Here is a 144,179-nt window from a genome sequence, read left to right as displayed (position 1 = left end):
TACACTCTAGTCTTCTCCCTTGACGCTTCAGCTCCTGTAGCTGTTCAGTATACCATGGAGCTCGTTTCGAAGCAGAGTGGAGAAGATGCTTAGGGGCAATAGTGTCCACTGCACTGGTAAGCTCCCTTTTCCAGGTTTCCACCGGGGCATCAACACAATCACTGGCAAAACCAACCCTAAAACCTTCCAAGGCCTCTTCGAATCCTATAGGATCCAACAGTCTTCTTGCGAGGACCATCCTAATAGATCCTGCACACCTGAAGAAGTGGGTTGTGGCCATGAAACCAACTTTAACCAGATGTTGGTCCACCCATGACAATGGAGACACTTTAGGAGTCTACACCCATGGAACACCACGCTGATCTGAGCAAAAGACCAAATTGAGGGTGTTACCAGCAGTGTGTGTTGGCCCTGTGACCAGTTGGGATAGGCCCATAGCTGTCATGGCCACTATAAACTCCCAAGCTGCACTATACAAGCCAATCCTGAAGTGAACATTGAAGTCACCCAACACCAAAAGCCTGGGCAACTCCAACACGAGCTTCATGACCAGCTCCATCAGCTCAGTTAGGGACTCCATTGGACAACAAGGTGCTTGGTACACCAATAGAATCCCTAATCTATTCTGAGTTCCCAGGCCAAAATACACACACTCAATATGGTCCAATTGTCTCACAGGGATCCTGGATGTTACTCCGCCCTCCTCCCCCTTCCCCTAACCTGCTCCACCACTGAGTAATCAGTAGGGAGGAGCAAAGCCCATACTGGGTCAATAGCCTCCCCCAACCAGGTCTCAGTTATACAAGTCAACTCAGCTCCCTCATCCATGATCAAATCATGGATGATTTCGATCTTATTTTGAACTGACCTGGCATTGCAAGGAGCAAGGTTAGGGTCTGTAGTAGTTGGAACTATTCACTGAGGCCTGAGAGCTGACAGGACAGCTAGAAGGGGAAATAGCAATTAAATTTCTAGTCTCCCTTCCCCTATAATGGCCTGATGACCTGCCTATCTTCAACTTGAGCCTGAAGATAGGAAAATACAAGACTGAAGGCTCAAGATGGTAATAGGTCCTGACTATATTGGAGACCTGGTCCTGGCATGCTGAGTTGATAATCGTGCTTAGAACCATGAGGTTCTAAGGTGAGCTGAGGGAATTGAACAGACAGAGGAGGCCTGATGTTCTTATTCATTCAAAATAACTGACTATTTTTACAACAGGCTTCTAGTCTTATGGAGAGCTGATCTTGTCATAGCAAGCATGAATTGTCCAATTTGCTAAGCAGGGCCCACTCTGCTTTGCAGTTGAATGGGAGAATACATCTGAGCACTGTAAGACACACACCCTTAGGGGATGGGGCTGCTCTGAGAAAAACATCTACATGCTTGCATGCAGAAGGTTCAAAAGCCAGCATGGTGTAGTGGTTAGAGTGCTGGACTAGGACCGGGGAGACCCGAGTTCAAATCCCTATTCAGTCATGAGACTAGCTGGGTGACTCTGGGTCAGTCACTTCTCTCTCAGCCTAACCTACTTCACAGGGTTGTTGTGAAATAGAAACCTAAGTATGTAGTACACCACTCTGGGCTCCTTGGAGGAAGAGCGGGATATAAATGTAATAATAATTTTTTTAAAAAAATTCCCTCCCTGGCATCTCCGAGATAGGGCTCAGAGAGACTCCTGCCTGCAATCTTGGAGAAGCTGCTGCCAGTCTGTGTAGGCAATACTTAGCTAGATGGAGCAATGGTCTGATTTGGTGTAAGGCAGCTTTCTATGTTCCTATGATATGACAACATATTTCTGAAAACTCCTTCCATGAAGGGAGCTGCATTTGTCATCTCCATGATTTGCTAACATATTCTTGAATGGTATGTACCACACCCAGTACTTGTGGAATAACATTAATATACATCAGCCTACATAAGGAAAATTAGTCAAAGTAGTCTCATTGAAATTAAAAGGACAAGTTAAGTTAGGCAATACCTAACTTGTCCTTTTAATTTCAGTGGGACTACTTTGACTAATTTTCCTCATCATCTTTGTCATCATCTTTAAGCCTTTATGAAGTTATCTAATCTTGATGAAATTAGTTGCTTTGATTTTCTGCAAAAGTATAGGTAAAGAAAGGTCCTGGTTGTTGTGTTGTTGATATCATTGTTGTTGTGATTATTGCACTTAAGGACATGGATTCTTGCATCCATATCCTTAAGGGCTCGCAATCTAAAAGAGACACAAGGGAGATGACCAAAAATAAGAAAGGAAGTGAAGGGGGAAAGACTGGGGAATTTATGTCCAGAATATGCTAAATGGAACAGTGGGTTGAATCCAAAGAAAGTGGATTCTTCTCTCTAATCCAAAATGACTGATCATCATTAAAATCAATGAGATGGGTTTCTTGTAGCTAACTTATGTTCCATTCATTTCAAGTAACTTAGTTATGACTGGTTTACTTGAGACACAAACCTGTTTTTTTTCTTTCTCAGGTCAATCCATCCATATTCACATGAAATTTTGTGTAATATTTTAAAGTTAAAAGTTAATGTAAATATTCTTATTATTGTTTGTAAAATGTATAACTTTACAGAAAGTACTAAGTAAGTTAAAGTTGTCTTAAAGTTTGTCCAAACCATTATCTCTTACTCCTGATCAGGACATACTCTTTATGACTTTAAACCTGAGGATATATATTTTGCTTTAATAAAACAATGCTTTCTTACTACTAAAAAAAAGTTATGAATTGCTCTTGGGCACTGCAAGTACAACATGAATATAATAAAAGAAATATATTGCAAGCATCGCATTTGAAGTAACATTTAAAACTAGTTTTTGAGTCATTCTTTGGAGAGAATCCTCATTTCAGTTTGGGGAAACAAAAGAACAGTAAATGAATGAGTTGAATGAGTGTGGAGGAAACTCATGATATAGCCTCAAAATTGATTATTGTGGAATAACCTTAATATTACAATTCTTGGGGAAAGTATGATCCCATACAATATAACAAAGAACGAAACTGAGTGACATTTTAATAACACCTAGAAATGAGGTTAACACTAAAAACTTGAAGAAAAAAATCACACCCACAGTACTCTTAGTGATTTGTTGTGGCACTGTGACAAAAGAAGGAAAGCAATCATGCTTGAAGCTAGTATCTTGGAGAGGAAAATAAGAAGCCATGATGATGATGATGATGATGATGATGATATTTACACACAGTCTACCAGATGTTATTGACTGGATCTGGTACTTTAATTAACGGGCCCTTTACAAGGGTCTAGGATAACTAAAGAAAAATTAAAGATATCTCCGTAGTATTTGTGCTGTCCCGAGTAGTGTGGCGTTCTGTAGCTGATGTGTTGTAATTTTATCGATGCCCAAGGTGTCAAGATGGTGTTCAAGTTCTTTTGGTACTGCACCAACAACTATTGGCACCACTATTGGTTTTCCCCCCAGAGCCACTCAATTTCAATCTGAAGGTCCTTGTATTTAGTTATTTTCTCTAATTGTTTTCCATCGACTTGAGTTTCTCAACCGCCAGTCCGGGGACCGGTGCTGGTCCACGGAGGGTTGAGTGCTGGTCCTTGCCTGGGTATCAAACCGCCTAACAATTGTGCCTGGTAAGCCAGTCCAAGTTCTTCACAGTGCAAAGCAAGAGGAGGAGGAGGAGAGTCCAGCCTGCCTCGTCTTTGCCCTTCTCCATGTGCTGCTGCTAGGATTGATGTCGGGTCACCCACAGTGCCTGGATTTCAAGCATCCTTGAAGGGTGGGCAGGGAGGAAGAAGCCCTAGCTGGTGCCCGGAGGGGGCAAAGTTGCTGGAAGAAGCCGCCCGGTGGACGGGCAGGCAAAGGAAGAAGCTGGCACACAGGGAGGGGATGAAAAAAACATGTCAGGTGGGAAAATGGTGAAGGGGCCAGACGGATTGGCAGGTTAAGCGGTGGGAGAGCGGTGGCCAAGGTTGGCCTGCTGGAGAAATGGCCGTGGGAAAGGCGACAGCAAAGAGTTCATGCTCTCTGATTTTATGAAGTGATGGGGAGGAGAAGCAGCAGCAGGCGGGAAGAGAGAGTGCTGGGTAGCCTTTGTCCCCAGCCACCGTGCTGGCTAACTATCTGCTGGTTGAAAAAAAGGAGAGGGGGAAGGGCGGAGAATGCCCAAGCAGGCGGGAGAGAGAGCAGGAGACTGCCTTCCTCTCTGGCCGTTGCAGGGAAGGAAAGCGCTGCTGGCAGGTGGGGAGGGGAAGCTCAAGAAGCCCAGCCTGGCCGACGGGGAAAGAAAGTGCTGGCCATGCTGGCCAGCGAGGGAAACTGCCGCCGGCAGGTAGGGAGGGAAAGGAAAGCCCACTGCAGGTGGCCCGGTGAGTGAGTCTGCCTGCCTGTCTGTCTGTCTTTCTCTCCCTTACTCACTCATTCCCTCTCTCCTTTTCTATCCAGCCAGCCCCATGCAGCAGGCACAGCTTGCAACACAGCCACACAATAAATAACAATAGAGCCCTCCACGGGAGTTGGGAACTAGCTTCCCAAAATAGAGAGAGCAGAGCAGCAGCAACAACCAGGATAGACAAGCAACCCAGTAGCAGCAGGCAAGAGAGGGCAATCTTCCTCCCCAACACGTCCCGCACTTCTTGCCCTCCACCCTGGATTAGCTGCTCTCAGCTCTGTTTGGGGCGCCTTGTGCGTTGCAACCACTTTGGAGTTGGCCGTTTAAAAAATAGTCTTCCAAAGAAGAAGAAGAAGGAGAAGTGGAAGGAGAAGGAGGAAAAATAGCACCTGTGGAGGAGATTTTGTTATTTTTTGCTGTTATGAGTCCCTGACATCACAACCACCTGTTGGGTAAACAAGGCTCAGTGCAAAAGTGGTGATGGGGGGGAAGATATCACAGTTGCAAAAAAAGAAAGAGAGAGATAGGGAGAAAGAGGTAAAGCAGATAAGACAGACAAGAGGAGTGAGTGCAGTAAGCAGAAGGGGGGGTGTCTGCGGGAGGAGAAGAAGAGAGGAGATTGGGAAAGGAGCGAGAGAGCAGGGTAGCCAACCAAACTTGAGAGAGACAGGGGAGGCAGAAGCAGCCCGGAGAAGTGCAAACAGAAGGTGGGGGCAAGGTAATGGGAGATGTGATATTTAAAAGTGCTTAATATTATAATATTATTTTAATTGTAAATTGCTCAGAGATGCAAGTTTTGGGCCATATAGAAGTCTGTTAAATAAATAAATAAACCTAAACTTTAAACCCCTTTAATAACTGCGCACAAAGAATGTACCGGTCCTGGAAACTGCACACAAAGAATTTACTGGTCTTTGACTCCGAAAAGGTTGAGAAACACTTATCCCTTGGGATTGCAATATCAGTTATCAGAACCCGATTCTTCTCGATGACTGTCAGATCCGGCGTATTGTGTGCTAAATGCCTATCAGTTTCTATTCAAAAATACCAAAGGATTTTTGCCGCCTCATTTTCTGTGACCTCAATCAGATGATTCCACCAATTCTTGCATGCTGGTAAATTGTCATCGCAGCAATTTTATTATGTCCTTCCTTATAATCAGTCTGAGTGATTTTCTTACAACAACATACAAGGTGCTCAACCGTATCATCCACTTCCTTGCATAGCCAACATTTACTGTCTTTCTGGGTTGTTGTTGTTGTTGTTATTGTTGTTGTTGTTGTTGTTGTTGTTATTATTATTATTATTATTATTGCATAGATAGATAGATAGATAGATAGATAGATAGATAGATAGATAGATAGACAGATGCTCTGCATTAAAAATCAGAAAGTGGCAACCCTAAGGCCAGATTCTGGCCTTATTATTGCCATCCCAGACACAAGAAGTTGTATTAGTATAACGTGTTGCCTGTGGCCATGGAGCAGGCCAACAGTGGATCCCCCCTTTGATAGGGAGATGGGACCCCAGTTTACTACCCATCTTCTACTCCCCAAAGTAACTGTCCAGTAATCTGCTACAAGATTTTGCTACCACAGTGCGATATTTGTACTCTGGTACTGGAACTCAAGTGTGGCTTTAGAAGAGCTTATTTTATCTCCATGAGGTTGAAGGGATAGGTGAGTTTTACATCAGCTGCCATACCAACTTGCAAAGGACTACGTGAATTTTCACAGCCAATTAGTTTCAGGAGATACCTGTGAGAGCAGGTACACACTGTTGACGCACAGAAATAATTTAGAATGGCAGGTGATGAGGTACAGATCAGATGCCATGCTGCTAAAACACAAGAAAGTTCACCAGTACCAGTGGTGGGCTGAACAAAATGAGGTTCAGGAAGAAATGGCAAGCTACATAGTTTGTCAGTTTTAGACTTAACCATGAAACAAACAACTATGTAAAGCCAGACTGCCTGCAGTACTTGGCAGGAAGCCAGATTAAATTGTGGCAGAATGCCTTTCGTGACAGTTCTGATGGGATTAATGGAAAAGTACAGTAATCCAGCAAAATGAGATAATTGTTCAGGACAAAAATACATACTGAACAGAGGGGAGAAGCTGCCAAAATGTAAGCCTCTTTAAAAACATGAGTACAGGCATAAAATACAATAAAGGTATATTTCTCTTTACACACATGTACAAACTGGAGAGCTGGTCTTGTGGTAGCAAGCATGACTTGCCCCTTTGGCTAAGGAAGGTCCACCCTGGTTGCATATGAAAGGGAGACTAGAAGTGTGAGCACTGTAAGAGATTCCCCTTAGGGGATGGAGCAGCTCTGGGATGAGCATCTAGGTTCCAAGTTCCTTCCCTGGCAACTCCAACATAGGGCTGAGAGAGACTCCTGCCTGCAATCTTGGAGAAGCCACTGCCAGTCTGTGTAGACAATATTATTTATTATTTATTTATTATTAATTCAATTTCTATACCGCCCTTCCAAAAATGGCTCAGGGCAGTTTACACAGAGAAATAATAAATAAATAAGATGGATCCTAATACTGAGCTAGATAGACCAATGGCCTGATTCAGTATATGGCAGCTTCCTAAGTTCCTATGTTGCTAAACTGTATGGATATAGGAAATATATATCCAATGTATTATCTTGTTCTAGGCTGAGCTGGGAATCCAAGTGTAACTGAGGCAGTGTAACTGAGGCAGGAATCCAAGTGTAACTGAGGCAGGAATCCAAGTGTAACTGAGGCAGGAATCCAAGTGTAACATGGACCTCAGACAACACTGGGAGAAATGGGGTCAGGACCCTGTGTCCTAACTTTAAGCAGGTTTCCATGAAGTTAAGACTAGCAACATTGGAGAGATGATGCACCAGCAGCTATCTGGAGCAGACTACAGGTTTTTATTGCTACTTCTCATACAGAATGGCTTGGCCCAGCCCCTTTGTTATGGAAGCCTCTGTTGCTTTTAACAGCCTTCACCAATTTCCTAGGTTCTAACAGCACTAGGGGGCTTCTATCAGGGCTGGCAGGTGCTTGGGGGACATCTGAGACAGAGGATGAAGGCAAGACTTTGTTCTTGGGTTGTAGTGAACGTGCTGGCTTGTGTTTGCATGGTTCTCCTGATGTGTGTGCATGGTGGTGGTCTCGGTGATATGGGTTTTCCTAGGTCTGCAACATAAAGTCTTCTGACCCTGTCTTATTGACTGAAATAAAAATTACTATTACTACTACTCTGTCTTATCCCCTGAACTGTCCATCTGATTCCTAAATATGTGTGTGTGGGGGGAGTCCCAAGTCCAGGGTCATGACATGGCAACTCTTTTAGTGTAACAGCTCATCTGCATAAGACAACTAAATTTGACATACAAGAATGCTCTTCCCAACTGGGCTAGACCTAGAACATTCCATTGCAAGGAATAAGGGCAGAAAGGAGCAGAAGTATTTCTGTGCTGATATATGTATTACATTATCTCTTCTTTTATGGCAATTTTGTGCATGCACACACACACACACACACGTGCGCGCCATTTTAACATTTAATACCAGTTTCTGCAGGAAAGCAGTGAACCTACTACTGGCCTCCCCACCCTCTGTATCAATGGTGATTTATTTAATGTCATAGTTAAGTCTTCTGCATATCTCTTTCATGGGGCTTGTGGCCTCCAACTTGCTTGAGTTTGATATCTTTGCACCACTTGTTACAGTGTGGGCGGAAAGTTACCATGACAAAGCAGCTGAGTCAATAAATTAATATCTACATTACAGACTTACATTGATTTTCTACCAGTCTAAAGAAATGCAATGAGGGTAATGAGAATTCCTGATCAGAAATCCCTAGCCTTTTCAGAACTAAAGTTATACTGAATCTCTTTTTTGGTAATTTATTGGCTGGCATTATGTTTCAAATGGTGTTGTGTAATACATACATTTTGAGTACATCTCATAGGGATGAAGGAGCAATGCATTTCAAGATTGTGCTTCATCTTTTAACCATACATGAAAAGTTCTCTGTGTTGTTCTTAAAGGTAAAGTGTGTTGTTGAATCGGTGTCGATTCTGGTGGCAAATTCTGGTGGCAACAGAGCCCTGTGGTTGTCTTTGGTAGAATATAGGGGGAGTTTACCATTGCTTCCTCCCACGCATCAGTAAAGATTAATCTAGAACATTCTCCCAGACATTTTCATTTTGAATATACCTGTATATGTAGGGATGATTTTATGCAGGAAGGATTCGAACATTTGATCCCCCCACACCTCCATGTAAGTCTAAAATGTTACATTTCAGAACAAAGTCCAGGAATCCCCAAGGTAACATTCTCAGAAATGCTACCTGTTCTACGCACAAATACAGTAAGACAGGCAGAGCTGAGGGGTTTAAATGCATGGATGAGATGGTGGTGCCGGGAGGAGGAGTTTCGATTTGTTAGGCACTGGGATACATTTTGGGGCAAGCAAGGCCTGTACAAAAGGGATGGGCTGCTCTTGAACCAAGATGGAACCAGACTGCTGGCACTTAAAATCAAAAAGGTTGCAGAGCAGCTTTGAAAATTATGCCTGGGGAATAGCCGACGGGAGCTGGGCAGTATCCGGTTTGGCAAATGCCATCCTTTAAAGTGTGAGGGGGCAAAGGATAAAGATAAAACAGAAGGGGACAGAGAAGAACCACATAAAGAGCAGACCGAAGCCTGTGCCAGCTGATCAAAGAGTAAAAAAAAAAAGATAACATACACCAGTTGAGAGATTCAGCATATAGGTGCTTATATGCCAATGCCAGAAGCCTCCAAGCCAAGATGGGTGAGCTGGAGTGCTTGGTTGCTAACGCAGAAATAGATATAGTGGGCATTACAGAAACATGGTGGAACAGTGAGAACCAGTGGGACACTGTTCTCCCTGGATATAAACTCTATAGAAAGGACAGGGAGGAGTGCCTTGGAGGTGGAGTAGCACTGTATGTTAAAGAAGGGATAGAATCTAACAAGCTAGAAAGCCTAGATAGACTGGAGTCCTCCACAGAAACCCTGTGGGCAACAATACAAGGCCTGAAAGGAAATGTGCTACTGGGTTCATGCTATCACCCTCCAGATCAAAATGTTGACAGTGACTGGGAGTTGCAGCAGGAAATCAGGGAGGCGTCAAGGAGAGGCAGGGCGGTAATCATGGGTGACTTCAATTACCCACACATAGACTGGGTAAATTCACAGTCAGGTAATGACAGAGAGGTCCAATTTCTAGATACGCTGAATGACTGTGCCCTAGAACAGTTGGCCTTGGAACCAACCAGAGAGAAGGTGACCTTGGATTTAATCCTGAGTGGCACGCAGGACCTGGTGCATGATGTCAGTGTCATCGACCCTTTAGGGAACAGTGACCATAGTGTGATCAAATTCAGCATACATGCGGGGAGTGAATCACCAAGGAAATCACAAACACAGACACTTCTAATTTCAGAAAAGGAAACCTCTCTAAAATGAGGAGTTTGGTGAAAAGAAAACTGAAAGGGAAAATCAGGAGAGTCACTTCGCTCCAGAATGCACGGAGTTTACTCAAAACCACAATACTAGAAGCCCAGTTAGATTGTATACCCAAAAGGAGGAAAGGTACCACTAAGTCCAGGAGGATGCCAGCATGGCTAACGGGTACCATCAAGGAAGCCATAAAAAGGAAGAAGACTTCCTTCTGAAATTGGAAGACCTGTCCAAATGAATAGAACAGAAAGGAACACAAACTCTGGCAAAAGAAGTGCAAGGTGACAATAAGGGAGGCAAAAAGAGAGTTTGAGGAACATTCAGCTAAAAGCATAAAAGGGGAATAACAAAAACTTCTTTAAATACATCTGAAGCAGGAAACCTGCCAGGGAGGCAGTTGAACCATTAGACAATGAGGGAGTGAAATAGATTTTTAAGGAGGATATGGAGGTTGCAGAGAAGCTAAATGAGGTCTTTGCGTCCGTCTTCACAACAGAGGATACTGAGCATATACCTGTTCCTGAACCAGGCTTTTCAGGGATAGAGGCTAAAGAACTGAGTCAGATAGAAGTGACAAGAGATGATGTTACAAACTGTCTGGAAAAACTGAAAACTAGCAAATCACCAGGGCTGGATGACATCCATCCAAGAGTCCTCAAAGAACTCAAATGTGTAATTGCCAACTGCCTTGCTAAAATATACAACTTATCCCTGCAATCGGGCTCTGTATTGGAGGACTGGAAAGTAGCAAATGTAACACTCATTTTCAAAAAGGGATCAATGGGCGATCTGTGAAATTACAGGCCAGTTAGCTTAATGTCTCTTCCAGGCAAATTGATGGAAAGCATCCTCAAGGATAAAACTATAAAGCACATAGAACAACAGGCCCTGCTGGGAGTGAACCAGCATGGCTTCTGCTAAGGTAAATCTTGCCTCACAAACCTTTTGGAGTTCTTTAAGAGTGTCAACAAGTATGTGGATCAAGGTGATCCAGTTGACATAGTATACCTGGACTTCCAAAAAGCTTTTGACAAAGTTCCTCATCAAAGACTCCTGAGGAAACTTAGCAGTTATGGGATAAGGGGACAAGTACATGTGTGGATTGCAAACTGGTTGAAAGACAGGAAACAGAGGGAGGGTAGGTATAAATGGAAAGTTTTCACAATGGAGGGAAGTAAGAAGTGGACCCCAGGGATCTCTACTGGGACTGGTGCTTTATAATTTATTCATAAATGATCTAGAAGCAGAGGTAAGCAATGAGGTGGCCAAATTTTCAGATGATACCAAACTCTTTTGGGTAGCGAAATCCAAAACAGATTTTGAGGAGTTCCAAAAGGATGTCTCCAAACTGGGTGAGTAGGCGACAAAATGGCAAATGCATTTCAATGTTGGCAGTGTAAAGTGATGCACATTGGAATGAAAAACCCCAGCTTCAAGTATATGCTGATGGGATCTGAGCTGTCGGTGACTGACCAGGAGAGAGATCTTGGGGTCGTGGTGGACAGCTCATTGAAAGTGTTGATTTAATGTGCGGCATTTGTATAAAAGGCCAATTCCATGTTAGGGATCATTAGGAAGGGGGTTGAAAATAAAATGGCTAATATTATAATGCCCTTATACAAAACTATGGTGCAGCCACACCCGGAGTATTGCATACAATTCTGGTCACCACATCTAAAAAAGGACATTGTAGAACTGGAAAAGGTGCAGAAGAGGGCAACCAAGATGATCAGGGGCCTAGAGCACCTTTCTTAAGAGGCAAGGCTACAACACCTGGGGCTTTTTAAGTTTAGAAAAAAGACGACTGCGGGGAGACATGATAGAGGTCTATAAAATCATGTGTGGTATGGAGAAAGTGGATAGAGAGAAATTCTTCGCCATCTCACATAACACTAGAACCACGGGTCATTCTATGAAATTGATTGCCAGGAAATCTAAGACCAACAAATGGAAGTACTTTTCCACACAACGCATAATTAACTTGTGGAATTCTCTGCCAGAGGATATGGTGACAGCCAACAACCTGGATGGGTTTAAGAGGGGTTTGGATAACTTCATGGAGGACAGGTCTATCATCAGCTGCTATCTGGAGGGCTACAGGCCACCTCCAGCCTCAAAGGCAGGATGCCTCTGAGTACCAGTTGCAGAGGAATAACAGCAGGAGAGAGGACATGCCCTCAACTCCTGCCTGTGGCTTCTAGCAGCATCTGGTGGGCCACTGTGTGAAACAGGACTAGAAGGGCCTTGAGCCTGATCCAGCAGGGCTGTTCTTAGATACATCAAGTGTGTGCTAATTCTTGGAATCACTATGATTAGGATCTCATTTTCACAGATAAGTACATCCAGTGGGACTTCCTTCTGAGTAAATTTGCAGAGACTCATGCTGCACGTGTATGAAGTGGAAGAGGAATCAGTCTGGGGTGATAAACATCCCTGGCTATGTGGAATAAGATAGTAAAAAGTACCTGATTTGCATTAAGTGATCTTGAGTACACATATCTTAACATACAATGCACAGTTTATGCAATACTTACTCCCTTTTCCATTAACATTTCTTTTACATATAGTAGTAAGAAAATAAACCACATAACAAACACATTTGCAGTTCAGGCATGGTTGAAGTGTTCCTGTTACTCGTGTCTAAGTACTGGGGAAATACAGCACTGTGTGTGTTGACTATAAGAGGACATTGATTTTCCAATATCGACCTCTGTCACTGAGATACTCTGAAATAATTCCACAGAGAAATTCTAGCAATACATATATTCATCACAGCCTGACGTGCTGGTATTATTTGTCAAATCATTTATGACAAATGTTAAAATATTTTCTAGTACTTTTTGTAGACAAATTAGCTTTCTATTACTCACCAAACAGTCCTAGATATAATCAAGTAAATATTTGGTGGATTTGTACATATTTCACTGAGATACAGAAGAGCAGAGAACCGAGCACAGGGCTCTGATTGCTGGTACAAGAGGACAGAAGCCCAAGTAAAATAGTCCTATTTCGTTCAAATAGGAGAGAGTCAGCTCAGCTCTGAGCTGATTCTAAGGACGAGCTACTCAGCCAATCCACCAGTACCCAGAGCGCATGTGGGATCCCGACTTTCTATGTCAGGGTGATGAAACTAATGTTGACATACCCAATGTCATCCAAACCCAACAATATTAGCATATCCCACCCTATGGCAGTCGAAAAGCCGATATCTGTAACCAGGAATTGGAATTGGCTACAGATGTTTGCTTCCATCCAGACCACAAGTGGGACAGGATATGCTGACACTGGCAGGTTTGGATGACAATCCCAGCATAGCCATCTTGACACTGGATATTGGGCTCCTGCATGTGCTCCGGGAATCAGCAGTTTGGCCAAGCCATCTGTATTCTGCGACATCTGAACCCATTCCAAGTATCTCTTAGTGGCTTTTTGATGGAAGTTTTTTGATTGATTGTGATGGTGTGGGGGGGGGGGAGGGAGGGAGGTACTACTCTTAGGATTAGGTGCTTTGGGCAACCTTGTTCCCATTTCCATGTGTGACAGCCCCTCAACAGACCCTTGCAGGCACTCCTGCATCATATTGGAACTCCCTTGCCCATTGCTGAGCAGTGGTTCTATCTAATGTCTACATAGTTTCTGCTGCTGATCAGCCACTGCAGCTCCGGCAATAGAACATATTCTTCATAGCAGTATCTGCCCATCCCCACACCATCACAAATATGTGTTATCGAATAAGACACCCTGCTTTGATATTTGGAACCAAGGTAGAGCAGAGTTCATTTTGTCCTACTTGAATGGGATAGGGAGTTGCTTGGGCTTGCATTACAAATGAGGATAACAACACAACAGCAAAAGCACAGCATAGGAGGACTGGGATGAAATAATTTCTGCATTTAATTTATACTATGGCAGATGCAGAGACACAGTTTCTGCATATGACTGTGCTATTTTGCTGTGTTATTATATAATGTAGTTATTTAGTTATTATAAATATTCTATTCTATTCTATTCTATTCCTTTATTACGATCACAGACCAGTACAAATAAATATTTGTATTTGTAGTAGCAAAGTAAAGTTGCACAATCAAATATCTGCCATCCACCCACAGAGCCATGTGGTTTTCTGCCAACAGTCCACAGAGTATCTGCCATCCATCCGCAGAGCCCTGTGGTTGTCTTTAGTAGAATACAGGAGGGGTTTACCATTGCCATCTCCCATGCAGTATGAGATGATGCCTTCCAGCACCTTTCTTTATTGCTGCTGCCCAGTATAGGTGTTTCCCATAGTCTGGGAAACATACTAGCAGGGATTCGAACTGGCAACCTCTTGCTCATTGCAAGTTACTTCCCCGCTGTAGCAGCTATTATGAAAACTAGTAGCAGCTATTATGAAGTTTCCTGATACTGGGGAAACCCACCTATGTGAAGCCATACTAGGTGAGGGATCTATGACTGGAACTCATACATCTGTCTCTTTTTCTTTCTCTCATGGTGGCTTCAATTTGGATTGGAGCTGCTGTGCAGAGAGTGGGGGTCTAGCTTTTCCGCTCATACTTTAGTCCTAATCCAAATTATCCCCTGAAGCTGCTGAGCTGTAGAGGAGGAAACCGATGGGCACAAATGGTGCCTGAATGTTTTCTTCTCCACAGCTAATGACAGCTTCAGAAAGAGAGGGATTTAGGAATTAGCATGGCAATAAATGGCTAGACCTCCCTTTCCCCTGTGCCACAGTCTGAGTTCAAATTAGCTTCTATTTTTTTGAACATAAAAAAGTTGTGGAGAGTGTAACTAAATGTACCAGTACATGAAGACAATCCAGATATGCTGGCTGACATGATGAGGAAAATTAATCAAAGTTAGAAATGTGCAATTCAATTCAATCTCAAATCAATTTGGGTCTAATCGGGGTGATTAGGTGATTTAACCTCAAATTGACTCACCCTCAAAATAAATGACCTCATTCAGGATTGAAAAGAATCACCCCCGATTTAACCCGAATTGATTTGGGTAATTTGAGTGCCATTTTGAGACCCATTTTTTCCCAGGAGAGCTGGAAAAACAGACCTCAAAATTGTGCTTTTTTCTGGGGAGAGCTGGTCTACAATTGGCGTGAGCAGGTAGACCAGCCCTCTCCTCCGGACTTGGCGTATCAGCCCACCTTAGAAGACTGACAAGTCTGAAGTGGAGGGCTGGTCTACCCACTGACCCCAACTGGTAGACCAGCTCTCCTTGGGAAAATTGTGCCATTTGGGGCCCGTTTTTCCAGCTCTTCCCAAACAGGCTTCAAAAAGGCACTTGAATCACCCCAATTGATTTAAGTAATTTGAGGGTAAATTGTTGAGGCAGCCAGCCAAGCTGGCTGTTTTCAACAAATCAATTAGATAATTCTGAAATTCCATTTGAGCTCAAATCAAATTGTGGAAACTGATTCATGCACACTTCTACTCAAAGGTGCCCCACTGAAATTTAAACAAGTTAGGCAATGTTATCATATATCACTGATTGATGGCATTATGTTATTATTATGTACTGTTCATTGGTGTGGAAAGAAGTGTCATTTTTGTAGAAGAAAGACATGCCAGATAAAAAGAAGTTGGAGAGACTTGAGAGATGACAGAACCCCTTTGGGATTAGTGGTTTTGGAAAAATATTTAAGTGGGCTTTTTTCTTCTTCTTCAGTTGAGATGCATGATTGGTTAGTCAAGTTCAGATTTTTTCAGCATTTGAAAAAATTGAAAAATTCATTAGGTGTTGGCTAAAGACAAGGCCTGAAAATATAAGGAGAAAAGTGCTGCCTAAAGGAAAATGCATAATTCTTAAGAAAGGAGACATCACATGTAAAAGTAGTTACAATAGGAAGGAGAACTGCATTTTTAATATTTAATTTTGAATAACCCAATTTATTAAAAATAAAGTTATGTGAAAATTGCCTTATGAATGTAGCTTGGATAAATTAAGTACCAACGTATTGGTGATTTATTGTAAATCCCACTATTGTCTGTTAGTTGTACTGCTGCTAGGAGACAAAAATAAATACATAAAATAAAACTAATTACCCTGGTATATATGAAGGCACGAAGCAATAGAGAAAAAGAATATCTTAGATGGTGGCAGAAGACTAGACAATCTAACAATAGAGGTCTAAACTGACTCTCTCAGGGTAGGTGTTGTAGAATGCTCCAGTCATGGAACTGCCATATCATGTCTAATTTCAAGTTAGACACACTTTCTAATTTGATCCCAAAGACTCAGGAACCCTATTTAGCATAATGTCTGAATAGGGCTAGTGTTTGAATTCTAAATGGTTCTTGCACAATCAGAGGGCACTTCTGTTTGCACAAAGGAGTTAACAGAACTCTTCCCCTTGCAGGCCCTATACCATCCCTATTCTGGAGGGTGCCCCTACTCTCAGTATCTGATTTTCATGGTGTGCAGAAGGCTGCTGTGGCAAATGGGGTATGAGGGAGCTTGTGCACATGAGCTTCTTTCCCTTCACACTCCTTAGGATCCACTTTGAGTGTGTTTGAGAAAATTGGTTGCCTAATGGTTAGCTATCAATGGAGAGATTAATTAAGAGTTAATTGAAGTTGTAATCATTGAGGCTCTATACACAATCCATGTGTAGAGCCTTACCAGGTTCTGTGGGGAGAGCAGGCTTAACCCGCTCTCCTTGCAGACGATCCCCAGGCTAGTCCTGAGTGGCCAGAATGGCCGGCCACATGACTACCCGCTCCATCATAGAGCCGGTAGGGGCAGAGGGGATCGGGGGCAACCAAGCCCCTGGAAGTCCCAGGATTCCTCATGCATTCTGGGAAGACCCCTGAGGCCAGGAGGCTGCTTGTAGCCTCCTGATCGGGGATCTGCTCGCCTGTTGCCGTGGTGTGGAGCTGCGCTGTGATGGCACATGATCAACAAAACAAGGTTAATGGAGCACTCGCTCCATTAACCTCATTTTAGGGAAGGGATTGGTAGGCGGGCTAGCTGCTGGGGAACCACCGGGCTCGCCCACGAGCCCAGTGGTTCTCACAATGGAGTAAAACTGGGCTGCGCTCCCTTAGCCTGGGTTTTCCCCATCATGAGCACACCTCATCGTGTGCTTTTATCTTTCAGTGTGAGTCAGGATCCAGTTTGTATTTTTGAAAATAAAGGCATAATTTCTTTTTTCTTTTCTTTTTAAAAATTGGTTCTTTACTATAAAGTTTGGAAATTTATGGACTTGCATTCTAACAGCCAGAAAGCATTGCCAGTTTGTTTTGAGGTGGGAGGAGGAAACTGCAGCTAAAGAGATCCTAATTCATGCAGAACTTGTCATGGATTCAAAGTGAGTTTAGATACAGGCCTCATCACAGAGATTCAAAATGGCTGGTTTCAGACAACCTTTTTTCATTCAACAGGGCTAGGCACATGATAATCAACAACATGAAGTTAGGAGGCAGCAAACCCATCCATTAAGGCTCATGAGAATCTATAGAAATCTCTCCAACTCAGGTCACTCAAATATGGATAACACAGCTTCTGTACCTCATTCTTTACTTAGGTAGGAGGAAAATAGGAGCTGCCCTATCCCAATGTTTTGATTGTGTGTGTGTCCATTTGCAGTTTCCAGGAGTCCCTGGGAGCAAGCAGCCATGTTTGTGACAGAGAGCTGTGATTAGAGGAGCTGCTATATGTGTATGTGACACTCTGCACAGCACACTCTATGGTCATTTGTTTGCAATGCCTTCAGTAGGGCTGGTCCCATCACCTGCCCCTTCATGGCCAATCTGGGGACAGCTGATGATGTAATAAGGATTTCTGGTCTCCTGGTAGTGCAATGCATGCTGGGATAGCTCTTTTGAATCTTGGAGGACCCAGCTCCTGGTTTCAAATATGGAGACTGTGGCTGCATGGATTGTCTGGGTGCTGAGATTGCAGACCCAGATAGAGGGTCTGCTTGTCTGGGGAGACCAGGATAGGAGCTCTTTACCTCCACAAACCATCCCCATATGATCATGTGCAAGGTCCTCATATGTGGTAGTTTTGCAAACACGATATAGTGAGATTCTAGAGTAGTCATCTGAAGTAGGATAGAACCCTGATCTAATACTTGTCGAACAGGCTTTTGCAACTGTCCAACAGAGTTTACTAGCTGCAGAGTTTTCATCCACTGGACTGTATGTTTCAGATAACCAAGGACTGAAAAGTCAGTGCATGGTCAGAAAATAATGATTATCTGCCCACAGTTGCACCAGTTTTTAGGCACTATGTTGATAGATATCCAAATACTATTACAATATTTTATAAGGCTATAATCTAAGTATTCATACCATGGAATTCTATTTAACTTAATGGGATGGACGTCTCTGTTGACATGTTTAAAAATAGGACTTTAAGTACTTTAAGTAAAAAAGGACGTTAAGTACCAACATGCTACAATGCTACGGCGGGGCGGTGGGGGGGACTTACTCAACTAAAATGTCATAAATAATAAAACCTGCCATATTTTAGAAGTAGTAAAAGCAGCTACAATTATTTTGTTTTCTCACAGAGTTTCTCCTGAGGGGTCAACTTTGTTACAGTAGCAATCCCATATCCTTGATACATAGTTTTGTGACTTTCCCCATTAGATTTTTCTACAGAGACAGCAAATTATTCCTTGCATTCCAGTGCTGATGCTGTTAGTTTGTATAAACACAGAAATAACTCAAAAATATTCTCTGCTTTTACCAAAAATTAGTCTTTACTGAATAAACAAAACGTAGGCACAATTCTCATTTGGGAAATATCAGTTTCTGGGAAAGAATATTTACACAAAGTAAAATAGGCTATGATGGGTGTTGATAGATGATAGCAACATCTTTGTGACCTAGAAAGAAATGTTAAGAAAGCATGACAGTTTTTTAAAAGTACAGAATAAAATGCCTGATGGAAATTACTAAACAGAGATTCTCATTCAACACCACACACTTGATCCATAATATCTTGCTGATGCGGCTATGCTAGAAAGACCTGCTATTGCTAAGCAGCACTCCCATTCAGTGTGTATTTTGCATTGGAAGCAGGCTTCTGCAAGTATTCATTCCTTTCTTGGCCAGGTTCTGTGTGCACAAAAGAATGCTGAGTACATGGTTCCCATGGTTGGATCTGTGTAATCAGCACTTGGAGCTGCATTCATAGTCCTCATTGTTGTATTGGGTTTTCAGACATAACACATGGTCAGTACTTTCAAACCAAGAGTATTGATCACATTGTGTATGTGTTAGGAACAAAAGGACATCTCACTGATGATTAAAGAATATAGTGGCCAGCTACTTTATATATTGTAAAGTATTTCTATGGCTGACATTCAGGCTAATGGTGCATGTGCTGAATACTGTTGCACAAGCACAACAGAGGAGGGGCATTTTTCACCATCTGCCCTTCCCTCTACAGCCCTCTTTGCCTCCTGAAAAATGTCCTTGAGGGCTGTGGACCCTCAGGGACATATTTTTGAATGGCACTGAAGGCTGCAGAAGGAAGGAAGAATTGGTGAAAATTGCCTCTCCCATGGTGCAAAACATTACCTGGCACAGATCAGCCTGGATGTCAGCCAGCAAAATGCATAATTAGGGACATTTTTTTAAATCAATAATTAATAATTAGGGATTTTTTAAAATCAATAGCCAATCTCTCTCTCTTTTTTTAAAGATGCTTTTATTAGTGTTATGTATAGAAATCAAAAGGTTACATCTCTGAGAATCCAACAAAATGAGTTAACATACAAGGTCTTATCCATCAGAACCAAGACATAAGAAAAATACAGTTGTATTGATAGAAAATCTTTAACTGGGTATCAGAAGCTATCAATAAAAAAAATCATGAACCCTAACCCTAGATAAAAACAAAAGAGAAAAAAACCCTGCCCCAATCTAGTTGATCATCCTTCTATCAGGCCCTCTAAGGAGGAGAGAACCAATTAAACTATGACATAAAAAATAGAAATAATGTAAGTAATTCGAGCGCAGAGACAGACATCCCCAATATTCTGTGGTGTGAACTCCACACACCAGGCTAAAAAACTATAGTTAAATTTTAGTGATTAAATTCTGTATTCTATAAAGAAGAGAATATAAGTTCCTTCACTGTCGTGCTTCTGAATTGAAACCTGTACAAACAATAATAAGAAAAAATATTTCTTTGAGAACTCTCATTAAGTTAACTAAATCTTGTAATATATATAATTAATAAAGTATGTTTTATTATGTATTACTCTCCAGTAAGTAAAAGGAAGATTCTGAAAGATCTTGGATCCTTTAGTCTTTTCTGTCCCAACTGCATTAAATGAAAAACTTAGTGTAATATCTTATATATTGAGCTGATGGACTGAAAAAATCTAAAATGATCAAAGGACATCCATGTTTCTAGCAAAACCAAAAAATGAATTCAGAGAATTTTAAAGTCCTTGTTCTATCAAACCAGATAATAGGTTTACAACAAAAACCTCACCAGCAAACTTCACCAGCAAAATTCTATGCAGTTCTCTTCCAGTAGAGTTTCAATATTATGAATGACAGATTAGAATAAATAAAATTGGTAAATTCGATCCTACTAGTGAGAGCTCGACATACTGTTTATATTATTATAATTTCAATACAATAAGGAAAGATCTCTCAGGCAAGATATAAAATGATCATGCATGTCTCTGCGCTCAAGTCACACCCTGGGTCACACCAATCCCTTCATACTGGCTCTCTCCTTCAAAGACAATTCAACTACCTCCTAAAAATTCCATGGAAAGTTCAAAAAATAAATAAATAACAGCAATACTGAGAAAATGTCTATAGGCATTTATCCCTAATCTATAGACTATAGACTTTACGTCTATAGACTTTATCCCTAATCGTCAGAGAAAGTAAAACTTAAAACTCTCATAGAACACTCCCCCTACTGGATAACTTAGTATGCAAAATGATTTCAAACAAGATTATTCATTGGAGAAGAACATAAGAAAAAGTTATTCTGCCATAACAAAAGTAGTATGTGTATTGCTAAATACAATGCCACATGTCCAAATATGTAAAAATCCCATCTCGTTACAGACCGGTATTCAAGAACCGTAATAAAATAATTAGCAAAGATCAGCTAGACCTTTAATAGTCCCCCTCCTCATGTAATGAAAGACAAACAAACAGACCGGAAAGATAAATGGAGGGGGACTAAATTAAGCCTCAACTGATCTTTATACCCCACAGCTGGGAGCATAAACTATCGAACTATAACAATGAGATATCCCCTCTATACATATATCTAATCTTTCACAGTTTACTTCTAATTGTTTGCATCCAGCCAAGTTTCTCAAAGTGTTATTATAAAATGTACATAACAGGTAATAAAAACCCCTAGGAAAAGAAAGAGGAAATAATAAACTGAAGCTGAGAGGAGAAACAATATAATCTTCAGTGACTTGTCCTTTGTATCTTTTCAAAAACTATAATGTCATTTAGTAGGGTATAGCCAGTAATCTTGTTCCATAATAATATTTACGCTATTATGTCAATTTGTTTCTGAAAGTTAAGTCAACAAGAATATTCTCAATTCTTCTCGGAGTCCTCCATTCCCAATTCATTCCCAATTGATTCTCATTTCTTCCATAAAAAAGGGAAAACAAAAGGCAGATATATGTGACATTTGCTTAAGTCTTTAGAATCATCGGGTTCATTATGCAATTTAATTCTTGATTAGATTATTACCCATATTAGACCATATTTAGAACTCCCTAAATATTAATCGTTAAAATAAGAAAGGCAATTAACACAGGGAATACCTTAAAAGACTAAGTAATGAGTTTATATATTGAGTTATGCTCAAAGTTACAATCCTAAAGTTTACCCTAAAATAGTCACATATTTTCCAGTTTCTTTTCTAATGATATGTGTTAGTTCTTTAGGTCAAGACTTTGAATATTAAGGTTGTGTCAGTATTAAATCTTATAGAACTCCCTAAATAATATTTGGTAGAAAAAAACATTAAGCACAGGGAATAAATTGATGAGCCAATTTACAAGGTATAATATTATTTATACTCGAAGTTAAAACCTATAAATAGATAAACCCTGAATTAGTCATATTTCTGGAGACCAAAAAGAAAAAGGAAAGAGACATGGTAGGGGAAAAAAGGAGAAATTAGCATTAAAGTCTTTGAGACTTTGAGAATCTTCTCGCTCATGTAGCAAAGGGTTAACATGAAATCTTAGAATCAATGTCCAAGGACATTCTCACATAGGGGAGAGACAAAGCTATGCCGGAACTACAACTTTTGTGCCGGGAGGGGGGGAACGGTTATCAAGTTTCTTCACACAGAAATCCCTCCAGTTGAAATCATTCTGCATAAGCCTCTCCATAGCTGTAGCTCCCAAAGCCAAGAAGTTCTATTAATTTACATACAAAGGGTAAACAGTGGAAGCAAGTAAACATTCAAATAAAATTAAGGCTTTCAGGGTCATTCTATAGAATCTTCTGAATTCATCTCAAAGTAAAACACATCTTAACTGTCACTCCCCGTACCAATTTCTTCTCCCTGTCTTTAGCAAGACCAACATTCAGTAAAAATGAAAGTAATGAGGAATTAAAAGTTGTAAGTTGTAAGGAATAATAAATCTTCATCGTTCGAGCTCAGTCAAGAGACAAGTATGGTAATTCTTCAAAATAAAGTCCAGGTCTCGACAGGAAGGGAGCAAACTCTTTCTCCAACACTTTCACTTCTCCAGTCAGAGCTTGGATAGTTAATAGCAACAAGGTGATTGTTCAGCCATAAAACACCTTGTCAGTCATGCAAACAAAAGGAATTGTAAATGGAACTATTAATACAGAGCAAGTCCTCTAGAGTTGGATCCTCCCAGCAAACAGGTAAACAGAATTTTTTCCACGCAGGGCTTTGTAAGACAAACATAGCTGAATTGACATGTGGCTTTGCAAAACATTAAAATGAAAAACAGATTCAGGAAGGGCGGGGGAGAGACCATTCTTCTCTCCAAGTCTATCTTCTTCTCCATTGCAAGTTCTTGTCTGCCGGGAAGTTCAGAACAGGGGAGGGGGGAGTTCACCAAGAATTTTAAATGGGAATTAAAAAGAAAAAGAAAACATGATATTCCCTGACGACCAAGGCTATAAATAGTTTATAGTTTAGAGTTCAAGATTAAATTAAGAAACAAGTAATTGCTGGAGTATCAAACATTTGTTTAAAAAATTATTCGATGCAGAACTGAAAGCTGTTAGTGCTGGAATGCTGAAATCTTCAGCAAAATAAAAAATAGCGAAAATAAGCAAGAGCTATCAATAAAAAGCTATAGAACTGCCAAACTCACGGCCGTAGACATCTCAGAGATTTAATTAGGAAAGATGTAGATAGGAATATATGTAGCAAGGTCTTCCTTAATGAGGCTGGTGGAAACCTCTCCCATTCAGCCTGATGCTTGATGCAGAAAGGTCTCTCCCGGTGGGGGGGGCCTCGTCCAGAGTCCTCCAGACTTTCTCAAGCCTGGAATCTTGCCAGACTCCCCGAAGGGGTGAGGCCAAGCTGCATACATTCCGATCTTCATATTAATAATGGAGATAATTAGACCAAACGGGATTGAAAACTCCCAAGAGGTTAATCGGGAGCTTCCTTCCAGGAAGCCATATTTGCTCTCTCCAATAGCCAATATCTCAATCAATTAATTAGAGCTAATTCATATGATCATTTCAGCATTTCATGAAGAGCTTTTTTCCCCCCTCACATGGCTGATGCTTTGTGGATGTGACTGGATCGTCTTTGTATGGTGTCCAAAATATTTCCCCTTCTATTATATCAGAAGAAAGAAGTGGGACAAGATGAGCTCAATTTTTTTAGTGTAATTCTTTATCTAACACTAGGAACATAGGAACAGGAAGCTGCCATATACTGAGTCAGATCATAGGTCCATCTAGCTCATTATTGTCTTCACAGACTGGCAGCGGTTTCTCCAAGGTTGCAGGCAGGAATCTCTCTCAGCCCGATCTTGGAGAAACCAGAAGGGAACTAGAAACCTTCTGCTCTTTCCAGAGCAGCTCCATCCCCTAAGGGGAATATCTTACAGTGCTCACACTTCTAGTCTCCTTTCCATATGCAAACAGGGTGGACCCTGCTTAGCTAAGTGGACAAGTCAAGCTCACTACCACAAGACCAGCTCTCCTCTCCATGACTACTGTTCTTCCATAGTCAAGGTGATGTTTCAAATCTTTTGTACTATCCCAAACTGTATCAAACTAGGTATCTATTTGGCCATACTGTAATGAAATACCAAGAACCAGAAGGCTGACCTGCAACCTCCATAATCCAGAATGAATAAACAAGCTTATATTGTTGATTGTATTCATCTGAAGGTCTTCATGGAACCAACCTGTCAAATGCACAAATTGGATTGAGCTTGGTGTGACACTGACAAACCATAAATCAATCTCAGCATAGCACAGGAGCACTTTCAGTTTCTGCATGTTACAAAATACTCAGGCATCTATGTGTACATGTTCTGAATTGCAGCTACCACATGCCATATGAAGCTAGAGCTGATTCTTACAATTAGAATAAGATAACTGTTGTGTTATCCCCAGAAATCTTTCCACATGGCAGTGGCTTTGGGCAGCAGCTGCTCACCATGGAGGTTACCACCATCACATGGGACATTTCCATATCAGCACCATGCATTTCTTGGAGAATCTTCATGAAACCTTGATAAAATCATAGAATTTCAGAATTGAAAGGGACCTAGGAGATCTTCTAATCCAATCTCCTGCTCAGTGCAAGAAACTGATACAGAAACTGAGAGGTGGGAGAAAAAAGAGCACATGACAAATTTTTAGTGGCACCATACACTACACTGCCCCCATTCCATTTGTCTTGCAAAGGAAAACAATTCAGAAAGTTCTGAGGGGAAGAACTAGCAAAAACATGTGCAAGCAAGAGAATTATCTCTTGCATACACATCTTTTTCTTCTCCTTGTTAGTGAGAAACAAACTTGGGGGAGTTGGAGAAGCTACTGGTAACTGAGGCAGTTTTCGCCTGTGATTAACTGGACTTATATTGGTCTAGCATTCTTTTTTTAATGACAAAAAAAATCTGTTTGGGGGAGTCAGCAAAGCTTGGCAACTAGTTAATCTTAACTGGAATATGCAAAGGTTTATTTCTCTTGCTCCCATTTCTTTATTCTTGAAGAACGTGCATTTGGGCACAGTTGAGATGAATATCCTTTTAGGCCCTGGACATGGACTTGAAATTGACTCTTGACTTATACTCCAGCTACACAAATATGTACTCTTATAACACAGATTTAGAATTTCTTGGTATGATATATTTTTTCTTTTATGTTTTGAATTATAAGTGATCAGATTTCCTCCTATATCCATTTTATTTGTTGAGATATTCTCCTCAGGGGATGGAGCTGCTCTAGGAAGAGCAGAAGGTTTCAAGTTCCCTCCCTGGCTTCTCCAGGATAGGGCTGAGAGAGATTCCTGCCTGAAACCTTGGAGAAGCCGCTGCCAGTCTGTGTAGACCAGGGATTCTGTGTAGACATTGGGTCCCCAGATGTTATTGGACTTCAACTCCCATAATCCCCAGCCCCAGTGGCCTTTGGTTGGGGATTATGTGAGTTGAAGCCCAATAACATCCGAGGACTCAACATTGAGAATCCCTGGTGTAGACAATACTGAGCTAGATAGACCAATGGTCTGACTCAGTATATGGCAGCTTCATATGTTCCTAATTACACCTTTCATACCTACTATTGCTTCAGTATATTACTAGTAAGGGATATTTTGATCTCATAAGAGAGACTGAATCATTTACAAATGCTTTGAGGTCTAAGTAAAGGCTTATTTATTTATTTATTTATTTATTTAACATATTTGTATACCACCCAAAACACAAGTCTTTGGGCGTTACACAACCATACAATAAAAACAACAAATAAAGAGGTTAAAACATTACAATTTAAAATTTAAAGCATTGTTAAAACTATTAGAAACTATTATTTGGGCTAACTGCCCGGGGTTTGCATCTCAATGGGAGACTACATGTGTGAGCACTGTAAGATATTCCCCTTAGGGGATGGAGCTGCTCTGGGAAGAACATTGGCATGCATGTATGCAGAAGGTTCCAGGTTCCCTCCCTGGCATCTCCAAATAGGGCTGAAAGACTCCTGTGTGCAAGCTTGGAAAAGCTGCTGCCAGTCTGTGTAGCAGTAGTGGCTGCTGAGGGCAGTGGCACCAGAGGCGGGGTGAGAGGTGCCTTTCAAAATAAATTAACAAATGCTTAAGAACATTAGGGCAGCACCTGCAAGCTGCCTCAAGCAACGGCACTCCACCCTGAATCCCATGCGGGTTGGAGAGGTGGACCTGCCTCTCTGTGTGTCTGGAGCCCTGCAGAGGCCAGGACCACGCTGCTGCCCCTCAGGGATGCCAGGTGGGGTGCCGCCGCACCGCTTGGGATGCAGGGTGGGGTGCTGCTGCTTGAGGCAGTTTGGAGGTGCTGCCCTAATGTTGGCAAGCACCTGTTAATTTATTTTTAAAGGCGCCTCTCACCGCCCCGACCCCACCCCCACCCAAGCACTGCTCTCACTGGCTGCTACTGCTGTTTAGGCAATACTGAGCTAGATGGACCAATGGTGTGACTCAGGGGCGTAGCAAGGTTGGAGTGGGTCCAGAGACAAGATTTTAAAATGCCCCCCCCCACTGAGGCTCAGCTCATGAAGTAAAGAAATCTTAAATGAGGCTGAATAGTGTTAACAAAAAGCATATATATATATATATATATATATATATATATATATAACACCTATGTGCCGCAATAGATCATCCTAAATTGTTTTTTAAAAGGTCTTGTAAATTGTGGATGATGCAAGTCATTTCATGGTACTAGAGAAAGACATGCTGTTCTGGTAGCTCCAGGTCTTAACACCCACATCAATTTTGGAGGATGAATACAGCTGAAGGAAGACTGGGCGGGTGCGCAGCTGGGGGAGTCAGTCATGTGACTTGCCTCTGGGGGGGCCCCCTAGGCAGTGGGCCCCCAGACAACTGTCTCCCCTTGCCCTATTATAGTTACGCCCCTGGTGTGACTCAGTATAATATATTATTATACTGACAATAATATCCAATTTATAGAAATATATAGAGCTACACTGGCTCCCAATATGTTCCCAGGCAAAATACAAGGTGCTGGTTATAACCTATACAGCCCTAAACAGCTTGGGCCCTGGATATTTAAAAGAACGTCTTCTTCGTCATGAACCCTAATGCCCATTGAGATCATTAGGAGAGATCCTTCTGCATTTGCCACCGGCTCGTCTGGTGGCCACTCAGGGACGGGCCTTCTCCACTGCTGCCCCAAGGCTTTGGAATGTGTTCCCTAGTGAAATAAGAGCCTCCCCATTTCTGACAGCTTTTAAAAGGTCTTTAAAGATGCATCAGTTCATCCAGGCTTTTAATTAATATTGTTTTAATGGTTTTAATGTTGTTTTAAAATATCGTTTTAAAATTTTTAAATTGTTGTGTTTTAAATTTTTTGTTTGTGTTTTTAACTGTTTTACTTTCTGTTTTTGTTTTGTTGTAAACTGCTCAGAGACATGAGTTTTGGGCGGTATAAAAATATGTAGAATAAATAATAAAATAAATATTATTTCTCTATGTAAACCACCCCAAGCCATTTTTGGAAAGGCAGTACAGAAACTGAATTAATAACAACAACAACAACAACAACAACCCCCAGTGAGGCACTACCTTGGCATGGTTGTGGGGCTTGTGTGCTCTGAGGAAGGTGAGAGCTATGCCAGAGGTCCAATCATACTGGACAGGTCTCACCAGAGGAGCCAGACAAAGAGTGCCTCTCCCATCAACAATATGGTGAGACGTAACTTTAATAAATCTATTCCGGATCGGTAGTTGCCCGGGTCAACAAGGACCGTGCCAGGTGCTATAGTCCCTGGACATCTGGTGGCAAGTGGGCAACAGGACTCAGGATCTTCAGTTGAGAAACCAGGGCTGGAGACTGCAAGGTTACTGGAAGAAACGTCGCTTAACCAAAAAAAAATATACAAAAAATGCCAACAAGGAAATAATGATCTGCTATTACAAGTCTAGTCCAACTAGAAGAGGTTATTTAAAAAGAATGTACCAAATTTGGAAAGAGAAGCATCCAGATACAGAAATAACAGGACAAAGGCTAGCAGACCAGAGAAGATTCATAATAAGAAATAAAGTATTCACAGGAGTTGAGCTGGAAGAACTGCAAAGAGCAAAACAGGCTCAAGATATGGAAGAAAAATTACTACCAATTGAAGAAGTTGCTCAGGCGCAGGTGGAGGAGGTATTGGAAATCGAGGATGCCACTGTTGCTGAACTGTTTCAAAATCAAAACCAGGCAACCGCCCCTTTGCCTTCACCTCAAAAACCCAAATGCCGTTTAACAGAAAAGCAACAAGAACTAAAGCAAAAAAATAACTGAGCACATGAACCAAACAACCACCAGGATTCAACTTCCAGCTCTAAAAACAGTTGCAAAAAAACAACTTGCTCAGGCATTAAAAGATGTCAATGCTGCACTTGCAGAAATAACAACCAATAATTTGCAAGAAACAAACCAATTAATGTACAGTGCAGCAACAATAACAACACAAGAGCTCGGATATAAGATCAGTGGACCTGTAAAAAAAGAAAGCAGTACATCACCTAAATGGAAGATTAGATTAGAAAATAAAATCTCCAGGCTTAGATCAGATGCTAGTAAATTGAAAGATATGAAAGACGAGAAGCTGAAGAATGAAAACACCAAACAGTATCTGATCCAAAAATACCACCTAGATTCAAGGAAAATTAGAGAAGTCCTGGAAATAATAAAGCAGCAAATAACAGCAGTGTCAAAGAAGATTAGCAGATATGAAGCCAGAATTACACAACACAGGCAGAATCTCCAATTCCAGTCAAATCAGAGACGTTTCTACCAAAGCATAGAAGGAGAAACTGCAAGAAATGTAGAAACACCAAACAAAGAAGAAACAGTGCAATTCTGGGGAAACTTATGGGACAATCCAATAGATTATAATAAAAAAGCAGGCTGGATGAAAGAGGTCAAAAAATGTAACCAACAAATGCAAGATCTAATAATAACACCAGAATTAATAAGTGAAAGAGCAAAGAAAATTAAAAATTGGACTGCGCCAGGTGACGATGAACTGCATGGCTTCTGGCTTAAACACCTAACAAGCCTTCATAAACAACTATCAAAACAGTTCAATCACATTTGCAAGGCGGTGACAACTGGGAAAACTCATCTCATCATGAAAGACCCAACAAATGGTGCAGTTCCAAGTAATTATAGACCGATCACCTGCCTGCCAACCATGTTCAAATTATTAACTGGAATAATAGTAGATGAAGTGATGCAAAACTTATTAACTAACAAACAGCTTCCAGTTGAACAGAAAGGAAATTGCCCGAACACCAGAGGCACAAAAGACCAGCTGCTGATTGACAAAATGATTTTAGAAAACTGCAAGAGAAGAAAAACAAATCTAAGTGTTGCATGGATTGACTACAAGAAAGCCTTCGATTCATTGCCTCACACATGGATACTAAAATGTTTAGAAACAACTGGTGTCAGCAAAAACATTCAGATATTTATTTTAAAAAGCAATGAGCATGTAGAGTACACAGTTAACAATCAATGGCGAGACACTTGGACAGGTTAGCATTAGAAGAGGCATTTTCCAAAGGGACTCACTATCCCCTCTGTTGTTTGTAATCGCCATGACCCCACTTTCACAAATACTAAACAAAACACGCCTCGGATACCAAACATCTAAAACATCAAGTCAAATCAACCATCTGCTGTACATGGACGATCTGAAGTTGTATGGAAAGTCCCAGTCAGAAATCGAATCACTGCTAAACACTGTCCGTATATTCAGTAGCGATATAGCAATGGAGTTTGGACTAGACAAGTGTGCTGCATTAATAATGAACAGAGGAAAAATAAGAAAAACAGAAGGAATAGAACTGCCCAATGGAAGCAAGATCAAGAACCTGGAAGAGAAAGAACATTACAAATACCTGGGCATTCTCCAGGCTAATAACATTGCACACACTGAAGTTAAAAGAAAATTTGGAAGTGAATACATCAGTAGAGTTAGAAAAATCCTCAAATCCAAACTCAATGGCGGGAACACCATACAAGCTATAAACACCTGGGCTATACCTATTATCAGATACACTGCAGGAATAATAGACTGGACCCAGGCAGAGCTAGAGACGCTGGATCGTAAGACCAGGAAAATCATGACCATCAATCATGCTCTGCACCCCCGCAGTGATGTAGATAGCCTCTACCTCCCTCGCAGCTCAGGTGGAAGAGGAATGCTGCAAGTCCATCAAACAGTAGAGGAGGAGAAAAGAGGCCTTGAAGAATATATCAAGGACAGTAAAGAAGATGCACTTCAAATGGTCAATAACGCGAAACTATTCAACACCAATGAAAGAAAGCAGGCCTACAAGAAAGAAAAAGTCAAGAACCGAACAGAAAAATGGAAAAATAAGTCCCTTCATGGTCAATATTTGCACAATATAAGTGAAAAATCAGACATCACCAAGACCTGGCAATGGCTTAAGAATGGCAACTTGAAGAAAGAAACAGAGGGTTTAATACTGGCTGCGCAAGAACAGGCACTAAGAACAAATGCAATAAGAGCAAAAGTCGAAAAATCCACAACAAACAGCAAGTGCCGCCTTTGTAAAGAAGCACATGAAACAGTGGACCACCTAATCAGCTGCTGTAAAAAGATCACACAGACTGACTACAAACAAAGGCATGGCAAGGTAGCAGGGATGATACACTGGAACATCTGCAGAAAATACAAGCTACCTGTAGCCAAACATTGGTGGGACCATAAAATTGAAAAAGTTGAAGAAAATGAAGATGTAAAAATATTATGGGACTTCTGACTACAAACAGACAAACATCTGCCACACAATACACCAGATATAACTGTAGTCGAGAAGAAAGAAAAACAAATTAAAATAATCGACATAGCAATACCAGGGGATAGCAGAATAGAAGAAAAAGAAATAGAAAAAATCACCAAATACAAAGATCTACAAATTGAAATTGAAATGCTGTGGCAGAAAAAGACCAAAATAATCCCAGTGGTAATTGGAGCCCTGGGTGCAGTTCCAAAAGACCTTGAAGAGCACCTCAGCACCATAGGGGCCACAGAAATCACCATCAGCCAGTTACAAAAAGCAGCTTTATTGGGAACAGCCTATATTCTGCGACGATATCTATAACAATTGGCAATAAAATTCAGCCATCCCAGGTCCTTGGGAAGGACTCGATGTCTGGATAAAACAAACCAGTCAATAACACCTGTTTGACTATGTAAACAAGAAATAATAATAATAATAATAATAATAATAATAATAATAATAATAATAATAATAATAAAGGCAGCTTCCTATGTTCCTATGATAACTAGCATCTGGTGTTTTTGTTATCATTAGCATTACAGTGTTAGCCAGGAAACCTGCTGTAGGTACAAGGTTAGGAACTTAACCCATTTTGTCTTTGTCTCTCTCACAATGAAACCCTAAAGTTGCCTCTCACTTTCATTTACTTCCTGCCATTCCTTCTGTCTCTTTCCCCCTAATATGCAGTTGGAAAAGTTAGCTAGGCCATTGATCGACAGAGTTAATTCCTTTCCCCATCCCTGTTCCCCCCCCCCTTCTATTTTTGTCTATACTCTTCCCTTGCAGTTCCCATAAACTTATTTTATATGAAAGATGATACTGTCAAGTTGAAAATCAAGGCAAAAATAGAAATATGACAACTAGCTTTTTTAAAAAGAAGAAAATAAACTCAAATGGATAATTTATAAAGTTGAGATGCAGCCTTTGAATAAATAACCTTTTTTTGAGTAAGGACATTTCAAAGCAGAAGTGCATTATCCAATTTTGCTTTACTGCTGAAGTGTAGATGTGTGTGTTGATAAGAGCTTTCCATAAAGAATCCTTTATACCAATGGCAGATCGTCTTGCTTGGAAGAGCAAGTCTCCACAATGAGTAATATACTGCAGTTTATTCAGGTCTCACTTCATTACATGGATCAGATTGCTAGCGCCTGATTCCATCAAATACACTGTCGCCTACCATTCAAATCATAGGCCTTTTAGTAATATGAAAATGCAAGTCAGTTTTAAACTCTCTTCAGGATCAAGAGAAAGACTAATGATACTCATAAGAATAATTTATGATGGTCATCCTTATCTCTGTATCCTTTGCCATGACTTTTAAACATGCATTTACAGACAAAACATGGCACAGTCAGTTAAGTTTCCTCACCTTCTTTTTAAATCATTTTGTGCCTAAATGTTTGGATCATTACAATTTTGTTAATCTTAGAAGTCAGGTGAAGATCTTAAAGTTGTTTCTGTATACATGGTGGGGAAAGAAATTCACACATACACCTTTTGGACAAAATGGAATAAACAAAAAATTAATGTCTTATAATGGAATTATTTTACAAATGTTTATAATTAATTCACTATTCTTTTGAATCATTTAATTATTTAGAATACAGAGTTGATCTGAGATCATGCCTGGGTTCTGAGAACCAGATTTAACAGTGTTGTTTACACTAATATATCTAGGGGTTAGGAGCATTCATGGTACAGGCCAAATAGAACTACCACCCTGCTCCACCCCTGATTTCTTAGGCAACTGTAATTGAGGTCTGCCCAGGGTCTAAAAACTGCCAGTAATAACTTTTATAGTGCAGAGTGATGCATGTTTACTCAGAAGTAAGTCGCACTGTGATCAGTGAGACTTACTCTGAGGTAAGTGTGCACCAGATTGTAGAATGAATGTCTGAAAAACTGTTCAACCTGCATTTTTAATGTATACATGGAGAATCTCCTATAAATCGAGCCATTTCTGTTTCTGTCCCTCCCTCACATGCATGCACGATGCACACATGGCCTACTGGGGATGTAATTACCAGACATAGGGGGACAATCTGAATGGCGAGGTTAACATTAAAGGTGACACCAATGAAATCTAGGGATTTGATCCAGATGTGTGAAGTCAGTTGTTGAAGTGTTTTAGAGTCTGTCTTTGAAGTGGCTTGTGCCATCCAGGACCCTATTTACACTGGTACATCTCCACACACACCCCAGGTCTCAGATGCTTGAGTTCAGTGCATGTCATGTTCACACTCTCCATGGTGCAACACGCCCAGGCCACACCTGTAGCCTGTCTGGCCACAGAATCGTGTAATGGGTGTTGCAGTATACATGGAGGAAGAAGCAATTTTGGTACAGAAAACTATTTCTCAGGCATTGCTTTCTACACTTCTGTTCATGTGCTAGAATAATGAATTGGGAGCCAGGAACGACAATGCCTACAGCAGTGTTCTTCACTGTATGTCCTGGAGGTGAGTGCTGGCCCCCATCAACCTTAAGTGTGGCTCTCTGACCAATTGTTCATTGAGCCTGCGTAGAGCTTCAGCCAAACTGGAATACTCCGCACAGTCCCCTGGCAGCATGTGGAGGCGAGCATTCTCACTGTGCCGTGCTGTGCTGTGCCCAGCACCAGGGTTGAGCTGTCTTGAGTCCCTTCTCTTGGAAGGTAGGCACAGAATACTGGGAACTGTGGCCCTTCATGGTGCTTTCCTCCATCTCCATCTCTTTTAAAGGGTTCTCCCAGAACTGAGGAAAGTGCAGTACTGTGTGAAGGACAGCACAGTGGGAAATGCCTCTCACACTGAAGGTTTTTTGCCAGAGTGCCCTCCCACCACTTGAAAAATAGCTAACACTGCCTAGAATAAAACCAAAACTTGTTCTCTAGTATTCTTCCTGCAGTTTTTAATCATATAAAGTGATTTAGCAAATGAAGCCTCCCCCACCCCCGCAACTGATCGATAATGATAAGATCTTTATTGTTATTAATCACTGCTGTGAAGGCAGGCTGCTCCATACCCACTAAGCATTGCACAATCACAGTTGTGACATTAGTGTACTTCCATTGGGAATGATAGTAGGCATGGAGCAGTCCGCCTATGCAGCAACCCTGAGGATTTGAAGAGCCGTGCAGCAGCGTGAACACCTACCCCTATGCAATTATTAGCAACTGTGAGCAATTATTGTTATTAAGAATATGTATATACTGCTTTTCAGCAAACAAGTCCTCAAAGTTACAGCAAAGGTATAAGAAAATAATCCCAAAAGGGCTCCCAATCTAAAAAGAAGCACAAGATAAGAAAAGCATCAGCTTATCAGCACCACTGGAGGAATGTGGGGTTGGGGTTGAATAGGGACAGTCACTCTCTACATATAACAGTATCACCACTTCGAAATGTGCCTCTTTGATGAGTTAGCAGGGAGTTGATTAGATATATGCAACAATTACATCATCTCGATCCTAGTGATATTTAGAATATAACAAAAATAGTTTCTCATGGCTGCTTTAATACACATAAACCATGATGTGTTAGGAGAACATCTTCAGATCATTATCCCATCTAATATTTGTGATGAATCCATTCTTTAATTCAAACGAGCATTCCAAAATGTTCTGAGCTAAGTACAGGATAGTGCATCCCAAGATTTCTACAAGATTGACAGGACAGAGAGCATTCTGGAAGAGAAAACAAGATAGTGTTGTGGTGTATGCATGGACTGAGCCTTCCTAAGCAACAGTATTTTTTCCGAAGCCTCCCAGGTTATCAGGACACAATACCTCCTCAAGAGACATAAACAATGTATGCACATCAATGCTATGAGTTCTGTTAGACCTGAAAGTACATGTATTTATTTGAGAAGGACAAAGCTTAAAATTTAAAATCTAATTCTGAAAAATTCCTTGTTGATATTAAACATTAAGGGAACATTTAGACCCTGCTAACTTGGCAAAGGGGCACCTTTTAACATGGTGATTCTCTTTATTTAGCAGGGGGAGAGTAACTGGCCCTATCCAACCCCAGCACAGTACCTCGAGTGACTGTTGCTCGTGTCTATGTTATGTTTCTTTTTAGACTGTGAGCCCTTTGGGGACAGGGATCCATCCTATTTATTTATTATTTCTCTGTGTAAACCGCTCTGAGCCATTTTTGGAAGGGCGGTATAGAAATCAAATAATGATAATGATAATGATTTAAAAGTCTAGATGATAAGTCTTGTTGGGAAACATAAGTACCTCAACAGGTTAATGTTAATTATCTTCTTGCCAAAAATCAGTATTTGTTTTTCCATAAACATATAACCAAGCTAATTCAAGCCGGGAGGGTTTTCAAGAGCATTTCCCCACAAGTTCATTTCGCTCTACACTAAGCATTTTTCCATATGGGAGAACTCAAGTTATAATCCAATTTAAAATTACTAGTTTTATTTGGTTGTTGGTTGGTTGGTTGGTTGTTGACTAATTGATCAGTGTTTTCAGTTTTAGCCCTAATCCCTTTACTGCAATGACAATATAAGTTAGCAAAGTGTTAAAATATAACATAACTCTAAATAAAAAAGTATATTTTGGAAGGTGAAATCAGAAGCTTATAATAAATAAAATCTGTAATAGTTGTTTAAATAGGTCCATATGGTACATCCTGTATGTTGCTGTTGCAAGCAGGGGGTGGGGGGCGGGGGGGCTGTGAAAATCCTCTTGTTCCCAATAAGAACTCATCTACGTCTCTCAAGTAATGAGCTGAAAGACCCAAAACAGAGATTTTCAGGGTGCCTCAAATTGCCTTTACTATCAAGGACTAAAATTAGAATACAGAAAGTTCCAAGCTACCAATACTTCAGTGGAAAAGTGATCTTCCCTCCAAGTTAATTATAATGTGCCTGGAATGCTAATGTATAATGTGGGAGGCCATGTGCCACTTAGCAGAAGGGCGGCGTGGCAAGGGCTTTTTGGAATGCTAGCATTTTAACACTTGCATGGGGAAGAAACTGTGCCTTTATTTTCTTCTCTGTGGTCATAGGCCATTGCCTAATTGCAATTCCATTTGAACTGTAGCTTTGGGGAGTGTAAAACATGCAGGCAAACTGCTAATTGATTTAATGCTATATGAGGGAGGATGAAAACAAATGGCTAGAAAATAGACCAGAAATATTGCAATCAGGAAGCAGATTATTGTTGTTGCTTTTTATGCTGTGCTGGAACTGAATAGGGACAGTTCCACACACACACACACACACACACACACACCCCGCCACACACACATACACCTGCCCACAGCTAAAGAGAGCTATCATTTCAAAAGATGCCTCTCTCTATATATATATCTACCATATGTTTTGATTATATACAATTACTGCACAATTTTGAAAGGAAGTTGTGAAATAGATAAAAGACATAACTGAATATGAACTACCTCTACCCCCAAAATATATGTAATTTGGATATCTTAGTGCTGAAGATATGCAAGTACTAATTTATTTACTTAACTGAGCAGGTCTTTGTATGGCATCATCTTGGAAGTCACCTCTTCATCACCAGTATGCTACAGTCAGTCCACAGCTATGATTACCCTGCAGGAAGAAGTTTTCCTAGCAAGGCCCCCCTTTCTGAGAAAGTGGATTACATTACCCGTATGGGTAATCCAACCTAACCTGGCCTTCCCCCCCCCCCTTCTCCCCCCCCCCAAATCAATAACTTTCACTTCATCTCCAAAACTTGGATCCACTTTATGGATTTTGGCACAGTGGAAGGAAGGACCCGAATCATGGAGAGAGGGCGGGGGGGGGAGAGACTTTTCTTTGCAGTGTGGGGGGGGGGATGGGAATTTATCTCCCATTCACTATTTCTCACCTCTCAGATTTCCATGTACAGGAATAATTTGCATATCCAAGGGCTATCCAGGGCTATCCAAGGGCTATCCAGGGCTATCCAAGGGCTATCCAGGGCTCCTTGGGGACATGGATAACAGAGAAAGTAGACCTCCAGAATACCTCAAGTGGGGGTGTATGGCAGGGGAGCCAATGAATGACTTCTATTTAAAAATTGCCCTCCTCCTTAGAAACATTTTTAAAAAACAACCCACCACCTGCCTTTCTTTGTTGATGTGTACAAGTAAGGCAAAAAGTCTTAGATAATACATCTATTCAGACTGTAGGAGAGGAGATCTGGTCTTGTGGTAGGAAGCATGGCTTGTTCCCTTAGCTAAGCAGGGCCCACCCTGGTTACATAAGAATGGGAGACTTGATGTGAGAGCACTGTAATATATTCCCCTTAGGGGATGGAGCCGCTCTGGGAAGAGCAGAAGGTTCCAAGTTCCCACCCTCCCTAGCATCTCCAAGATATGGCTGAGAGAGATTCCTGCTTGCAACCTTGCAGAAGCTGCTGAGAGTCTGTGTAGACAATACTGAGCTAGATGGACCTATGGTCTGCCTCAGTATATGGCAGCTTCCTATGTTCCTATGACTCAGCAAGAGATGACTAATAATGCATTCCAATAGATCTGTATTTTCTGTTCTGCATCAGTTGTATGACCGCTTATTTACAAAGGACAAATCTTTATTTCTTCTTTAATATATTGAGATTTTCAAAAAAATAATATATCTAATTTTTACTTTAAAATAAACAGGGACCATTGTCCAGGTATGCCAGCTGCTGTGCTGAAGAAAAATAACCTCATGTGAAGTTTGGAGAAAAATTTAGAGTTCAGAAGTAATTCACCAGAATCTCCCCCCCAACCCATGACCACCATTATGTCCGAAGTCTATGCTGTTTCTGCACACAGTTGATCTTGCTTGGGTAGGTGGAGAAAGGGAATAGGAAAGCATATGCTAATAGTGCAAGACAAATTTTCAGTGTATTGATAGCCTGGACAATCTAAGCAGAAAAAGCGGGGTCTGAAGGCAATTGATGCCATCAGACCCTGCAGCTTTCAGATTGATATAGACAGCCATGAAGTCATATTCATTATTCAGGAGCCCTGTTTCTCTCCATATGTGGTTTTCCTGGTACTCACTACGCATTAAAAAGTTGTAGAAAGGCATTTGTATCAACCTGAGCCAAGAAGCTACACAAAGTGATTACTCTTTAAAACTTTGTAATTTGACAGTCACAGCAGCCCCAGCTATTACACTCAACATTTCTTAGTTGAGTGTAATAGCTTAGTTGAGTGTAAATACCTATCAGAAACACTGATGAAAACCTAGAGGGTTGGATTTAATGATATGTATCTTTGTAAGATGGTGTGTGTGTGTGTGTGTGTGTGTGTGTGTGTGAGAGAGAGAGAGAGAGAGAGAGAGAAAGAGAGAGAGAGAGAGAGCCTCAGGTTGTATATAAATGAAAACTCCTTAAGCTGGCGAGAAGATGCTGACCTAGTAGGCTTTTCAATCTCTCATTTCGATAGATTTGCAAATAAGGTGCTTCTCTATACCATGGAAAATGCATTGTTGATAATGCTAAGTGCCAGCTTCAATGAAATTCATGGTATCCCAAGCCCTAACGATGGAGTGAGCTATAAATCCAAATATCCTGTGTACATTTGCTTGTCAATGCAGTTTCTATTGTGACTAAAACCCAGGACACTATAAATACACAAGAAAATGGCAGCAACATAAAGATCCAAATTCATCTCAGAGGATTTCATTGAACTATAATTACATCATGATCAATAAGCAGTCGGTATCTAACCAAAGGTCAGGGGATTCTTAAGTGATTTCTCCCACATTATTTTTATATTTTATATTGTATTATTTGTGAAAAGAAAATGATCCTCTGAACAGGGTATGAGGCTCAAAGAAAGGAAACCTTTCTTTGTGTCAGGGGCATGCTATCTGACACCGAGGATGAGGAAGAAATAGGCCCTGTGACCGCGAAGGAAGAGGGAGTACAGCAATCTCAAAGGCAAGAAGTTGCAGAGGCAAGCAGGACCGACTCATGGGAGGTTGAAAGAGAAACAGAGCCTAGTGCGTCAGCTACTCTGGGGGAAGCACAGCCGATCTCAACTACAGAACAGTGTCAGTCAAAGAGACAGGAGGAGACGAGGTGCACGCACAGAACGGCTCGACTAACAAGAAGAACTGCTGACTCAGAGACCTGGGATTGAGAGCAACTGGCTTCAGCCTATTTAAGGCGGCTTCGCCTCACTCACATTGCTGGTAGCAACGTCAGGCTTTGGTGAGCGACTGTGTTCCTGGTTGTTTTCACTGTGCTTTTGACTTCGGATCATTGGTACCCTGCTTGTGGATTTTGACTTGGACTTGGTTTGACTGACTGCATATGGTGACGACTCGGACTGGCTTTGGTTTTTGGAATTTGCTCACTGCTTGGCTCTAACGGTCTCCTTTTGACCCTTTCTCTGCTTCACACACTCAGTCGGCTGATACATAACTCAAGATTAGTCTGACAGGTTTACGACACTTTGTCCCAAAAGTTGTATGTGACCTTTCAGATCAATTTGTCGCCTGCAAGATTTTGGGTATATTTAGGGCATGTCAAAAGAGGGAATTATTGTATCCTTACACCTGTAGTCCTATTCCAGTCTGTTTCTCAGATATTTTCCCCTATGAGTCTGTGTCATCTTGTCAAAGAGTTCTAGAAGCACAGAGCATGCTTTATTCTTCAAGCACACAACACAAATGACAAGAAGGGCTCAGTCAGGGTAGGGTACAACTCTTCTGAACAAACTAAGGAAGTCCCAACAGCACACAACTAACAATAAGCAAACTCTTCACATTATTCACATTATTCCAGAGGCCTTGGTAGAAAAGACAAACGGGAGGAGCAAAGAGAGATTTCAGGAAGGAAGGAAGGAAGGAAGGAAGGAAGGAAGGAAGGAAGGAAGGAAGGAAAGACAAAGGAGACAAAAACAGTAAGAAAGAGCCAGAGCTCAGAGACCTGTTGGCATCCAAGTCTTATTTGTTGTATGAGTGTGTCAACATTGAGGTGTCCCTGTATGTCACTCACTAATTTGGTTCAAATCGGTTAGACAGTCCACAAGTTAGCCCACTTGCGGCTCAAACATTCACACATCTGCCATCTTGGGTTTGGGGTAGATGACATCATCACAAACCATGTCATTGAGGTTTCCCCATGTGCCCCTACAGCTGTAGCAAATTCGATTCAAATCAGTTAGGCGGTTCACAAGTTGGCCCACTTGTGCATCCGCCATCTTGAATCAGGGTGGATGACATCATCACAAACTCTGCCACTGAGGTATCCTCGTATGTCACTCACTGCAACTGTACCTAATTTGGATTAAATTGGTTAGACAGTCCACAAATTAGCCTGCTTGCACCTCAGATGTTCATGTGACCACCATCTTAAATTGGAGTCGATTACTTCATCACACACCATGTCATTTGGGCATCCCTATTAGTCCCTACAGCTGTAGCAAATTTGGTTCAAATCAGTTTGGCAGTTTACAAGTTAGCCCACTTGCACTTCAAAAGTTTACATGCCTCCCATCTTAGATTGGGGTGGGCAGCATAATCACAAACTATGCCATTGAGGTGTCCCTATGTGTTCCTACAACTATACCAGATTTGGTTAATAGCGGTCCAGTCATTGCAAAGTTGATAGCGGGGGACACACGGATGAACACATGGAAACACAGAAAGCCGGGTGCTAGGGATGTGCATGGAACTGGCTGCCCCAGTTCAGTTCAAGTCCAGACCGGACTCGAACCAGACCAGCTGGCCCGCATCAAACCCTCCCCCCCCGGTCCGGGAGACTGATCATTTTTGGCCCATTCAGGCCTCTGTAGTAAGTGGCGGCAGTCATTTTGGCCACCACCACACATGCATAAATAGCCTCTGAGAGTCCTGGCAATGCCCATGGCCGCACAGAGGTCATTTGCACATGTGTGATGGCCATTTTGTTTTTTACAAAATGGCCACCGCCACTTACTACAGAGGCTTGAACGGGCCAAAAATGATCAGTCTCCCGGGCCGCAGCAGTGATTTCAGAGGCCAGTGGGGGTTAGGGGAACCCTCATGGACCTGCCCCCCGTGGCATACCGGAAGCCCCCCGAAGTGGCCAAAGATACTTTTACGTCCATTAAAAATTTTTTTTAAAAAAAAAATTCCACGAACTGTTCAGAGGTTCGGTTCTGGTCTGGACGGAAATGCGGGGGGGGGGGGGTTCAGTTCGATCCAAAAACCCTGAACCTCCAGACCGCTGGACATCCCTACCAGGTGCTCTCATAAGCCTACTGGAAAGTAGACTAAAAAGTTGCTTTTTAAAAGACCACATTTCCATAATGGAATCTTTTACAAGAGTACATCACTAACTGTTTTGCTAGCTAGGTTCGGGGTTATATGTATAAGTCTACGGGATGTTTTAGACACAGCACGGATCCCTGCTGTGCTTTTCTGTCCAATGCAACTCTCAAATTCATCCGAGGTTCAATTTGGCCAAGCAAACTGAGCTTTGAAACCAAGGAGTGTAGTTGGTTTGTTGTAAGCATGGCTGAATTTGCCACCGCGTTGTGTCTGAACTGACCCCCAGGCTGTATGCTCAGCTTGTTACAAGAGGCCTGGAATAGAAAAGCTGAGAAACAGCTGGGGAATGGGTGAATGGTTGAAGGAAGGGCTAAAGAAACCACCGGCAGCAAAACAAGCCATACTGCTGATGGGTAGTCTATGGAAGGAACTCTCTGCTTGTTTTTGGAAACTTGGTTAGAAGCTTCCATGGCTCTGAATTTCAACTAACAGTGCCCTATGAGACTTATGTCGAGTTAAGTGTGCCTGGACTCACTGAAGCTGGTGGTTTCTATTCTAAGTCTGCATAGTATCTGGGTTTCTAAGTCTGCAAAGCTCATGACTGGAACTTGGTCTTATTTTGCTCTCACTTTCTCCCAGTGCAGATCAGCTTCTTTTAAAAATGTAGCTCAATAAAACTACAATCATATCTTCGCATATACATGCAACAGTTATTGACAACTATGTATAACAATATACATAGATACCTCGTTGAAAGTCTTATTCCACTGTATATTAATAAAGTGGCCCTATTTTACTCCAACTAAGCGTGTCTTATCTTCATTGGGGCTGGGGGTGCTACAAAGAGTTCTGTGAGATGTTAGACTAAGCAGTTTATTATGCCATTAGCTTTTGTAGGCAAGAACCTACTTCATCAGATGCATAAGCCAATAGCAGATATTGGTATGCTATATGCATGTGTTACCTGGAGAACCCAGTTCCCATAAACCAGATGACAAGGATGATTGAAAGAAGCAAAATCACCTTTTATTTACCAAAACCAGCGCTGGTGGCTTCTCCCTGTGCCTAACGGCTTGCCAGAGAGTTGCACCCAGCTGCCTTTGTTTCAGGTTTTTTACACTTTGGCATAATTACATAGCTGGGCGTCAACATTCAGCCCCGAGGGACCAATCGTTTCATTGGTTAGCATCATTGTCCGTCATATTACAAATATTATAATCATTGCTAATTAGACAAACATTCCTCTAGTTAATGAAGCATTTCTACTCTACATGTTGATAAGCAAGCTGTCCCCCCTTATCCTTGAAGGTGTAACTTTTGCAGGCTTTTGCAGGCTTGGCTATCAGGAGATACAAGGAAAGGGGGGCCTCTTCTCACATTCTAGCCTGTCAGCAAATTTATGGTTTTACAACTTGCAATTAGGTAAGGCAACTTACAAACCCTATTAACCATTTCTTGACCAGTGCAAACCTGAGTTCTGTCTCACACTCTTTGCGGCTGAACCACCGCCCTAAAACTTCGAGCAGTTTCTATCTCAGAAAATGGAGAATGGAACAATTACAAAGGCACTGGATTGCAAAGACACTTTCCCATTCCATGAGAACAAAGTAATTACAAAGCAGCTTTCAGAAAAGGCATTTTCCCCTCATTCCACATTTCCCCCCTTAGGAGCCATTTTATGGCTCCTCTTTCTGAGGTAACCTTGTATACATAGCCATTATATGGGGGGCAGTTTCTTTTCTTACTATTTTCTCAACGGCCTCTCGTCCCAAGGAGATAAACAGGGGTAATAAACAAGGTATCAATAAACAATCAAAAAGCAATATCAGAATTCCTCCCACCATGGTTTTCAAACCTCCAAAGTACTCAAACCAATTTTCAAACCAATCGGGGGTGGCTAGGCCTTCCCAGTTCTGGACTGGAACATGAGCTATTTTGTGCATTCGATCAGTGATTTCCTCTATGGCCTTCCCTTGGTCATTGATCTGGATACAACAATTAGACAGGTTGAATTTTCCACACACACCACCCTCCATTGCTAGCAGATAGTCAAGTGCTAGCCGATTTTGGTATACTGCTGTGCGGAGCTGGGTGTTAGTTGTGGCTAGGAGGCTGAGAGCCAAAGAGATCTCATTTGTAATGATTTCAAGCACTGCTTGTAGCCTTATAATGCGATTGAGCATGTATATGGGGGTTCTGTACCCATAACTTCCATCTTGAGCCCAAGTGGCGGGCCCATAATACTGTATTATCCGCTCTGGGGGCCATTCATTGTCCTTCCAGTTTCCTATTCTCAGAGGTGAACCAATACCCCGCTTGGTTCGCCCTCTGCTCTCATAGACTGGGACTCCTAGTCGTTCGCCTGCCCTTATGGGTAAGAGGAAAAAGCTGGGTTTGATTGTGGCCAGCACGCAGGTTCCTGCCCAAGTTGGAGGCAAACTGACATAGGCGGCTGTCCCACAGATCCAGTACAGGTGGTCTGGAGCCTCCCAAGAGCTGGAGGTCCCGCAGGGGTCTTCCCAGAGATTGTATAGACTCTTCTGGGTAGACTGATTATAAGGGTTGGGGGGAATCTGAGAGCCTGCATGATTGAAGTCCATCCACTTCCTCGTGGTATTGCAAACCATCCCTGCCTCACAGGCCAGGGTCCCTGTGGAGATGTTATATTTCTGCCCAGCCGGGCGAATAAAACATCTGGACCCTATGATGGAGTTCTGGAGGGCCCACTGGGTGGGGCGCTGTTGATCTGTCCATGTTAAATTCGGGCTCCTGCTTATGTTGACATAATCCACCTCCCGCGCCTCCCAGGGCCACTGCTCGCCCATCTTGGTGCCTGCACAAACGCAGCAGTTTGTCACACTCAAGCTTAGGGCTACTCGCTCTGCTAAGTCCACAAACAGGTTCTTGGTAACAGCTGGCACCTCCATGGTTGTGCCCATCTCCTTCCAAAACATAGTGTGGACAAGGTGTTCAGTGGGTTTCTCCCAGTTCCCTTTCATCAGGAGCCGGACTCGGCCGGTTGGATCTCTGGCCCCTGGGACATGGATTCCCATGCTAACTTCAGCCTCATAATTTCCTTCTCCTACTGGCACCCAGGAACTCTTGGCCTGGTTAGGAGTGATTCTGAGGCAGAGGGGGGTGCAGCGATGGTGTTTGCAGTCTGGTTTTGTCTGGCCATGGGTAACCTTGCCTCCCAAGGCGTTCACCCACCTCTGGCGGTTCGTGTCCCACTTCCCAGACCGAGCGGGAGCCCTATTCAGAGTAGCCCTGTGGAAACCTACATAAAACCTGGCTGTGCGGTAGGTTCTTTCCCATTCTACCCCTCCACAATATGTCCCAGCCGCGTCCTGGTCTGTGGCATGACAGGTGTCGAAGCAAAGGGTCAAAGGCTTGTCCTGGCTATAGGAAGGCACGGTGGTGTACCTCGAGTTTGTTATAGGCGGTAGCTCCCATCCCCGAATCTGGCCCATACAACTGGAGCTGCCACCTGGTCTGCCTGCCTGGGGTGTGGCACACTATGGAGCCGGCCTCTGTGCACACCTGGTAAGTGGTGTTAGCGTGGCGGCAGGCTGAGCTAGTGCCATTGCAACTGTATGAACTGTGATAGACCAACGTCTGAGTGGTCTTCCAGCCATCAGTTGTAATCCGCAAGCAAGGGTTACACCCCCCTTTGGGCCCTGTCTCCTGCTCCGGGAGGGACAGGCCGGAGATTAAGTATAAGGCCAGAAAGCTGAGGTGAGGGAGGGTCCCGCAGCCATGAAACAAAGGCATAGTTATAGATGGGTGCATTGCCCGCCCACTTGAACCTAACAGACACTAGGATCTCTGGGCAGCCTGGGGGAGCAGAATGTGAGGTTACAGTAACTGAGGATAGACCGGGAGAGCCGGTCATGGGGTCTGGTGATGCTGGTTCCTTCTTTCTTCTTTCTTCACTCTGTGCAACAATCCGGTTCCAGTGGGATTGAAGCAGAGAGCCGATGCCCACGGTCTCGACCTGTGTCTTCCACCAGTCCTGGTCAGTGGGGGAGCAGAGGTCTCGCCTTCAGCCTCGGTTTCCTCGGGTTGGCCTGGGGTTCGAGGGCACCTGCAGCGAAGTCGGAGTTGGAGTGGCTTTTAGAATCTAATTTAGTGGTCCACTTATGTGGTGCTAATTTTAGGCGGGACCAGTGGATCCAGGCAGCAATTCCCTCCACCTTGACAGCCATCTGTGTGGCCAATGGAACTGTATGAGGTCCCATCAGAGGGGCCCGAGAGCCTGCCTTGGTCCCCTGGCCAAAACGGTTGCACTGTGGCAACAAGGAGACTGGGATTTGTCTCTAGATCCACGGTTTTTGGTCCCTGAATTGGCTTCCCAGCTGTCGGATCTGGTCTGCCACTCTAGTGTTCCCCAGTTGGGTCAGATCAGGGGTCACTCAAGAAACAATGGGTGGCAGCATCCCATACAGGGCCTCAACAGAGATTAACTGTTGTGGCCCTGATGCGGGAGAGGACGCTGGGGAGCAATTTTGGCCAGGTCAGATGGGTCTCCTGGCATGTTTTAACCAACTGGGGTCTTAATCATCCGGTTCATGCATTCCACTCTCACTGAGGATCTGGGCCCTACAGCTCGTGTGGAGTTCCAGGTAATTGGAGAGCCTGGGCTACCTGCTGGATGATTCTGGCCACAAGCGAGGGCTCAGAACTCGGTTGTCAGGGGGAGGCCAAACCTTGGTATGGCCTCTTCCAGCAGGTCCCCAGTGACCTCTTCTCTCCCTCCCTGTGTATGTAATGAACGCTTCAACACCTCGTGCTGGTGTGAGCAGATGCAGGGACTTGGTGAACTGTCCCTGCCCCGGGAAATCAGTGAAGTCAATTTGGATATTCTCAATTGGGGCTGCCTCTACTGCCTGAGCCCCAAGGAGCACAATGGGCTCCTATCCTGGCACATGTCACGTAACGTGCACAAGCTTTTTTTCCCCCTAAGCAGACACGTTGCAGACATGTAGGGATTCCTGCAATAGCCTTTCAGGGGCCATTTCTTCCCCTGTGGGTGGACTGATGGTAGTGTTCTACCAAAGCGTCCAACCCTCTGGGCACTACCTGCCTGTTGTCTGGCTGAAAGGACCAGCCCCGGTCCCTGGCTGGTGACTCAGCCATCCTGGTTTCATCCTCTGGGTGTTGTGGGTGCTGTGAGTCCCAGAGATCTGGGGGTTTGAACAACAGGATCCCCTGTCGGGCTGGATCTGTTTGCAGACCCTCAGCCACTCTTTGGGCTGCCTGGTCAGCCCTTCTGTTGCCTTGTGCCTCCCTGCCATCCCCCCTTTGGTGGCCCCTGCAGTGCATAACAGCCACTTGCTGGGAACACCAAACAAACTTGGGGAGGCAGAAGATCTCCTTACTGTGTCTCATCTTCTGGCCCCCTGTGCTGATGGTAACCGGTTTGTCCTAGCCCTCCTTGGGGAGGCCAGGCTGACAAAGTCTCCTGGTTCCTGCCTCTCGGGGGCCCCTGTGATGGTGGTCTTCCAACACCTGTCCCTGTGGCATCCTTCTGCCAGACTTGTGTTGTGACCACTGGCCTCCCAGGCAGGAGTTCCCGGTTTCTCGTGGGGCACTCCTCCTTCCCTGTGACCCTCCTCTACGTCCTAGCCTGTTCCTTCTCTTGCTCAATTTATCCATGCCTTCTGAAACGGTGGCTGCAAAAGGTTAGCCTTTTGCCTCTGGCCACGAGCCTTTCCACGCTCCTCCTCCTTTCTATCTCCTCTCCCCTGTCTGCTGCTTTCTTACCTCTCCCTGCTTGCCCTTTCCTTCTCTGTTCTCCTTTTCCCTGCTTCTCCACTTTCTGTCTGTCCCTCCTTGTCCTACAACCACCCAAACATTACCTTCCTGGCTTCACAACAAGCAACTCCAAACAACATGCCAAACCTTCAGTACTTCACACCTTCCTTTCCTTTCCTAAACCAGCCTCTTTCCATCTGGCTTCCAACAATTAACCAGCCTTTACATCACATGCACCAAATAAACCTCCTGAAACATCTCTACCTCTCTGCACCTTTCCAAGTGAATCTGTGCCAATCACCTACAACTTACACTTCTCCTCTTGGGATTTACCTCCATCTCTGCTGGGCAAATTGTCCCAGCCTGCTTACCTAGGCCTCTGCCCTCATGGCTACTAAGAGGGTTGCCTGTTGCTTGCAACAGCTCCTGAGCCATGGGGGAGGGCGTTTGGTCTCAGGGACCAACCTGTTACCTACGTAGGGGTTTAGCCTGGGACCCCTGTAACTACATTCCACACCTTCTGGGTTACTAACATCTTCAGTTGGCCAGGATCATGATGATCCCATAATCTCCTGCCTTCCTGATTCTGAGTTGGGGCAGAGAGCAAACTGCCTCCTTCCTACCGTGTTCCTAATTCCCACTAGCCTTGGGGATGTGGACCCCCAAGTGCTTTACACGGTCCTGGCAGGCTTGGGCCTCTGGCTCTCGGAACTCTGTAGCCACCAGTCCCTCAGAGCCCCCCCCCCAAGCCTGGCTTTAAGCTCTTCAGCATACTGTCTAGGGGTGCAGGGCTTCGACCCTTCCCCTCCCATTATGTTCTCAGAGGTGTGCTCTCTTACACTCAGAACAAACAGACAAAAAGGATTGGGTTAGGATACAGACTGCTGGTAAGGGGTCCACGCAGTTGGACACAAAGAGGGTTTTAAACAGACAAATTCACAGCCCGCACCTCCGGTTTTGGTTCTCCTCCCGTCGCCGGGATAGAAAACTTACTCAGGAGTCCCGCCTTGCCACAGCAAGGCCACTTTCGCAGTGAGTTTCCCCCTTTGGGGTCCCCCTCTGCACTCACCAAACTTTCAAACTGCACACATTCACACCACACCTCCCTTTTCCTCCTCCCAGAGCCCGTCCTGCTTCCAGGCAGTGCCCTCTGCCTGCAGCGGCTCTGACACAGGGTGGGCTACCCCTGGTCTCCTATTAGTCCCAGGACTCCCAATACTTCACCTGTCCGGACCCCTGCGTGTGTGTGCCTCGTTCGAGCGCCCGTCTTCGGTGGGCTTGGGAGTTTAGGTCTCGCGGAGCCGGTGGTCAAACCTTACTTCTTTCAACAGAAGAAGTGGCGCCTGAAGGGTGCTCACCCACGACGAAAGAAAACTCCCCAAGGAGCCACTGGGTGGGCAGGTAATCACCAGCTTACCATCCGAGCCATTCACGGCACCAGTTTATGTTACCTGGAGAACCCAGTTCTCATAAACCAGATGACAAGGATGATTGAAAGAAGCAAAATCACCTTTTATTTACCAAAACCAGCGCTGGTGGCTTCTCCCTGTGCCTAACGGCTTGCCAGAGAGTTGCGCCCAGCTGCCTTTGTTTCAGGTTTTTAATACTTTGGCATAATTACATAGCTGGGCGTCAACATTCAGCCCCGAGGGACCAATCGTTTCATTGGTTAGCATCATTGTCCGTCATATTACAAATATTATAATCATTGCTAATTAGACAAAGAGTTCTGTGAGATGTTAGACTAAGCAGTTTATTATGCCATTAGCTTTTGTAGGCAAGAACCTACTTCATCAGATGCATAAGCCAATAGCAGATATTGGTATGCTATATGCATGTGTTACCTGGAGAACCCAGTTCCCATAAACCAGATGACAAGGATGATTGAAAGAAGCAAAATCACCTTTTATTTACCAAAACCAGCGCTGGTGGCTTCTCCCTGTGCCTAACGGCTTGCCAGAGAGTTGCGCCCAGCTGCCTTTGTTTCAGGTTTTTTACACTTTGGCATAATTACATAGCTGGGCGTCAACATTCAGCCCCGAGGGACCAATCATTTCATTGGTTAGCATCATTGTCCGTCATATTACAAATATTATAATCATTGCTAATTAGACAAACATTCCTCTAGTTAATGAAGCATTTCTACTCTACATGTTGATAAGCAAGCTGTCCCCCCTTATCCTTGAAGGTGTAACTTTTGCAGGCTTTTGCAGGCTTGGCTATCAGGAGATACAAGGAAAGGGGGGCCTCTTCTCACATTCTAGCCTGTCAGCAAATTTATGGTTTTACAACTTGCAATTAGGCAAGGCAACTTACAAACCCTATTAACCATTTCTTGACCAGTGCAAACCTGAGTTCTGTCTCACGCTCTTTGCGGCTGAACCACCGCCCTAAAACTTCGAGCAGTTTCTATCTCAGAAAATGGAGAATGGAACAATTACAAAGGCACTGGATTGCAAAGACACTTTCCCATTCCATGAGAACAAAGTAATTACAAAGCAGCTTTCAGAAAAGGCATTTTCCCCTCATTCCACACATGGGCCCAGTGGGGGAGAAAATCTGTTCTCCTAGGAGAGATTAAAACATAAAGAAACACTTTTTCAAAGCTGAGATACCATACATGCATGAATGAACTGAAGCTAGTAATGATTCAGTTTACAGAAGTTAACAAACCAATGTTTCCTTTTGTCTTCTAAACTCACCTTGAGTCTAAAACCAGATGTCTTCACTGTCCACTTGATGCATCTGATGTTGTAGGCTCTTACCCACAAAAGTTGGTGCTATAATAAAGATGTACATCTTTAAAGTGCCACAGGAATCTTGTTTTCAGCAAAAAGCATTTGGCAAGTAAAATCCCATTCCCATATGATGTGTCACACTTGACAGCATTGTGGTGGTCAGTTTTGCAAATACTTTTTTTTTTTAAGGTCAGAACAACATACTTCAGGGAAGGCAGATATGGCTCAGTGAGATTTCACATGCATGTTAGACTGAACAGAAACAAACTATAAAATTTCATTACAGCCTATTAAAAGAGAAGAGTGGTTCAATTTCAGACGTCTGAGCCAGCAGTTAAGAAGATGCAACATCAACCCATCTAGCACACCAGAAACAAAACTTAAGCAGCATCACATAGAATTAACTATCGCCTAAGGACTCATCAATGGGATTTATATTGTAAGTTAAACAATTTTAGTGTGAACATTATGAAAACACACAGCTTTCCACTTGCTGTTCAATGAAGATAGCAAGGAAGTGTTTAGCCCATCTCCAGGAATAGAACTTTGTTCAGACTTGGTAATAATTGAATCAGTGCAGGCCTGAACTGAGATGGTGTGATGTGGATTAAAGCATCGTTAGTATATCTCTGGAGAACTGAAATTGCAGATGTTAAAAATGAGAAGTGATAATGAGTTTCAAGTTCTTATGTGTGTGTTTTTCTCTTTGGGGGCAAACAACAGCCCATCACATTGTTCTGAATGATCTATTTTCGGCACTCTTCTACAATCAAAGACTTGAATAGGAAGGATGTTCTAAATCAGAAATGCTGCTACAGCTCTGGCAAAGTTAATAGAGTGTCTACTTAATCTGCTTATTTCTACTGATTTTTCTTCTGGTGTTAGCTTCGCTGTCGTAAACACCGTTTAAGGAAATCAAGAAAAAGTCAGTGTGTCCAAACAAAGCATTCCTTAATGAAGCCAACTACTGAGAGAAACAATTCTGATTTGCATTAGGTTATTTTAAAATATACATCTCACCAGGTACACAAAGGCAATTCAGATTCCCCATGGTAAGTATCATCCCTCACCACCATGGCTGCAGAACAGACAAATTATCATATATTACCATAGTTTCCATAAACCAAATGCTCAGACCCTAGGGTGGGCCACTACTTGGAACAGGTAAGTATAGGCAGTACCAGAGGAGGGGGACAAATGTCTCCCAGACAAGTATCTTGCTCCCCATTGCTGCCTCCCCTCAGATTTGAAGGGAAAGTATTTTTCATATACCCAGAATGCTTGTTAATTATTATTTGTTTGTTTATTTAAGATAGTTATATCCCACTTCACCTCTCCATGACACTAGGGCTCAGGCCATCTCAAAAAACCAGCAAAGCTAGCTTAACCCATGCAGAGCATCTGCACGCTAGTACTTGATTGCTACCCTCACCCCCTGCCATGCCCCCCCTCACCTGAGAGATTTCTCAACCCTCACCTGAGCCACACTCCTGCTCCTCCTCCTCTATTCCATTGCTTCCATCCACCTCACCCCTCTTGGTCGTGGCTGCAGTGTTGTGGCATCTATTGGCCAAGCTGCAGCCCCCAATTCCCAGAGACCTCCCCACCCTCACCCAAGCCCCACTCCTGCTCCTCCCCACAGGAGCAGGAACAGCAGTTAACCGGGCCCTTCCTTGCTGCCACCAACACCATGGACACTCGTTCCCCTCAGGTAGCTGACAGGCTCAGGCCCATCCCTCGCCCTTCCTCCTTTCTCTCTCCCCCTCCTTTCTTTCTCTCTCTTTCTCTCTCCTCCACTCGCTTTTCCCTTGTCCGTCCGTCCGTCCCTCCCTTCTCTCTGTCTGTCTCTCCCTTCCTGAGTTAACAGATCTTGTTCATCTTGTTCCCTCATCTCATTCACACAGTGGCAGTCTCCTTCTCCTGAAGGGGCTCTTTCCTCCCTCAGGACCCCTCTCTTCGCAGAACCCTGCTCTTCGCAGAACCCTGCTATATATATCCTTTTATATATAGAGATTCCTCTCCTCTACAATCAAGGACATCTTCCGACAGTAACAGTTGCATTCCAACTGACCTTAACCATCACAGGCCCCTCCTCTCTATCTGATATGGAATCCCCTCTGCCCAATCACCATTGTGCCACAGGCTTCTCCTCCCTATCTGCATATGGAATCCCTACTGCCCAATCACCACAGGTAACAGAACAGAAGTACTGTGGTGATTGGGCAGTGGGGATTCCATATGCAGATAGGGAAGAGGAGTGGGTAGAAGGTGAGTGAGTGAGCAAGTGGTGGGGAGGGGACAAGTAAGTGATCCGGGAGGGGGCGAGTGAGTGAGTGGGAGGAGTGAGTGAGAGGAGAGGGTGCGAGTGAGCAAGAGGTGGGGAGGGGGGGAGTGGTGGGGAGGGGGAAGTGAGCAAGCAAACAGTGGGGAGGGACAAGTGAGTGAGCGGGGAGGGGTGAGTGAGTGAGCAGGGAGGGGAAAACAAGTCAGCAGGGAGGGGTGAGTGAGTGAATGAGGACGGGGTGAGCGAGTGAGTGGGGAGGGGGCAAGTGAGTGAGCAAGCGGCAGAGAGGGAGCAAGTGAGTGAGCAAGCAGAGGGGAGGTGGTGAGCGAGTGAGCAAGCAGTGGGGAGGGGGCGAGGAATCAGTGAGTGAGCAAGGGGTGGGAAGGGGATGAGTGAGCGAGCAAGCAGTGGAAAGGGGGAGAGTGAGAGAGCAAGCAGGGAACTTGGCTCATTTATAATCAAATTTAAAATTACAAGTTCAAAAGTTAAAATCAGTAGCGTAGGGAGGGCATAGGTGCCCCATGTTCAAGCCACCCACCCAACACAGAGGCAGCTGCCCCCAACAGCACCCCTCCCCACACAGTGCCCTACACTGACACCCCTTCTCTTTACACCACATGCGCACAGTGCACCCCTTCTCTCCCCATTGTGCATGGTGGCAGTGGAGGCTGAGTGGCGGCATGCTCCCTAAGGGAGGCTGCTGCCACAGTTGCCACTTCTGTACACATGATGGGGAGAAAAGAGATGCCAGGAGAGCTGCCACCAGGTGCCTGTAGCTCCACCCCTGGTTAAAATCCACCAGATATAAGCAGCAGATAAAATATTTAAAAGCCTCTCTTAAGAGATGAGACTTCAGCAGTTTCTTAAAAATCCTTAAGTGGAGTGTATGGTGGAGCTCTTCCGGGAGGCATTCCAAAGCCGAGGGGCCGCAACAGAAAGGACCCTGTCTCTTGTCCCTACCAACTGTATCTCTGTTATTGGCAGGGCTGTGAGCAAGGTCTGAGATGACAGAGAGTCCTGACAGATTTATATGAGCAGGTGTGATCCAACAGATACCCCGGCCCCAAGCCGTGTAGGGCTTTCAAGTTCAAAACCAGCACTCTAAATCTAGCCCAGAAGCAATCCTTTCCTTTATTGCCTCAGTCAATAAATACAAAAAGCAGTTTTCCATGTACTTACTGTTGTCTATATTCAAGATGGGAGTGTTAATGGGCAATCTATATATTTAATTCTCTTGGGACATGTGTGCCCAGGATTTGGCGGCAGGGGAAGCTGGCTCCAAAGCACCCCACAGATGCTCTGTGTGGAGTTGGCTAGTATTCCATTATTCCTCTTTCAGAAATCTAAAGATACACAAAGCTCCTCTCACAAATGCAATTTTCCCCTTCTGTATTCCCCCATTTTCCCCATGTCACTGTTGGCAGACACAATGACTGCTTGTCTTACATCACAATGCAAATCAACAGTTTCCTTGGCTGTCTCATAAGTCCTGTTCTGACATTATGGTGTGTGTGTGTGTGTGTGTGTGTGTGTGTGTGTGTGTGTGTATACACACACACACACATTTTAATGAGAATGACTGTACATGTGTTCATTTTAAAACTGAACCTGGGTGCAAGCTCTCTCAAATGTAGGGTACAGATAGGAAGTGCACTACTGTACTTGCTTTGAACATAATAGCCTGATTCAGAGATTATGCTGTACGAGTGTACAGATGTCTGTACACTCTTACATTTGTTTGTGTACATGACTACCTGTGATCATTTTAAAAGCGAATCTGGATTCAGGACCTTCAAATGCATGATACAGATATGAAGAGTACTTTTGCACCTGAGTTCAACGTAACACGTGAATGAATGTACCCGTGTACACTGTACACTCACTGTACAAGTGGTGAACATAATTTATGAATGGACCTAATGTGTTAAGAATTGTACTTGTGTACAAAATTGTACATGAGTACACTGTACAGAGTTTGTACATGCATTGAACATAACACGTGAATAGTGTTACAAAGTGCTAATTTGGTGGCTTCTCTCAGCAAAGTTGCCCTGATTAAGGGAGTATATACAGTAGATCCAGGATATTTATAACCAGCAGGCATGTGATTGACTCGTTAAAATCACCTAATTCCCTAGGCCAGGAGGATTCTGAGTTGTGAGTGACCAAGCTTGAACTGCCTGCAGTTAAAACCAATCTTCCACTGCTTCTCCAATCTGATTAAATTCCACAGCCCCCACAGTTGCTTTGAACTGTTAAAAAATAAATGCAAGAGAGCTGGTCTGGTGATAGCAAGCATGAATTGTCCCCTTTGCTAAGCAGGATTCACTCTGGTTTGCATTTGAATGGGAGGCATGTGTGAGCACTGTTAAGATATTTCCCTCAGAGGATGGAGCCGCTCTGGGAAGAGCATCTACATGCTTGTATGAAGAAGGATCCAAGTTCCCTCCCTGGCATCTCTAAGACAGGGCTGAGAGAGATTCCTGCCTGCAAGCCTGGAGAAGCCACTTCCAGTCTGTGAAGATAATATAGAGCTAAATGGACCAACAGTCTGACTCAGTTTAAGGCAGCTTCCTATGTTTCTATCTAATCACTCCTCACAGAACATCTGATCACAGATCTTCCAGCATGATATAACACTCTACTTAGGCCCATGGGTGGGGAGCAAAAATCCCTACACAATTAAGACTTTTCATTGTGCTGAAACACTCTATTGAAAATATATCATTTTTTACACCCAGTGCAATCTGTAGTTATATGAGCACTTTTCGGGATATGTTTTTCAAGCATTTGAAACCTTCCATCCATTTTACACACACACACACACACACACACACACACACACACACACACACACCAAAAACACCTTACAAAACATGTCATTTCTAGGGGATGTTATTGTAATGATTTATTGTTCTAATATTTTACACTATCACAGAACAGTTGCCATGATAATAGATTGTTGTAATATATCATCCAAGTGGCATTATCAAGAACATCCCAGAGACAAACTTCTTTAACATTTTAATTGAGCTTTAACTTGACAGTTTAAAAATATGTTATTAAGAACACAATTACATCCACAGATGCATTAATTCAATCAAATATTTAAGGGTTTGGAGACTTTCCAAACCATTTATAGTGCAACCCCCCATCCCACGCACATCTGTTTTGTTTTCTGAAGGCTGAAATCCACACATCTTCCCTAGAAATGGTATTCTGTCATAGGGGAAATGTATTACCTCAGCACTCAAACATCAGTATTATTGGCTTACATACTGACCAAGGATTCATTGGTGAAGCAAGAAAGCAGTCTTAACAGAACTTCCCAACTAATTTCACTGTTGCAGTGGCAAAGTGGCCATTTTTGCTATCCTCCTCTTCTTCAGAAAGTTCTCTGTGCCACCCAAAAATATGTCCCTGGAAAATATTGATGGGAGGCGATTATACCCACCCCATCCTCTATTTAGCAAATTCACTTCTCCTATGATTGATTGTGGTATAGAATACAGTTGTACGAGTAATTAAGTGATAAGTTTATTGTTGTGACCACAGGTCATAACAGCATAACACAGAAGAAGAAAAACAACATACCAAAAAGTTACATCAGTTAGGTTGAACTAAAACCAAAGCTACATTTTAGAACATATACATTTATTTCCGAGTTTAAAAGAAAGCATAATGAAGATGGCAACTGACAATTGGCATATTATTATTATTATTATTATTATTATTATTATTATTATTATTACATTTATATCCCGCTCTTCCTCCAAGGAGCCCAGAGCGGTGTACTACATACTTGAGTTTCTCTTTCACAACCACCCTGTGAAGTAGGTTAGGCTGAGAGAGAAGTGACTGGCCCAGAGTCACCCAGCTAGTTTCATGGCTGAATGGGGATTTGAACTCGGGTCTCCCCAGTCCTAGTCCAGCACTCTAACCACTATACCTCGCTGGCTCTCTGGCATTGCATCCACAAAAGGATAGCCCATACATTCTATATCTGACCCCTTAAGGGATCTTAACATTGTATAAGTGTCACAAGACCTCAACAAAGAGGAAGGGAGAAAGACCTTCAACACAAGAAGTCGGTCTACATGACCATGCACTATGGCTGCTCCCAGGTATGCCTGGGATTGGCAGATGGTCAACTGCCTGCATTGGATCTGGACAGGGTTGTTGATCTTGATGTTGCCAAACATTTTAATGATCCTGTAGTGAATATGAATTTGGTGTGCTGGTTTTAAAAATCCATATTCCAAACCAGGCCACAATCCCAATTGTTCTTCTCTGGCTTGGATTGTGATCCAGATTGGAGAAGTACTCCTTTTCTCCTTTCCTCACTCACCTAGCTGTGGTGTCAGCTGCAGAAACAGTAAGGGAGGAAGTATTCAGGAAGGGAGTATTCTCTTCCTCTCTCTTGCCCTCCCTCTCTCCTCATGCTTGGAATGCTGGTGCAGCAGCATCACAGGCATTAGAGATACTGCAGTAGAAATGTCCCAAGTGTCAGGGTGGAGAAGCAAGAGGGTAAGTAAGGAGGGTGCAAGAGACAGAATTCCCTGCCAGTGACACCGCTGGAGCAACTGGTGCCTCTGCCACAACAGCAATCAAATATGCTGGTTGAGGGTGGGGTGGGGGGTTCACAGAGGGTTGGGGATTCAAAGGGGATTGGGGGAGGACTGTTGTACTCTCTGTGATGCCAGTGGCATCACAAGGCTGTGTCAGAGGGCTGGTTGTGTCAGAGGGTTGTTAGCACATATCACATATCTGACCCCACTCCCAGCATGTGACACTTGATCAATCTCATGGGTGGCTTATTCAAACCAGCCCCACCCCAACACACACATGCAATTTTATCTGTTGTTTTTATTGTTGTGTTGTAAACCACCCAGAGACTTGTGTTTTGGGTGGTATGCAAATGTGTTACATAAATAAATAAGTAAGGCTGTTCAGATGAACTCACACTGGGAGGCATGGGCTCCCACCAGGTTTTTTCGGGGGTGTGGTGGGTGTTAAAAGACTGCAGTTGTATATACACTTACTTGGGAGCAAGCTCCTTTGAATTCAATAGGACTAGCTTTCCAGACACCCATGCCAGGAGAGGTGAGAGGTGAGACACTCAAATCACACTCAAGTCTCTGTGTGGGAGAAGGGCTGGTTGGAACCAACCATTTGAACTGGCCGACCACTGGTTGGAACCACCTATCGGAACTGGCCCCAAACTAGACTCTGAAATGGGCTTAGAATTCATTCATTGAGAAATAGAAATAGCTTAGTATGATGAGCCCAATTCAGATTGGAATCAGGAGGAGCTTCATCCATCACTATGTGGATCATACCCTTAGACATTTGTTTCCGGCATGCATCCTCCTAGGAAACATTCCCCTTTTACTAGATAATGCTATTTTTATGAACAAGTGTTTGCTAACGCAGGTAAAATGTTTCATTGCAGCGCAATCAATTCTTCCTAAGTAAACATCCCTGTGAGGGATTCCCAAAAGGGAAAAGAGGAAAAATGAATCTAATAAAATCAAGTCACATTGTTCAATCTTAGGTCAAGTTGACAAGAAAGTTTCACTCTGTGTGTGTGTGTGCACAGTGTAATGAATGTATTGTGAAAGAAACCCATTTCAGTCACCTTTCACAAGAAAAGCTATTTTTATTAATGTAGAGAAGTCCTAATTTAACTCCACAGCCTCCGATAGGGTAATCAAAAGCACCCTCACATTTTTAAAATGAATCTTTCTAGAGGCATTTTCAAAGTAAGACATTAACATAGGATGTATTTCATAAAGTCATCTAAGTAATTCTGATTACAACTTAGAAACAAGAATGAAAATATATACATCTGGGAGAATAATTTCCCAAGAGCTCCAAATTCATTTTGTTTTATGAAATTATAACAACTGACCCACTAATGCAAGGCATAGTATTGTATGCATAACAATGGCGCTGTAATTTCAAGAACTGTCAACAGCTAGTAAATATCTATGGGGAAAAGATTACCACCATACACATGCCACTCTAGGCCATTTTTGTTAATTGCTACAACTTCCAACATTAAAAACAACTTAACATTTAGGTTTGTTATGCATCACAGTCAGCACACAGAACAAAGCCTAGCATGTAATGAGATATTATATTTTGTACTTGGGGACGACTGAGATATAAATGCATGGCATCATTAATGCTATGCACATGGAAGAACTATGGTCAGCATTCCACATGAACCTGATTGAGGTGATACAGTACAGGGATGCCAACAAAATTTTCTGGGTCCAGTACACTGTATGTAGATTGGGCCTTCCCCACTGAGCAATCAGAGGCCTATTTTATTCTCATCCCACCCTATCTCCTATCCAAGGACCTCAGTCTCTGCATTTTATCCTCACCAAAACCCTCTGAGGTAGGCTATGTCAAGAGTTGGTGACTGGACCAAAGTCACTCACTGAGCTTCATGGCTGAGTGGTGATTTGAATATGGTCTTCCTGGTCTAAATCCCACACTCCTGATTATACACACATTGCCCATGCCCACTGGAGCTTATTCTCTCAAGTCAGTGTGCAAAGGATTGAAGGAGTCATTTTCAGAACTAGCTGTATACAGAATTAACTTGCATGTTTAACCCAAAATAAAAACATTACTATTATAATTCCCAATAATTTATGCCTTAATTACTATTAAGGTATTATCACGCAACCATACTTACAGACTGTAAATTTCTTAGTTTAGCTGGTTTTAAAAATGGATTAGACAAATTCAGAGGAGGAGAGGTCTATCACAGGCTAGTAGCCATGATGGTTATGTATAAATTGGGCTGGTTCAGATTAACACAGCCCTACACATGAAATAACATTGAAGTAGCACTGAGAACGTGCCTGCCCTGATGTCATTGGTGGATGTGTGTTACAAGAACAGCCTGTTCAGGGGCCACAAACAGCACCTCTCTATATGGTCTGGAACGGCAGGGTTGCAGTCTCCATCTTGGCTACCTGGACTCACGTGCCCATATTTGGCAAAGTCTGTTAGTCACTTTAGCACATGCAGCATGGGGCAATTTTACCCCAGGACAAGTATGGCATTGACTGAAAGGTACTCCCATGCCTCTCTCTATTTTGCAATTCAGAGAAGGGTGATGGCTACACAAGTTAAGGACTATTTCTCAAACTGTCAAATTCCTCTCTCTCTGGAAAGCCTTAAACTGATTTAATTGCAATTTGGACCTTTAAGCTAAAAACGCTTCTTTGTGAGCCTCTGATTTACATTGCTAGTTAAAGGTTTGTTGCCTTTTCATTACACTGCATTTCCTGTACCCCAAGAACCCTTAAATAAACCCTTAAATAAATATGAATAAATCCATATTCCTATCTCAAGACTTTATTTCCAGACCAAAGCTTTGCACAAATTGACACTGTAATGGACTGCTGAATGAAAGAATTTATTGTTACAGTCAGTGACCAGCAATCAAAAAATAAAATGGAAAATAAAATAAAAATAAAAATAAATTAAAAACAACAGGACTGGGTAATAGAGTATCAAAACAGAAACATACAGAGGTCTCAATTACAATTAATCAACTGCACCGGTCTCGGTTTGCATGCTGCGGCACAGAATCTTGCTACCCCAGCTGTAATGGACTGTTCACTCCAGTCATGTAACTCCCCACACAAACCCAGAAGTAGTCTCGGGACATTTTGCCAGCATTCCAGAATAGTTCCATTACCATGCTGATGCATCCACCCATCCTTTGGCAGAGTTGTAGTCAACAATATCTGGGAATCCCTATCATAGGGAACACTGCAGGGTGCTATCAATATGCTGATGATACCCAAATCTATTTCTCCATATCAACCTCTTCAGGAAATGGCCTAACTTCCCTAAATGCCTGCCTGGAGGTAGTAGTGGGCTGGATGAAGGATAACAAACTGAAGTTGAATCTGATTAAGAGGGAGGTACTGATTGGGGGTGGGTGGGTCGGGAACCAAAAGATGGTTGAGATCTGCCTATTCTGGATGGGGTTATACTCCCCCTGAAAGATCAGGTACCTAGGTTGGGAGGGCTTCTGGATCCCAAACTCTTTCTGGTTTCTCAGGTTGAGGCAGTGGTCAGGAGCACATTTTATCACATTTGGCGGATACGGCAGATACGTCTATTTCTGGAGGTAAATGACCTTAAAACAGTGGTGCATACGCTGGTAACCTCCAGGCTTGACTACTGTAATGCCTGTAGAATGTAAGGCATTCTACATGGGTGTGCTTTTGTATGTAGTCCGGAAACTATAATTGGTACAGAATGCAGCAGCCGGACTGGTCTCTGGGATGCTCGAAGGGACCATAGAACTGCACTGGCTACCGATATGATTTCATGTGAAATACAAAGTGCTGGTTATTACCTATAAAGCCCTCACTGGCTTGGGTCCAGGGTACTTAAGAGAGTACCTTCTTTGTTATGAACCCTGTCGCCTATTAAGATCATTGGGAAGCTTTCCAAATTAGCTGCTCAACGGCAGCAAAATGCTTCTGTTTAGGCAAATTGCATCTGAAATGTAAACAGCAGACTCTCTGCAGAGGACTCCCCCTGCTGGCCAAACACCATAATCACAGTCTTAGTCTTTTCCCGCCCTTTTAGAGACTGTCTCCCTTTTACATTACCGGCTCCTTTAGGTAAAATGGAGGGATTCTTCGCAACCGTTGCCATCTTAGGAACAGAAGATGCCTGTGATGACCTCGCTGCCCTGCCAGTCAGGTTGCTAGCCAGCTCGCCAATCCACCTAATCTCTTCAGAGGTTGGTGGGGCGTTGGCAATAGGGAGCCTCCGAAAGCGCTCTTCACAGCCACTTCAAGCTGCCTGCAGCAGCGTGGCACGCCGGGCCGCGGTAGTGTGAGTCTCGCAGTCCAAGGGCAGGAGACTCGATGCGTCCCCTTCGACGATCAGGACGGGCAGTTCGAGAGTGGACGTCACCGATGCGGGAAAATCAAGCCCTTCCAGGGGGGACTCCATGGCCCATAGATGAGAGACAGCTGATTACGGACTGTCAACTCACTGCTGGCGAATTTTCCAGGCGGTTTTCGGGAGGTCGGAAAAGCGGCCTAGCTATGCAGAGCGTGCAGCAGCCTGTGCCAATGGGGCCTACAAAAGGCCTTGAAGCCTCCCAGGCTGAACACACTCAATCTCTTCCCCTTGATGGAGAAATTGCTCTGTACCTCTCTGCCTGGCTCCAAGCAACGGAGAGGAAAGAGGAGATGGGGGGAGAGAAGTGGGGGCGGGGGGGGGGAACAGACGAAAGAAGGGTGGTTTTCTTTCTTTTCAGGTATTAATAAACAGCAGGGGGAGCAGTCTCACTGAAACTAACAACCCAAAAAAACAGCAACCTTTTTATGCCAGATACATGACATCATAGCACTATATCACAATGGTTAAATTTGAAACAAGGCATCAGAAATGTGAATGGCACCCTGCTGTCAGTGTAACGACTGCAGAGTCACAACAGAGGACATGTGGAAGCACACTTCCGAGATCCGCCTTAACCTCATGGCAGGATGTAATCTGGAAAGCACCCTAAAGAGGTCCATTTCTCTGTTGCTGCCCCATGGCTTTGGAATATGCTCCCCCTCAAAATAAGAGCATCTCCATCTCTGATTGCTTTTAGAAAGACCCACCTGTTTTCTCAGGATTTTGACTGAAATTAATTTTAAACTGTTCAATTGTTTCCCCACCATGAAATTGTTATAACTTTTTATTCTGTGAAACTGTTTTTCATTCTGTTCCGTATTTGTTGTGTTTTAAAGTGTACACTGCCTAGAGATACACATATTAGGCAGTATATTAATATGATAAATAAATAATAAATGCACACTATCTCAAAATCAAAGCAGAACTATTTCTAAAAATAGTTTAAAAAAAAAATACAGCCCCACTGTCTGTCTCCTTGATTTCAGCAATGCTCAGGGATTCCCATCTGTACCAAGGGCCATGATGATTTGCAGATGCCAGCAAATTCCATGTATTCAATAACAATAAGAGATAAAAGAACCCCCACAAACCTGCATAGAACCCAAGAGAACCCAATTAACCTGCAGCAATCATGCTAAGCTATTTGAAACCTGCTTAGGTAGCAATGACATATATTAGGGGTGTGTGTGTGTGTGTGTGTGTGTGTGTGTGTGTGTACACACATATGAGAATAGCTGTATCTCACTGTATCATTGCTAAACCAGAGAGCAGGGCTGATGAAAAAAGGGTCAAGGATTACTAGTGACTAATGGCTCTGAAGTCAGAGGGGTGATGATTTTTTTTTAACTTCTCTGTTCTCACTTTATGTACCCAGTACAGTGCAAGTTTACACTAAGTTCTACCGAGTTCAATGGGCTTATGTTCCAGTAACTGCACGTGGGACATTATTTCCATGGGCTTATTCTCCAGTAACTGCAAATATTAAAATGTGGCTTTAAAAAAAAGATGCTATAGCTTTAGAAAAAGAGATTTAAGATACATTCTTAATCATTAAAAAAACAAAAAATTAAGAATGAACAGAATGAACAGGCTTTTTAAAAAATGGCTGAGACAGTGGGCACTCACTTTGCTCTGTGCCTATTTACTCAGAAAAGAGTCTTACTAAGTTTAATGGTCTTACTCTCAAGTAAGTGCACATATGACTCTGTGTGTGCCAGGGGTGTGCATGGACTGAAAAATGTGGATTGGTTTGAGTTCGAATTTGAACCAAATCATGTTGTGCTGAACCCGTTTGGTCAAACTGACTGAATTTAAGGCTGTTCAGATGAACCCACACTGGGAGGCATGGGCTCCCACAGGGTTTTTTGGCGGGGGTGGTGGTGGTGGTTAAAAGATTGCAATTGTATATGCACTTACTTGGGAGCAAGCTCCTTTAAATTCAATAAGACTAGCTCAATCGGGGTGTGTGTGTGTGTTGCAACTGCCTCTCCTTGCCCCCTCTCTGGATACCCATACCAGAAGGGGTGGGAGTCCTTTTAGTGTTTTATCTACAGCTTATATCTGGGTTGTTAACTAAAAACAAAACCCAGTTAAAACCAAATTTTAAAAGTTGAAAGTTAAAAAAACACAAAAACCCAGATATAAGCTGTAAGAACATAAGAACAGCCCTGCTGGATCAGGCCCAAGGCCCATCTAGTCCAGCATCCTGTTTCGCACAGTGGCCCACCAGATGCTGCTGGAAGCCACAGACAGGAGTTGAGGGCGTGCCCTCTCACCTGCCATTACTCCCCTGCAACTGGTACTCAGAGGCATCCTGCCTTTGAGGCTGGAGGTGGCCCACAGCCCTCTGACTAGTAGCCTCCATGATAGACCTCTCCTCCATGAAGTCATACAAACCCCTCTTAAAGCCATCCAGGTTGTTGGCTGTCACCACATCCTGTGGCAGAGAGTTCCACAAGTGGATCACTTCCGTTTGTTGGTCCTAGACCTCCTGGCAATCAATTTCATGGAGTGATCCCTGGTTCTAGTGTTGTGTGAGAGGGAAAAGAATTTCTCTCCACTTTCTCCACACCATGCATGATTTTGTAGACCTCTATCATGTCTCCCCGCAGTCGTCTTTTTTCTAAACTAAAAAGCCCCAGGTGTCGTAGTCTTGCCTCATAAGAAAGGTGCTCTAGGCTCCTGATCATCTTGGTTGCCCTCTTCTGTACTTTCTCCAGTTCAACAATGTCCTTTCAAAGATGTGGTGACCAGAACTGTACACAGTACTCCAAGTGTGGTCGCACCATAGTTTTGTATAAGGGCATTATAATGTTAGCCGTTTTATTTTCAATCCCCTTTCTAATGATCCCTAGCATTGAATTTGCCTTTTTCACAGCTGCCGCACATTGAGTCGACACTTCCAACGAGCTGTCCACCACAACCCCAAGATCCCTCTCCTGGTCCGTCACCGACAGCTCAGATCCCATCAGCATATACTTGAAGTTGGGGTTTTTTGTCCCAATGTCTCCCTAAAAGGATGGCTCTTTATTAGATATATTGTTTTATCTGATTGATTTTCACTTACTATTTTTCTCTGATTTTTACTTACCATTTTTGTAAGTGGCCACAAGCAGTATTGCACTGGAAGGGTGGGATATAAATACCTGAAATACATAAGAATGAATAAATAAGGTCCAATTTCCATTATAAACACAGTAATCTAGAAGGTCTAATGGAAATTAAAGAATACACAGGTTTGTTTTGTGTCTTTCTAAAAGTAAACCATTCATTTGGACAGTTTATTTAGGTACTTTTATAATTTTCTCTGGTTGATGTGTTTAAATAGTAAGGCTGAATACAGAAAATCTATATATTTAATTCTCCTGAACTCGCTAATTCTCCTGAACTCGCTAATCCCATGCATGGCAGCTCTTGCAAGAGCAGTTGCCTGGGGATAGCAACGGGGACGGGAGACAATGGTGGCGGTGGTGAGCCGGCCTGGCCCAGCCAGCCAGGGGAGGTGGCAGCAGGGAGGCCTGGCCCTGGCCCAGCTGCTGGTCGGTCGGAGGAGGTGGCAGTGGGCTAGCCCAGCCTGGGTGCTCGCTGGGAGGAGGAGGCAGAAAGAGGAGGCAGCAGCGGGCCGGCTTGGCCTTGCCCGGCTGCTGGTCAACCGGAGGCAGTGGTGGCGGGCCTGCCTGGCCTGGCCATCCGCTGGGAGGAGGCTGGAGGAGGAGGTGGCAGCAGTGGGCCGGCTTGGCCCTGGCTTGGCTGCTAGTCGGCTACAGGAGGCAGCGGCATCAGGCCAGCCTGGCCCGGCTGGCCGCAGAAAGAGAAGGCGGCGGCAGCAGGCCAGCCTGGCCCTGGCCCGACCTGGCTGCCTGCTGGAAGGAGGAGGTGGGAGGAGGTGGTGGGCCGGCTTGGCCACCAGGAGGAGGGTGTGGGGGCCGGCTTTCTGACTGGCATGCAAGCCAGAAAGCATGGTGTGGGAGGAAATGGGTGGCAGGGGGAGCGGCCAGCCAGAAAGCCGGGCATGCCGGCATGGTGGTCGTGGGGGGACAGCAGCGGTGGGTATGCTGGCTGGAAGCGCAGATGCTCTGTGCCCGGCCCAGCTAGTATTAAATAAAACACCTAAAGTGAGGACATTGTTTTTTCTTGCATAGATGAAACAATTCTTTGGTAATTTGGGGCGAAAGGAAAATAATTTTATTTTTCCTTTACCTTTTGACAAATGCACATTGTAGCATATAATCTTTTAGGGAAGTGGGAAATAATAGGCTGTTAATTATCATATAAATTTTAAGTGAGAGACTGCAGAGAATTTGAATCGTAAGAAATTGTTATGCACAATTAATAATGGTAATCATCATTTTGTGAGAAAAAGCAGATTGTTAATTACTAAAATAGTCTTTAAAAGCTCACCTGGCTGTGGAATTAAATAGACGTCTTGCAAAAACAAAGCAAAATTCAACACTATTTTGATAGATGCTGGGCCACTCACAGTTATTGTTTGGTAGTTGTAACTATTACATGGTTATATGGAAGTTCTATGGGTAGGTTTCCTCTGGTCATTTGAGACTGGTAACTTAGGCATCATGGGAGGTTTTCAGACACAACTCAAAGTTTGAATGAAGACTAATTCCTTATTCATGGTAGCCTTCTTGCATGATAATGGACACTTGGTCTCTAAAATGAGAAACAGAAACTGTCTATATAAGAGAAAAGAAAATCACCTTGGTATGGGAGCATCTATAATAATAATGAAAAAGTAAAATGAAATGTAAAAGAAATTTTGCATGACTAAGGACTGTAGAAAATTGTGGCTGAAGATGATGGATATCATAGTCCAACAACATGGACTAGAGACTCCCTAGTCTAAGCTAAAAGTGAAGTCTGTGGAGAACAGATAAAGTTGGAATGGAGGGGAATGGGTACATTAACCAATGAAGTTATGGATGTCCAGAAAGATTTGATGAATTAGGTAGCTTATAAAATTGATCACACTGATCCATCAATTGATGCTGTCAGGACTAATACAGTTTTATTAAAATAGCAGAGAATCTACCATACATTATTCTCAGTACAACACAAGCAGCAAAAAATATTCAGGTCGTTAATATGTACTGAATGCCACTATGGTTTTTTACCATGCTTATGTGCATTTTACAGTATTCAGTTACATGAAGTGGGTGAGAGCAATACCAGGTAAGCTTTTGGACTCCTGGCCCTTATAAAGGTGAGAGCACTGAGGGCAGGTGCAGAGCAAGGCTGGCGGTGGCCTGTGTTCGGCTGCTGCCATGGCCCCTGGCCCTGCCCCTTGCATCTGACATCAGATGCAGGGGGGGCAGCTAGCCATGCCCCCACATCTGACAACAGATGCGGGGGTGTGGTCTCCCTCCCAAACGGGGCCACGTAGCCCTATTTGGAAGGGAGATCAGCCCGCACTGCGTTGGGCAGAGTGGGCCGGAGCGACTATTCCTGCTTTTAAAGGCAGGGAGAGCTGTTCCAGCCGCACTGTCAATGCAGCGCAGTCCAATCTCCCTCCCAAATGGGGCTGCGTGGCCTGTCTGGGGCAGCTATTCCAGTGGTGGTGGAGAATTGATGAAGATATGGTGTTGGTAGGCCAGCGGCCCATTACAGGGGCCGTTACAGTGGGCTGTTTCCTTTCCCAGAGTTTCCTTTCCCTATCTCTTTGATCTTGGAGAGCAGTGCCAACAACCCACAGAACCTCATCTTATAACTCTGTAATGCCAGGTCAGTTCAAAATAAGTCTGAGATGCCTCATGACTTGATTATAGATGAAGGAGCCAACATAGTACACATCACGTAGACCTGATCGGGAGAGGCTAGTGGTCTGGTTTGGTCCCAGCTACTCCTGGTGGGTTACTCTGTGGTGGAGCAGGTGAGAGGATGTAAGCAGGAAGGTGGGGTGGCTGTGGTCCCTCAGTCAGCTAATTACAGACCTGTTTCTAATCTTCCATGTTTTGGGAAGGTATTTGAGGGGATGGTGGCTTCTAAGCTCAGGCACTTTTGGAAGATACAGATTATCTAGACCCATTTCAAACTAGCTTTTGAGTGGGCTATGGGGTTGAAACAGCCTTGGTTGGCCTGATGGATTATTTCCAATTGGCTATTGACAGACAGAGTGTGACTCTACTGATCCTTTTGGGTCTTTCAGCGGCTTTTAATACAATTTACCATGGTATTGTTCTGGATCGCCTGAGAAGGGTGGGATTGTGTAGAACTGTTTTACAGTGGTCCAATTCCTACCTCTGGTAGATTCCAGATGGTGTTGCTTGGAGATTGCTGCTCTGCAAAATGAGAACTAAATATGGAGTTACACAAGGCTCCATACTGTCTCCAATGCTCTTTAACATCTACATGAAACCGCTGGGAGAGATCATCAGGAGGTTTGGTGCATGGTGTTATCAATATGACACTCAGATCTATTTTTCCATGTCAACATCATCAGGAAATGGCCTAACTTCTCTAAATGCCTGCATGGAGGCGGTAATGGGCTGGATGATGGATAACCGAATGAAGTTGAATCCAAATAAGATGGAGGTGTCTGTGGAGCCACCTAATGGCACAGCAGGGAAATGACTTGCCGAGAAAGCAAGAGGTTGCTGGTTCAAATCCCCGCTGGTACACCTATATCGGGCAGCAGCAATATAGGAATGTGCTGAAAGGCATCATCTCACACTGCGCAGGAGGAGGCAATGGTAAACCCCTCCTGTATTCTACCAAAGAAAACCACAGGGCTCTGTGGGCACCAGGAGTCAGCACCAGCTCAAGGTCACAACTTTATTGACTGTGGAGGTTGGGATTCAAGAGATGGTTTAGATCTGCCTGTTCTGGATGGAGTTACACTCCCCCTGAAAGACCAGGTACAGTACTTAGCTTGAGAGTGCTCCTGGATCCAAAATTTTCTTAGGTTGAGGCAGTGGCTAGGAGTGCTTTTTATCAGCTTCAGCTGATATGGCAGCTACGTCCATTTCTGACCTTAAAACAGTGGTACATATGCTAGTAGCCTCCGGGCTTGACTACTGTAATGCACTCCACATGGGGCTACCTTTGTACAGAATATGGCAGCAAGACTGGCCTCTGGGTCTACCTAAAGGGACGATATAACACCAATTTTAAAATAACTGCACTGACTGTTGATATATTTCCAGAAGAAATGTGAAGTTATTACCTATAAAGCCCTGAATGGCTTAGGCCCAGTGTATTTAAGAGAGCGCCCATGAAACCTACCTCTTATGATCTTCTGCAGAGGTCTAGTTGCGGTAGCCACAGCTCATTTGGTGATGACTCAGGACCAGGCTTTCTTTGTGGTTGCCCCGGGGCTTTGGAATATCCTCCCTGTTTAAATAAGAGCATGTCCTTTTATGTTTTCTTTTAGGAAGACCCTCAAGAAACACCTGTTTTTGTAGGCTTTGAACTGAAATTAATTTTAACAACTTGTTTTTAATGTAACTTCTGAGAATGTTTTTACTGTGTTTTATGAAATTCAGCTGTTTGTACTCCTTTTATATTGTGTTTTAAATTTTGAACACCACCTAGAGAAGTATATATCAGGCAGCATAAAACTGGGATAAATATATAAAATAAATAAATAAATATTATTATATACAACATGTTTGCCCTTTTTAATTACATACCTTCCCTTGCCTTTCCACAAAAGTGCTTGAGGTAGCAAAAAATAATACAAGTCTTTTTAGTTGCTCCTTGCAGGATTCTTCCAAGTGCTGGGGATGACTATTGCAGCAAGGGCTCTTTCAGCAAGGTGGGTTTTCGGGTGAAACCAAGTCCAAGCATTTATCTACTTTTTATTTTGAAAATTAAAATTCTATTTAAAAAAGGAAAAGAAACCAAGTCCAAGCAAGATGGAGTGGTTCCTGGCTGCCACCTCCTCTTCTGATCACAGCAGTTTTAGGACAGCAGTTGATGACTGGACTGAAGGGGATTCTCTCAACTGCAGCTCAGCTACAGCTAGGCGCAATGCAAGAATGTTTTAAAGTTTTTCTCAAAAGGTATATTTGATACAAATGTATCATATGCATTTACTCCTGGTTAGAGTAGACCAGGCAAATATCAGGGCTAAAGTAGATGAAATGCCTACTGTGAGTCGGGACCTGTGTGCTTAATATTTCAAATGCAAATAGTAGCTGCATGCAGTCCTGATCCAGATGGGGGCCATAGTATTGTGGGTGGGTAGGTGGGTTTTAATCCTTCCCCCATGAAGAATTTTAATTCTTCCCCTGTGATCCCCCAATTCAGATTTCAGTGCCTACAGCTGCTATTTGACATGGAAGGAAAACACCCATTGATGCCAATTGGAAGACTTCTCCCAGTTTGTCCTTATCTGAATTAGGATGGGGAGGGGAACAAAATGTTGTAGTCCATCTCCACCATGCCACAGTCCTAGTAGCCTTGAGTGTGCTATTATATTATTTTATTTTAAAAAAACAAAAACAAAAAAAATGTAGGCCTCAATCCTGCAGTAGGTTTACTGTATAGTTTGGCACTCCGTGATGAAAATCATTGGGCCAGTCAGTGTAGACTAGGGCTAGACCCTGGGCTAGTCAATGAGACCGTTCACACGAGCAGCCCTACCCAGGCCTGGACAATTGTACCTGGGTAGGGCTGATTGTGTGAAGCATCAGGCTCAAGGCTTATCCTGGTGCTAACTCACCAGGTAGCCAGGGAATTCCCCTCAGGCTTTTACCTGGGAAAAAGGGTGCAAGTGTGCCCTTTTACCTAGGTCCTCAGGCTGCAGACACAGAGCAGGGCATCTAGAGTGCCTGGCTTGAGGGGAAATACCTCCTCACATTGTGCATTTAGGAATATCTGGAGACCAGGCAGCATTTTCCCAGACCCTATGCTGCCCAGAACAGTGTGGATCATGTGGGTGCGTGAGCTGCATATCCCACACAAAGCTCCTGGTCATCTGGGGGGAAAGTAAGCCTCCCTCCCACACCCTTCCTGCCAGGCTGCAATGTTTGTAACAACGACCTTAACCTATGCTAGTTTACCTGGTTTTGTGAGTTAAAAAACAGAATACCCCCATATATGTTTCATTAAGAGCTGTTCCCAGGCTCCACCCCCTTGCTTTCCTCACACATGCATCCTTATACACTAACTTTGACTTCCTTTGAGAACAAATGAAACAGAAATTTGGTATGTAATTGTTAGGCAAGGCAAAAATATGCTATTTATGTCTTTGAGCCAATTTTCAGAGAGCAAGAGAATGGCATTCCAAGATTTAGTAAGCAATCAACCAACATCATATGTAATGGATTAGAACAGTTCCAAAAATGAGCAGTGAACAAAATGCTCCTCTAAAGATGTTTGATGAATGTTTTGTTGATAATGAACACAATCACATAATGAAATCATGATGAGAGCACAAAAAATATCTAACTTAATTGGACATTTTCCCCCCACAACTAATTATCTAATCAGTTCAACTGCATAGCTCACTGGGTAGACAGTACCTGAAATCACACACAAAAAAGGAATATCCTGGAGAGGTGAAAGGATTCTGAATTTGGGCTTCCTAGTTTTCTCAAATCTGAAGACAAAACGCGAGACCATCACAGAGTGATGCAATGGTTTAAAATGGCTGGTGTGAGGACTTGGCCACAGCTGCCCCTCAGTCTAACCATCCACTGCTACCAAAATGAGATCTTTAGCTTGTGTGACTGGTTCCACTCCTAGTCACTGATCCTCTGTCTTTGAAAAACAATATCAAAACTCAATAGTGTGGTCAATAAAATGGGCAGGTAGGCATGAGGTGGGACTAAAATAACAGACACAGACACCAATAAAATAGTATAAAAGCAAGAACGATTTACTGTAATAAAAGGCTTTAAAAATTCAAACACACAGTACATGAACAAATAATGAAAAGTTCAGTTGGAAAGAGTACAGAATTCAAAATACAAGCTTGTTAGCCATCTCTTTCAAGGCCTAGCAGGTCCTAAGTTCCCTCACTGTAACATTCCCTAGCAGTTTCGACCCGACCTGACCCGACCCTGATGGTGTCCCAGCCTTCCAGCTCACACAACACTCAGCACAGAACTCTTCTCACACACAGCCCTCCTCCTGATAGTCCAACCCTCTTCTTTATCCAACTCCAAAGGGATACATTAACCAATCAGGGAGTGTCTTCCCTCAGGCAGCCAGAACCTTCTGTTTCTGCCTGGAGACAACCAATCACAACACTTTGTAACTTTCCCTCCAAAACTCTAAATCAGACTTTTACCTCAGACTAGGCTGTTAGAGGTTCCTGCCTTTTAACCCCTGCAGAGCCTGGAGGGCTCACAGAACAAATTGAAGAAAACAAACCATGAAATATAATGGGAAGAAATCATTCCTTCACAGCCGGCAAAAGTGATTTATAGGAATATGTATTTGCCCAACATTTGAGATTCTTTCAAAACAGGAGAGCCAGCGTGGTGTAGCGGTTAGAGTGCTGGACTAGGACCAGGGAGACCCGAGTTCAAATCCCCATTCAGCCATGAAACTAGCTGGGTGACTCTGGGCCAGTCACTTCTCTCTCAGCCTAACCTACTTCACAGGGTTGTTGTGAAAGAGAAACTCAAGTATGTAGTACACCACTCTGGGCTCCTTGGAGGAAGAGCGGGATATAAATGTAATAATAATAATAATAATAATACTCCCAAGTACCTGCATAGGATTGCAGCCACCATGTTTTAAAAGCCCTCAAGCTTACATTGTGATCTAACAGAGAAGAAAGGTAAGCTTGCTTCTGCCTCACTAGTAGTTGGTATGACTAGTCAATGCTAGTGAGTTCAGTTTAACTGCTTACCAGATTGCACTTACTAGATTTTTTCTCTCGCTCCTGAGTGAGAGAAAGCATAACTGACCACGTACTGGTGCTCGGGGCCAGCAATGGCCCATGGAAGTGGTGTGGCCAGTGTTGTAACTGAACTTTCCGTTCTTCTTCCCTTCACAGTTGAATACAAATTTACTTGACACACCAGGAGCTTCAGAACCCATCAGCCATCTTGTGGTTACACACTCACTACAGAACAAGGAAGTTCTTCTTCCCAGACACCTCTGGTGACAGAAGCCTGTCCTACAACTATTAACCTTTCAGTTCCCACAGTTTTGTTATAAACACTTTACTACACTCCTCCCCAATGAATCTTTTATTCAGCATGCACAAATTAAAGTTTGAGGTCATCTCTTTCAGGTAGACCGATGTAAGATTGGTTGCGGAGCTGCTAACTGTTGGTCTGGTCTTGTAAACTCAGTCATTCTTGTGCTGCAAGGGTAACATCTGATTCACATTTATTGTACTTTTGGTGAACCAGAACCAGTACAAGATGTTACACCTAGGAGCAGGATCGGCAGCAAGGGGTGGCAAGGTGGTGCCCTGTTATGTTTCTCAGGATGAAAGACAGCTGCCAGTGGTGGTCAGCACAGCAGATAATAATACACTTCATTAAGATTACATCTCTAGGAAAAAACATCAGCCAGATTAGTTTATTAAATAGCCATATTCATGCCTTATATTTTAAACTAGTAGCTTTAAGCCCGTTTCATTAACAGGCGCTAGTAGAGAAGACTCACGTGCTCACTCTCTTGCCCTCCCAGCTTCCTTCCTTTCTGCTCCTGCTCCCTCAGTCTCTGGCGGGGCCGAGTGCGGCTGGCGGCGGCAGCGGGCCCGGCCCGCTGCGGCCGCTACCAGCGGGCCGGACACAGTGCTCTCGCCTCGGCCGCTGCCGCCATCGGCCCCAGTCGTCCTGCAGCAGCCAACGCTGTCAGTGGGGCCAGTCTCCCTTCCGCGGCCGTTCGGCCGTATCGTCTTCTCTGGCTGAGGCTGCAGCTCTGCCGCAGCCTCGGCCGCCTTCCCCCACCGCCGTCTCGCCCAGCTTCCTCCGCCGGCCCCGCGACCGGTCCGGACCCGCCGCCTCTGTCCTCTGCTCTCATTGGGTCTGGGCCGGACCCGCCGCCCCCTCTGGCCTTCCCGTGGCCGCCTCTTGCCTCCCCTTAGCCGGCCGATCAACATGGCTGCCCGTCTCTGGGCAGCCGTGTCTTTTTGGGCCGATCTGGGCATGCGCTCCGCGCATGCCCAGAACGGCCCAAAAAGACACGGGCAGCACGGGCAGCACAGCCGCACGCTTAAGGGTTTTATGGTATAGGATTAACTATATAGACAAGTTTCTCCCAAAATGTGGAGACAAAAGAGTGCTCCAAAGATGACTTATGGAAGTGCCTTTAATTTTCAATTAGCCTTAGAGATTCCAATTATTTGATTTGACTAAAGAATTAGATGTTTCTAATGATTTTTAAAGAATTAGATGTTTGTGTAACCAAAATAACAGTTTTGATGAACACGCATTGTGTTCCACAATTATCAGAACAAAAGGTTAGGATAGGATATTAATACACAGAAAAAACTATGAATGAATGTCTTTACAAAGTACGAAAGCCTCTTAAAACATTGTTTTGCTGATGGTATTGAGTATTTCAGGCATATCCTAGGGGGAAAACCCCCGCACCAAAACCCTTTTTGCTTAATGCATAAAAATAGAACAGATTAAGTATCTATTGGTCCCTGAATAATGTGTGAACATGAATAGAGTTTTTAGAAATGCATTCATCCAGATTATAACATTGAAGAGAAGGATTTTGATGCACATCAGGATTTGGCAGCGTCAGTGAACTGCACAAAAGAATTGGGGGAGCAGGGGAGGAGGGAAACAATACAAAAATCCATTTACAACAAGGGACAAATCCTTCATGACAAACTCAATAAAGCAAAAGAGAAATTTCTCCCTAGTTATACCAAGTATTTGGACAAAATGTCATTCTTTTCCTGTGATGATGAATAGGTTCTTGCTGGCTACAGAGAAAAAGTGCAGATTCACTAGATGCAGAAGGAACTCTGAAACCTTTCCATGCATTTTTATATGACCACAATGGTGCCCTTTTCAGAAGGTACTTTTTAAAGAGTACAGTGTGTTACTGAGCTATATGAAGCCAAGACAACACTTCAGCATAGTTCACATGTTCACATAGTTCAATGGAGCTGGGAGAATGTTCTTCGCACTCAAGTGCCACACTGATGACTTCAAAGTGAATTGATTACAGTTGTAGGATGACAGTATGTAACAGTAAGGATTGCCAACTCACCATGTCCTTACTATAGCACATGTGCAAGAAAAAGGTTGGGATATGGATCAAGCAATATTTAACTCATAGGCTTCTATAGTGTTCAGCTGCCACATATACATTAAAAATCCTATTTTTGTAAACATGGATTTCTGCAATTAGATGCCTTGCTTAGGTGTGCTTCAAATTGTGGATGCTATACCCAGGTACAGCATCCGTAAGAGCATGCCTGTAAGTCGTGGCCCTGAGCTGATGTACTCTGAAACCCTACCTCACACTGTACTCAAGTACAGTAGTTAAGGAGTCAAATGTATTCATTTTTATTTATTTATTTATTACAAACTGGGGTCTCCCCGGTCCTAGTCCAGCACTCTAACCACTACACCATGCTGGCTCTCCAATGCAGATCTCGGGGAGATTCTTCCTATGACGGAAAATGTTAGGGCACCTGCATTTGCAATATCAAAAAGAATCTGTAACACTGTAGTCTGGGATGTAGGGGAGCCATGTGATAACATTTTCTGATGTTTCTTCTTGGGAGGAACCTTGAAAATCTCTTTTAAATTTCATCTCAGAGAAATTTCAGTTCCATCCCTAACTATTCCTGGGTACAGTGTCAACAATTTGAAGTATGCTTGAACAAGTCTATAGTTATAAACCAATTCAAGATAGAGGTGCAAAATTTTTAAAAGTATGAACTACTGAACCCTCTTGAAAATATTTCTTTTAGATAGATCACACATTTAATGTTGTTTTGTGCTATTTATCTTATACTTTTACTTTTAAACTGCTATGCACTACAGTCTTTTCCTAGGATGACCTGGGTTCCTAAAAGACTTGGTTCACATCTCACTGCTACCATGCATCAGATTTAGCTATTTATTTATTTATTTTTATTTGATTGATATACTGCCCCTCCAAAAATGGCTCAGGGCGGTTATGTGATGTCCAGCTATGTGATGTCCCTGATGGCAAATGAAACTAAACTAATTCAGAAAGAGGGCAGTACTTTCTGAAATTCCCACACATATACCCCACTCCCAATTAGCTTTGTTTGCCCTACATTGTCCTGGGACCTATTCTGATAGTCTGCATGATGATGCCACTGTTACTAGGATAAGGAAAAGCAATTTTTCCGACCAAAAATGTGTCAAAGGTGCAGTTGATCAGGGGTTTGAAGAATGAAGCTACCTAAATCTGATCTCACTTATGAATTCTGAAGAGAAATAGAACTGTCTGGACTCTAAGCAGCTATCCCTCCATGCCGGGGCAGCTCCAGACTTTGAATGGTGGGGTAAGAACTTCAGTAAAGGGGGGAATCTAGATGTGTTTGGCACCACTGACAATAAATAGAACATCTGTCCCATGGCAAAAGGAAGACAGGAGGGTCATAGGACATCCAGCCCATGCAAGTTCCTGCAAGGTCAGAATGTAAGTTCATAGGAGACAAAAAGTCACTCGTGAAATTGCCCAGGGTGCAAAGGGCTATTTATGGAAGACAGGAAAAGCACCAAGTCAGAAAACTGGTGTAGTTGAGGTGACAGTCTTGGTTCCAGGAGAGGAACAAGGCTTGTGGGCAAGACGTCTGGAGGAAGATGATAAGGGTGAATGTTTCCCCTTTCCATACTGAGATGCTAGGGAGGAAAGGTTTAGGGGCCCTGTATTAAAAAGTGCTTTAGGTTTGTGGTAATAGAATATAAGTATTTTGAGATGTCCATAATGCTGGGAAAAGTTGAAGGAAAGAAAAGAGGATGACCAGCAGCAAGGTGGATGGACTCGATTATGAAAGCAATGAATGCACCACTGAGAGATCTTAAAGGCCAAGCTGAAGACAGATCATCCTGCAGAGAATCTATCTGTGTGGCTGCTAAGAGTTGACACCGACTTGATGGCACTTAATCAGTCAATCAATCAAATTTCTATTACTTTAAGCTACAACAAATTTCAGTTCTTTAATATTCATTCCAATACAATTATTTCCTATTTAAACATGGACATGTGGACATAACATTGTGTTATGCAATAAATAACATTTATTTTACCATTATAGTGGTTAGTAGTAATATAAATATATACTCTCTCTCTCTCTCTCTCTCTCTCTCTCTCTCTCTCTCTCTCTATATATATATATATTTACTGCCCAAATATATATTTTATATATATTTACTGCCCAAAACGCAAGTCTCTGGGCAGTTTACAACAAAACAATTTTTAAAAAACCCAAAAGGTTAAAACATTATAACAATTTAAAATTTAAAAGGTTAAAACTATTAGAAATCAAACAATTAAAACTTTATCTAATGAAAAGCCTGTGTGAACAAATGTGTTTTGACTGACTTTTTAAAAGTTGTAAGAGATGGGGAGGCTCTTATTTCAGCAGGAAGCATGTTCCAAAGTCTCGGGGCTGCAATGGAGAAGGCCCATCCCTCAGTAGCGACCAGACAAGCCGGTGGCAACTGCAGACGAACCTCTCCTGATGATCTCAATGGGCGGTGTGGTTCATAGCGAAGAAGAAGTTCTCTTAAATACCCAGGGCCCGAGCTGTTTAGGGCTTTATAAGTTATAACCAAGACCTTGTATTTTGCCCAGAAACATATCAGCAACCAGTGAAGATCTTTTAAGATAGGAGTGATATGATATGGTCTCTCCGAGATGACCCAGCGACCAACCTGGCTGCCACATTCTGGACCAACTGCAGTTTCTGGACTACATACAAAGGCAGCCCTACATAGAGCACATTACAGTAATCAAGTCTGGAGGTGACCAGCAGATGTACTGCTGTTCTGAAGTCATTTATCTCATGAAATGGGCACAGCTGCAAAAACATGTAACAAGCAAAAACAAATTGGGTTGGTCTTTTTTTCTTCTTCAGACACTTACTAGAAAAAATATACAAAGAAAAGAAACAACCTTTTTGTATTTTGCGTTGAGTGATGTTTGATCTATTAAGATATTTGATCTATAGATGTTTGATCTATAAAGAGTCTGGGTTTTCTATATCAGGGGAGGTGCCAAATCAAAATGACTAATCTACATGTAAATATAATTTAACTCATAATGGTCTACAGCCTGAAACAAAAGGTAAAACTGCTCAATTTTTGACTAATAGCACTTAGCAATAGCAATAGCACTTACATTTATATACCGCTCTATAGCTGGAAGCTCTCTAAGCGGTTTACAATGATTTAGCATATTGCCCCCCAACATTCTGGGTACTCATTTTACCGACCTCGGAAGGATGGAAGGCTGAGTCAACCTTGAGCCCCTGGTCAGGATCGAACTTGTAAACTTCTGGTTACAGGGCGGCAGTTTTACCACTGTGCCACCAGGGGCTATCCTTCCAAAGGAATTTTTTCTATATCAACTTATTGTTCATAATCAAAGAGACAAGACTAGCCATATATTTCAGAAGAAAAAACTGCTAGAATGCAAGGAGGAAAATATCTTTTAGCTGTATTATCCAATGAACCCTATATTACTGCACTCCCAATGTGAAAATTTAAAAATAGCAGATGATGAAGTAAATTTGAACTTTGTTATTTGAGATATTGAGAAGCACATCTAACTGGTTTTTCTCAGCATATTCTCTACTGATCTTAATAAAGCAGAATATATTATACAAAACTTGTACATTTCAGGCAGTAGCTTTACATGAATGATCTGTACTGGGACTAGTGCTCTTTAACTTATTCTTAAATGATCTAGAAGTTGGGGTAAGCAGCGAAGTGGCCAGATCTGCAGATGACAATAAACTATTTAGGGTAGTGAAATCCACAAGAGATTGTGAGGAGCTCCAAAACGATATCTCCAAACTGGATGAGTGGGTGACAAAATGGCAAATGCGGTTCAACATAAGCAAGTGCAAAGTGATGTATATTGGGGATAAAAAAAACACAACTTCACATATACACTGATGGGGTCTGAGCTGTCAGTGACTGACCAGGAGAGAGACCTGGGGTTCATGGTGGACAGCTTGTTGAAAGTGTCAACTCAGTGTGCAGCAGCTGTTAAAAAAAAAAGACAACTTCCATGCTAGGGATCATTAGGAAGGGGATTGAAAATAAAAATGCTAATATTATAATGCCCTTATACAAATCTATGGTGCAGCCATATTTGGAGTACTGTGTACAGTTCTGGTCACCATATCTTAAGAACAACATTGTAGAACTGGAAAAGGTGCAGAAGAGAGCAGCCAAGATGATCAGGGGCCTGGAGCACCTTCCTTATGAGGCAAGGCTACAGCATCTTGTGCTTTTTAGTTTGGAAAAGAGGCGACTATGGGGAGACATGATAGAGGTGTATAAAATTATATATGGAGTAGAGAGTGAACAGAGAGAATTTTTCTCCCACTCTTAAAACACTAGAACCAGGGGTCACCCCATAAAACTGAAGGCCAGGAAATTTAGGACCAACAAAAAGAAGTAGATTTTCACACAACGTGTGAAATTCCCCCTGTGGAATTCTCTGCCATGGGATGCGGTGGTCGCCATTAGACGTGGGGAGCAGGGTGAGGGGGGCTGCGGCGGCACTGCAGTCGGCAAATAATCAATTTTATCCTTAAACTTTGTAACAATGTTTCTTTAGCAGAAAACAATCTGATTACAGTTCTATCACATGTGCATAAGGTGAGCACTAGAGATGTGAAGGCCTGGAGGAAAAAACTTGGGGTGGAGGGGGCAAACACCAGGTTTTGTTCTTTTTCAAAAAATGTTATTTTCTCAGGCCTTCACATCTCTAGTCAGCACTGACATGGTTACATTTCTAACGCTAAAGATACTATTGATGCAATAACTTATAAAAGTTACATCAGAGTTTACATCCAGAGGGTATCTCAGGACTCCCTAGCAGATATATGTCCACTGTGATTTCCTGATAGCTTAATATTAGTCTCTCTTCCATTTGCCTTTGTACTTTTGATCTTTTGATTATATTTTCTTAATAATGGTGTATATATTTATGCACAAAACCAGTTTGCCCAGTTTGGTTTGAGTCTGAACTGGACTCAAACTGAACTGGGCATGTTCATTTGTGCGCCCCCTAAACAGACCCCACGCCATCGTGGCTTGAATCTGAGCCAGTTCAGGGATTCTAAAGTTTAAAAAGATTTTTAAAAACAACAGCCACTTTCCACCATGTCTGGCGGTCTTGTGGGGTGCTGCCATGGAGGAGTCTCTGTCATTTCCCTCTCCCCCACCTTCCAAGGTCCGTTTCAGCCCATTTTGGGGCCGTTCAAGCCCTTTCTCCAGTAGCAGCGGCCATTTTGGAGGCTGCTGCACATGCACCCTGGCCATTTGCATGACCTGGGTCATGACCTGGTCATGCAAATGGTCAGGGCGCATGCCTGGTGGCATCCAAAATGGTTGTTGCCACTGAAGAAAGGGCCAGAATGGCCAGAAAATGGACTGAAACTGCCCTTGGAAGAGTGGGTTCCCTGTAGTAACCATGAAGGGAAGACCTTAATCAATGTATGACAACAGCAGAAACAGCCTGATGACATCATAGAATCCAGTCCACATTGCCATGCACACACACTGGCAATCACGAGCTCCAGGGCATCACTTCAGTTTCTGAACCCTCTGGTAGTCTTCCCAACACAGCCAGCAGCAACTTGCAAACAATACTTTCGACAAGACCATTAATTCCAGTTGCAATCTCTAGCCAATTCTATAGCTCAGTAGATAGAAGCCCTACCTGTAGAATTCACAGACCCCTCCCCTCCCCCCTCAACAGCAGAAATGTTTGATTCCTGCTACCAAAGATTCCACACAGGCAGTGTCTGTGTGGAGCAAGCATTCTGCAAAGAATAGGGAAAGTGACTGCTTAAGCAAGGAAGCATGAACACTGCAACAGCAAATTCACAAATGGCTTTACTGTGAGCTGCCTAGCAGATCAGTGGGAAAGAGCAATGCAATAGGAAAGAGGCTGTGTGTGTGTGTTTGATTCCCATCCTGGGAGCTATAATGCTTCTCCCACAAGCCATTGCTATGTTTCAGAGAATCTTGATGGCAACAATCAGTTTAGAGGAGGGAAGGAATGAGGAAGAAGGCCTAGATCCCAGGCATCTTGTTGTGGAGAATCCTAACCACACATCATCAGCACTCATGACATACCTGCCAACATATCCTTATTTAGATGATGGGGGTGGGTGGGTGGGTGGGTGTCTAAATATAACATCATTGGGATGCACATGATATGGGGATTATTCTGCTTATAATCTTCTAAGGTCTAGTCCATAATATGCCCCCTTTCGTCCCTTAGTCTCATGCATCACTTCTAGGAATTACAGCCATATAGTTCAGGCCAGAAGGGGTTTGCTGATTGTATGGACTCAGCATATAAAAGATCACAGGTTTGATCCTAGATATGGGTCCCAGGAGAAATGTAATAGCTGACAAACTGCAGTGAGACAGCTAAGCAGAGTGATTGGCACATGAACCAATAGCCTTGTTTAGATAGGTATCTGATCCATTCATACCCCCAGGATGCTTCTCATTTTGCTGCTTGGAGACGTTGGGGCAGAGAGGTATGAAATTGTCTCCCCAACTGTCTTGCCATTACTGCTGCGGTTGTTGCTTCATTAGGCCTATAGCAGCCTTGGTAGAAATAGCTCCCTCACAAAAAGTAGCAGCACCAGGTCCACATGCAATAGGCCTTGAGGGCACCAGAGTTTGCAGTCACACATACTAGTTCTGCACATGTAGAGTTGGGGGCCTGTTCTTCCATTCTGACCAACACAGGGAGGGCAGGCTATGGGGCCAGTAGCCACATACTGGTTGTGAGGTGGAACCACTGGGTGTGATTCTACTCCCCTCCGTGAATTGTGGAGGGAAAATGTGAGAAAAAGATAACCATGTCAAAGGAGAAGGGGCTTCTCCTTGCACCCATTGTTCTCACTGAATATTCTGTTTTGTGTGGTGCACTTATAAAGACAAAATAATTTTAGGCATGCATTTTATTAGGAAAGAAAAATCAAATTTATTCACACCTCACTAGAATGGTGTCAGTGTTCAAATGGTCGCCTTTGCGACAGGGAAAAATGTGTGTTTCTCCTTTTACTTTTCTGTCGTTTCAAAAAGGGCCAAGGGGACTTTGCTCAGACAGCGTGGAAGGCAAAATTCATCCCAAAAGGTGAATATTTTAGACATTGTGTAGCCTGTAGGAATAAGTGAAGAGTTATGCTGTCCCGTCACACTTTTTAATCACAGCAACTATAACAATCAACTAGTAGCATGAACTTCCATTAATTGTACAGTTAAAATAATGAATTGTAATGGCACAGCTTTAATAGATTTATGGTGATCATAAGGTCAATCAATCAAGTTCATTTCTATATTTCTGTTAGGTATTAAAACTGTGATGGGCAGTAGTTAAACTACTGTTCACTTAATTGACTGGCAATTAGAACTATTTTATGAAAGGTAGTTCAAACTACAAAGTTAATCTACTTATGTTGGTAGTTAATGTTGGAGCTAGGACCCTGGCAGCATCAGCTCTCAGCTGCAATGTCTCATAGTGACCACTGGAGGCCGGTCATGGATAAAAGTGCTGGACTCCTGCCCTCTTTGTTCTTCCAGTGTTAGTCTCCATTATGTCTCTCCAGAGATGGCTGTTTTGGTCTCTCTCTTCAGCCATGAGCTGCAGCTGAAATTAAGCTGCAGGCTTTCTCACATTTGTTTGTAACTTTTTCTTTAAATAAAGCCTTGTAGTTCTTCAATACTAAAAAAAACCTGTCTCAACACCTCTTGCTTTGCTGCTTTCTCACCAAACTGGTTTTGCTCTGCTATTTGGGGACTGAACTGCTGTTCTTCCCTTACAGTTAACTACTGAAGTTTAACTACTTACTAACAATAATAATTACTTCCATTCATTAGGGGGAAATCCTATTATTTGAATAATTCATTACAGTGGTCCCTCAACTTACGAACTTAATCCGTTCCGAATGCATACTCGTAGGTCGAAAAGTTCGTAAGTCGAAAAGCGGTTTCCCATAGGAATGCATTGGAAACGGATTAATTCATTCCGGAGCGAAAAGGGGAGGGGGCTTTACTCACCCCTTCCATGAAAGTAAGGCACTGTACTGTACTGTATTCCTTGTAGTAATCGGGCGGCAGGGTGCCGCCCGCTTCAATCTCCCTCGGCGCGGGCTCCCGCTTCTCGTAGCCATAATCGGGGCGGCAGGATCGCTTCCAGTCCCTGCCGCCCCCTTCAAGCTCAGTCCCCCTCGGCTGGCGGCCGCCCCCTGAAGCTCCCCAGAGGTCCCCCGCCACCCCATTGTTTCCAAATCTAGCCCCATTTAAGAGGGCGGCAGGAGAACTCCCTGCCGTCCCCTTCCCCCTTGCCAGCTGGGCTGCAACTGGCTTCTAGGAAGCCTTTCGAGCGCCTGCGCAAAAGGCTTCCTAGAAGCCAGTTGCAGCCCAGCCGGCAAGGCAAGCGGACGGCAGGGAGTTCTCCTGCCGCCCGCTCGCTAAAGTTCCTTAACTTTTAGGGAACTTTAGCGAGCGGGCGGCGGGAGAACTCCCTGCCGTCCGCTTGCCTTGCTGGCTGGGCTGCAACTGGCTTCTAGGAAGCCTTTTGCGCAGGCGCGCGAAAGGCTTCCTAGAAGCCAGTTGCAGCCCAGCCGGCAAGGGGGAAGGGGACGGCAGGGAGTTCTCCTGCCATCCTCTTAAATGGGGCTAGATTTGGAAACAATGGGGTGGCGGGGGACCTCTGGGGAGCTTCAGGGGGCGGCCGCCAGCTGAGGGGGACTGAGCTTGAAGGGGGCGGCAGGGACTGGGAGCGATCCTGCCGCCCCGATTATGGCTACGAGAAGCGGGAGCCCACGCCGAGGGAGATTGAAGCGGGCGGCACCCTGCCGCCTGATTACTACAAGGAATACAGTACAGTACAGTGCCTTACTTTCATGGAAGGGGTGAGTAAAGCCCCCCCCTTTTTAAGTGGAACCCCCCACCCCAGTGCCGTTCGGATGTCGAAAAATTTGTAAGCGTGCAGCACTTTTTTCCGTTCGTAAGTCGAAAATTTCGGATGTCGAGTAGTTCGTAAGTCGAGGGACCACTGTATTTATTATCATACTGAAAACACTGTATAAACACCAATAAAAATATCAAATCAGTCACTAATCAGTCACTCAAGGTTGACTCAGCCTTCCATCCTTCCGAGATCGGTAAAATGAGTACCCAGAATGTTGGGGGCAATATGCTAAATCATTGTAAACTGCTTAGAGAGCTCCGGCTATAGAGCGGTATATAAATGTAAGTGCTATTGCTATTGCTGTTGCTAATAACAAGCATGCCTGCAACTACCAGCAGAGATTTTGGCAACCCACCCACCAAACCTCTATTCCTACAGCCAGTTGCTAGGACCACGCTCTATTGGCCAGTTTGGTAATGCTTCCCTGCACCCCTGAACCGGCCTATGTGAAGGGGAGTAAGCCTGTCTTTTCTGGCCATTCTGATGTCCATTTGGTACATTCCTTTATTGCTTGGGAGGCAGTTCAGCTGAACCATCGCTCTACATATGGTCCAAATATTACTTGGTCCCAAGTACTTCCCCCCATGCTCCAACTTCTGTACAATAAAGGGACATGCCAGGGGGATGTAAGACATCCAGGATAGATGTCAGGTGTGATCCTGGCACATCCCTCTTCTTAATCACATGGGCTGGTTGTGGGCTAGGGGAACAAATTGTTTGAATATATGTAGCAATTATAAGGGAGCTGTGTAGTATAAGACCATTGTGGAGCATTTATAATGGGGATGTCTGAACTAAGACTTCTGGCAGTTCAGCCTGGGCCAAGAAGTGGCATCTATAACAACCACCAAATGATCTGTTGCCTTTTTTAATGTTGCAAACTTAAAGGGAGCTGAAACTATTTTACAGCGAAGCACAAATTGGTTTTTAAATATCTATATATTTAATTCTCTAAGGCATACCCATGGCTAATTCTATATGTAGCAGTTCTTGCGAGAGTTCAGAGAGCTGCTGGATAGGCTAGCCACAGGACGGGTGGGAGGGGGAAAATGGCAGCAGTGGCAGCGGCCAGCCGGCTGGGCAGATGTCGGGGGGATGGCGCCAGGAAAACGGTGGCAGCGATGGGTGGAAGGAGGCAGTGAGGATGGACAGGCACAGGGGAAGAAGGAGGCAGCATTGGGCGGGGGAAGGAGGAGGCGGAAATGGGCGGGCGGGGGAAGAAGGAGGAGGTAATGGGTGAGTGGGAGAAGAAGGAGGCGGCAATGGGTGGGTGACAAAACGGTGACAGGGGGGCTGAAACGACAGGCAACAAACTAGAGGCGCAGATGGTCTGTGCCGAGCCCAGCCAGTATATATATAAAGTGCCCCCACTTACCATTTTGATTCAGCTACTGAATCAATTTTTCATATTAATAAAATAATTTTGAAATTCTCTCCTGAAAATTCTGTTCTGGGGGATACCTGCCATGGATGGGATTCAAAGAAGTGCTTTAGGTGCACTAAAGATTTTAGACATACCCAGTCAAATGTTGTGACCTTTTCCTTTTGAATGTTGGGTCTCAATGCCATTTCACAGTCTGTTTTTGGAAGATGCTTCCATTTTAGGTATGCTTTCCTTGCTGGTCAAGATACCCAAACCCTTTAGGTGCACAGAACCAAAGCAAGGCTCCTGGCCCATGGGAAGCAGCTGTAGAGCTGCTTTCTGGTTGTAGGGATGTGCATGATTCGAGGTTCATGCACTGGTTCCGCACCATGATTTTTTTCACACCCGGCTTTTCATTTGCACCTCCTCTGGAATGGAGGTGTGTGTTCACATATTGGCTAGATTTACCCTGAAGTCCCTGAGAGCTATCAGGGAGCACGTCACACACAATTTGGGTTTTTCATCCCGCATTAGAGTGTAGCATGATTTATATCTAGAGTAAAAAAATCACTTTTTGCATTGGGTTTTTGGGCAACTTCGAACTCGCAGTAAAGCCCTGCAGAAAACCCATGGTAAAGCCCATGGTAAAGAAAATCTTTAAGGTTTTTCCCCATAAGGTGTAATGGAGGTTTCAGCAGCCCCATAACTGCACTTGAGGGGTGCTAGGGTGGCCCAGAGTGAGTGGTAGTGTAGTGCACATAGGGTGCCTACCACCCCCATGGGTTGCTAACCCATGGAGTACAGGGTTCTGTTGTTTCTGAGGTGTTCTGAGTGTAGATTCTCTGGTAGCAAATGAGATTTTCAATACAAACCATGAATCCACTCTCATTTGCTACCAGAGAATCTACATTCAGACCACCTCAGAAACAACAGAACCCTGTACCCCATGGGTTAGCAGCCCATGGCAGTGGCTGGCACCCTCTGTTCACTACACCGCTACTCGCTCTGGGCCATCCCAGCGCCCCCCAAGTGCAGTTATTGGGCTACTGAAACCTCCATTACACCTTATGGGGAAAAACCTTAAAGACCCATAAATTTTAACAAATCACCAAAAATCAGCCCTCTGCCTAAATCCTTTGAAAAAATTCTGGTAGTTTCCTTGCCCCATTGCCAGCCTGCAAAGACAATACTGAGCTAGATAGACCAATGGTCTGACTCAGTATATGGCAGCTTCCTATGTTCCTATATTCCATTATACCCTAAATGGAAATTTTCCATTTTGGGACTCGAAATTTTGACCCCACTACTTTGCATGTTCCAACTACCCCCCAATCCACAAGCAACTGGGTACTCAGTTTATATTTTAGGCATTTTTAGACTCTTCATTATGAGGAAAGGTTATTAGACACCAAAGAGCCTAAACACTTGAAAACAATCCTAGAACATAAACGGAGTAGTACCCCACTGCCTTGCAGGTGGGAGTGGGGTGTAGCTGGCACATGGCAGTTGACACTGTTAAAAAGACAGTCAAAATGAATAGAAGAATGAAAGTGTGTAATGAATCCTCATAGGGATTTATTGAGGGAAAGTATTATACACCAAAGAATCCAAACGCCTGAAAAATAGTGACCACACATTTTGCTCCGTAACTTCACTTCTACAAGGGCTAGAGCTTAGCTTTTTTTTTTTTAACTGAAAGCTGGGAATTGGGGGGGAATTATTAGGAGGGATCCGAATCTCAAATCGATTCGAATCAAATCAGGCACGATTCAATTTGTACTCGAATCTAGCCAATGGACCACAGGGGTGATTTGTTTTGTCTCTGAATCACCTGAATCAGCTAGATTCGGGTAAAAACCGATTTGTACCTGAATCAGTTTGCACATCCCTACCGGTCCTTTTGCATACAAATGATATGCTCTACCACTGAGCTACAGCTTCAAATCAAGTTAGCGATGCGCCTAGTGCCAGGTTACATATTTAAAGAAATGTACAAAAAGTACTATAGCACATATTTTTTCTCATGGCTTGTCAAATTACTTACATGCAGTTGTCTTCAATCAGAAACCAAAGTGCCTCTGTTCTTCCGCACTTGGGGTGGAAAGTGGCAGGATCAGAGTCCTGCAGACTTGGGGACTCATCAGTATGGCATACCCACAGGTAAGAATGGCCCTCTAGCTACCCAACTTAGTAATAAATCCCTGCTGTGAAATTAGAAAAGGAAATTTCCACACAATGGTTGACTTGGCATTAAAATCTAGTGGGACTCATAGCTCAGCTGTCAGAACACTTTAGACAGTAGCCAGAAGCTCAGGCTTTATCCCCAGGTAGGTCATGATTCACTTGATATCTTTCTGCACAAAAATATATATATGAGGAATGAGAAATTGATGCTCAGTCCACATAGCTCCTGCATACCAGATCATCCAAGAATAGGACTGAAGTGAAATTCTGCTTTGCACTGACTATGATATGGTGAGGAGGAAAGCTTTGCAGCTGGATAGAAATCTGTCACAGATTGTGGCCTGTTGCCTACACAGTGTTTATTCATCTACAGAAATTATGCAAAATCACCGTTTTCTCCATACCATTCAGAAGAAGGGACATTTGAATGAACACAAATTCATATAAGCAGAAGAAACAAAACATTGTCAACAAACAATATATTTGTGAGCAGTTAAAAAAAAAAAGAGTGGCCAAGTTTACCAGAGGCATATAATGTCAACTGATAGTGGCCGATATTTTGCACAACATTATGCACGCAGTGGAATGTAACGCTTGGGCAGTCAGGCTAGTGCTGTTGCGCATGTGCAGAAATTGTGCAATTCCAAGACAGTGCAGCCAACACACACACAAAGACAGTAGGACCTCCTTATTCAATGATCCAGCATCAGCAGTTTTGCATATCTGTGGCTGGGTAATTTGCACCTGACCTTGCTGTAGAGTGTGTGTGTGTGTGTGTGTGTGTGTGTGTGTGTGTGTGTGTAGCAATTAAAGGGTTAAATCCACGTATCTGCAGATTGGTGAGTGGCCAGAAATGGACTCCAAGTTTATATCCAGACACCATTTTGAGCACCAGAGCCATTTTGTGTCTCATTTTGAAAGACAAAAATGCTTAAAATCATGATTTTCCACCAAAAAATGGCAGAACTGAGACTTTTGGGAGGCATTGCTGGAATGCTGAGAAACTGTAGAGCACGGTAGGGTATTTATTTGGGTTTTTTTAATGTTTTTCGCCCATTTTTTGCAATTTTCCATGCCCTTCGGTACCAAACCCCCACTATCGCATTGACTTATTCACAATTTCACTATCCACAGCACTAGCTGAGAATGGAACCCTGACAAATACCGAGGTGTGTGTGTGTATATAGCTGCACTGTTGCTCAACTTATTTTGCTTAATTTTTGCACTGGAACACAACAGCACTCTTGTGCAACTGCACACACGTTATGTTTCATTGCCTGTGTAACACTGTACAGTATGTCAACCACCATGTAAGGCAGTCCGGCAGATAGTGCAAAGAGAGGGTGTCATGGGTGTGTTCAGAGTATGGATGAAACACACAAGTGTGATTTGTAAACTCAGCCCTGCCAGTTTTACAAGAACATTATTAGTGACAAAGACCACATTCCTAGCAGCAGGACGCAAGGACATTTGCTATGGCCCAATCAACCAGTACGTGACAAACAGAGGCAATTTTCAAAGACAAGTAATTAAGTGCAGCTGGGTTAGCAGTTCTCTGTAACTGAAAAAGTGATGTCAGCAGTGCATAATAAGCACTAGCATACCTTTTGCTTGCAATATTAAACTTTCATATGGTGCAAATTTTGTGAATCCCATGCCTAATAGCCCTACTTGCTTTCAGAAGAAGCAGAGGAACCAATCCATCAGCCCAACCCCACAATCCATGGAATCCATCATTGCTGCTAAAGAAACATGTCCACTCATCTTTTAGCTTTATCTCCAAAATGTAATGGAAATGTCTGGTGTGTAAAGTTAATATATTACCCTCTGTTTTTAACTTGATTGCTCACAATGATGGTCAGTGGAGGTTTCTGGAGAGAGCTGCTTTTAAAAAATGGATAGAAGGGATGTCTTCAATGAGCACTGACAGTTAGTGGCTACTCGGCTACCACGTGACCTTCATGCCCTGCTTGTGACTTCTTGGAATCTGCTTGTTGGCCACTGTGTGCTACAGGATGCTGGGCCTTTGGTCTGATGGAGCATGGAGATGGAGCTTTAGTGTGATGGAGAAGGACTCATATGTTATGAGTACCCAGAATGTTGGGGGCAATATGCTAAAATAATTGTAAACCGCTTAGAGAGCTCCGGCTATAGAGCGGTATATAAATGTAAGTGCTATTGCTATTGCTATTGCTATTATGAGCCCTTGAATCCAAATAAGACGGAAGTACTGACTGTGGGGAGTCGGGACTCGAGAGGTGGTTTAGATCTGCCTGTTCTGGATGGGGTTACACTCCCCATGAAAGATCAGATACATATCATGGGAGTGCACCTGAAACCACAGCTTTCCCTGGTTTCTCAGGTTGAGGCAGTGGCCAGGAGCACTTTTTATCAGCTTCTGCTGATTCATCAGCTACGTCCATTTCTAGAGGTGAATGACCTTAAAATTGTGGTGCATACGCAGGTAACCTCCAGGCTTGACTACTGTAATGCTCTCTATGTGGGGCTGCCTTTGTATGTAGTCTGGAAACTACAATTGGTACAGAATGCGGCAGCCAGAATAGTTTCTGGGACAACATGAAGGGACCATATAACACTGGTTTTGAAAGAACTGCACTGGTTGCCGATATGTTTCCGGGTGAAATACAAAGTGCTAGTTATTACCTATAAAGCCCTTAACGGCTTGGGACCAGGCTATTTGAGAGAGTGCCTCCTCTGTCATGAACCCGCCCACCTTTTACGATCTTCTGGAGAGGTCCGGTTGCGGTTGCCACCAGCTCATCTGGTGGCGACCTGGGACCAGGCTTTCTCTGTGGCTGCCCCAAGCTTTGGAATATGCTCCCTGCTGAACTAAGATCATCTCGTTCTCTGTCTGTTTTCAGGAAGACACTCAAGACTTTCCTGTTCTCACAATATTTTAATTAGAATTTTAATAATTTGTTTTATATTGTTTTTATCGTGTTTTATGTATTTTAAGCTGTGATTTTAATGTTGGGATTTGTACACCGCCTAGAGATGTACATATCAGGTGGTATAACAATATGATGAATAAATAAATAATATCTTACTGCATATGTTCTTACTGCATGGATGCAAGCTGGAGTTGAAGAAGCAGCTGGCCAGCAAACGAGACAGTGGAGGAAAGAAAGGAAGGCTGCAGCCAAACGCTGGAGCAAAAAAGGAAAATACCTCAAATGTACACAGAAGACAATTTATTGCCCTGTGTGTTTTTAGTATTCAAACTGTTCCTCGGGAATGACTCTGAGTCAGCTTTTTGAAAGAAAATAAACCAAAATTGACTTGTCTTGAGTCATAGTAGAAGACAAGACAGTTTTGCTTTTTCTTTGAAATACTTGAATCAGAATTTGTTTTGAGCTCAAAACAAAACACATATGGCTGAAACATTTTGTTGAAACAGTGGTAGAATCGGCTATTTTGACGGAACAAACCCGAAACATTTCAAGTATGTTGGCAATAGGAAACAATGGAGAAACACGAAACACCCCATTTTTCCCAATGAGTAATTCCTAGGGACACCAAAGTGGGTTGAGTGGTAGAGCATGATGGATTCTACCTACCACCCAAAACACAAAAGAAATGGGCAAGTGGGCAATTTTTAACAATTTTAAAAAACATTTTCACATAGGATCCTATGGGGGTTTGGGAGAAAGTTAAAAATGTGTTTTAAAATCACCTGATTGCCCATTTCTTTTGTGGGTTGGGTGGCAGGTAGCACCCACCATGCTCTACCACACAACAGACCTTGGTGTCCCTAGGAGCTATCCATGGGGAACAATGGGGTGTTTCGAGTTTCTCCATTGTTCCCTATGGCTGGAACATGCTGCACTCACAGAGTGCACACAGAAGTTTTGCATTGCAATTTGCAATGCATTTTGTAACCCTGCCTTGAAAAACACTGCAGAGGCACACAGTAAAAGGGCACCTGTCCCTCCGAACACAGAACACACATTTCAAACACTATCCAAAAATGGCCAAAAAAGAATCACTGACCCAGAATCCATTGCCTGCCACAGTGCCTGTGCTGCAGTCACATCACTGGTACAATTTGCTCTCTCACACACAATTATGCCTCTGTCCTTACTTTCCAACATTGCAAAAGCTGCCACAGCAGCACCCTTAGCAGCAAGCATAGTCATAAGATGAACTAGAGCAACTTTATCCACCTTTTGACTGCGTACACCTTAGGAGTACCCATCCCTAGGAAGAACTGTAATATTTTACACACACTGGTCAATAAATAGTCTTTGGGGCTCCTTTGAATTCTCCTCCCCTCTTGTTCCACAATGGAGACAGCAGACTGAGTTTTACTACTGGCTGGAAAGTAGAAGTCTTGCAGAGCTCCAAACGGATGCCTTTTTCTATTAGGGGAACTGAGGAAGCTTTACATACTTGCCTATTCTCTTCTGCCCAATATACATATAGGTGAATAAACAGATACCACAGAAATGCCAGAATCCTGGCACTCTCCTCACAAGAAAACATACTCCGTGTAGAGAGTGCTAGGACAAAAGAAGGGGGGAATATATGGAGTATTAGTCAATTGTTACAAATGGAGCACATGTTTAAATGCAAGACTTCCCTGCAATATACACAGAAGAGCAACTGGGAAAGAATCAAGCCCCACCCCTCTGCATTTATTCCAAGGAAGCCTAGTCACTGAAATGCACAAGTAGCATTCACAATTAATGGTGTACTCCACTGTGTGGTATCTGGCAAGCAGACTAGTGGGAGGAATTTTAGATCTGGATATCTTACATTTGAGACAGAAGAGTGCAAGGCAGGAAATAAAATTTAGAATGGCATCAGAATCAAAATTTTATGGTACCCACTACACTACATGAAATACTGCAGTAGTATCTTTATCTCTGGGGCAACATACAGTCATGTGGTTCACACAGGAGAAACATTTTTTTCACAAAATCATTTTTGCTGAAAGCTCCTTGAGATGAAAAATTGTAGGAGACAAAAACATAGTGGGAAGATGACGACTGCTTTGTCTTAAGGGATTCCCCCCCCCCCCTTTGCTGTCCGAGAGGCGGGAAAGGGTCATGGAAAGCTTTAAGGGAATACATAGCTTAAGATTTGCTAGCGTGTTTCAGAGAGCAATTTTAAAATCAGAAACTCTGGAGCAAAATAGTAACAGGCTGTACTGAAGTCAATTACCCAGTCAGAAACCAGCTGAAGGTCAACAGACTTTGAGATCAGAAGGTCAGACTATAAGTTGTTGATTTGATTTCTTGGATATGAACACAAGTTGGAGACATTGCAATGTTCAGTAAAGCAATCGAAACTTGCTAACTGGCAATGGAGGCCATAGGCTCCAATCTAGAAATCATTATAGGTGCTCTTATGGGGGTTTGGGGGAAAGCTTAAAAAATTGTTAAAGGTCGCCCATGTGCCCATTTCTTTTGTAGATTGGGTAAGTAGGATCCATCATTCCCTACCACACAATCCACTTTGGTGTCCCTAGGTGTTACCCATGGGGAACAATGGGGTGTTTTGAGTTTACCCATTGTTTCCTACAGCTGGAACAGGCTGCACTCACAGCGTGCAATGCATTTTGCAGCCCTGCCTTGAAAAGCACTACAGAAAGATACGGTTAAAGGGAATCTGTCCTCCACATCACAGGACTCACATTTCAAAGAGAGTCCAAATGGCCAAAAGAGAATCATTGACCCAGAATCCACTGCCTGCCACAGTGCTTGCACTGCAGTCCCATCATTAGCACAAGTTGCTCTCTCACCCACCATTATGACTCCTTACACTGCAAAAGCTGCCTCAGCAGCATCCTTAGCAATACACAGAGCCATAAGCTCAACTAGAGCAACTTCAGCCACATTTTATTATTTTATTTTATTTTTTACATTTTATATCCTGCTCTTCCTCCAAGGAGCCCAGAGCGGTGTACTACATACTTAAGTTCCTCCTCACAAAAACCCTGTGAAGTAGGTTAGGCTGAGAGAGAAGTGACTGGCCCAGAGTCACCCAGCTAGTATCATGGCTGAATGGGGATCTGAACTCGGGTCTCCCTGGTCCTAGTCCAGCACTCTAACCACAACACCACACTGGCTCTGACTGAGTACACCTTGCAATGCAGATTGCAGAGCAGACCAGAGCAGTGAGTAAATGCACAAGTTAGTCTCAAGGCCAGACAAGTTAGTCTCAAGGCTCATCAGACCAATCACCAAGAAATATTAGAGAGAGGGGGGACAGGCACCAAGTTCTGCCTTTGTCCATCTGAGATCCAGCAAAACCAGATAGTTATAGCAGCAATACCACAAGATATTTATACTCAGTGCTGAGAAAATAAAAACAGAAAATCAAATCTTCCTTGATTCCTTCCTCTTCTCCTGATATATCTTCTTAAAGAGACTCTAAGGATTCTATCTGCCTCCCAGTCCCTTTGAATACATTCTGAAATTCCCTCCTTTGGTGTTCCACCCCCCACCCCACCCTATGGGGGCACAGTTGTCTTTGACAACACTTGATTTGTATGATAACAAGCCAACCAGGAAGCAAGGTGATTGCAAGCCAACTGGAAGCCAGTGCCAGAAAACCAATCAGCAAGAAAACCTGCCCTCCCTCAGTGATATCAACTATGCCAGCCCCAAGAACTGCCCTGCAAGTTGAAATCAGCCATGTTGAGTTATTTACTTATTTATTTATTTAAAATATTTATACCCCACCCCTCCAGTACACTACTGCTTGGGATGGCTCACAACATTAACAAAACATCTGCTCCTATTTGTGCCACAGTCCTGTCACTCAAGAGGTTGATTTCAAGTGAGAGTAGGAAGCGAAGGTTAACGTATGTGTCACTCTAGTCTTTTTTTAGCTTTATGGTTGTGACACGCTAGATTTCAAGGAAACCACAGACCTGCTCAAAGTAGCTGGGCAGTCTTATTACTGTCATATCACTCTGAAATATAGTGGGTCAAATATGGGAACAATCTACTCCTCCAGGCATCAGGGCTTCATGATGTATTGCCTAGCCCATTGTTTTTCTGACTTAGAAAGATATTTCTTATGTTAGCAAAGTGTGAAATTACTTTGTCACTGCTACCAAGCCCAGCAGGGGATTACTAATAAGGAAACATAGCTTTGTGCTGCTCTGTTAAGGCCAAATGACTTCTCTAGGATGACTTAACAGTAATTTCAGATACAGCTCTAAACAATCATAATAATCATAAGCCCTCGTTCTTCTTTCCTGAAAACACAACAAGCAGAGCCTAAGGCGTGTGCACAGGACACTGAATCTTCTGATATGCACAGCAGAAACTCACTCTCTGTATAATTATGTGTAAGGAATACTACTGTTCCTCAACATCTTAAGACTGTCCAAGAGTTTTGCTATGTCCTCATTTCATTCTGAAGTGCCAAGGTGTCTAGCATGAACAGTGGCATAATTGCCATTAAATGTGGGGCTGCAAATGCCCATGGCTGCAGATCTATGGGAGCTGCCAGCCCCACCCTTCCAGTCCTGCCTGCACTGGGACCTTGGGCCCAATGCCAACCACCAAGCTTGCGCAGAGCTGACCTGGTCCCACTGAGAACAGGTGGCCCCTTTAACTCAGGCCTGTTATCACAGGTATGAGGCAATTGGCTGCATCAACTCTATGATGTCATCTGGTGGCACGGTTAACACAGAGTTGGGTCCAGATAGGTGCTTCCCAGAAAGGCAGGCTGGCAGCAGGTGGGTAGGCAGAGAATCCATGAAGGCAGGTGGGCAGCAGCAGGCTGCAATGGGCCATGAAGGCAAAGCCCGCAGTTCTTGCCCCAGGGCTGCCTCCAATCTTGCTACACTCCTGAATACTAACTGCAGACTACTAAGTCACCCAGATCAAGCTCAGTTAATATTCAGGTTGGGTGACCTTGATGTAAATCTCTCCTGCAAAAGAGAGCACAGAAAGCGTACCTCAATATGGTTAAGAGGCTTCCACACAAATGAAGCATTGAGACTTGGGTACACACACAGATAAAGGTATGATAGATAAGCCTGAAAAGTAGGGTTGTGCGAACTGGTTCGGGGGGTTTGGGGGTTTGGGTTATAACCCAACCCTGCCCCGGTCCGGCTGGACTGAACCGAATCCCCCGTCCAAGTTCGCGAATTTTAAAAAAAAAATTAAAAAAATTATTTACCTGTTGCCTTAATGGGGCTTCCTAAAGGCTGTGGGGCGGGGGTCTGCAAAGGTTCCCCCTTCCCCCACCAGCCTCTTAAATCACCACCACAGTCTGTTTTAATAATCCTTTATGGCCTGTTTGGGCCTCCTATACTGGCACGGTGGCCATTTTGGAGGCCACTGCAGATGCTCAAATGGCCTCTGTGAGGCCTGGCATGGCCTAGGGCCTTGTAGAAACTATTTGCACACATGCGGTGGCCATTTCTTTTCCAGCGGTAATTTAAAAAAAAATGAAAGTCCAATTTTTGCATCCATAGAGTGTCATGGGGAAAACTATTGTCCAAACTATTCTAATCTTTTTAGGTATAGACACATCATGACATCTAAATATCCTTTCCAAGGCCTTCATTGCAACCCTACCAAGTGCTAGTCTGTGGCGTATTTCTTGACTGCTGGTTCCTTTACTGTTGACAGAGGATCCTAAAAGGCAGAAGCTATCCACAACTTCAATGCCTTCATTACCATTTCTGAGGTTGGCTGCCGTAGCTGTTGTCATTAGTTTAGTCTTCTTTACATTTAGTCGTAGTCCCGTTTTTTCACCATGCTCATTGAGTTTCATTAGTAGAGCTTGCATCCACATTCTCAGCTATCAGAGTGGTGTCATCAGCATAACACAGGTTATTGATGTTTCTTCCTCCAACTTTAAAACCACACTCATCTTCTTCCAATCCAGCTTCTCTCAGTATATGTTCAGCATATAAGTTGAATAAAAAAGGAGGAAGTATGCAGCCTTGTCTTATTCCTTTGCCGATCTGGAACCAGTCTGTTTCACCATGTTCCATCTGGACTGTGGCTTCCTGTCCTGTGTATAGGTTCCTCATGAGAACAATGAGATGTTCTGGGATCAGTGGCACTATTACCCCTGGACTTCGGGTCTCCACACCCCTTGGAGCCCCCCAATTCTTTTTTGTCTGTCCTGGGTGGTGTGGTTGCTGCTGGCCCACACTGCAACGGGCAGCCGAGTGTGATTATGACCTGGGCTGGTGCTTTAGAGACAGGGGGAAGTAAAATGTGGGATGGGAATATGTTAAGTTGTGTGTTGAAATGTTTGTGCTAATGCATATTTGCATAAATATACCTGTTTTATATTATTAAATTCTTAAATTAAACCCTTGTGTTAAAAATACTGTGTGCCTGTGTGTGTTGATGGATGATGCTTAACCTGAGTGGAGGGGGGGCTCCAAAGGCCTTTAGGTCCAGGCTCCAAAATTATCTAAGTGCACCTCTGTCTGGGATGCCTATTTTCCTAAGGATATTTCACAACTTGACATGGTCCACGCAACCAAAGGCTTTTCTGTATTCAATAAAGCACATACTGAGTAATTGTTAAATTAATCAGCTAAACCTTTAGCTGATTAACTGATGGGCAAGTGTTAATCAGTTAGGCGGAGAATTATGAGCACACTGCTTAATTTTTTTTCTGGTTACAGAGAATGAAACAGATGTTAAAAATGAAAAAGATGTCATTTCTTTCTAACCACAAGTGGTAGCTTTTGTTTACCAAATTGTAAGTTATCATACATTTTCCTCAGCATCTGAAAAACCACATCTATCCTACAGTTTTTGTATGATGCAAATTAATGTAAATTATTAAGCATCTAAATCAACTAGAACCTTATAATTAGTTGACAGCCCTAATATCTTAGCAACAGGGCCTACATGTATGTAGCAATTCACAGAACTGTTCAGAGACATTGCTGGCTTAATAATGTGTTCTACAAAGGAATGTAACACCATATAATGAACTCATCAAAGCTAAGAACATTCCCCACAGAGAACATAATAAGTGGATATCATTTCAAAGAAAAACTTGCAACAACTAGATTTGGTGAAGAATCTAATGTTATGCAGCTGCTGAAAATAACAGATGTATGTTTGCAATTAAACAAATTATATTTATGCACAATATCTCCGAGACACCATTCACAAATAGTTTTTTCATGAAACTTTCACCACTTTGTTAAGATCTGTTTCAGTTCATTGATCCATGTGGAAACATGTTGAATGTACATGCTGCTATGAAATGGATGAATTAACAAAGCACTATTTCTTCAATGTTAAAAGTTATGTATACATCATTCCAGCCAGTATCACATACCTGCCAGTTGGAAGCCAGACACTTCTTCATGTCCTCCAAAATATTTTTGAATGAAATGGCTCCATCATTGCTAATCATAAAGATATACAATCCAAAGCTTCATCTGAATGACTTTCCTTGAACATTCAGTCGTCCTAGTGGTCCTAGAATTGGGCTGTAGGAATTCTAGAAGGTGGGAGTGGGGGTAGAGGTTTGTAGCCCAAGACCCCTACAGTTCAAATGATGAAATGGTGTACTAGGTGAAACCAACAGCTGCCACTGCATGGTGGGGGAAGGGGGAGAAGAATTCCTCTCCATGACTTTATGCACCAGGAGGCAGTGGTGGAGGTGGGGAGTACTGCAGTCAAACCCAGGTAAGTGTATGGTTGCTGACTGGATGGTCTCCCTGTCATGCACTGCTGAAATTTAAAGAGGTGAATATCTAGTCAGCAATTGTGCTGACAAGAGGATGTGGACTCCTGAGGATGGGACAAGCTGCTTGGAGCAGTGAGGCCTACCACTTGTTCTCTTGACACTTGTCCAACATGGCTTATTTGATCTAGCAGGGAGGTTGTTGTAGACAGCCTGGTGGAAATCATAAATGCTTCTCTGAGGGAGGGCAAGATGCCTCCTTGTCTTAAGGAGGCAATCATTAGACTTCTTCTAAAGAAGCCTGCATTAGATCCCTTGGAGCTGAGCAACCTCCCATGGCTGGGCAAGGTAATTGAGAAGGTGGTGGCCTCTCAGCTCCAGGCGGTCTTGGAGGAAACTGATTATCTAGATCCATTTCAAACTGGTTTTCGGGCGGGCTATGGGGTGGAGACTGCCTTGGTCGGCCTGATGAATGATCTCCAATTGGCAATTGACAGAGGAAGTGTGACTCTGTTGGTCCTTTCGGATCTCTCGGCAGCTTTTGATACTATCAACCATAGTATCCTTCTGGAAGGTCTGAGGGTGTTGGGGGTGGGAGGAACTGTTTTACAGTGGTTCCACTCCTGCCTCTCAGATAGATTCCAGATGGTGTTGATTGGAGACTGTTGCTCTTCAAAATCTGGCTACACAGTGATGAGCTTTCTCGATCACTGCCCCGAGATTGTGGAATGTGCTCCTTGCTGAGATACGATCCTCCCCATCTCTGGCAATTTTCAAAAAACACCTGAAAACCCATATTTTTGCCCAAGCTTTCTCAGCTTCCTAAATTTTCGGGGTTTTAATCTCTGGTTTATTTTTATATTGTTAAATTGTTTTAAGTTTTTTGTATATGTTTTTAACTGGTTTTATGCTATTGTAAACCGCCCAGAGATGAAAGTTTGGGGCGGTGTACAAATTTGATAAATAAATAAATAAATAAATAAATAAATAATTGTGCACATGCACAGTGCTGGCTACAGAACCCCCAGTCTCCATCACTGCCTCTCAGCATGTAATGCTATGGGCCAGGCGCATAGCTAGGAGAGAGGGGGCCCATGTTTGCCACTCTCCCCGGCGGCCCTGTGGAGTGAAGGAGATAATGAAGCAAATAGGGAGAGGTGGATCTGGGGGGCCTTCAGGATCTGGGGGGCCCAGGTTCTTTGAGCCCATCCGCTCAATTATAGCTACAGCCCTGCTATGGGCAAGAATTCCCATTCTCCCTGGATTGCCAAGCAGTGGCCACCAAAGGTTTCACCTAGCAAAGGAAGGTTCAAGGTTCATGGAAATATACTTAATTGAAGTCCTGTTCATGCATTATGGAGCACAGCAGTGCTCACATTTACAGCTCAGCAAGTGGGGAGTGGAGAGGGTCCCGCCCTGGAGCTGTCACTCCGCCCCTTGAGCCAGCCGCTCATGGTTACAGCACACTTTGTCTGAAGCAGGAAGTGCTATCATCCTGATGGTCAATGATTTCATGCTCAGCAACCATGGGTGATCCAGGTTGCTGCTTACAGAAGCGCTGGCCATCACTGTTATGGTGTGTGAGCTAAGTTAACAGGCTAAACCGTAACCATGAGCAGCCAGCTGGAGCAGGGTGAGTGACAGCTCTGTGGTGGGACTTCTCCCCACTTGCCAAGCTATCAGCATGAGTGTCACTGCACTCCATAATGTATGAATAGGGCTAGAGTCACAGACAAGCAAAGCCAACAAGCATAGATACATGATCTAGAATAGATACATGATACATGATCCAAGGAGTTTACCAGAGAGTTCACCAGAGATCAACACCTGAGAAAGAATCGAGGGATACATATTATGGTGACATCCTCAGTCAACTGAGCTGTAAAGATACAGCTCCAAATGCTCAGTATTTATAGCCCAGCAGAAAACTGCTGCTCTATGCAGCACACATCAAGCACTTGTGTCTGAAAGCATGTGCCTCAGGTGTTTCTTCTGACAATTTTCTTTTTCCCCAGAAGTAGGGTATTGCTACTTCTCCTAGGGTACATGAACCATCATCCAAAAGACCCATGCTACATAGCATTGCACTTGAAAACCGTATTTTAGTGAAGATGTATATTTCTGTGATGCAGCATTAATTGGACAGTTTCATTTCTCAGAGCAGAGATTCAGAGCTGTGCTTTTTTGACAGTCACTTTTGCCAAATCATTCACTGGAGCCCAGTATGCTGTACCCTTTCACTTTCAGTTATGCCATTCATGTCAAACATGCCAGCCCCTGGTATGTAATTAGTATGCCAACATTAAATTAATGGTGTCCCTGGTACATGAGTAACTATTCCAGGTTTTCCCTGGTCAGTGCTCTCTGATCACCTTGCCGATGTAGCTCATTTGCAGATCTCTAGCCATTTTCCTCTGGGAGTAAGCAGAACATATCTGTTTCAATTTTCACATTAAAAGTAGATAAGTGCGGAGCACTTCCAGGGTGGATTTTATTTAAATCGTGATTGAAATCACTAGTCAGTAAGACTAGATTTAAATCAAGATTAAATCACTAGTCAGTAAGACTAGATTTAAATCACAATTTAAATCACTAGTCAGTAAGACTAGATTTAAATCATGGTTTTTAACATAAAGACTCATTCTTGCTGGTATAATCTTAATATTTACAACCAGATGAAGGTTTCATTTTGGGTCCTCTTCTAGATAGAAAAATTGCCCAAAATAATCTTACAGAGACCTCTGGAAGAGCATGACATTGTGAACGAATTAATGGAATTCATTTACCAAAAAATTTAAACATTGCATATATACAACCTCATGCTACATAATTAAAAACTAATCCTTATTATATGATGAATAACCTTTGGACTATAATGTATCTTAAATAGAAAACTATCTTTAGATAGATTTTTTTCCTCAAAAAGCAGTTTATTTTAAAAATCTGATTTAAATAAAAAATCCAATTTAAATTAAAAAATCCAATTTAAATTCAAAAAATCTGATTTTTTTTTAATTTAAAAAAAATCATTGATTTTTATCCACCCTTGCACTTCCACAACCTCAGCAGTTTCTAATGAGCCTTAAAGGAACGCAGTGAAATAAGTTCAGCCCTATTTGTGGATACCACTAACTGAAACTGAGGCTTCTGCATGCAAAGCATGTGATCTGCCACTGAGCAATGGTCATGCCATGTCCCTGTAGAACAACACAGGAGCGTTATTCTAAAATGGTTTAACCCAATGACATTTTAAGTAGATCTTCTTTTTGTTTCTGCAATATATTAGCCAACTGGAACTATAGATTTCAAGATTAATTGGGATGAGAAACCCCTCAAAATTAGTAATCCCTATCAGATCAGCAGATGGCCTTGTTTGCGGGGTGTGTGGCGTTGTTTTGGTTTTCCCTGCAGCATCTGGCACTGACTGCTGACTTCAACCGCCTGAGTTCTATTAAAATGTATTATTTATTTTATTGCTACCTTTGGCTTAAGTATATTTGGGGCCCTAAACCTCTTCTTTTTATGCAGCACAAACTGGATATGGGCCTTTAGAGAAATTTGAAACTATAGGCTTCTGGTCTCAGTGAAAAAGGTTCAGTGGAATTACTTCAAATTCCCTTCAGACCCTAGAATTCCATGAATTGTGCAATAATCTCAGTGTATGGGTAAAAGAGATTGACTTATTATACAATTTGTAGAGGGTAGAAAGTGCCACATTTTATATCACCAAGTATCACTATGGGTTCACAATGGACTCAATGTGACCAAAAGGAGCACCTAATTTATAACTTTTCTGGGTTCATTACACTTCCCTTACAGTGTATATGTTAACATCTGATATATGACACAAGTGACAAACAATGCAAACCAAGCCAAGAAAAATGCAGTGCTTGTTTCTATCATGCAGCTTTGACTCAAGATTAGATATTACAGGTATCAAAGAACGGTTTCGCAAAATGAATGTGTAAGCCACAAACACCACCCTTTGAATAGTAATCACTTCTGCTTCCAGAGGTATCTCCACCCTTCTCACTGCTTCAGAGATTTCAATACAAATGTGCTTATAGAGAAAGGTGACCAAATGTAATACAGGATGCAAGCTTCAGCTGCTAAATCTAATAGAAGGCGGACCATGACTTCAATGGGATCGCCAACCTTTTTCTTACTGCAAATGAATTTCAATGGGATATCTTCATACATCTTAATTATAAATCAATTTTTGTGCAGTGGCAAAAAAAAAAAGTGGTCAGGGTGGGAAGCAACCAGCCCCAGTACAATACTCGAACTTGCTGTGTTGTATTGTATGAGGTAGCAGGGTTGATTGAAGCTGGAATGTTGGCCATAGCTGCTATAATCAGGTGAGGCATACAAGTATTACTTAAACTGTTGCGAGTCGCAAAAATGGCCAGTGAGAAGGCTGATGGGGAGAGGATACTACTGTTTCGGCCATCAAGGAGCCATCACCTCTCTGATAAACCCCTCCTAACTGGGCAAAAAGGCACCATTTTAAAGTGGTGATTTTATTTAGTAGAGTAATTGGCCCTATCCAGCCCCAGCACAATACCTTCAATGACTGCTGCTGTTGTCTTTCTTATGTTTCTTTTTAGATTGTGAGCCTTTTGAGGACAGGGAGACATTTTATTTATTTATCAATCAATCAACCTTTATTACGGTCAGAGACCAGCATAAAATATCATATACGTACTAGTACTAAAGGGACTCATAGTAAATACGAGCTGCAAAGCATCTAAAATTAAGAATAATTACATATAAAAGAGACAAATTAAAATGGATAAAGTGATATAAACATTAATACTAAAAGAAGTAAAAGAGCTAAAAATACTATTTCTATTGACCTTAAGTTATTTACAGCTAAAGCCTGCTCTCAGTTGCTTTATGGGTCACAGTTGGGCCCGTATACTAACTGCACTCCACTAGAGATAGTTCAGACAAAATTTCTGAGATCTATTCTACAGATCCCTAGATGTGTTCCCAATGTAATATTGAGGATGGAAACTGGCATGCCTAAGATGGAAGCCCAGATGTGGTTTTCCATTCTCAGCTTCTGGTTGAGATTGTCTTTCTTTTCTACAGGCCTTGCTCACTTAATTTTTATTGATAAATTTAATTCTAGCTGGAAGCAGTCAATATCTCGCCAAATAAGTTTATATGGCTTTAGCCTGGATGGTCTATTAGAAATGGGTTTCTGTCACGCGAGACTGATATTAAAGAAGCGGATCTATGATATGGAAATGCAGACTGATCGATCTTTAATCTCTAAAGAAGTTTTCCTAGGTTTACAAATGTATAATACTAAACCTGCGAATTACCTGGGTAAGATTACTATCACTAAATATCGCAGGATGTTTACATTGGCCAGATTTAATGTGCTACCTTCAGCTGAATTAGAAGGTAAATTTAGAGGGATCCCAAAAGAACAGAGACTATGTCCTTGTGGCTCTGGAGAACAGGAGTCTATCTTTCATATCTTACTCCACTGTCTTTTTTATAGGGACTTACGAACTTGTTATAGTTCCTCCTTACTGACTGATTTCCCAGGGCATACAGATGCATTTTACGTCAACTATCTGCTCTCAGATCAGAAGGAGGAAGTAACATTTAAAGTTGCTAAGTTCTGTGAGGCAGCTAAGAAGGCTAGACAACAGATGGTAAATCAGATTATGCTAACGCGAAATTGCTGATTAGGATGAGTCCATGTTCCTGATTATATTATGTATATATTATTACTACATTACGTGTATTATTATGTATGTAAATTTTGGTCTATGACCGTAAATAAACATGACTGACTGACTATTTCTATTATAACAAAAATTAAAAAGAGGAAATAAACAAAAGGAGGGCATAAAATATTAATAAAACTGAACAAACCAGTTTAAAAATTACAAGAAGCAATAAAAGTAATAAAACAATAAAAGCAAAATTATAAAAGCATTAAGAACAATAAAACATAAAATAAAGAAAAACAAAAACAAAGAAAAGGGAGACGTTAGGGAATGCGAAGTCACAGGGATCCGATTAAGGCTAAAAAGGCTCACAACCCATCAACCTCCAATGGATGCCAATCGCAGCCGCACAGAACCTGGCAACGCTATATGTAATGGCAGGCTTAGAGTCAGAGAGTAGTAGGAAGCTATAGAATTGGCTTGGTCGACCCGGATACTTGTTCAGCAATGGGAGGATGAGTGAGGCACGGATGTCTTTATAGAACAAGCAGTAAAGAAGGGCATGCTCAGTGGTTTCGATCTGTCCTGAGCCACAGGGCATAGTCGCTCTGCAAAACGAATCCTTCTATAATGGCCTTCCAGCACCGCTGAGGGAAGTCCATGGCAGTGAGCCAAAGTGAACGCCCTTCTATGGTTTGGGGCCTCCAGTTGATTGAGATATGCTTCAGGAGAAGCAGAATATCTGAGCCCGTCACTGATATAAAATTTTGGAACACTGCTGAGATCAGTTTGATGCTCAGTGTCTGTAATGCACTGCTTGATGGTTGCTTTTGCTTGATCATAACCCATCTTGAGCAAGAACTTAGGAGAGAGGCCCAGAGTAGCCATTTTGGCCTCAATTCTCTGAATCTAACTAGATTGATAATCGGCGTGTAGGGTTGGGGGGGGGGGGCAAGACCAACTGGGCGAGAGGATAATTTGAGCCAGTAACAAAAAGTAGTCGCCCACACCCTAGCCTCAATCTTGATCAGGCCAGTCTCCAGGCGCAGTGTGGCATTAGAGACACATTGCGGCACACGGAGCACTGCTCTCAGGAATTTAGATTGTACACGTTCCAAAGTCACAATGCTGGGAAAGAGGCCCAACTGAGCACCATAGAGGAGCTGAGCAAGTGGCTTAGCCATGAACAGTTCAAGTGCTGCAGTGTCATAAATCTGTTTGCTCGGCTAACCCAACAGGATTTACAACCCCCTTCAGCACTCCCCCTGTGAGTTAACAGAAAGTAGCAGCGAAGCTGCATGAAGGAAAACAAAAAGGCTCACAAAGAAAATAGTAAATGAATCAAGTCCGCTGAACTGAACTAGGTACCCCCCTCTAACAATAACTGAGTAATAACTGAAAAGAAAACAACAGAGCAAGGAATGAAAAAGAACAAAGGACACCAGAGCAAGGAATTAACGGAACAAGAACACAGAGCAGGAAAGAACAGAACAAGGGCAAACTGGAACTCTGAAAAATTGAGAATTCAAAATAGAACATGGTCTGCGGTCAGCGAAAGTTGCTAACAGCATCTGTGGAAATCACAGACCTCTTGATATATGGCTCAAGAGAACCAGCAGCCAATCAGGCTAACCTGAGTCAGCACTTCTGCTTCCTCTCTTGTGATGTCCTGCGTGTCTCCCACTGAGCTTTCCTCTTGAGACATCTTCTCAAGACAGGTGAAATCCCAGCCTCCTCCTGATCAGCCTGCTCCTGATCAGGATTCATGTCTGGCAGCTGTTCCAGTTCCTCAGCTCCAGAGTCTGGTCTCCCTGCCAAATCCTGTGCTGTGCCTCACTAGCAAGCGAATCCTCCCGTTCCACTTCTGAGTCTTCTGAGTCAGAGGTCTGAGCCATGACAAGCAGGTAGATAGTGGCCTCCTCTTGTCCGCATGAATTGAAGAACAGCAGAGGAGCTTCTCTGGGCATTTAGCGCCACATGTTCTCCATGCGCTTTCCTAGAGCCGCCAAAGTGAAAAACTACACCCAGGTACTTAAAATGTGCGACTTGCTCAATCTTATGACCTTCGATCCTCCAAGTATGTACCTTGGGTCTCCTGGCAAAGGCCATGATTTTAGTTTTATGATAGTTAATTTCCAGGCAATCCTCCTTGCAGTGCAGCAACAGGGCCTTTGGGGCTCTTCTAATCCCAATGGGGGTCCTTGAAAGAATGGCAGCGTCATCTGCATATAACAGAATGGCAATGTGTTTCCCCGCAAGCTTTGGTGGATGGAAATCAGGATTGCTGAGCTGGCCCACCATAGAGTTAATATAAAAATTAAATAGGAGTGGGGCCAGAATGCATCTTTGCTTGACACCCTTCTGAGTTGGAACAGCACTTGTGAGGTGGCCCTGAGGGTTACAACTCACCTTGAGAGAAGTGTCTACATCCAGGCTATGAATAAGAAATAGCAAACGCTGGTCAGTGGAGGAGGCCTCCATCTTCTCCCAAAGTTTGACCCATGAGATGGAGTTGAATGCTGCCTTGAGATCAATAAAGGCAGCATATAGAGAAATCCTGCAGGAGGAGTATTTCCCTATGAGATGTTGTAAAACAAGGAATTGGTCGATAGTGGAGCGCCCTTCCCTGAAGCCTTCTTGTTCATCAGCAAGGAGATTTTCTTGTTCCAGCCAGTCTTTAAGGTTACCATGAAGATGTCTCGCATAAAGTTTGCTGAAGGTGTTGAGCAAACTGATGGATCTATAATTGGCGGGATCATCCTTCTTGCCCTTTTTAAATATAGGGACAATGATTGCTACTCCCCAATCCTTGGGAATATGGCCATTCGTGTCAATATAGGTAAAAAGCGATGTCAGGATAGGTTTGATACTAGGTTTGGGTAACTCACTAGTAACTTCTTGGCTTGACTACTGCAATGCACTTTACGTGGGACTTCCTTTGTATGTAGTTCAGAAATTTCAGTTAGTTCAAAATCACTCATATTCGAGCTGAACTAGTCTCTACAGTTACTGCAGATCGACTGTGTCCAGCATCTCCTCTTGTGCAGTTAAATTGGATCAATTTCAGTTTGTGACTCCCGAGGATGTGAACAAGATACCGGGGACACTTTGCCTTACCACCTGTCCTCTTGACCCTTGTCCAACATGGCTTATGCAATCTAGCAGGGAGGTTATTGGAGAGATCTTGTTAAGATCATTAATGCTTCTCTGATGCCTCCTTGTCTCAGTGAGGCAATTATTAGCCCACTTTTGAAGAAATCTGCATTGGATCCCTCAGAATTAGGCAATTATTATTATTATTTTTAAAAACACCCCAAATTGCTAAAAGGCACTTTTGAACCCCCAATCATGAGGCATTGGCAGGGTAAGCAAAAGGAATGAGCAGATTGAATGAGCAGTCAACAAGAGGAATGAGCTGAGGTATTTAAGAGAACGCCTTCTTCTTCTTCAACCCCTACTATTAACCCAACTATTAAGATCATCTGCGGAGGTCTGGTTGCAGTTGCCACTGGCTCAGTTGGTAGCACCTAGAATCTGGGCCTTTTCTAAAGTAGCCCCGGGTCTCTGGAACACACTTCCTAATGAAATTAAAGCCTCCCCTTCTCTGAATGTCTTTAAGCAGGATCAGAAAATAGCTGTTCAGGCAGGCTTTTAGTTTATAGTTTTAAAACTTCGGGTTTTAGAATTTTAATTTGTATTTTTAAATTGTTTTGTGTCTGTGTTTTAATGGTTTTTAGATTGTGAACCACCCAGGGACTATTTTGTATGGATCAGTATTAAAATAAAATAAAATAAAATAAAATAAAATAAAATCAGCCAGATTGGTCTCCAGGGTTTCTCAGAGAGACCATATTATGCCAGGTTTTTTTAAAAAAAGCTACGCTGGCTGCCAATATGTTTCCAGGCAAAATACAAAGTGCTGGTAATTAGCTTTAAAGCCCGAAACAGCGTAAGACCAGGTTACCTGGAAGAGTGCCTTCTTCAGTATGATCCCCACTGCACTTTAAGGTCATCAGGAGAGGTCTGTCTCTGGCTGCTGCTGCTGCTGCTGCTATAACAACAACAACAACAACAACATGCTAATATGTATACTTAGAAAAAATGAGTAACTAACTTGTTGCTTTGTGGTTAAAATGCAGAAATGGGAAGCTGAACTTAAAGTGTAATTACATAACAAAGACCTCTAGTGAATTCACAATAGATATCACACAAAGTTGGTATAATTAGCTTAAAATGCATTTTTAGTTATTTTTGAAATACTGATTGCACACTGTAGTGTAATTACAAAACTCCTCATCTGAAAACGGACACAAAAGTTCCTCTGGATTTAAGCGATACAAGTTCAAAGTGATTTTTCAGTCATTTGGCGATAGCATCTTAAATCTCATTGCCCATCTTGTCATGTTCTTTCCCCCGCTTTCTGCCGCAATAATTAAAAATAAGTTGCAGTGAGGAAGGCAGTAATTTAGGAATTTGTTTCCTAATTGAAGCATGTACAATATATACAGCAGACACAACCTTCTCCGCATAGTCTCTTTTCTTAGAGTTCCTTGTATTGTTGGACATTCAAATACCAAAGTTGTGCTGTCAGTGCAGAAGACAATTAATTTGCATCCACAGCTGTTAAGGTATGTCCCATGAATGTACAGCAAGACTCTGCCACCTGCACCGAAACATTATCAGCAACCAAAGACCTGGTTTGCCACAAAAGCTGTGGTCACTTTTTAGAATGTTTTATAAGGAATCAAATTAGCAGAGCTGTGCTCCAACGATGAGATTCTGTAAGGTTTTTAAACATCTCAGACAGAAATTCGATTAAGATTAATTCAAGCCAAGCAAGCAATTTTAGAGGGGCTGGAAGCAATTTCCTATCACATCACAGCTTCGTGCTGCTGACATGAATGCCTGTGTTGGCGGGGGGCGGGGGGCAGCCCCCAAGAGCTAACGTTTCCAAGGCACTACAGTGTACCGTGGCAAGAGAAATGGTACAATGTGCTTGTAAACATATTTAAATAATAAGAGGAATCCAGTGAAAGGAACACAAAACACTCCAAACGCAGCAGTCCCCCAAATGGACTTTGCAATGAAGGACATTGCAACAATCACAACTACATTTCAAGGCTGTTTAGTGGCACCGGCTCTTAAAAGTAAGGCTTTTCAAAGGAATTTGCTGGAAGAGTATGATTTAATCTAGCGCCATTTTAGAAAAATGATAAAGGTGCTCATCAAATTATTAGTGCACTGGTGGAGCATTCAAAATCTAAATCCTTCACCACCTCCATTTATTTTATGATGTTGAAAAGGTTATCCTTCAAAAAACTGTCAAGCAATTCATATAAAAGATTTACTGTCTTAAGGGCAGATAAGAGGAAAACATGTCATATCTTTGAGGTGAGAGGATTATAACAACTGTAAAATTTTCATTTTTCAAAAGAGGGGGAAATGAACACAAGGCTTTTTCACTGCCTCCTCCACTCTGTGTGGCTACGCAAGGATTATTTTCGAAGCACAGATAAGTTAGCAAAACTCAGTCTCAAGAATAAGTTATTTCTATGTCCAAGTTTACCAGTCTTGTTGACTCCAAAACTAGTTTGTTAAAAAGACAGCAAACAGAGACAAAATACGAAGCAAAAACAGGATGCTGAGAGACTTTTAGTTCAAATGAAATGTTGATGTGCTCCCTGCCCCCATGTGGCTGGATGCTAGAAAACACCCACCCACCTTCAAAGCACCATCTCCATGTGAGAACTCTTAAATTTACAAGCCACTTGTCGCATCATGGACCAGCCCAATCATGTGGAGAGTTTCCACGCCAGCCTGCCAAGAATGTACAAGGCTGCTGTGGAAACTCTTCATGTGATCAGGCTAATGCACAGGATAGGCAAACATTACAGATTTCATGTGCAGCTGCTGCAATATGGAAGCATTTCCAGCTGCCTCCCATACAAGGGGCCTTAATGTGAGAATCAGCATTAAGTGCTGGCTGATGTACTCCTAGCTATAGCACGTGCAGTTGCTTGAAATATCTCCAGATGAATCCACAACAAAGGGAGGCAGTGTTTTCTCAGTCTACATCTACAAATTATCAGACATACAGTGCGTCCATTCCTAGGTCCCTGTAGCAGTGGAGCAAAGATTTCCATCTTGCACTTCTGTTCTTGTGAGGAATTGTGAAAATGGTTGAAAACCAGGAACCAAACAGCAGACTAGTCCCTGACAACTGACAGTACGGCTGGGAAGACAGGGACAACCTAATCCATGGCTAGCACACAGCTGTACTCTGTTAACACAAAAGCCATCGTCAAATAATTTGGATTTTTACCCTTAAAAGGTTTTAAATCACCCATTCGTACAGATTCATTAAACAACCAGGATGTTTAAGAAGTAGTAATGAGGCATATTTTTCATGCTTTTGGCTCATGTTTAAACATGAAGTGAGATTTCAATCCTTGTAAATGATAGTTGTGTGAATAGCAGCTGCCTGACATCCAGACTATTGGTCCAAATAACACTGCAGGCATGCAGTGTGTGGGGGGCGGGGCGGAGGGTGGTAGTGTCTATTGATACTCTCTTCCTTCAAAAGTCCTCTGTACTACCAGAAATATGTCCCTAAGGGCCTTCAGTCCTCAGGGACATATTTTCAGGTGGCACAGAGAACTACAGAGAGAAAAGGGGCTTGGCAAAAATTGATCCTTTCCTATCATGAGCCAACATTAGTCTGAATCCCCTGAGAGATATACTAGAACATGTCTGAGTATGAAAGTGCAAGAAAACCAGCCCTCAAATAATAGCCATCTTGAATGTGTTAGGGTATCAATCCATGGGAAGGCCCCACTAACTCACTGGGTTTGAGAGTCAATGTGGACTTTATAGAACTTATAGAAGGTCATTTATATCAGCAGCTGGAGGTGTATCAGTACCAGTGGACACAGGCAGTTGCTTTGAGCTAGTCGAGGACATGTCCAAACTTGCACAGGTAGCTTATCTATCTATCTATCTATCTATCTATCTATCTATCTATCTATCTATCTATTATAAATGTATGAAACCATCTTACTTATCTATCTATCTATCTATCTATCTATCTATCTATCTATCTATCTAAAATTCTTTGGAAACTTTTGTTAAAAAGCAGTATATAAATATTTGTTGTTGTTGTTGTAGCTAGAAGAAATCTAGCATACTTATCCCCAGGCAGGAAGGTAAGAATACTGATTACCACATAAAGACTGAAGAGTAACCAATAGTATGGATAAACTCTAGAAACTAGATTTAATTTATTTAGGTGCTGAGAGAAGTCATGTCATATCATGGCTGGATTACTGCAATGTGCTCTATGTGGGGCTGCCCTTTAGAAATATTTGGAAGCTTCAGTTGGTGCAGAATGCAGTTGCAAGAGGTTCTCTCTGAAACTGCTTGCTCAGAGCATATTACACCTATTCTGAAAGAGCTGCACAGGTTGCCAATTTGTTTCCGGATCCAATTCAAGGTTCTGGTTATTACTTTTAAAGTCCTTAATGGCTTGAGCCCTGGATACCTGAAGGACAGCTTGCTTCCTAGGGTTTCTGCCCACACAACAAGATCATCAGGCTGACACTGAGAAAGGCTAGATTGTTGTGCACATGGGACAGAGCCTTCTCTGTTGTTGCCCCCAGACTCTGGAATGCTCTTTCAGTAAACATTCACTCTGTGACAACTTTTAAAAAACAACTAAAGACTTTTTAATTTATTCAGGCTTTTATTTCCTAGAGGCTCCAGGTTTCTCAGCTTTTTGCGTTTGTTTCTAATTGTTTCTTGGCATTTTATGGTTTTAATGTTTGACTGATTTTAAGGTTTTAAATGTAACTTTTATGGAATTTTATTGTATTTTAACTTTTGTAAACCGCCTTGAGATGCATCATGAAAGGTGGTATAAAAATTGAATTAAATAAATAAATAAATAAATAAATACATACATACATACATACATACATACAATAGCAGAGGGAGAGCAACTGGCCTTATTCAGCTCCAAAATATCATCCTTCCAGTGACTGTTGCTAGTGTCGCCATTCCTACAGTCCCCGGGAGCTAGTTGCAATATTTATAGGAGAGCACTGTGGCTAGAGAGATTGCATCTATTTATTGAATGAAATTGAATAAATCAAATTAATTAAATAAATAGATAAACAAACAAACAAATAAGTAAATATGCTGCTCCGCAAAGCACACCCTACGGCCCTCTCCTAGCAATAGCTTCAATATAGCTGGGCCCTCCCCCAGCCCTTCATAACCAATGAGAGGAAGGCTGATGCTGTAATGAGAATATTCAGTCTTCAATTAGCTCAATGCATGCTGGGAGAGCTCTTTCGGTCCTCAGAGGACCTGTCCCAAAATTTAAAAATTGAGACCGCAGTTGCATTACTCATGTGTGTGCTGAATTTGCAGAGCCAAACAGAGGTTCTGCTTGTCTGTAGGAAACAGGGTAGGAACTGTTTACCCCACCCCCTGAAAGCATCCCCAGATGCTCGTGTGAAAGACAAGCATCTTATAGGCATAATATATGGAACAGGGGTGTAACAAGGCTGGAGTGGGCCCAGAGACAAAATTTTAAGATCGGCCCCTCGCTGACACACACACACACACACACACACACACACACACACACACACTTACACTTCACAGTATAGTCATGTGACTTGCCTCTGGAGGGCCCCTCAAGGCGTGGGGGCCCCCAGGCAGCCGCCTCCCCTTGCCTAATAGTAGTTACGCACCTGATATGGAATATGCTTTGGAATATGCTCCCTGCTGAACTAAGAGCATCTCCTTCTCTGTTTGTTTTCAGGAAGACCCTCAAGACACTCCTGTTCTCGCAAGCTTTTAATTAGAATTCATTTTAGTAATCTTAATTGTTTTAATAACTGTTTTATACTATTGTTTTTATTATGTCTTGTGTATTTTAATCTGTGTTTACTTTTAAATATTATTTTAAATTTTGTACACCGCCTAGAGATGTGCATATCAGGTGGTATAAAAATATGATAAATACATAAATAAATCTCAAAGTCCAACAGGTTACCACTTTTTAAAGTTTCATATAAAAATTGACATCAAAGAAAACCAAAAGGAAGTAACTAAGCTATTTGTTGTAAGTCATTTGAACGAAAATGCACAACAAGCAGAAGAAAAGAGGCAAAAGCAGAGGAATGAATGAAGTTACTCCCAGCATGGTGAGGTTAAGTAAAACTTTAGGTAATTCATATAATAATTCCTCTTTTTTCATGGTGAGTGGTGATGTAAATTATTCCTTTCTACTTCAGATGAAGCCATTCATATAATATAATTGTACAACAATATCTTGATCTTAGCCAACTTGTCCAGGCATGAGAAATTAAAGCAGACTGAAATATTTTTGACTTCCAACTCTGAAAATGACAACATAGGGAATCTTTTCTAATTCTTCATTTGTATGTGATTTGGCAATTTTCTTTCCCTATTACCCAGCCATAACCTCTGAAATAGAGCACGTCCATCTTGAGCGTCTGCTTAACTTTTGAGTGCCAACATAATTTTGAGTGCCAGTGGGAGAAGTCATGCCAAAAAAATTTTCTTTTGTAAAAATATTACCCTGTAGATGTGCTTTTGAGAACACCTGTCTCAACGTGCAAACAAAGGCAGTGATACACTAGTGCTTGTCAAAATAGGGAAGATATTCTGGGAAGCTAGAGCAGTGGGCCAAACACTGAGGTCAGGCGAACGTCTGAAAAACAATGGCCACGTTCAGATTTAACACAGAACCATGGGTTTAATGAACTTGCAATTTATTTATTTATCTATTTATCTATCTATTTATTTATAAATTTCTATACCGCCTTTCATTAAAATAATCTCAAGGCAGTTTACAAAACATTCAACAATATAAAACCATAAAAACTACACAAGAATAATTAAAATGAAATATAAAAATACAAATCTAATTAAAAGTTTTTAAAAAACATGTACAATATAAGTGTAAGACACAAAGCAGCAGCAAACAAAACACTCATTTAAAAGCCTGGGTAGAAGCCAAGATTCTACTTGCTTTCTAAAAACTTTGATGGAGACTGGGGAGTGGAGGCTCACCAGGAGAACATTCTAAAGCCTGGGGGCAATGACTGAGAAGGCCTTGTTCTGCATATGCAACAGGAGAGCCTCCCTCATTGTCGGCATATGGAGAAGGGCCCCCTCTAATGACCTCGTCAAGCAGGCAGAAGCCCTTGGGAGCCAATTCAAGACGTCCACTGCCTCCCTATCATCAGGTGACAAGAAGAGATAGAGCTGAATGTCATCTGCATATTGCTGACAACTCAGTCCAAGTTCCCGCATAACCTCTCCCAGCAGTTTCATATAGATGTTAAACAGCATGGGGGACAAAACCCAACCCTGCGGAATCCCACAGGCCAAAGGCCATGGAGCTGAGCAGTATTCTCCCAGCACCACCTTCTGGACCCTCCCCTCCAAGAAAGCAATAGCACTTAGCAATAGCAATAGCACTTACATTTATATACCGCTCTATAGCCAGAGCTCTCTAAGCGGCTTACAATGATTTAGCATATTGCCCCCAACATTCTGGGTACTCACTTTACCGACCTCGGAAGGATGGAAGGCTGAGTCAACCTTGAGCCCCTGGTCAGGATCGAACTTGTAACCTTCTGGTTACAGGGCGGCAGTTTTACCACTGCGCCACCAGGATCAAAGCCACTCCTAAACAATGCCTCCAATCCCTATACCCGAGAGGCGGTTCAGAAGGATACTATGGTCGATGGTATTGAACACTACTGAGAGGTCCAGCAGAACCAACAGGGATGCACTCCCCCTATCTAGCTCCCAGTGTAGGTCATCCACTAGAGCAACCAAGGCAATTTCAGTCCCATATCCAGGATGGAAGCCAGATTGAAAGGGTCTAGATAATATGTATCATCCAAAACCCTCTGCACCTGGGACACCACCACACGCACTATCACCTTGTCCAAAAAGGGAAGGTTAGAGACAGGTCTATAGTTATCTAGGTTGGAAAAATCAAGGGAGGTGTTTTGTTTTGTTTTTAAATGGTCTTACCATCGCCTCCTTGAGGCCTGATGGCATCTTACCCTCCCTTAATGAAGTATTGATAATCACCTCCAACCATCTGCCTGTACCCTTCCTGGCTTTTATTAGCCATGAAGGGCAAGGGTGAAGAGTACACAATGTCACCCACACACAGCCTAGGATCTTGTCCACATCCTCAGGCTATACTAGCTGAAAAGAATCCAGCGGAATAGGACCAGATAGTACCTGAGGCATGTCTGCCAGAACTGCCAGAACTCTAGAGTTCAAATCAGCTCAGATGTGAGCAAATTTATCTGCCAAGTGATATGCAAACTGATCACAACAGGCTGTAGATGGTTTCTCCCCCATTACCTGGGGGGATGTGTGGAGTAATTCCTTTACTACAGGGAACAGCTCCACTGGTCTAAACTGAGCAGATGCAATGAAGGTGGAGGAAAAACATTTCTTCGCCGCCCCCACTGCCATGGAGTAGTCCCTAAAATGGGCTCTAGTCCATGTTCGGTCAGATTCATCACAACTCTTCCTTCAGCGTCATTCTAGCTATCATCTGAGTTATTTCCTTTGCACTCTCGTGCCCCTAGTGCAGCCTGGTTCTTTATAGTCAGCAGGATCACCTGGAGGAGTGGCGCAGAGGCAAATAGTCAGGCCCTGCCCAAGATGACCTTCCTCCCTTTCCTCAGGCCCTGGTGCAGCCTGGTTCTTTATAGCCAGAGGGATCACCTGGAGGGGTGGAACAGAGGCAGACAGTTACCCCTCCCTCCCATTCTCCCATCCACATTCGGAAGATGGGGAGAGGGGGCTCTCTGTTGTCAGTGAGAGGTGGCTGTGTGGGCTACCTTCTTTCCTGAAGGACAGCCTACAGAGCCAATAGCAGTCAGAGCAAGGGAAGTGCTTCGTCCCTCAACTCTGGTTGCAGAGAAGGCTAACAGTGATGCCAGCATTCAGATATAATGCCAGCACCACCAAACTGGAGGTTGGGTTGAAGAAACTTCAAAATAACCAAAGGTGACAAATAGAGTTTGGGGAGGGAAACTGCGGGTCCCTCCCTCCTCCCGCCCAACTGCAGTTTGCCACATTCAGATGTTTAGCTAGCAAAATCAGACGCGAAGGGACCCCCGGCTTCATGTTACATCTGAACCCGGCCTACTGAGTCAAACCATAACTGAGGTTACATCCCCATGTTTATCATGCATTCATCAAAATGTGCATTAACATATTCCAGAATCAAGAAGCCTTTGATATCATAAAACAAAGATCTATAGGGAGGAGTTTTCCTTATCACCTGTGGCTCCAGGCTCAGAGTGGTTAATAATAGTCCTGGAGATTAACCTTGCCAAAGTATAAAGATTTTTTAATACTATGGGCTTCCAAGCAGGGCTTGTCTTGTTTGTGCACTGTATGCAGTACCCTGCTTGTGTGCTTGCTAGCCACAATTAATGAAAACAATAATATAATATCTGTGAAACTTTTTTTTCATTTATTCTGCTACGTAAACTTCTTTGATAACTTTTTATTGGAAATAAAATGGCACAGAAATATATTTAATAATTAAAACTAAAAATAATGGTCATCATCCAGACTGATGAAGCACTAGTGCAATGAATATGCAGCATGCATTATGGGGGTAAGGATTATTTTTGTTGATTTCTCCTTCCTTCTAAAGCCCACTATGACTTCTGAAAATATGTCCCTGAGGGCTGCATGACCACCAGGGACATATTGTAGGGAAGCACAGATAACTTCAGAAAGAAGGGGAGAACAACAAATATCAACTCTCCCACACAGCACATGCTGCGTGTTCATTACCCCAGTGCTTCATTAGTCCAGATGTCAGCCAATAACAACAACAATAATCTATATAAATAATGCAGAACAGTTGCTTCTCAGAATCTACCTCACAGCGAAAACAACTGTTGCAACTAGAACTCTATACAATTGAAATTGTTGTTGTTAATTTGATTTCTAGACCACCCTTCCAAAAATGGCTCAGGGAGGTTTACACAGAGAAATAATAAATAATAATAAATAAATAAGATGGATCCCTGTCCCCAAAGGGCTCACAATCTAAAAGAAACAAGATCGACACCAGCAACAGTCACTGGAGGTACTGTGCTGGGAGTGGATTTTATTTCTTTATCATTTATCTTTACAAAATTGTGACTCATCTCTCCAATGACTTACAATGACATTTGTTAACACAACTGGTTATATAAAGTAAATGTAATAGGTAGAAAAGGTATTGTACATCTGGAAATAATCTGAATCTTGACTAACGTATTATTTTATCAATTTCGCCTCTGGGCTCATTTTCATTTGTTTTATTTTTTCATTGATATCATGCTTTTGTTCCATCACAGAGCTCATGGTGGCTCTGTGATGGAAAAAAATGTTTCCCACACATTTCCCAATGGTCATCCATTCCAGGTAACCATTTAGGCGGTATTTCATGCTCTCAGATCATCCCCTGGGAGAACCCATGAAAAGCTACATGGAAAAGCATCCTTAAAACCTACATCTTGTATAACTTGTTTTCTATATGCAAAACAGAAAGAACAAAGGATTCCCATTGTTTTTTTGTGTGTGTTTTTTAAAAAGTTATAATTACATGTATTATTATCATCCTTGATTATGTCTATATACTGTAATCTTATTGCAATAAAGGAAAAGGGGCATGGAGGCAGGGAGAAAAAATAAAGGGTGTTTAAAATATACAGTACCTACATTTCCCTGGCACCTTGCATACCAAACACTGAATAGCAGAACTATAAAATTATTAGAATTGATCCAACATTTCTGCATCCAGCTATATAAGTCCCACTCATTATGCATCTATTCTTATAATTACATGGAAGCACAACAGCTAATCAACTATATACCTGTTGACTATAGTTGAGATGATTCTAAGGTAAGCTTTATGGGGACTGTATCTTTATACCCCAGTTCTAAAACCATTTGCTTCAGAGCAATTTATCTAACACCCATATAACTTACAAAACAGTAGACACCTCTGCCCAATCCCATGCCTTTAAATCTGCTTTCCTTTTAAAGCCTTTTCACTGATGCAGAGAAAGAAAGGCAAAACCATGTTTTTATATGCTTCAACCTGTCAAAAAGCTGTAGAACATCAAAGCTATTGAACATAAGAAAAGACTTGGGACAATGATTTTGAATGCTTCAGAATATGCAAGTTTTCATCTTCATAGGTTTCACCCCCATTACTGCACATATCATCTATTGACTGTGGTCCTTTGGGGCCTTCAGAACTCCAAGCTTATTTTTAATTTCATGAGTTTAGTGGATTACAGCTTGCTTGAGGGATGAGGTGATGTGTGTAGATATCAAACTCAGCCTAAGCATGCAGTGAAAAAATGAATACTTCCTTTACACACCAAATGTTTTTGTTCCTCTTTCACTATCTTTTTAATATTGTTTACAAGTTTCAGTCCTAACCAAACAGTGGGGAACTTCTTTTTAAAACTCTTTCAACATACTGTAATGTGAGCAAAAGATAAATAATCTTTATCTTTATCATATATATATATAAATCAGATAAATTTCATAGTTATTTAGGCTGTTGAATTAACAAAATGATCTGTCTGTATGATGTTACCAAAACCTGCAAGGTCTGATCTACATATGCAGAAAAATGAGATGTGAATGGCAAGGTTCTCTCTCTTGATTTCAGGGGGCCATTGGAAAACTGCCCTTCACGAGCTCCCACTTGCTTCAGTGGGCCCCAAGAGAGTAAATCCACTACCACCACATGAAGACTAAAGGCACAGAGGTAGTCTCAGGGATCAGTGGTGGGCTCTTTTGAGGGCTCTGGTCCTTTGGCAGCTGCCAAACAATGCTGGCCTTGATGTCAACTTTGATGTCAGTCTTGGCAAAGTCCTACAGCACAAGTGTCTGTAAGGCACCGCAGAGGGGTGCATCGCAAACCAGGGCTCCAAAAGTCAGGATTTGGCACCCAATCTCCTATGCTACTGCTGCTCTATCTGCTTTACAAGTCTTGCAGGTAATGCTTTGTGGTACAAGGGTGCCATCCAAGCCTTAATGACAGCCTGCCTGAGGAACTTGTCAGCTGACACACACACACACACACACACACCCGGTTGATTCTTGCTCACTCATGCCTCAGAGCTTACTCTTCAGCCTGAGTCCCTGGTTTCTTGTCCCACTTGCTACCTTCTCTGTACTCAACCTCTAACTGGCTATGACTATGCCTCCGCCCCTTCAGATCCTGACTTGTCTTCTTCAGACTTTGATCCTCAGCCAGCTCCTGCCTATGCCGTTGCCTCTGAAATTCTGATCTGCCACCTCATGAACTCAACCTTATCTCTTGTGGACCATGTTTCTATCTCCTCCTAGCTGGGCTGATACACAGCTTTCTCAGGTCTGAAGCAACAACCTCCTGTCCTGAGGCCAACACCACATGAGGTGAGGCCTTCCAGTGAAATCACACCTATTGAAGAAGCTTCTATTTTAAACCTTACAAGATCCTTTGGAAGTAAACTGACAGAGACCAACAGTCTGAAAGGAAAAAGATTGATACAAATCAGGTTTCTGCACATGTAGGTCTCCACATGGCACATCCATAATAAATGTTACATTATTTATATGGTGCTGAGGAAATGCACACATACGCTCTGCCACCATGGGGAAGGATAATCAGTTGGGTACTAAATATGTGAACTAGCCCATAGAGCCAGACATTTCACCCTAGATAGATAAGAATATTTCACTGTAGGTCACCAATCAAAAATCAAGCAATCAACAAGATAGGTAGCAATAGAGAGTGTGTGTGTGTGTGTGTGTGTGTGTGTGTGTGTGTGTGTGTGTGTTACACACATAAGACATGCCAATCTTTGTAGAAATCGTGGAGAGCCACTGCCTATTAGTGCAGACAATTCTGAACTACTGCAGATGGGCCAATAGTGTGACTCAGGCAGCTTCCTATGTTCCTGTGGTAAGGATGTTCAGAACGTTCTGAACTTGGAACATTCCAACTCAAATGAAAGGCCTGTTCCAACCTCAGAATACAACGACCCCATTCTGAGTATTCTGAGTGACATTTTGGATTCCAGAATGGCACTCTTCTGGCTTCTGCATATGTGCAGCAGCCATTTGCGTGGTCAGCACCACCACGAAAATGGCTGCCGTGCATGTGCAGAGGCCAGAAGAGTCCAAAATGGCATTCAGAATGTTCTGAGTGTTCCAAGCTTGTCCTGTTAGAACTGGCTCGACTGGTTGTTCTGACAGAACATTCTGGGCATTTGCATTCCATTCCGAGCTTGGAATGGAACTCAAATATCATTCCGTGCACATCCCTATCCTGTGGCACAGACCATGTGGCTTGTAATTTTATGCAATCAGAGGGCTGGAACGGAGCAGCTAACTCAGGAGTGTAAAAAGAATCCCTTTGTCAATACCAAGGTGCTTGTTCTTTTGTGCAAATATCAAACATGATTTTTAAAAACCCTCAATCTCTATGTTGAGCGGATAAGCCCTCTTCTTCTTTGTACAGAGGTCTTTATCAAAGTTCACTAGGGTGGAAAAATAGCTAATGCACAATTCTGATTTATCTCTGCTTGTCATAACAATCACACAGCATATAGCATCTGCAGCTGATTGGAGACTGAAAGGTAAGATGCACTGAGTAGTTTTATGAGATAAATCGTATGCATGGTGTGACAGGAATCCCACTGATGTTGGAAATGTGAAGTAAGATCAACATGAATATCACTTTTCTAATAATGAAAAATTACCTGGTTGATGTTTGAATCATTATGCTTGTGAACAGACAAAGTTTCAAGATACGTTGTTCCTGTTTCTTGGTCTGTTTGGGCTGCATCACACATTCTGCAGAAGTTGCAAGTGCAGAGCACGAATGACTGTTCCTTCACTTCCAGATCTCAAGTGAAGTGTGGCAGGGAGAGATGCAATGCTTTCCCAATAGAGGAAGAGAATGCCAATCATTCTCTCCCAATATTATTATGAATAAATAAATAATCTTCAGACTTTTCATTAATTTTTCTATATATTGTTTTAATTGTTTAGATTGTTGCTTGTTTTTATTTGTTTGTTTAAATTTTATATAAACTGCCTAGAAGGTTTTATCATCACTTGGTGATAAACGAACCAGGTTACCTGAGATAGTGCCTTGTCCCATATTTATTATTATTTTTATTTATTTAACATATTTTTATACTGCCCAAAACTCACGTCTCTGAGTGGTTTACAACAAAGCAAACAAAGTTAGAACAAAGTTAAAACATTAGTTAAAATAAATGACAACAGAAAAATTAAAACATTAGTAAAAACAAAATAGTCTTTAAAGACTTTTAAAAAGTTGTCAGAGATGGGGAGGCTCTTATTTCAGTAGGGAGCGTGTTCCAAAGTTTTGGGGCAGTAGCAGAGAAGGCCTATCTCCAAGTAGCCACCAGATGAGCTGGTGGCAACTGCAGACGGACCTCTCCTGGTGATCTCAAGGGGCAGTGGGGTTCATAACGAAGAAGATGTTCTCTTAAATACCCAGGACCCAAGCCATTTAGGGCTTTACTAGCTAATCCCGCACAGAGCATCTGTGCAACAGTACACTCCCCCCACCTTCTGCCCCAGTCATCTCCCTCCAAGCCTTCTGCCCCAGCTTGCTCCCTCCTCCATTTCCCCCTCTTTCTCTCTCTCTCATTCGTGCTCCCCACCCCACCGCCGCTTTTTAGCCTGCTTGTATTTTCCCCACTGGCCGTTGCCGCCTCCTTCTTCCCTCAGTCCCTGGTGCATCGGGCGGCCAAACTTCAGCCGGCTCCTTCCTGCAAGGCCCTCCCTCTAGCGAGCATCTTCCGAAGCGGCCAGCCGTTTGTCTCTGCCCAGCCAGGCTCCGCCGCTTTTTCTCCCCACAGCTTCCCCCCTCCCTTCTGCCCCAGTCTGTTCAGTTCTCCTCTCTGCTTGCCCGCTTTCCTCCCTTTCCTTTCCTCCTCAAGCGGCCACTTTCCTATGCGGCCAACCACTGCTCAGCCAATCCGGCACCTCCGCTGCCCAGACAATCCGCTGGGTTGCCGGAACGCATCCCCACAGAGGCACGTCTACGAGAATTAATATAATAGATAGGTTATAACCAGCACCTTGTATTTTGCCCGGAAACTCAGCAGCAGCCAATGTAGATCTTTCAGTATGGGAGTAACATGGTCTCTTTGAGATGACCCAGAGACCAACCTGGCTGCCACATTCTGTACCAATTGTAGTTTCCAGACTACACACAAGGGCAGCTCCACATAGAGTGTATTGCAGTAATTCAGTCTGGAGGTTACCAGCATATGTTCCACTGTTCTGAGGTCGCTTATCTCAAGAAATGGACACAGCTGGCGTATCAGCTGAAGCTGACAGAAGGCACTTCTGGCCACTGCCTCAACCTAGGACACCATGGAGAGGCTTGGATCCAGAAGCACTCCCAGACTGCATACCTGTTTCCTCTGGGGAAGTATGACCCCATCCAGAACAGGCAGATCAAACTCATCTCCCAAGTTCCAAGCCTGCACAATGAGTACCTCCGTCTTACTGTATCTGGATTCAGTCTCAGTTTGTTAGTCCTCAACCAGCCCATCATTGCCTCCATGCAAGCATTTAGGGAGGTTATGCCCTCTCCCAATGATGTTGACATGGAGAAATAGATTTGGGTATCATCAGCCTGCTGATAGCACCCTGCACCAAATCTCCTGATGATCTCTCTTAGCGGTTTCATGTAGATGTTAAACAATATCAGAGATAATACGGAGCCCTGAGGGACACTATACAAAAGTTCAGATTTTGAAGAACAACAGTTTCCAAGGGACATCATCTGGAACCTGCCTAAGAGGTAGGAGTGGAACCACAACAAAGCAGTGCCTCCTACTCCCAACCTTCTCAGGTGCTCCAGAAGTATACTATGGTTGACAGTATCGAAAGTCATTGAGAGGTCCAAAAGGACCAACAGAGTCACACTTCCTCTGTCAATTCCCAACTGGAGATCATCCATCAGGTTGACCAAGGCAGTCTCCTCCTCATAGCCCGCCTGAAAACCAGTTTGAAATGGGTCTAGATAAACAGTTTCCTCCAAGGTCCATATGTCCCAACTCAGACCTTAAGATCTTCAGAGGCCCTACTCCAAGTGCCACTACCTAATGAGGTGAGGCAGGGGGCTATGAGGGAGAGGACTTTTTAGTGATGGCACCCCTTCTATGCAATAGCCTCCCCATTGAGGCCGCCTGGCATCGTTACTTTGTTCTTTTAGATGCCAGGTGAGGACCTTTCTGTTCACTCAGGCTTTTTAAAATTCATTTTTAAAAACAAAAGTTTTAAAATATTTTGTACTGCATTTTGTATTCTGCAATTGTATTTTTGTATGTTGCATTTTGTTTGTTTTGTATTATAAGTTTTAATTGGATGTTGTGGTTGTTGTTTTTTGTGGTGTTGTGAGCTGCCCAGAGAACAATTCATTATGAGGCAGCTAACAAATATTTTATTTTATTTTATTTTAGATTGATTGATTGATTGATTGATTGATTGGATTTGTATACCACCCTTCCAAAATGGTTCAGGGCGGTTTACAATTAAATAAATAAAGTGTATTTATTGATGATGATGATGTTTATAAATCTAATAAACAAATAAAATCATCCTGCCCCACTCCATGCAATGCTGGGTGGCAGGGACAAACTTGAAGGGGGACAGGTGGGGGATTAGGCCAAGCAGCCTCTCGTGTGAACAGCCAATGGGAGACAGGTGTCAATCAGCAATATTAAGCAGAAGTCCCACTTTCCCTTCAGAGTTGTTTGACAGCTCAACAGCTACCCAACCATGCTTATAGAAGTGTAAGATTAGAGTTGTCTTGGAGCCAAGTAGTTTCCCTCCCTGCTCTGACCTGCATTGGAAATGAAGTGAGTTGTGGTTTTTTCCATTTATTCTGCACTGTGCAACCTGAAAAGGATAGAGACAGTGGCAGTTGCTACTAAATAGTTCTTGCTTAAATAGTCACAGCTTGGCAGAGACAGTGTAAAAGTGTATATCAAAAGAAAGAAAGGGGAGAAAGATTGATGAGCTTGAGACATCAACTGGAATGGGGTTCCTCAGACCAGATGCTCAGGAGTATCTGGTCCAGAATAAAGGGATAAGAACAACTTTGGGGCCTGCCTGATTCACCCACCCAAATTTAGGCTGAAGGTAGGGATGATTCAGATCTGGCTCTCTAACCCATCAGGAGTTGTGAGAAAATGATGAGATGGAGGCAGTAACTAAACTGTTCTTGGTTCAGAGTCAGGGTGATGTTTACCCAGATATTGTGGAGGGTTTAGTGTATCACATAGGGGAAGATGAAGATCACCTCCACAATCTCCTTCACAGGTCTCTTCCACTGGTAGACTAGGATGGACTAGGAGTGGTTTCTTGTTGCAGATACAGTTTAAATAGTAAAAGAAGTTGTGGTTCTTGTTGTCCCAAGTCTTGTGTCTCATCTCTTTCTTGTCCAATTTATCCATGATGCATATCTCCCAGAAACATGTAGGGCAGGATAACTCTGCCTATTGACAATGGAACTAGGATGTTGTTTCAGCTGCTGCATCACAAAGTGTCCATTGAGTGCAGCAGCTAATGGTGATCCATAATACAAAGACCACTCACACTTGATTAAAGGACGTGCCAAGATATGTTGGCACATCCTTGAGTGATGTCAATTGGGTGTGTTTTTGCCATGGCCGGGACATTAATATGTGTAGGGGACATTGTCTGTTTGAACTGGCCCATTGAAGGTTTTTTGCCAAACTGGCCACTGTGTGAAAAATAGTGAAGATCACTGGTCTAACTGGTGTCAAGAAAAGTAGTTCCCTTAGACAAGGGTTGAACAACTTCAGCCCTCCTGAAGCTGTTGGACTACAATTCCCACCATTCCTGACTATTGGCCACTATTATGTACTATGTATGATGCATGCTGTGTTGTTAGTGATTAAGGACTGTAATAAAGGAGTCAATTGATTGGCCACAGCAGCTGAGGATGATGGCAACTGAAGTCCAAAAACAACTGGAGGGTCAAAGTTGTGCAGCCCTGCTTTAGGCATCTCTGAGGTCTTGTAGACTGGCTTTGATTTACTTCATGGGCAACCTGGAAAGGCTACTGCATGCACACTAGACTTGCACAGGGGATAACCTTGGCAGCAAGCAGCAGTGTACAGGCACCAGCCTTCTGCTAACAAGTAAGCAGAGGACTGGTGCCTGCATAAGCAGAGGGCTGCTGCCTCTTTCGCCTCCCTTCCACCTAGCATGAACTCTTGGATGACCCAATCAGGTTCAGGACCTCAGAACAAGTGTAGCCTGCAGTGTTCTGTCTCCAAGTCCAATCCCCACCCTCCCAATGATGGTTTTGTAAATGGAAGAGGAGATTGGGCTCAGAGAGAAGGTACCAGACGCTTACCCATTTGGGCTCCACCCTCATGATCAATTTGTTGGGAACTGGGAAGGAAGAAAGACCCTCTCTTTCTCCCCTTGCAATTCCTTTCTGAATCTCACTTTAAATATATAAATTCAATAAGTAAAGTTGTGTTGTCGAGTCGGTGTCGACTCCCGGCAACCACAGAGCCATGTGGTTTTCTTTGGTGGAATACAGGAAGGGCTTACCATTGCCATCTTCCACGCAGTATGAGATGACTCCTTTCAGCATCTTCCTATATCTCTGCTGCCCAAAGAAGTGTTTCCCATAGTCTGGGAAAGATACCAGCTGGGATTCAAACCAGCAACCTCTTGCTAACTAGGCAAGTTACTTACCCGCTGCCCCATTAAGTGGCTGCAAATTACTCCCTCATTAATTAATGATTTGAACATTTTATCAACATTGTAGTATGCCTGACATACAAAGATACATGAACTAACTGGCTGTTTCCTGAAGCCTTATAGTATATTCATTCATTCATTCATTCATTCGATTTCTATACCGCCCTTCCAAAAATGGCTCAGGGCAGTTTACACAGAGAAATAATAAATAAATAAGATGGATCCCTGTCCCCAAAGGGCTCACAATCTAAAAAGAAACATAAGACAGATACCAGCAACAGTCACTGGAGGTACTGTGCTGGGGGTGGATAGGGCCAGTTACTCTCCCCCTGCTAAATAAAAGAGAATCACCACATTAAAAGGTGCCTCTTTGCCAAGTTAGCAGGGGTACATGTGCGTTTCATATCAGAGACTGATGCAAGCACTATCATTCTGGCATTACATTTTCATATCTTCAGACACAAGTGGGAACCTCAGAGAGATCTTGTCATCATCATCAAGCCATTATTGCAGTCATAGACCAATACTTAGTAGAAAGATCTTGTCATTAAAGAAATAATTTGAGAACCAAATGCTCTCTTTGTTGGTCCTCCCCCTCCACTCTTAGCTAGTGACAACAGCTAAGTATCCATTTGTACTCTTATATTCTTCTTAAAGGACTCATTCACTCCCACAAATAAGCAGGCACTTGTATAATTGAAGCTTAGGGGAGAAATGCAACTTTTGATTGACCACCAGAATTGCTAAATTACCAAACTGGCAGGAAACCAAGAGAAATTACATTGTCATAATTGCTCTGATAGAACATTGACTAGCTAGAGGTGACGGTAGATGAATCAACAAAGCAATTATAAGCAAACACCCAGCCTACAGAATGCATGTATATATGCCACTCAAATCTATGATTACAGAAAAAGCAACATTTTCTCTTTACACTTATTTATAAAATGGACATTTAGAAATTGATCTCTATTTAAAACGTGTATGGGCAAACATAGGTAAATTACCTAACATGCCCTGTAGGCATCCAAATGTTTCTTGTGCATGAATTTAGAGATCATAATACTAAACATTGTTCAGCAAGAAAGCAGCCTGGCTACAGTGTGTGTGTGTGTGTGTGTGTGTGTGTGTGTGTGTGTGTGTGTAAATGTCCCCCGCTAAATGAGCAAACAGACACCTTTTAAAAGTGGTGATTCTCTATATTTAGCAGTGGGAGAGCAACTGGCCCTATCCATCCCCAGCACAGCATCCCTCCAGTGGCTGATGCTAGTGTCTATCTTATGTTTCTTTTTTAGATTGTGAGCCCTTTTGGGTTACAGGGGGTAAATTTTTAAATATTTATATCCATGTAAACCACTTTGGGAACTTCTGTTGCAAAGCGGTATATAAATATTCATTGTATTCGTATAGATGTAGTAAACATAACTTTAAGGGATGTGCTAGATGCTAGCCAAACAAATGATGGACTGGTTCACTTCGAACCATTCATGCACACCCCTACTGACCATTAAGGCCTCTTGACGATGATGACAACAACAACAACTACTACTACAAATATTTATATACCACTTTTCAACAAAAGTGCTCAAAGTGGTTTACATAAAAAGCAAATAAGATGTTTCCCTGTCCCAGAAGGGCTCACAATCTAAGAGGACACACAAGGTAGACTCTGGCAGTAACCACTGGAGGGGTGCTTTGCTATGGCTGGTTAGGGACAGTTACTAACCCCCTGCTAAATAAAAGAGAATTGCCACTTTTAAAGGTGCATCCTTGCTCAGTTCACAGGGTTTGCTAGCAGTGACAAAAAGGAGCTAGTAAGTGTAGAAGGGGTACAACTGAGGAATAGTCAGGAATGGATTCATACAGGGAGATTTAAATACCTCCTCACTGCTGTCTGTAGAATCCTATACTAAAGGTCTGAGTTGCTTTTGTTTCTTCTCTTATAAGGGCTGTCATAAACTGCCAAAGGGCACTGCTGGTGGGTGATAAAAGCATCAGTGGAGTTACATAAGGCACAAGCTGCACTACAGAAAGTTGCAGCTGATAGTTTCCTGCCCATATTTCCTTTTCAAAAGCCATAATTTTCTCAGTGAGTTCAGCGGGAAATTGGTCTGTTTTCAGAATTAATAAGTCAGTAACACTTAACTCAGTGGCATGGCTCTGTATTAGCTATTTCTTCCATTTCATGTTCTGTCGTTAGAATAAAGATTGAATCTGCAAGGAGCTGAATAACAGTCCTAAGATTTCCTAGGATATAACGTTCCTAGGATATAATGTTCATAATGAAATGTTCATAACATTCATTTCCTAGGATATAATATTCATAATGAAATGGCTGATGGAAAATCTTCCCATTCAAGAAGCTCCCAATGTGAAGCCATTTTTGGGTATGAACTTTATAGCTCTGCAAACAAGAGCAACTTCATCAGTATTCCTGTTTCATCTGTTTTATCAACATGATTAAACAGACTTAATCAACACTGTTAAATATGAACAAGGAATAACTTCTTACACTTTCATATATAAAAGGACTCAAGGGCACCTGGCCAAATTTTTAAAAAGCGCACTGAATCAAAAAGACATTCTGTTTCTCATAGAGAGCACACAATGAGCCTAAGGACTTCACTGCCACAAGACACAGTCGTTGTCAAGTGTAGCTGCACTGGGAAAAGGGAGACTTGGTCAAGGAATATGAGTGACCAAAATGGTCTAAGAAGGCATCCTAAAAATTGAGTATGACCACTGGACCAAATGGAGGGTTCAGGGAAGGGCAGTTCAGTCTGTCTGAGGAACAGGTTTTTCAGATTGAAAAGCCAGGCAAGGGTTTGCAGCTTTTTAAATTTTATTTTACATTTTATCTCCCGCTCTTCCTCCAAGGAGCCCAGAGTGGTGTACTACATACTTATGTTTCTCCTCACAACAACCCTGTGAAGTAGGTTAGTCTGAGAGAGAAGTGACTGGCCCAGAGTCACCCAGCTAGTATCATGGCTGAGTGGGGATTTGAAGTCGGGTCTCTCCGGTCTCAGTCTAGCACTCTAACCACTACACCACGCTGGCTCTTTACGCTTTACAGGACCAGATAGGATTCTACTAGTCATAAGAACGTAAGAACAGCCATGCTGGATCAGGCACAAGGCCCATCTAGTCCAGCATCCTGTTTCACACAGTGGCCCACCAGATGCCGCTGGGGAGCCCACAGGCAAGAGGTATGTGCATGCTCTCTCTCTTGCTGCTGCTCCCCTGCAACTGGTATTGAGAGGCATCGTGCCTCTGAGGCTGGAGATGGCCCATAGGCATCAGACTAGTAGCCAATGATAGACCAGTCCTCCATAAATCTGTCTAAGCCCCTTTTAAAGCCATCCAAGCTGGTGGCCATCACCACATCTCATGGCAAGGCATTCCATAGATTAATTATGCTCTGTGTGAAAAAGTACTTCAGCTTGTCAGTCCTACATTTCCCAGCCTTCAGTTTCATGGGGTGATCCCTGGTTCTAGTGTTGTGAGAGACGTCTACCCTCTCCACTCCATGCATAATTTTATACACTTCGATCAGGTCTCCCTTTAGTCGCCGGCGCTTTTCCAAGGTAAAGAGCCCAAGATGCTGTAGCCTAGCCTCATGGCTACATGAGGCCCCTGATCATTTTGGTTGCCCTCTTCTGCACCTTTTCCAGTCCCCCTGGGTCACCTGACCCATGCTGAGTTGACTGCTGCAGTACCTACCACCAGCCCTCTACAGAGGTGGTACTGAAGAACAGCATCTCTGGTCAGTTGCCATGGCTATGTAGACTATGATACTTTAGTTCTGCTGCCAGTGTCCTGTTTGAGACCCTTGGGGCTGTTTGTTGGCAGCCTCTTATCTGTTAGGCAATTAGTCAGGGGAAATCAAGACCAAACTTTGTTGTAATGGAGTTTTACAAATTCCTTTGTCTCTCAATAGGTTTGTCAAGAGCAGCCATAGGAACATGTGAAGCTACCTCATAAATCACTGGTCCATCTAGGTCAGTATTGCCCAGCTCCCCATAGTTTCAAGGGTGGGGGGTTGTACAGCTTACCTGTTGGTGTCAGGAATAGAACGAGGGGCCTTCCACATGCAAAACACACCATGGGCTAGAACTTATTCTTTCCCAGTAGGAACGACATGAGAACACAAATGAGAACTTCCTTGCCAGGGTACACAGCAGTTTGATTCTACATAGAACTGATTCAGTGTGTACCTGGAGCAGAAATACAGCTTAGGAGACAATTGTGTTGTATTCAAATTTGCATGCCAAAAGTGTGCTTTAATGTTATTTAATATATGTACTTTGGGGCTAAATAATATTTATTGTCATGCTAATAAATAGTTATTGCTTCTTTGTTGCTATAGTCATCATTGCACAGTGTATGTCTCATTAGCTTCATAATTGTCCTTAAATAAGATAGCTATAAAATGTAAATTGAGGCAGGAATGAAACACAGAAATGGTTTAAGGGTTGAATATAGATATACTCTTTTCTCAAATTTATCTTGCAGTCTCAAACAAGTTACTCTGTAAGATGATCCTAAGCATATACTTGAAAGTTCCATTAAAATCAATGAACTTATTCTGAAGGACAACTGTAAAGAATCCAAATGCTTGCTTATGACCTACCATCTTGAATATAGCCTTAATATATTTAAATAAGTGAGAATGCCAGAAGATGACAATATTCAAAGGCTTTTCCTACATGGTTTTGAGAAAAGAATATATATTATGAGCAAGTTGAGAAAGTTTGATTATCCTGCCTCTAGTCAAATAATCATCTTCCAGAAAAAAGGGTTACAGCACATATAGCGGTAATGCGTCATATTCACAGAAGTCTTCCACAGGGCTTTTGTCGTGCCTCTTATTACAGTACTGCAATACCTAATAATTCATAGGTCCTTTTTGTAGAAGTTCAGGCACCATGATTTTTCCTAATGGACATATGGAACCAACTTTTAATTTGATTTACCATTCTAATAACTGTAAGATGACAGTATTATCTTAGCTGACATTTCTAAATATCTGAGGCATTATCTGTCTCTTCCTACACATGCAGCTATGCTGGAATTTCCATTGGGTTCTACTGAACTGTTATCCTTCAGCTGGGGATATAATGCAAATGGTGCAGGAATTACAAATGAAGAGAGGTGGACTGGCAGTCAACCTGTAGACTAAGTGCTTGAACACCACTCTTTATAAGACTAGACAGTTAACTTAATAATCATATAAACAATGAGGGGGAAAACCCCACAAATGAGTTCATTTGCAAATAACTTTTGATTATGTTGCAACATTGGTTCTGATCAGTCATGACAAAAATACGGACGAGTACAGAAAGTGGATCAACAAACCCAAACCTATATATTCACTAGCACCACACTCCACACTGACTTCCTGAGGAGACAAACACTTTACTCAGGGAGAATTTCATCCTGTGATAAGGAACACTGGGGCAACAGTGCTCCTGATCACATGGAGAATCTCTTCTCAAGTAGGCATTGGTATCCTCAAACGCACAGTACTCAGGTAATGTGTGGTGCGGGACTAATGACTGTGCCAGCATGGATATGTTTTTGTAGAAGCCGTACCGAGGTACAGCCTCCATACTTTTTGTAATGAGTGAACAGGGCTATTATCAGTGACCCACTGGTACCTGGACAGCAATCAGTCTCTGTCACAGAAAGTTCCTTTCAGCCTACTAGTTTGCTCTGTTTCTACTCTCCCAATTATTTCTGATATACTGCCCTCTTTCTTCTCTCTCTTCAGCTCTACCAGCTGACTTTCCATGCTCTGGCTCTTTCCGTACATCCCTTCTTTCATGTTGACCCACATTCTGTAATGTCATAGGAACAAGCATTTCGGGGGCACTGAAACATGCCTGACTCTTACTGGCCTGTCCTACTCTATGCCACTAGACCACCAAGGTCTGGCAGTCGACGAAGGCAGTTCATCGGCAAGGCAGCAGGACACAGTTCCAACTAGGTATGTGCATGGAACCGGTGAGGTGCAGCTTGAGGGTGGAGGAGGGATACCTTGTGGGGGGGGAGGGTGCTCTTACCCCACCCACTGCGTTTCCCCTGCCAGCGCTGCAGTTTAAAAGGGTCCAGCGGGGGCGAGTGTACTTCCCTGCCACCCCGTTGCTTCGTCGGACCGGAATTGACCAGAAGTGACGGGTCCACTTGCGTGTGCCCGATGTGCGCATGATGTGCACATGTGGACCTGGCACTTCCGGTCCGACGAGGCAACAGGGCAGCAGGGAAGTACGCTGCCGACCCACTGGACCCTTTTAAATTGCAGCCCCAGCAGGAAAACTGTGGCGGGAGGGGTAAGAGCACCCTTAAAGGTATCCCACCCTCCACCTTTGAACCAGCTTGAACACTAGTCCACAGAACTGGTTAGGCACTCCTAGAATGGAGCGCTGAACAGTTCTGTGCACATCCATAAGGCGTGGCTCAGGCAGCGAGGTGAGGTTTAGACAGCTGAGCATGGTTCAGACACACACTGAGTCGTGCCATGACACAAGTTGATCCAACAACAGGCGGAGGCAGACTGAGCCCTCAAATACCCCCGAGCCCAGTTTTCCCCTTCAAGGCTCTGACTCCCTGCTGAGAGAGTAACCTGCTTAAAAGGATAGCTTCCTGGTTTGAAGCTTGGCACTCCTCCACGTCTGTAGTTGCTCCTGCCTTGTCTGGTGCTGGTGCTGATGCACTGAGATTGGAGGGGCTGATGGAGGAGAGGGGGCTGGCTCCCCTGGGGGCTCAGGCTCTGAGGTTGTCATCTCAAGAGATCCAGGCTCCTCAGGCACCATCACAAAGTTTCCAGTCTCTGGGGCTCCCTCTGGCTCCAATCTGGGGCCAGGACCTTGGTTCTGGTCCTGCTTCTTCAGAGTTAACCTCTCCCACAGGCTATGGAACATCATTGGGGCCTGGGGTTGGGGCTGGTGTAAGCCCCACCTCTTCGAGGCCAGGAGCCAAGTCTGGTGCTAGCTCAGTCTCTTCCTGGTTGGACTATGTATGACTCTTTATTGATGGTGTGGCTCATGACACTTATCAGTGAAGGAAGTTTCTTCTGCATCTCACACAGAGGAATCCAGGGGCTTGTCCCTCTCCAGGGTGATTTTCACACAGCAGGCTTTACTGGGAATTTACTGTGAGGCTTTACTGCAAGTCCAAAGTTGCCCCCCAAAAACCAATGCAAAAAGTGGATTCTTTTTTTTTTTTTACTCTGGATATAAATCGGACTAACACACAATGAAAAACCCGAATCGTGTGTGAAGTGCTCCCCGATAGTTTGCAGGTACTTTGTGGTAAATCTGGCTGATATGTGAATGCACACCCTCCATTCCAGAGGAGATGCAAGCTAAAAGCATTATGTGAAACACACTCGGGTCCCACTCGGGTCATATGCTACTGATACATAAAATCTTACCAAACACAGGAGAGTAAGATCCTCAGCTAATCTCTACTTCTGCACCAGCCACTTCTGCTTTTCCAGCATGACATGAAGCTAATGATGGCTCCTGAGATATTCTGTGTATATAGGAAGCTGCCATATACTGAGTCAGACCATAGGTCCATCTAGCTCAGTATTGTCTACACAGACTGACAGTGGCTTCTCCAAGGTTGCAGGAAGGAATTTCTCTCAGCCCTGTCTTGGAGATGCCAGGGAGAGAACTTGGAATCTTCAGCTCTTACCAGAGTGGCTCCATCCCCTGATGGGGAATATCTTACAGTGCTCACACACAGCCCTGGATTAACCATAAGGCAAAACAAGCACATGCTTAGGGCATCAAGGGAAGGGGGGCACAACAGAGTTTCCCCCCTAACTATCATGACCTTAACTCTTTGACTCAACATAAGAACAGCCCTGCTTGATCAGGCCCAAGGCCCATCTAGTCCAGCATCCTGCTTCACACAGTGGCCCACCAGATGCCGCTGGGAGCCAGAGGCAGGAGTTGAGGGCATGCCCTCTCTCCTGCTGTTACTCCCCTGCAACTGGAACTCAGAGGCATCCTGCCTTTGAGGCTGGAGGTGGCCTACAGCCCTCCAACTAGTAGCCGATGATAGACCTCTCCTCCATGAAGTTATCCAAACCCCTCTTAAAGCCATCCATGTTGTTGGCTGTCACCAAATCTCGTGGCAGAGAATTCCACAAGTTAATTATGCATTGTGTGAAAAAGTACTTCCGTTTGTTGGTCCTAGAATTCCTGCAATCAATTTCATGGGATGACCCCTGGTTCTATTGAGTAAAGTGACAAGATATCACATAAATCCTGTAAAGAATAGTTCATAGCAATATATTATTTATTTATTTATTAGATTTATATACCGCCCTTCCAAAATGGCTCAGGGCGGTTCACAACATGATAAAAACAATTAAAACAAATTAACAATTAAAATCAAACTATTAAAACACAATAAAACCAATAAAACAGCTAAAAGCCCTGAAAATCAGGCAAGCAGTTTAAAACAGTTTAAAACAATTAATCATTTAAAACTCTGGAAGATCAGGCCAAATAAGTATGTTTTAAGGGCTCTCTTAAAGCAATGATCTCAAATTACAAATTTCTGCTGGGAGTGCATTCCATAGCCCAGGAGCAGCTACAGAGAAGGCCCACCTCTGTGTCGCCACCAGACGAACTGGTGGCAACTGGAGACAGACCTCCTCAGATGAACTTAACGTGCGGTGGGGGATCATGTAAAAGAAGGGGGATCATGTAAAATATATAGATCCTCATTACTGTCCACAATGGTGACCCAGTGAGCTCCCTTTCAATAATCTTTTTCAAGTGGACAGATGTTATATAGAAGTCCAGAAGTTAATCCTTAGACAAATTGGAGAAGCACTCATAAGGTGCTATTCTTCCCATAACCAGCGCTCATAAGCTACAAACCATCTTTCCATAAAAACATAGTATGGCATAGTAAATTTTATAACAACATTCTACAACAACCAACATGGTTGCAAGACTCAAAACCTTATAATCAGATTACTAACATATACCATAAATACTTCCAAAATCCAAATGTGAGGACAGGTGTTGGATGATTCAATTAACACTATAAATAGGGGTGTAAAAATGATCAGCTGCTTCAGTCCTACTCCTTACCGCCATAGTCTCAGTGAATAGTTTGGAGCAGCATGTAGTTCATCTAGCTATCATGGAACACATTGAGGCTATTCACACACGCATGCAAAACTGGGCTAAGGGAGCCCAGCCTGGTTTTGCAAATGCGGTCTGATCCCGGCGGTACCACGGTAGCAAACCTGCCTAAGGAGCCACCCATAATGCACCATGCACTCGCACGGTGCATTATTGGAGCTCCAGGGGTGGGGAGGCACATCTTGGCACCTTGACCCTCGGAGCTGCTGGCAGCAGCTGGTGCTCATGTGGGTGGGGGATCCACCCGCCCACAGATGGCAGGATGCTTGCCTGCTGTAAGCTCTTTAGGGCTTCCTCCTCGCAAACCTGGTAGCCCTTTCTCACTGCTCATGAGAAAGGGCTCATTTTATTCAGAGGTTACTGGTTGCAGTAGCCCTGAGTTGCAAGTTTGACTGAATTACATGGAGTATAATGAGGTAATTTCAATCAAGGACACGGGGATGATGGAGCAAGGCAAGAAGACAGTCCCCAAAGTCTGGGGCAGCTGCCAAGGCAGCCCCTCGCCCAGAGCACCCCTTTCTCCCCTCCCACATGCAGTCCCTCTCCTTCCCAGTCAGTGTTTCACTGGAAAGCTGCCTGGGGGTGGATCAGGAGAGAGTCCCAAAAGACCTTTCCCAGTAGTAGCCATGGCCCCTGCATCAACATCGGAGACAAAAGGTGTGGTTTGTACACGTATGTATGCTACCACGCACAAACACACACACATCTAAAGGGGAGCCACCAACAGCACTTTGTCCCCCAACCAGCTCCCTATGTCCCTGATTTCAATACAGTTACATTTGGATTTTGTAAGTATTTGTGATGGATGTTAGTAATTCGATTAAAAGGTTTTCAGTCTTGCAACAACACTGATTGTTGTAGAATGTGTCATTCATTTACTATGTCATAGTATGTTTTTATAGGAAGATAGTTTGTGTCTAAAGTGTCTGGAAGAATAGCAGCTTATGAGCATTTCTCCAATTCATCTAAGAATTATCCTCAGAAATATTACATCTTTTGGACTTCTACATAACATCTGTCCACTTGAAAAAGATTAGTGAAACGGGGGTCATCGGGTCACCACTGCGGACAGTGATGAGGATCTATATTTCTATGGACTATTCTATATGGGATTTCTGTGATATCTTGTTGTCCTTTTTACTCTATATACTTCCATTAGTTGTACAGCTCCCTCTGGGGGCTAGATATCAGTCTGTAGAATGTGGTTTTGGAGGGCTGCCTTTCAACCTCATGTATGTAATCCAGCATGTTAATTATGACAACCGCTCCTCTTTTCTTTAATTACGACAGTTGACACCTACACTCCCAGGTCAAACTAGTTCATCAGTAACCTACAGCCCATCCTGGACAATTATATTTTTCTCACAAAGGTTATGGGTGGTAGTTCTTTCTTTTAGACAACTCCCAGTCTTAAACACCTATTACACCATCAATATTCTACATGATTTGGTCCCTGTGTCAGTGTAACAAAGCCAGATGCTACCTCTGTCCTCATTTGCTTTCTGGCAAAACTAGTAGATGACGAATAACATCAGCCATGCCATCAGGTGTTCATTCACTTGCTCATCCTCCAGTGTGATATATGCGATCATCTGTCAACAGGTGTTCTATCTACACAGGCCACATCCACTCAGACACTATTGCTGTTAACCCTGACTGGAGTTAAAATTCCTAACTCCAATTTGTACCGCAGACATAAGCAAACTGCCATTAGCCTAAATGGAGTTGAAGGAGAGTGGAGCCCCTCCCTGATGCTCGGCCTCCCAGCCAGCTCTGTGGCCAGACTGTGGGCAAAATGTCACTGCTAGGCCGCAATTGGCTATGATCTCATTTAATGGTACTAGTGAAAGACATGCTGTTCTGGTAGTTCCAGGTCTTAACACTCACATCAGTTTCGGAGGATGAATGCAACTGAAGGAAGCCCGGGTGGGTGCGCGGCTGGGGGAGTCAGTCATGTGACTTGCCTCTGGGGGAGCCCTCCAAGGCAGTGGGCCCCCAGACAGCTGTCTCCTCTTGCCCTATTATAGTTATGCCCCTGGCTGGGGTGCACATCTCCACACTGGTGGATGGGTTGGCAGGGCACAGGGTTTGACAGTGACTTGGCAGCAGTCACTGAGACCAGGACAGCACTTGCCCAAGTGTATGTCCCTACACCAAGTGCATGCCCCCGCACTTGCCCAAATGCACTTTCCTGCATAGAGCATCCTCCCTTGCTTCCCTTAGTCTGCCCCTCTCAGGAGAGAGCAGTCTGTGTGCTAATGCTGCAGCATGCAACGAGAACACCAGCTTGCACAACATGAGTACCATCTCATACATTTTGCATTTATGCCCCGCAGATGGTTCTTCTCATGAGGAAGACTATGGGAGAAAATATCCCCACCCGGGGAAGGGCCTGGCCTTCCTCACCCTTTCTGTGTGAAAAATAGAGCTTGGCTGCTGCAGCTTCCCTGCTTGGGTCTGCTTTTTGGCCTCCCCTCCTGGCACTGTGATTGGGTGCCCTGCTTGTGCTCCCATTTGGACTGTTTGTGCTTGTGGATATCCAAGACAGTTGCCCCCGAGTGGCTGTGTGGCTTGATAGGCTGGCCAATCCAGGATGGGGCGTATCAGCCTGGCTACTCCATGGCTGACAGGAGGGGCATGGTGGATTCTCCAAGTGGCTGACAGCAAGAAATGCTGAATGCATGGAACAGCTACATCCTCAGGTGGGTCTGCACCACCCCCTCTATAATTGGGGTTTGGACATGGATTCTTAACCACAGTTATGGCCAAGTCTGCATTTGGGCAAACCTCACTGAGGGCAAAACTGCAGTTGTCGGCAGCGTAGCTTAGAGAAAACTTCGGGTTCTAATTGGAGTTTTGTGAGGCAAACTGGAGTTAACTTTAGACCCTTAATGGTGGTTTTGCACATTTGGGCATACTACAGTTGCAACCTCTGGCAGCTTTAACTGCAGTTAAAGTGTATGTGTGAAGTGGCCCATAGGATAGTTTCTACTCAGCAGAATAAATCGACACAAATCTGACATGAGGAATGGCAACATTCAGGAGCCGTGCCTGGACATTTTAATCTTCTAGGACACTCTGCTGCTGACCTAAAAGTTGCCATCCTTCAACCAAGGAACTTCAAAGGGAGACTTCAGCATGAAACAGCTGAATTAGAATGTATGACAAGTTTTGATATTAATCTTTTTGGTCTGAATCAACACACATGGATTTCTCACATGTCAAAGGGAATCAACTTAACAGCATCTCCCTAGCAATGTTATCACTAAGTACTGCTGTTGTGAATTGTCAAAATGCTAATTTAATATACTCTCAAGCTTTACAAAGAATTGTCACAGACAGACTAGGCCTCTCACATTTCCTGACTCCACTGTTTACAATGTGTGTATGTGTGTGTGAGTGAGAGAGAGAGGGAGAGAGAGAGAGAGAGAGACTCTTTCTCCTGAGGATAACATTTCATGCATCTGATAGACTCTAGTCTCTAAAAATGTATGATACAATAAATGTGTTAATCTTTCAGGTTAACAAGACTCATTGGCTGACATCCAGACTAAGTTACGCAATAGTACTATTAGGAGTTATTCTAAAGGTCTACTTAATTTCAATTGGATTATTCTGGAGTAATTTAGTCTGGATGTCAGCCTTTGGAATTTCTATGCAGTGAGATTCTAGTTATTAAGCAAAAGTGTTTATCACTTTTTGGCATGTTTATCACTTTGGGCTCTTTAGCTAAAAACTACAAGGTCTCAAGGGAAGGCCACTCTCATCCCATCCCCATCAATGCTGAGTACTTTGTGTCTCAACAAGGCCAGAGAGTGCACAAACAGGCTTAATGCTAGCCCTTTCAGAAATTACATTAAAAACACTGTACATCCGTAGAGTCTAGAAGCCCTGCCTTGGCCCCATCACTCCCCCTCGCAGGTGTCATTCATATATATCAGCATTGGGCCATAAATACAGGTGTTTCCTTGATTAAGAGGCTGGCGTGTGCCAGCCTCATGATAACGGAAATACCCGCATGCATAGATATGAACACCAACGTATCTGTGAGTGGCACCTGCGAGGGGGTGAGTGATGGGGCTGAGGCAAGACTTCCGGCCCCATTTTAGATGGTGTACTCACATAAAGCATTAAATATTTGTAATCAGGGTGTTTCAAACATGTCTAGTATGGTAAATCTGTATTTATTTTTGAGCAGCAATAGTTTCTCTAGCAATTCTTGTTTCTGCTCCTGAATAAGAACAACATCTACTTCTTCCTGAAAAAGGCTCCAGTCATTTTATTCTCTATAACTCTTGTGGCATTTTTCAAAGCTCTTCTCCGGTCAATGCTTGCTTGCGATGCCAGCAATCGAAACACTGCATCATCCACTGAAGTAATATGTCCTCAAGACTTACATTTACTGCCTTTCACACAAATAGTTCCAGCTGTAGGTAAACCATGTGCATCTGGCAGAGTAACACTTTCCTAGTCAGACCTGTTTATGGAGAGCAATAAAATGACTGTGTGGCTGCTGTTTGTTTGCCAAGCACTGAAATCCTGTCAAGTAGCCAGTTCTTTACTTTCCTTTTCTGTCAACCCCACCAAAAAAACCCCTAAAGATTCAACAGGAAGTCTATCCATTAAAAATAAAAATGAAGGGAAAAGTCAGCCCTCCACGGTAGGGAGATTTAATCTGAGATTCTTCATGTCAAATACAGGAATTGCTTTTTTTTTTTTTAAGGATAAATATAGTGCAATGAATGATTTATCTAAATGTGATTGGTTCTAGATTCCTGTTAGCAAATCTGACCCATACAACACTATGGTTTATTTTTTAAAAGCACAGAGGTGGGATTCCAGTTAGAGCAATTTGATCACAATTCATTAAAAAGAGGGCCTACAGGGAACTGCACTTTTTAGTGTCTATCCACAAAAATTTGTTTAGGCAGCCATGTAAAAGAGCACATTTAACTTTCTTGTTTTCACACTAGGGATGTGCACAAACAAAGGTCCATTCATTGGTTTGGTGCCAAACCAGTTCAAACAAGGTCCAAACTGGTTCAGTGCTGAGGGGAGGGGAGCGGAGAGTGGGATCTTTCAAACAGAAGAGAGCAGGTTCTTCCTGCTCTCTGCTGCCACATGCAGCTTCCTGCTTCAATGGCACTACCCCCAAGAACCTGTGTGCGGTGCCAGCACGCACATGGTTCATGCACATCCCTATTTCACACCAATGGGACTCTGAGGTTCTTAGCTTCGGCTGGATTGTGCCAAAGTTGTACATTATTTATGGAAAGTCACTTTTGCCATATTGTAATTATTAGCATTGTCTGCTGCTTATAGCATCTAACTTTTCATAGCAGACAAAAGATTTTGCACCAATATAGGCAGTGGCTAACATGCTGCACAAGGCAACATGGTTAGTTTTAAGCTGCCTGTACCACTGTGGGCATCTAAAAGCGATGCCCGCCATGTTGCAGAAGAGGGTTCATCCCTTATGGCTTAAAATGGCACAACTGTACTTCTGAGTACATGCTACAGCCATCGGAAAAAATGGATGTAGTACTGCAACACAGTGGGTGTTACTTTAGATACCTGCAGCAGCACAGGCAGCTCAAAACCTACTGTGATGCCTTGAGCAACATGTCAGCCAGCACATATAAGAATACACTGTGGACACGATCCCGTGAAAGTCAAGCAGTTGGATTTCAAGGGTAGAGTTAAGTATGTGTCTAAATCTTTCTATTTACTGCTTCTTTAAGAGACCTCAGAAAATGAAGGCCACATGGAGAACTGCTTCTGTTTCACAGACGCCTCTGTGAGTGGTTGGCTGTAAGATCTACTTAGGGGCCTGAGCATCCCTAGGTTCAGATGAAACAGCAACCACAGAAAGTCCTCAGATTTGTTTTTCACTTTTCCATTGAGTTGTTAGTAATAAAGAGTTGAAATTTTATCAGAAATATGCTGTGTGCTGCTGTTCTCAGATTTCCATACTCTTCCATTAAAGCCATAGTGCTCAAATTTATTTTTCAGAGTTGATACACTGTTATTTATGAACCTAACATTGATCATGGGCTTCTCAAACGACAACTATGGTACATATAAAATAAAAATCAGGTTTTATTATTTGGTTTTCAATGCTAATAATATAATGCGAGGGAGAATGTTTGGTGAAGTTTGGTTAAATGGCCCTTTATCTAGGGTTAAACCTTAATTTGTTCCAACATTTTATTGGCTTATCAAGATAAGGGGTTAATTTCAAACGGAAGCAAGTTTAGATTGACTGAAAGAAGTTTTTGACTAGCTAAGAGTTTCTTTAATTACTTCAGATTTCCATCATCTGACAAGAATCCATATAAACAGAGTATTATTTAAAAGAACACCTTCTTTGTTTTGAGCGCCGCTACCTATTGAGATCCTCTGGGGAGGTCTGCCTGCAGTTGCCACCGGTTCGTCTGGTGGCTGCTCAGGGACAATTCTTTCCATCACCACCCTGAGGCTTTGGAATGCACTCTCTGCTTAAATAAGAGTTCCCCGCCCTGCTTATATAAGAGCCCCCCCACCCCACCCCCATCTCCGGCAACTTTTAAAAAGGCTGTTAAGATGCATTTATTCATCCAGGTTTTTAATTAGACCTATAGAATTTCTTTGCTTTTTAAATTTTAAATGGTCTTAATCTGTGTTGTTTTATTGTAAACCACCCAAAGACATGACATTACATGCATATACATACATAAAATTAGTTCAGCTTTGCAAGAGTTGGTCTGAGTTTATTGCAAGCACAGTTAGTAGAGAATGAGCTAGGAAAGATGGGCTTAAGGCTTACAACAATCTTTGCTTCTTTCCCACACATAAACCACACTAAAGGTGAGGATCATTCCAGATTACAGCTTTGAACTGACAATTTGTGAAACTTGCATTGCTCGACTAGGTGACTAAGAACAGAGGTCTTGTTGCCCCCTCTTTTAAGGATGGCTTCTTCAGTCTCAGATTGTTCCTACCTTCTGACAGGGACAGCTCATTAGAATGAGCCGGGGGGGGGGGGTATCAAACGAGATGCAGCTGTCTCTGCTTACCAGCAGCTCCAGTTTCTCCTCTCTTTCCCAACCCACTCCATTATTGAGTGCCCTGCTTCCTTCAGGCTGACCATTTGTCCAGTAGAGCTGTGTGGGCTGGTTAATCATTGACCAGCCCACACAGCTCTGACAGATGGCCAGCCTGCAGGCAGCGCAGCTCTTGCTAATGTTAAGGTGGGGCAGGACGGAAGAGAGAGAAGCAGCTGGAGCTGCTGGTATCCAGGGGCAGCTGCACCTCGTTTGGTGCACCCCCTTGCCAGTCCAGCTTGTAAGGACAAAGTGCTACTGCCTTCTAATGCCATATAATAAATTTACATTTTGTAATGGGGTTCTATTTTCACAAGGATTACACATTTTTAATAACAGCAAGCTTTTGTTTTTATTACTGCTTAATTATGTTGGGCATGATCCAGGCAATCTTAAGTACTTATCCGTCCTAGTGATTTCTTTGGCCACTGAAAACAAAAAAAAATTAGCATTGGCTAGAGCATGCCTTCTATTTTGGAAAACTGAATGCAATTGGTATTAGAAAAGTGTGCAATGATTTGGAGAGAAGATTCCTCAGATATAGGATATATTATTTCTTTTCCTCCCTTAATCACAAAAATAGCATCATCAGCATTTGATCAAAGCTAAAATGTATCTAAATTAACATAATGAGATATAAATACTGAAGTCTATTGAACATGTCTTCACAGATTTCTCATTTTCATGCACTTTCTCTTTTCCCCCCAACAGATTTTAATTTTCCCCCAGCCTAAGTGAGGAAAAATAATTTTGACAGTTACTTGCTGTTAGGCAAATACAGAACTGTGTGTTACAGTCATATGCATTTTGTCAGTTTCTTTGGCAATAATTACGTGAATCTGCCATGGGTATTTTCCCCACATTGATTTCTCACTGGTAGAATCAAGCATCCTGGTTATCTAGGAGCCAAAGTCACACACAATCCAAAGTACTGTTAAAGCCAGCTGAGTTTTTCACATTTACCAAGGTCAATCTCTTTCCCCCACCAGCAACATTTATATCAACCTTTCATTTCTGACAATATTTTATTTAGCCCATATGCCAAGATAAAGATTTCAGAGCAGCTGCCTCAAATAAGTTAACCTTCATTTACCAAATGGAACAGACAGGCAGTGGATTGGAGGTATGAAATGTCTTTGAAATTAATCCACTGGAAAAGTTGCCCTATTTTTCTTGTTTGAGGTTCATAAACAGCTTGTTTTTCCCCCCTTAGGGTATGTTTAAGTATGGTCACAATCAGCTTGGAAATTCTCCTACGCAAGTCCTCAGTCCCATGCCATGGCCCCAATCCAAATGGCTTCCCCCTCAAAGCTATCATTAGCCACAGAGGAGAAACCTTACAGGCACAAAATCGTAAATTTCCCCCTTTGTGATTAATAGCAATTGGGGGGATGCAATTCAAGTCAGAAAAATGACGTGGGGAGATAGAGTTGCTCCTTCTACCAGGCCTTCTATTCATATCTAAGACTCCCATGACAGTTTTAATGAGAAGAAAATTATGTTTGAAACTCCAATATAAAAGATAGTTTAGCTCTCATGTTCAAATGAGAACCTCAGTATGTGAGGCTAGAACCTAGCCTAGTAACCTACTGTGGTGTTTTGGGTTAATCCATGGACTGATTCAGGCCAGCTTTTGAATGGTGCTTTAGTTACTTTTATTCCAGGCCTGAAGTAGAGGCGGGGCTAACAAAAACAGCCAGCAGCAAGAGCACTGAAGGCAGACTGCCCTTGCCTCTCTGTAAATAAGATCTTATCTCATTAAACCGTTAATATTCCTGATTCAAATCCACTATCTTGTCCTTGCATAAAGCTTAAAGGAAAGATTGTGCCATCGAGTCGGTGTCGACTCCTGGTGACCACAGAGCCATGTGGTTTTCTTGGTAGAAATACAGGAGAGGTTTACCACTGCCTTCCTCCTGCGCAGAATGAGATTATGCCTTAGCCGTTGTCACTGAAGTGAGCATCTACCTCCAGCACCTTCCTATATCACTGCTGCCCAATATAGGTGATTACAGATATGTATTTACTAGGCACAGTCTGGGAAGCCCACCGGCGGGGACTCGAACTAACAGCCTCTTGCTCCCTAGGCAAGCTGTTTCCCCACTGTGCGTTTCTACAGCTACTACAAACAGCTGTGCCAAGACCCCAGCATCCTCTTCAGCAGGTGAAGGAAGTCAAGATGTGCAGCATTTGCTTCTGTGATTGGCAGGAAGTAGGAAGTCTCTGGATTGGCCAGGCCTGGCATAAATACCAGGACTGCAGCCTTCTGCCTTTTTCTAAATGTTGTTTCCTAAAAGAACAATGTTTTTTGCATGCCACAGCTCAAACTACAGCTTCCGCTTCAAAACACCAACCAAAGGAACCCTCAACTGGAAATGCTAGTCTATATATATTTACTCATAGCCTCAGCCTGGCCATGACAATAATGTCTTGCAAAGTTGCAATTCCTTTCTGGAATTTTCCAAAACACAAATATCTCTGTGAATATGAATTATGTATTTAATAAACTTAAGGCAATTAAGTTTACTAAGTTCATGTTTGTAGCTTATACTAAAACGAAAAACAAGCAAAATAGTTCTATTTTCACGATTTTCATGAGTCTATTTTCACAATTAGAAAAGTAATAGCTAGGATGAAAACTACAACTTTCACTAAACAATTACATACATACTTCCCAGATGTGTTAAGAAGTCGGCCTTTTGCCTCAGGCTTGCAGTTTGTTCCTTAAGTTATGCTGAGGTTTGACGCTGAAGGTGCTTAACCAGCACCCTCCTCTTTTTTTCTGGTTCCTTTCAGTGTCTCCAGGAAGTGAAGTGAAAAAGGGTGTGGGGACAGAGAAAGGAATAAGAGAGCTAACAAAAGATCTTGCCCCTACTTCCTGCTAAGTACTTCCTGCTTCCACCTCTAATACCCTGGAAAATTCCTGCTCTCCAAGGATTTCTGGCTGCAGTCAGTCAGCCTTGGTGTCCCCAGTCAGAGAGCCCTATGAAATACAATAGCCAAGGCTTTTTCATTTAAAGAAATACTCTGTTCTCTCTGGGTAGGATGACAATGGTGAAACTAAGCTTGGAATGTGGTTTCAGGAAAAGTAGCTGCAGAGCATAGACAAAGTGTAAACCCAACATTTGTAAGCAACCATAAGAAAATTTCCCCCATTTACCTAAAGATAAAGTGTGTCCTCGAGTCGGTGTTGATTCCTGGCGTGCACAGAGCCTTGTGGTTTTTCTTTGGTAGAATACAGGAGGGGTTTACCATTGCCATTTCCCACGCAGTATGAGATGATGCCTTTCAGCATCTTCCTATATCGCTGCTGCCCAATATAGGTGCTTCCCATAGTCTG

The 144,179-nt window shown here is 43.0% G+C and overlaps 1 protein-coding gene and 1 long non-coding RNA gene across 17 annotated transcripts; one reads left to right on the top strand and one right to left on the bottom strand.

The window, feature by feature from the left end:
• Positions 1-42,126: 42,126 nt before the first annotated feature.
• LOC128351520 (endogenous retrovirus group 3 member 1 Env polyprotein-like) lies at positions 42,127-143,702 on the bottom strand. Of its 16 annotated transcripts, XM_053311117.1 has the most exons (9): positions 71,581-72,758; positions 70,230-70,467; positions 68,394-68,724; positions 67,987-68,094; positions 66,931-67,846; positions 65,155-65,418; positions 63,845-63,899; positions 49,482-49,559; positions 42,127-45,109 (listed from the first exon to the last, which is right to left on the bottom strand). In XM_053311117.1, the coding sequence occupies exon 9, from the start codon at positions 44,493-44,495 to the stop codon at positions 42,702-42,704; it is 1,794 nt and encodes a 597-aa protein (XP_053167092.1). In that variant the 5' UTR covers positions 44,496-45,109; positions 49,482-49,559; positions 63,845-63,899; positions 65,155-65,418; positions 66,931-67,846; positions 67,987-68,094; positions 68,394-68,724; positions 70,230-70,467; positions 71,581-72,758; the 3' UTR covers positions 42,127-42,701. The 16 variants fall into 16 exon arrangements, 12 of the variants coding, with proteins under 12 accessions (XP_053167092.1, XP_053167090.1, XP_053167097.1 ...); XM_053311115.1 differs by lacking the exons at positions 68,394-68,724; positions 70,230-70,467 and having other exon boundaries at positions 71,581-72,219; positions 72,334-72,758; XM_053311122.1 differs by lacking the exons at positions 68,394-68,724; positions 70,230-70,467; positions 71,581-72,758 and adding an exon at positions 143,511-143,702.
• Positions 70,982-71,956, top strand: LOC128351522 (uncharacterized). Its single transcript, XR_008319823.1, has 2 exons — positions 70,982-71,494; positions 71,714-71,956. It is a non-coding gene; the product is annotated as an uncharacterized LOC128351522 (long non-coding RNA).
• Positions 143,703-144,179: the final 477 nt, after the last annotated feature.

The sequence above is a fragment of the Hemicordylus capensis genome, chromosome 3 (assembly GCF_027244095.1).
Source record: "Hemicordylus capensis ecotype Gifberg chromosome 3, rHemCap1.1.pri, whole genome shotgun sequence".
NCBI classification, from domain to species: domain Eukaryota; kingdom Metazoa; phylum Chordata; class Lepidosauria; order Squamata; family Cordylidae; genus Hemicordylus; species Hemicordylus capensis.
Note: the sequence above shows the minus strand (reverse complement) of the source record. Positions and strands in the feature narration are given on the sequence as shown.

Coding starts and splice junctions, on each gene's coding strand:
- LOC128351520 (XM_053311122.1), bottom strand. CDS start 44,495: ATGGGCCAGATTCGGGGATGGGAGCTACCGCCTATAACAAACTCGAGG.